We start from the raw sequence: 143785 nt of genomic DNA, 5'->3' as shown, positions 1-143785 counted from the left end.
TTCGACCAGTATTCCCAACAGATGGGACAAATGGCCGTTTGATCAAGGCAGCATGGTGCTACAGAATAAAGTGTGGGCTCTGGAATTTGACAAGCCCGGGCCCTTTTCCAGGCCAGCCCTTCCTGCTTCTCTGCGACTTGAGGTATTCATTCTCTCTGAGCCAAGGTGCTCTCACCTGGAGAATGCAGAGGGCGGTTGCTGGGAAGACCGAATTAAATCACACCTGCCATATTGTCACTATGAAAGCACCTTGACCTCTGCCTTGCACTGCTGAGAAGTCGGGGACCAAGGCCATGGCAGTAGCTGTGACTAGTCAATGGCAGTGAGCAGGGAGACAAGGCTGCCAAGAAAGCTAACCCAGCCCAGGCCTTGTGCATAGGAGCGGAGGGCCTGGCACTCGGGCGTGTGTTTGATCTCTGTGCATTCTACTCTGGTTAGACCACACCCGGAGGTCCGGGGGCAACTTGTGGAGATTCGTCTTAAAATACAGGGACTCCAGAAGGATGAAGAGGAGGCCAGAGGGCCTGAACACTACCTCATGTGGAGAATGGTTGAAGAAGCCGGGGTGTTTAACCTGGAAAAGAGAAGTCTTAGGGCAAAGCGAGAACTGTTCTCAAATAGTTGAAGGGTTTCATGCGGACACAGGTGAAGACATATTCTTTTTGGGTCTAGAAAGCAAACCAGAACCCAGAGACAGAAATGACAGAAACACTAGTTGGCTCATTAGCAGAAAAGATTCTCCATCCAGGGGAGCTCTTCACCCCAGGGAAAGTCATGGCAGGCAACTCCCCTGGTCCAGGATTCCTGCCCTGGACTGGACTGAAAGTAGCTGCCCTGTGAGGTCCCTTCTGAGTCAACAGAAGCCCTGTTTTCACAGAGCCCTGTTTGTAAAATTCTGTTATCATTTCCTGTTCATATTTTATATTATTAAATCAAATTTTATAAATCTCAAGTTCTTCAAAATTGTTCCTCAGGGTGATCCTCCATATGAAGAGCTAGTGACTATGCTTCATCATTCGATTCAGAATGCTTTTGGATGATTTTCATTCCGGTCTAGAATTAATGATTAGTTACTAAAGTTCCCAGGCACTCTCTACATACCTTCCCTGACTCCTCCTCCCACCCTCAAAATCCAACCTGGAATCAAAGAGTCCTATTTACTAGTGCTCTGCCCAAAAGTTAAAGTATTTTTTAACTTAAAGTCTAAAAAGGTTAATATCACTTTTCTTAACACCTTCCATGGTTTTCTTTTCTCTCCAATTGTTCTAAAGTTCAGAATGAATTTGTGTAGAAATACTACATGCACACATAGAAATGAACAATTAAAGGGCTGGGCTGATTTTGATCCTCTTTTTCCTCTAAAGAAAGCCACAGATACGGCACTGTGTATGTCATCTCAAGCGCGGAACGGCATAGAAATGTGACTCAGTGCTCAAACAATGTTCAGTTATTCAGCATGAGGACCGTGGGGGCTAACGGAGTTTTGGGGACTCTAAGGTCCTGGCCAAGCCCCCCTTGAACTCATTAGACCAAGGGCAAGACCATGAGAAGTGGACATTTGAAACAGATCAGCAGTTTTAGAGGAGAACCCAATGACATTTTAATCTGAAAAATTATAAACAACCTCACTCCCACCAGCAGCCCTGCCACCTCCTGAGGAATGTGCAGTGTGGCAGATCTGAAGGAGCTATTGATAAGCAGAGCAGCTTTCAAGTGCCCTGGTGAGGAGAGAGTTTGACAGCGAAGATTATGTCTGCAGCTTTCAAAGGCACACACTTTATAAACATATTGCACATATAGAACATAGGTCTGTTTCTAAGCAGGGCATGTTTACACCGCAGCCTATTTAAAAGCATTTCAAAGCCCATTTAGTAATGGTTTCTCCTAAGTGCTGTGGGGTGAAGGATAAAGAGATAAAGGAGGCAAAGCGTCTCCCCACAGAACTGTGGAATGCCCTATCTTCCAGGCCACCCCCATCTTCCTCATTTGACAGATGAAGAAACTGGGATTCCAAGAAGAGAGGTGACTTGCTTTAGGGCTGTCAGAAAGTTAGGCCCTAGAGCCTAGGTTTCTTTTCTTTTTTTTTTTTTTTAAAGATTTTATTTATTTTTATTTATTTGAGACAGAGAGAATGAGAGAGAGCATGAGAGGGAGGAGGGTCAGAGGGAGAAGCAGACTCCCCGCCGAGCAGGGAGTCCGATGCGGGACTCGATTCCGGGACTCCAGGATCATGACCTGAGCCGAAGGCAGTCGCTTAACCAACTGAGCCACCCAGGCGCCCAGAGCCTAGGTTTCTTGATTCTAAAAACTAGAGTTTACTATGTGATGGTAGAAAAAAAAATAATCCACACTGTCAGTCACAAAACAATTCTAAAAAATGGGCAAAGCCACTGGGGGCCGGGAGCCCTGGTTTTTATCCCAGCAAAGGAAGGCACATCGTGTCCCATTTTTTGGCTACTGTCACAAAAACCATGGGGCCCTCACACTGGGTCACAGAGCAGTCATGCCTCTGGTGTGGAATGCAAGATGGCTGGTTGTCCCTATGAACCAGCTGCTGGCACCAGCCTGTTTGCAAAGCGAAGAGCTAGCCACGCCACGCTCCCTCTCTTGTGCAGCCCTGGGTTCTCTACCATTGCTGTTTTGATCCATCAAGTATATGAGGAGTCAAATGGGAAGATACCGAAACCCCATCTCCTACATTTCCTCGGTGTGTAGCTCTTGCCTTTCAGCCTGGTCTGTTCCTTTCCTGACGGCTTGGACCACAGTACTAACTGGGGTGATTAGATCAGTTCAAACAATCAGTCAATTCAACGGAAATGTCTACCAGACCAGTAGGTTTTATGAAGTAGTTGGATGAGTCGAAGATGATAGTGGAAGAGCTGCTTAAGACACAGCCTCATTCTCCTCTGCATGTGACTTCATCAGTGTCTCTGTTTACCCAGACAGGGTCTTCATTTACCCGTTTCTCAGCACCAGGGAAGACCCACACAATGAGGCTTGGCTAACACTGCGGTGGGGACGTGGCGCATGCAGTCCCTCCATGCGCTCATGGTTCAGTCACAGAACAGTCTGTCCTTTCACTGGCCACTGTGGAATGAGCGCGAGCTCTGTGAGCGGGCACGCAGGGCATCCTCTGTCTGAGGGCCAAGTCCTGTTTCCAAGTTCTCCGCTGTAACCTTGGAGACGCTGCAGGGGGTGGGAAGGCCCTGTGAGGGGCCTTTGTTTGTCCCTGGAGACTCTCTAGCAGGAGGGTGTGGGCAGCTGGGTTCTGGGCCTGGCAAGGAAGGAGGAAAAAGAACTGGAAAGAGGGCCCAGAACTGCAGGCCCACAAACCAAGAACCCAGGCCAGGGCGGATCCACTGTAATAAGTTCTCCAGTTTTCCTAGCACCCTTCAACACCTCTCGAATGTTTCCTGTCGGCTGCTCCCACTCACACAGGCTGCAAGGTTTTGTACAGGAGCCCAGGGTGTCCATGTGGCACGTGTGAGTGTTTGGTCCTGCAATGGCACGTCAGGCAGGGCCGGGGACTTGATGCAGACAGTGCTGATGTGTGATGGATCAGCAGCAGAGAGAGATGAGCTTGGTGACCATACGCCACCATGATCTAAAAGGCAGTGAAATGACAGGATCCGCCATAGTCTCTAGCTCAGGGTAGACTCTGCAGGCCGGACTCATATCCTCAGACAGACTTCCTTGCCATAGGGTTTCTAGGTTCCTTCCAAGGTATGTGAGGTGGCTATATGATCATGTCATCAAGTCCCATCATGGGTGATTTAATTATCCGGTAGATATTTCTTGGAATATAATGATGATTAGTCTTTTTCGAGTAGCTAGCATTTAAAGCATCTATGAGGGGTGCCCGGGTGGCTCAGTCTCTTGATCTCAGCTTAAATCTTGATCTCAGGGTCGTGAGTTCAAGCCTGCGTTGGGCTCCATCGCTGGGTGTGGAAACTGCTTTTTAAAAAAAGCATCTATGGGGTGCCTGGGTGGCTCGGTCGTTAAGTGTCTGCCTTCGGCTCAGGTCATGGTCCCAGGGTCCCAGGGTCCTGGGATTGAACCCCGTATCGGGCTCCCTGCTCAGTGAGGAGCCTGCTTCTCCCTCTCCTACTCCCCCTGCTTGTGTTCCCTCTCTTGTTGTGTCTCTCTCTGTCAAATAAATAAATAAAATCCTAAAAAAAAAAAAAAAAAAAAGCAGCTATGATATGCCACACATCTACTTATGTGATTTTGTTTCTTGGAAAGTGGGTATTAGTACTCCCTTGAATAAATGAGAACACAGAGGTTCAGAGGTTAAGGCTGCCCAACCAGGAAGGGGCAGAAGTGGCTTGCAAATCTAGGTTTGTCTGACCCCAAAGCTTGTATCTTTATAATTATAAATATAGATGAGAAAGTAGTAAGCAGACACTGCATTCAATTTTTAAGTATTTTATAATTTCTTAGTTGCCATATTTGAGTATCATTTTCCTCTCCAAGGGCACAAGTCATTATCCTGCTGATTATACCTGACAGGAAGTATAATCAGCCAAATCACAGCCAAAGTATGATGTGGCTGACAAGGACATTGAACTACCTCAGGCTGCATTACCAGAAGTATAGTGTCTAGAAAGAAGAAGGAGAACACCACTCTGCACTCCTTAGTCGACACCTGGAACAATATGTTCCATCCTTGGAAACACAGCTTAAAAGGGACACAGGCAAACCGAGCCACATTCAAAAGAGTCTGACCTTGAAAGGAAGTGCACCTAAACAATGTCCTTTGCAGAAAAACAGAGAGACTAAGGTTATTTGGCTTGGAGAAGAGTTGGAGTTTCTGGTGCCATGTAGGAGTTGGGGTGTGTGGCCAGGAGAAGGGACATAGTGGGTATCTCCGAAGTTTGAAATGCTGTCTAAAGGAAGAATGCAGTTCTCCGATGTGATGTTAATAAACGGCTCTATTCACTTATAAAACTAGCATAAGGATGTTGCTAACTGTCAACAGAAAGAAAAGCTTTCCAGTATGTGGAAACTGTTCACAGATGGAAGTCTGCTTTGTGAGGTAGTGGGTTTCCTGTCACTGGGAGACAGGGGACAGTCAAGCATTAGGACTCCATGAACTTTAAAGTCCCTTCTGACCCCAAATCCCACAATTCATCAATAAATTCATCATCATAAGTGTCCTCTCAGATTCTGTATTTCTTCTTCCTAATATCTCATTTGCATTTAATCTGTTATGCTTGGTAAACTTTACTTTTTCCCTTCACTGGACTCAATTGTATCTTAAAATATTTCCATATTAAGTTAATCATTGATGGTTTTATGAGATTTCCTTGAAGAAAATTTTGAAGACACTTGATCTTTCTGAGCAGCCAAACATTTGTCCTAGATTTCTAACACGGGATTTTTAAGCAAATCTCTTGTCCATCAGGGAGGAAAATTTATTTTTATGAACACATTATTCCAAATTTTCCTACCTAGTGACCAAATACTGTCATCATTTCCTCTTCCAGATGGAACAGTAGCAAGATGAATTCCTTTGGTTTCTCATACCCCTGAATGACGAATTTACTCACATTGGCAATAGTATTATGTAAGCATTCAATTCAGATCATTAATTCATTCACTCAATAAACATTTGTGGCGTGTCCAATATTGTTCTAGGCACTGGGGAAACAGCAGTGAATAACACAAACGAAATGCTCTGCTCCTGTGGAGCTGCCTTTTAATGGAGGAGACAGTAAGCAAGATAAGAAAGTAAACATATACAAGATAAACAAAATATATACTAGATGGTGACACTTACTAAACAGAAGAATAAAGCAGGGAGAAGTGTGTGGGAGGGTGGGGGAAAGAAAGAGGATGTTTCCATTTAAACAAGCTGGTCAAGTCCCTTTACAATTTATTTAAATGATGGGAGCCCCACAAAGAAAGTAACAGTTAAATTTAAAGTCTCAAAGGAAGTGAGTGAGCAAAATAACTATCTATCAGAAGAACATTCCAGGCAGAGGGGGTATCAAGTGCAAATGTAAAACCTCAGTCAAAGGCGCAAAATCAGCTGTGTTTAGCATCATGTTCGACAAAAAGAAGTAAAACACAGGTCTGTGTGCACAGGATTTTGAGGGAAAAGGAACACATCTGTACTCAGAACAATAGGCAGCCAACTGCCACGTGCTAAATAGCATAGATCAGATCACTGAAATTTTCCTGTTTAGTTATACTGGACCAGCCATTGTCCCCCCAAATACACCTTGCATGTTCCCACCTGTAGGCCTAGAACTGGTCACAGAGGCCAGAAAGCTCTACCCATACTTCTGCATTAGATCTTTTTTTAAAAAAGATTTTATTTATTTATTTATTTATTTATTTACAGAAAACGCTCACAAGTGGGGGAGGGGCAGAGAGAAAGGGAGGGAGTGAATCTCAAGCAGACTTCAGTGCTGAGGGCAGAGTCCAACCCGGGGCTCTATCCCAGGACCCTGAGATCATGACCCGAGTCGAAATCCAGTCAGACACTAAATGGACTGAGCCACCCAGGCGTCCCATTAGATCTTATGCCACCTTCCAAGCCTAGCCCAAACATGTCCTCCTTCATGGGGCTCTTCCTGACCACCCAGCACCCATTTGTCTGAATTCAAACACTAGCATGTCTCCCTCGCAACCTACTGAATCAGAACTTGCATCTTAACAACATCCACAGGTGATCCACGGGCCCACTAAAGTTTAAGGAGCACTAGGCCACTCATCTTCAAATGTGGCTGCACACTCCGAAACCCTGGGGAGCTTTTAAAAAAATACCAATGCCTCGTTCCACCTTCAGAGAATCTGATTTAATCAGTATGGGGTGAGTGCTGGGTATTGAGAGTTTTGAAAACTTCCCAGATGATTCTAATATGCAGCAAAGTTTGAGAATCACTGCTAGATTCTCTTTCATTTCTAATTCCTCTCCCCACCATTTTTTCCCTAATTGGCAAACAGCCTGCCCTCCAGCCTGGTCATTTTTCCCTGGAGGTAAGAACCAGGAGAAGAGGCTTCCCTCCACCCTTTGTCTCCTGACTTGGGGACTCTGGGCTTGGCCTCACCAATTCCTTTATAGGTGTGGAGACTGAAAGTAGGAAGGAGTCAGCAGGGCGGTGGGAGAAAGAAAGTGGATCCTGCCCTCCCCCCCCACCCCACTCCATAGCAGTGTGGCCTTATAGTAGGTGCCTTGGGCAAGACTCTTCAATACCTTCTCTGTAAAGGGGGAACAACAGGATCTCTCCAGTGTGCCTCGTGGAGCACAGGGGCTTGGGGAAGATCAACAGAAGTCACCTGTGAAAGTACTTTTAAAATAGTAGAATATAATGTACATGAAAGCTGCCATGTCTTCCTGTCCAGTAGTCTTAGGAGACTCATTTCAAATTTTAAAAATTTGCCTTTCCCCTATTTCTCAAATCTAAGCAAGAATTTTAAGTGAAATTTTATCTTAGCATCCAAAAGGGATGAACATGCCTGTGTAGCATCCGTACTGACGTGGGTAAGTGATTCAAGTTACACTTCGCTGCACCATTGGTTACCAGAAGGAAGTGATCCTGTGACTTGAGGATATGTTGATTAGCACCAAACATCCTGTGAGTGTTCAATAAATATTAACTAGTGAGGCCTAATTTAAGATGGTACAATGGTAAGACCACACCACGCTACTATTGAAGTAAGGAGTGCTACTTATCTCTTACCCACAGGAACCTAATTTTCACCTTTTAAGGAAAAGTACAGCACCTTCATTTAGCTGTTCTGCTGATGTGCAAAATGAAAGGCCAAGAGAACCTGGCTTAATCAAAATATGTTCTTTGTTTTACTAAAAGGAACAGTCCCTTAAAAGTCATGGTAAAAGCTAAACGCCAGAAGTTAAAACTAGATACAACCATACTACCTTTATCTAGAGCAAGTGTGAGATGTTGAGTGAGTATAGAAAGGCCCCTCTGCCCAAATATATTTTCCCCACATCTCTCTAGAAATTCTTTGAGGTTCTCATGGTGCAGTTTCTTTGAATGGATACAAGTGCCCTTGGGAAGGGCAACAAGAAGGCCCCAGCACTTTGGTGTGAACCAGATGTGGAATAGAGCAATGGTACCGAGGATTTCTGGATTTTGTAAATCAATTTTTTTTTACAATATTTTTGCTTTTTTAAGTAATCTCCACACCCAAGATGGGGCTCAAACTCACAACCCCGAGATCAAGAGTTGCATGCTCTACTGACTAAACCAGCCAGACAGCCCTGTAATTCAGTTTTAAAAGATTTTGGAGGACTCACACGGGATTACTAATTTTTTTTATTTTACTGAGAGAAGACTAACAAGTAAACTATCATCATTTCATAATAGAACGGACAGTTCAAAATAAAGAAAGTCAGGAAGAACATAATCTCATAATAAAGTACTGTTCTTTTCTTCTTTTTTTAAAGGGAGAGGGAGAAAGATAATTTTTTTTTGTTTTTTTAGATTTTATTTATTTATGTTAGAGAGAGAGCATGAATGGGGTGGGGAGCAGAGGGAGAGGGAGAGAATCTCAAGCAGACTCTGCACTGAGCATGGGACCCTACGTGGGGCTCAATCTTACAACCCCAAGATCATGGCCTGAGTCAAAATCACGAGTCGGACGCTCAACCGACTGAGCCACCCAGGTGCCCCAGTACCATTCTTTTCAAGACAGGACAATTGTAATCTTAAAACTGTGATGATTATGTACAGACAAATATATTACATGATCCCTCCCACTTTTTCCATGGCTCTCCATTTGTGAGCTCCCATCCTAGACAGCTAGGAAGATGTGAAGTGAATTGAGAATGTTGAGTGTCCCGGAGATGGGTACGGGCTAAAGAAGAAGGTGTATTCTAGAAAGGGGGAAAGAGAGAAGAGAGGAACGCGCTATAGCAGTAATTTGACCTAGGATTGTGTACAGCTATAGACAACAGAGCCCTACCATGTTGGACCCGAAGGGAACTTCATCCCTTGGTTGTAAAGCAGGGAGTGCAGGAGCCCCACATATTAACCTGAAGAAAGCAAGCGCACAGTCCCAGGGTCCCTGGGACTAACTTTTCTTTTTCATTCACGAGGGTACCCTGGCTGTCTCCCTGGGGATCCCCTCTCCATTCCCCGGAGGAAAGAGCAAGGATGAAGGAAAGGAAATGTGAAAACAGTGTTAACAACCGGAAACATAAACTAGAATGTAACTAAGATGCAAGGAAGGAAGAAGAAAAGGAACTCTCTCATTGAAGTTGGAAACTTTCACAATGAACCGAATCCCTCCCTTTGAAAGTAAGGATATGAGCCACAAAAGTGATATGAACGTTTTCTGTTAAAGATGAGCTCATCTTGCCTGAGAAGCTGAAGCTCAGGGGATCTGCCCAAGACCGTCCAGCCCCAGATGGCAAAGCCAAGCGTGCCCCAGCCCCCACGGCTGTTTCCACGGCTTCCCGCTCTCCACAGATAGCACATCACGTGAGGCAATTAAAACAATTTCCTAAAGTTTTGATGTATCCTCTCTCTCTTCTTTTCCTGTTATCAGTCAGGTTTCCCTTCTTCCTGGATGTGGTTAAAAGACAAACAAACCCCCTGTCTGCAGTCCAGAGCGCCCCTCCTCCGCGCGCTCTCGCTCAGCGCGGGCTGGGTGTGCACCTTGGCCCCGGGGTGTGAGGATGCCACCAACCCCAGCTGCTGCGGGAGTCTGCGCCTCGGTGGCCCCTGGGGGTTCCCCAGCCCTGGGACAGCTGCGGGAGCGGAGCGGGCACGGTGGGGGCGCCGCCGGGCTCCGGGTGACTCAGACAGGCCGAGGCGTTCCGGGAAGCGGCGGGAGGCGCGCGGGGGCGCAGGGCTTTCCCCGCAGGGTGTCGGGTTCCTGACGCCGAAATGGGGATCAGAAACCCGTGGGCGGAGTGGCCCGGGAGGAAGCCGAGCCTCACCGAGCACAAGCCAAGCGTCGCTATTCCTTTTGAAAGGGATCGGAGGGAATGTGGCCTTGACCTTATGAAAGCCTTAGACGTCGCCCCCAGGGGACTGCGCGCCGGCCGTGCGCACGCGGGGCCCCGGGCCCCGTTTGGGAGGATCCGCCCCCGCCCCCGGCGCTGGGAGGTGGGGGCAGGGCGGGGCAGGGGGCGGAGGGGCGGGCGGCGGGAAGTGGCAGGGTGTCCCGGGACCCCGCTGCCTTGGTCCTCTTCTCCCCGTCGTCCCACACGGAGCTAGGCGCAGAGTCTGACCTAGACACAGTTCAGCAAGCAAATGACAGGAGCAGGCTGAGGACGGCCAGGACCCAGAGCCAGTAGGGCTTTGAGGGAAGTGCCAAAGTGAGGGCCCCCCCTAAGAACCCCCGCCCACCTCCCCTCCCAGCCTGTCCTTCCCAGACTAGCCGGTTCTCCATCAGAGATTCCTTTGTTTTCCAACGTTGGCCTCTCAGCCCTATGGTGGGAGGCTGCGGAGGAAGACGGTTGGACAGAGTGGGGCAGCGGAAACAAAGCTTGGGGTGTGAGGTCGGGGAGCTACCCCCCAGGGTAGCTGCAGTAGGACACAAGGGAGACATCCATGACAAACCCATCTGGAACACAAGCCGGTGAAAATGAGAAAAGGTGCCATGAGGGGTCATGGAGCGCAAAGCTCAACCTCCAGGCAAGACAAGGTCAGAAACAAAATCTTGGCTCTAAAAAAAAAGATGTACGGTGGTGCAAGGTTGTCTCTGTGAGTTAGGCACTTTAAATGCATAATCTTTGTTTTCATTTATCTTTGTTAAGATAAATGCTATTATCCCATTCCAGAGACAAGGGAAACATCAGAAAGTTAAAATTTCAGTCTCAGGTCCCAACTCCCTAAAGCCAGTGCCCCCATGACCCTGGTGCCAAGGTCTACTTATATTATGAATCAATCACTACCACTCCCTTTTATTCTTTTTTTTAAAAGATTTTATTCATTTGTTAGAGGGAGAAAGTGCGTGCCTGCCCACGCACAAGTAAGGGGAGGGGCAGAGGGAGAGGGAGAAGCAGACTCCTTGATGAGCAGGGAGCCCAACATGGCTCAGCCCAAGACCCTGAGATCAGGACCTGAGCCAAAGGCAGACACTTAACTGCTTAATCAACTGAACCATGCAGGCACCCCTACTCCCTTCTTATTCTTATGTAGTTTGAGTTCCTTCACTCCCAACCAAAAAAGTCCTAATAATACACCTTTTAATCCAGTCACTTTACTTCTGGGATTTTTTTTTTTTTTAAGATTTATTTATTTATTTGAGAGAGAAAAAGAGTGCAGTGGGGAGGGGCAGGGGGAGAGAATCTTCAAGCAGACTCCCTGCTGAGTAGGGAGCCCAAAGCAAGGCTTGATCTCAAGACCCTGAGCTCATGACCTGAGCTGAACTAAGAGTCCCAGGCTTAACCGACTGAGGCACCCAGGCGCCCATCTGGGTATCTATTCTAAAGAAATATAAGATATATACACACATACATACATACACACACAATGTAATCACAACCATATGGAAAATATACATAGAAAAAACCCTGGAAATAAATTAGATCTTTTTTCCTAAAATGTTTATATATTTTCCAATTTCTCTACAATGTGGATAAGCATGTATTATTAATTAAAATATTAAAATATTTATTTCAGAGACTTTCCATATCATATCCACATACACACACACATACAGACATACAAAATATGAAATCACTAATGAACAGGAAGTCACTAGGCTTGGATGAAAGAAGATAAGATGTACTTGAGCAGTTTTTCCATCAATTGAAAGATTTTCCATAATTTAAAAGATATGTGGAAGTTAGAGGGGATGGGGCAATTTTTATACATCCAAGACATTAATGAAAGGGAAGAGCATGCCTTGTTGGGCCAAAGGAAGGGCCAAAATCTGAGCTTTAGAATACATAAAAAGGAAATGATGAGATCGCATCTGATTCCTGATTAGCAAGGACATGCTCATTCATGGACAGAAGGGACCAAGTTGGAATGGAACTCTTAATGGCAAAGGAAAGAATACATTCATAAACATGATTACTTAGGAAAGGAGGTAAAGGAGTAAAAGGTAAAGTAATGACATCATGAAAAGTTTATTTTACAATAAATGTATTTATCAGAAGAATATTTTCTAATCACAGAGATTAAGATTAGATGTGCAGAATGAATTTAACATGTTTATGTTTGGCCCAAGATTGTTGATACCAGTGTAGTATTTTGTATCTCAACCCAAGTAGATGATAATTATGCTAATTTGGGGTTAGAAAATGCCTAACAATGAAATGGCCCCTTATTTGGGGCCCATAACTTTTCTATGAGAAGGGAAGGGGAGAAAATCAAGAAAGCCACATATCTATATTCTGCGTGTTCCTGGAGATCCTTATGTAGCAGCAGGAAAATATGCACTAATTCATAAAAGCAGGTTTCTTTGGTTTGACAACTTCCAGTCTTGTGTAAGGACCTAGTAGAATGAAGAATACAGCAGTATCCTTCAAGTTATCTAATACTAGATATGGTATGAAAATCACAGATGGAGTATAAACCATATTGAGAACCTATGTTATGGTAGAAGGCAAAATTCTTATTCTGGGATTGAAATCTAAGATTCTCTGAGTGGTTAACAAACCATATACAAAAAGCTCCCTGTTTGGGCTTAAGGATGTCTTGGGTATTTCCAATTCCCCTCCCTTGGTTCTTCCCCTGACAAGGGAGATACCTTACTGATGGCACTTCTGTTGCTGATCTCACTTTTTCTCCCCCAGCTGTTGAAGGCTGTGCACCCTTTACTGGGGATGAGGCAGAAGGACATATTAGATTGAGGGCCCAACACTATCACCCCCCACTCTTCCCCATTTCATCACTTTGTTTTCTAATCACTGAAGTAGGCCACAGGAGGGCTGGAGGAACCACCCTTTTAAAATTAAAGGCTACTAGAGCCAGGAGATAGGATGTTTCAGTCCTAAGACAATGTTAGGCTTCCTACAAATACTTATTGGTTAAATGAAGAAATAAAGAGCACAGTGTGTTGTTGGATATAACTTTGTATCAGTGCCTAGATGGAAGGTGGGAGACCATCCTGCTGGATATCCTGCAACACGTGGAATGCAGTGAAATGTTATCTTCTTAAAGTGTCTTATGCTACATTGTGCAGTGAATTCTTAATACCTTCCATCAAAATCAAAGAAGGTGGCAGAGAAATCATGTTATTTAAAAATTATAATAGAGAAATGGAAAGCATTTTGGGTTACTTTGCCTAAAATACCAAACACTGAATAATAAGCATTGGGATGACACTTGGGTCACAAAATGGAAGAATTTTCTGACGCTGCCCTTAAAAAAAAAAAAACCACAACCCTCTAGAGACTGTTTTATAAAAATATGTGATGAAATCCAGAAGGTGCTTTTATCTCATAACACCCATACCAGCAGATTAATCTCTGTGGTCAGTGTCTTGTTCTGGCTGGGGATATGTCTGAGCCCAGCTCTGGAATCTTCTATTCCACAGTTGGTAATGTTTGTTTGGTATGGCCCATAAGAAGAAAGCAGAAGGGAAGAATTTTTAACAATGAGTCCCAAGATAGACTAGGTCAGAGGCACTGCTTATTTTGAAAAGGCGTTTTTTTGTTTGTTTGTTTGTTTTTTAGTAATGTGACCTGTATGTTCAAAAAAAGGAGGGGCAGGTCATTGGACCAAGAGATGGATGTCCATCCAATACTGGAATGCAGTTTAGCTTATTTTCACCACTTCTCAAATTTTCTTCCCAGAAATATTTGTTCATTGACTTATTACTACATTCCACACTTACTAAGCTTAGTTTTTTTAATTTTTAGACAGAAATTTGAACGTTTAACTTAAAATAAAAATAATCATAAGCAAGAGACTGATTCTACAGTATCCAATTAGGAGTATGCAAGAATAAAAAAAAAAATCTAGTTGTCTTAGGAAACCCAAGTAAAATATGTAAATAATCTATATCATTGGGAAATTTGCCATGTTAGCCAAGAAAAGAAGGAACTATTATTTCTTGGGCTCAGTGAAACCAGATTAAATTAGTTGATCGGTAAGTAAAATATCTTTTCATTTTTCTAAATAATGTGAGGTTCAAGAAAAATCAAGCAGGCCTGCCTTTGCAGAATGGAAAAGTTATATTTAAGGCAAAATTCAAAATATTAGATGACATTTAAAAAAAAAATTAGACTGTAACTTCTTTGTCATTAGTGCTATCTTTAAATTATTGTTTTTATAAGAGTATTATTCGACACTTCCAGCAGAGATCATTTATAAAGATTCTGAGTTTTACCCAGTAAAAAAACCATTGAGGCCTAACATTTGAAAACTTTGTAGAAACAGCTGGGTTTAGTTTCAGAGCTCCAAAATTAAATTGAAAGAGGGAAAGATCCTAATCCCTCAAACCATCTGTTCAAAGAACAGTGAAAGAAATGATGACAGAGTCTTCAGCTGGGGGAACAATGACCTCTTAACTGAGATTTGAAAAGTCCCTTTCCTATTCACTATTTCAGCTGATCCTCACAGCATCCCTGTGAGTCTATCAGGTAAATATTTTTACCCTCTTATTGCAGGTAAGGAAACTGAAGCTCCTTACTCCCCGTCACACAGAACATCATTAGCAAAGGCTAGTCTTCCACTTAAGTTGGCCACTTCCAAAATTCTAAAGCTACTCTTCTGTACCACCTTCCAATTCCATTCTTCCTTCAGATCTCCCTTCCTTTCTTTTTCCCTCTAGTTTCTTCTTTCTTCCCCTTTCTCCCACATTAATGAGGATACCTCTTTAGTGCCAGAAATTATTCAACGTTGCTGGTGTTCACATAAGAAACTATACCCACAATGGCAAGAAGGCTAAGAATTATTCGTAGAAATCTAGAGAAGTGGCATGAATGTTAGCCCTCTCTCTCTGCCTTATTTCTTATTTCTTTTTTTTTTTTTAAGATTTTATTTATTTATTTGAGAGAAAGAGAGAGTAAGAGCAGGGGGAGGGGCAGAGGGACAAGCAGACTTCCAGCTGAGCAGGGAGCCCCACATGGGACTGGGTTCCAGGACCCAGGATCATGACCTGAGCCAAAGTCAGACGCTTAATCCACTGAGCCACCCAGGCACCCTCTCTCAGCCTTATTTCTATACTGTTGCCATTGAAAATGGAAACTTCACTATCCTATAAAACAGAAAACAGAACAATACATATGGGTGATGGACATTTTTTGCCAAAGAACTGAATTTGCATGGTATTATGCAGGCCCTTTGTGAAATGTCACCAAACCAAACAAAACACACATGACACCTGGACTGTCCAAAGGAAGGGTTCCAGGGCAAACCTCAGGCAACAGATCTCAGAAAGGAGGTATTAGTGAGGTCAGGAGGGGGCACAGGAGATAAGTGGTTGGCTGGGTGGGTGACTTTCAGACCAAAAAAAAAAGTTTTGCTGATTTGCAGATTTAAGTAGCAGAGGTTTTCAAACTTATTTTTTTAAACATGAAGTGTTTTGTTTAGATAAATTTTACCCCAAAGCATAAAACAAATAGGACTGAAGAAAGCAAGAGTGCTCCGCTTAAGCAGAGTGGGAGACCCCAGGGGTCTCACTCCAGGCCCCTACAGTGGTCCCTCCTATGGGAAAAGCATAGCACAAACTTAATAAGCTTTTTATTTATTTATTTATTTATTTATTTATTTATTTATTTATTTATTTATTTAGGGGGTGGAGGGGTGGGCAGAGGGAAAGTGCAAACCCCAAGCAGGCTCCATGCCCAGCGCAGAGCCTGATGCGGGCTCAATCCCACAACCCCGAGATCACGACCCCAGTCAAAATCAAGAGTCAGACGCTTAATCAACTGAGCCACCCAGGCACCCCACAACTCTAACTTTATTTGCATTTAAATATCCCTCAAAATAAGTAAGCAAGCCCAATTTCTTAGGATAAAAGTATGGGCTCCCAAGCAAGTATTTCAGGAAGAGTCCCTAAATCAAGCCCACTCCAACCCTGGGGGGTTTCAGAGAAAAGCGGCAGCTGGTCAGGGATGCTTCTTTTTCCTGGAAACCCGATTGCTTATCTTCAAAGCTGAGATTCTACCTGAAGCAGGATAGGAGGCATGAGAATAGACGGTTTGGCTTCCTAGGGAACTCGCTGGGGGTTGTTGGATCGTCGGGGGCTGCATTAAGTTTATCCAGTTCTAAAATAACAGTTTCGTTTAGAGAAAGTTATTCTCAAACACACATCCCTCAGTCCTGCACCGGGGAAATTGTCATACTTTTTTATTCCTTTAGCAATTCACTATTTTTGTGTCCATTTTCTTGTCAGATCCCCACCCCATAAAGCAAGCTGGACAGGTATTATTATCCCCATTCTACAGATGAGGAAGCTAAGGCTCAGAAAGATGAAGGGACTCCCACAAGGTCACACAACAAATACATAGGTCTTCTGATTCCTAATCCAGAGCTTTACGCATGCATACTAGCTACATAAATCTTGCGTCCTAGTAAGCAGCAAGTAAAGGCCATGGATTCGGTGTTAACAGTTCTGTGTCCTTGGGGATCATCAATGTCCTTATTACACAGCAGGTGCAGTAATAACCTGTTTCATCTCACAGGATTATGAAGGACAAAGGAGAGGATTTGGTAAAAACACTTGGTAAGGCACCATCTAAGGGTTCGTTACCCCCCTCTCCGGACAATCTTGGCAGGTTCTCTGTCCTCCTATTAACTTGGACTTTACTTTTACAAACCAAAAAATATTTGTCTCACACTGTTTGATGGCATCGTGCAAGTCTCTTGCAAAATTCGGCAGGTGACTAGAGCAGTCAGCCAGCCATGCTTTTGCATAAACTCAAACCAAAGTTCTCTCTCCCTATGTTGAAGATTCAAGGATGCGCTGCCAAAGGCTTCCAAGAGTGCTTTACCGTGAACCCCAAGCAGTGGCCATAAGGACTGTGAGGCCAGCTGATGTGTTAAGGAGGGCCTCAAGGGGTGTGTGCATGGGGGAAGCTGGACCTTCGTGGAATCATCACAGCTAGCTAGGCTCCTTGTCTTCTCCTTGGCAGAATCAGAACCTGAATTTGGCAAGTTCACCTGCGAGTGATCCATTCTCTGCAACCAAGTCCTGTGGGGATGACTTTGTGACATCTAATGGCAATTTCATCTTTAAAATAAATTTTTTTTAATAGGAATTCACAATTGGGTCTAACCTCTGTATAGATGAGCGCCTCCCTCAGGAGGGTAAGTGCAGATGATAAAAGTTGTTGATAAAAACAAAACCAGAGTAAAGAAAGTTGGAATAATTTAGGGAATCTGTACGGTTTTACAAAATGAAAATGCCTTATTGTTTTTCCAAAGTATACACATTCTACATATACATTATTAAAAAACCCCAAATCATTAAAAAAAAAAAGAACAACCACAGCAACACAGCAAAGTATGCAGAAGAAAGAGAAAAGCATCCATCCAGAAGAAAGCTATTGTTAATGTTTTGAGTATATTCCCCCTGACTTTTTCTTATATATATAGTTACTAAAATAAAATTATACAATATACGTTTTGTAAGTGTTTTCACTTAGATATTGTTGGACATCTTTCTATGCCAGCAAACAGATGTCCCCCTTGTAGCCAGCCATATAATACAGGATATTTTTTCTCAGGCTGTGAGGTAGTCAGTCTTCTGAATCCTCCGTGGCAGTTATCTGAGCCTCTTCTCCTCTTTCAGGGATTCCTGATGCTGGATGGTTCTGAGAAATGCACTGACCTGTTCTCTCTGGCTAACACCACCTGGCAGCCAGAAAACACCACTGGCCAGCTGCATTTTCTCAGGCAAATTACTGTCCTGTCCAGGGCCTCAGGTTTCTCCGTGTATGAAACCAGAAATCTGGGTAACAATTTTCTGAGGTTCTTTCAGCTCTAAAATGACACATTAGCTTCTAGTTCATTTATCTCCGTGTTTGCCTTGGCACAGGATGACCCCGGCACTGAATGGAAGGGGAGCCCCAGCTGTGCACCTGCATGAGTTACTTAAAGGCCCCAAAGAAGAACCTCTGTTGGGGGCCGATGCTTGAAGCTGGCAGAGATGGGGAGGCACAAGGGTGCCTAGGGAAACCCTCCTGGTTTCCTTCCCATATGGCAGCGGGTGATGTCTACAAGGAGGCATCAGATTCACAGCATATCAGTAAACACAGCCTTTGGGGCCGTTCAGTCTTTCCTGAGCACAAGTGTCTAAACTGCAGCAGAACGATTCATAAATACTGGAATTCGTTTCCCATTTTAAAAGCTCTTTGGCCTATATTTTCTCATCTAAGTCTAATTCTTGTCTCTTAGATGAGGAAATTGAGATTCAGAGAGTGTGATGATTTGCCTAAGTCCAGTGGACAATTATTTGCTGAAGGAAGATTCCACCCCACGCTCCACCAGTGGATTCCGCCTCCACCTCCACAGTCTCCACTTTGGATACATAGTCACATGACAGATGCACACGTATGTGCAAAATATTCACACAGACCCACTCCTCCATCCCCACCCCACCACTACTAGGACCCAAGACAGCAAGCATTGCCCTTCCCTGGCTCCATCTACTCATTTAACACATATTTGTGAGCATTATGCTAGGCACCAGTGATAAAGTGGTGAACCAGGAGGCATGGCTCCTGATCTTACAGAGTTGACCCAGAGTCATCGAGAGTCTAGAATGAGGCAGGGATAGGGTGGATGTGAGGATGGTACATTCAGTGTGACAAGAGCAGCTTTGAGCAGTACAGGGTAGAATGGCGGCACATAGGACAGGCACCCGACCCTTCCTCAGAGGGATCAGGGAAGGCATCCTGGAGGATGAGATCCGCTCTGAGACCCAAGTGATGGGTTGGAGTTGGCAAGACCCCTGGTGGAGCTTAAGAGAGATAGGAGATAGGGTGAATATTCTGCACAGAGAGAGGAACACAAACAATCACTTGAAGGCAAGAAGAGCACAGTACTTTTGAGGAACTATGAGAAGAACAGTGTGGTGGGGGGTAATGCTCAGGTGGGTAGGTCGTGTCCATTGAGGCCACAGAGAAAGCAGGTCTCTGAGGATGACATCTGGTAAACCTTATTGGCATTCATGATGCCGATGTTTGTCTTAAGGGCACTGGGAAGCCAGTCAAGGGTGTAGAGAGTGATACTGATGAAAGGCTCTTATCAGACATTCTCTTTTCCAATCCTACTATAAGATATGGTTTTTGCAAAAACATGGACGCTCAGCTTCGGGATACATTCCTATTTAGGCTGTCACCTGTTTCCCTGTTATTGCCACTTCTTGGGTCTCTGTGGCCTGTGCTAACATGGCTCAGATGACCAGAGCACTGCGATCAAGATGCCGTGGCTTTGCCACCATGAGGGCCAAATAGCTTCTAACTGTTCCCTGCTCCCAGCCTCAGCCTTAACCCAGGGCCTTCATTCCAGCTGACAGACTATGGATTGACCAGCCAACATCCCTAAGGAATATTGGAACACATGTTTAACGTATAACTAGAAGCCTGTGGACTAGCAAATTCTCCCCTCATTATAAGCAAAGGGAAGCAGTATTAATATTCAATAAGTTATAGATGATAACAATTATTAATGAAAATGATGCATGGCTCATACAACATATTCGATACATACTAAATCAATTGATCAGTATTTAGACAATAAGAGAAGCTTTATAGGAACTTGTAAAAAGGGAAAGAAATGGTTAACTAAATTATGATATTTTATAAAAAGTATATATATATTTGCTTGTATATATGCACAGGATATCTATGGAAAGATTTCCAAGAAAATTAACACTAGTTACTTCTGGGATGAGGAATAGGGAGGCTGAGGACAGGGATGGGAGGGAGATTTTTTTACTATGCTCGTTAGAGTCTTTTACATTTGGAAACACAGGAATGTGATACCTGATTTAAAAAAAATAAAATTAAACTTAACAACCCATCCATTCAGCAGAATCCCATGCAATGATGAAAAGGAGTCAGACTGAGCTATATACAATTACAAAAATGGGTAGTTCTGCAAGATCTTCTGTTATTTATAACAGCCTATCTCAAAACATATATATGTTGTAACTTTGTGGGGAAAAAAAAGCAAAGAAACTCATTCTATGTGTATATTTTTTAGCATATACACAGAGAAAGTTCTCTGGGCCGTTCAATACAATAGGCATTGGCCACAAATGGCTATGTAAATTTAAATTAACTAAAATGTAAAGTTCAGTAGCGCTAGCCACATTCGGGTACTACCAGCCACATGTGGCCAGTGGTTGCCAAATCGGACAGTGCAGACAGAGCACATTTCCCTCAGAAAGTTCCGCCATACAGAACTAGTCTGGTTGAATCCAGCCCTGACTCACACATGGGACCGCAAGGGTGTGAGAAGGGACTCTGTACTTTCTAAATCTCCATATTGTTTCAATTTCTTTCTTTCTTTCTTTTTTTTTTTTTTACAATTACTTTTATAATTTTACAAGAGAAGACGATGGCTTGCATCTGTGGCAGGTGTTTATGCCTCATTAAAATCACATCCTGTATTTTTTCATGACTCCTGCCAATTCCACTCAGGAGTCAAGGGATAGCAGAGCTTTGCCAGAGGAGCTATTCTGGTGAGGGGGTAATAGAGACCACCTCCATCCGGAATGGGAGCGAATGCATCTCTGGGAGGGAGCCCCTCAAGCAGGTGCTGACCATCGAGCTAGTCTTGCTTCCTTCTGGTCCTCTGCTTTTCAGTCACAAGGAACAAAACCAGTTTGAGTGCCTGCCAAAGGGAAAAGCAGAGGCTGAAGTATTTTTAGTTCTTGGAGTTGTGGAATCTGGCAGAGGCGAGGTGGGCACTGGACAGGGAGGCCCACCTCCAAGGGACCCCGAGGTCTCCTCAGAGATGAAGATCTCTCAGGGTGGGGAGGACACTGCTCTGAGGTGGGGATGGCTATCCTACAGTGGAGTGGGAGCATACTGGGCCAAGCTCAAAATGGTACCTGGGAGGAAAACTGACAAGAACAATGGATCTGATAACTACTCCATGGTTTCTTAAACTGGAGGAATGACAAGGATGAAGAGAAACGCCGAAGAAAAAGAGATGGGATAGAGTAGAAGTGTGGCCAGGAGGTAGGTGGGAAGGGACATTACGAAATTTTCAACTCAAATAAAACTTGGGTTTGAAATATTAAACATTGCTCTGGTTATCATCCACAAGACACAGAAAAGTGAAATTTCCTAAGATTATAAATAGATGGAATAAACTAAAACTCTGGGATATAACTGCTTGGGGCACTTCATTTTTCCTCCCCCTGGAGGAAGTTTATTCCTAGACTGGGGTGCAATTTTTTTCTTACCAGCAACAACAGAAACAGCAAAAAGGACACAAAAGCTTTAAAGGTGGCTTAAGATTCTTCCTTTATCGAATTGGAATATAAACTGGCACATTTGTGCCAATTGCTCTTTTTTTCTTTGGAAGATTTATAATGGTCATTTAATAAGCCATTTATTCTTATAAACCTAGTCCAGGCAGGTGGATGGCTCATGCTTCATCCCTGTTCTCTTTGTTCTTCTTTTGAGAATGCTGATCCTGCCATAATGTTTTACACCCAATGCCTCTGCTTAGATTCTTCCCTCTGTCTGAAATATCTTCCTTTCAGGCAGAGACCTCTCAGATTCCACTCATCTTAGAAGACCCAGCTCCTCTGAGTCAGAATTAATGTCATCCACCTCCTATTGTGGTTTGTGTGAGAATCAGTTGAGAATGTGTTCATCTCCTGCATGAGACTGTGAGATCCCACAGGGACAGACAATGCATGTTCATCCCTGTGTCCCAGCTAACCCAGGGCCTGGTTTATGGTAAGTGTTTAAAATGCTGATGCCCATCTCTTCCTCCCCTCCCATAATCAACACCCTATTCCCTTCATTCACATTATTAATATCTATTGAGCCAATGGGCTGTGGGGAAAACAGACTGTGGTAGGTTGAGTAATGGCACCCCAAAGAAGTCCATGTCCTTATTCTGGAACCTGTGAATGTTGCCTCATACATCTAGAAGGATTTTTGCAGATGTGGTCAAGCTAAGGATCTCAAGATGAGGAGATCATCTTGAATTATCTGATGTAATCACAGGGTCTTTATAAGAAAGAGGCAGGAAATCAGAGAGATGTGGTGAGGGGCCACAAACCAGGGAATGAGAACAGCCTCTAGAAGCTAGAAAAGGCAAGAAAATGGACTCTCCTTGAGAGCCTCCAGAAAGGAACCAGTCCTGCAGACATTGAACACACAGAGAAACAGGGCATGGTCCCAGTCTTCAAGGAGCAGATTTTCTTTCTACACAGGGGAGGAGATAATTTAGGAAACTAGGACAGGTGGCCGTTGAAAGTGAGAAGTAATGAAGGTCTACACTTCACCACCCTGATTACCTTCCTAAATATACTTCTGTGTACAAGCTTCCATCTTCAAATACAGCACTGAGAAATGAACACAGACTCCATATTTGATTCAACCCATGAAGAGTACAGGATGGATCCGTACATTTTACAGCCTAAGATTCTGTTCGTACAGCCTAAGATTGAGTCAGATCTACTGCATTCAGTCAACTGTCAAAATGCGGCTGTGGAACAAAGAAATAGGCAGATGTGAAATAGCATCTGGGCCAGCTAAAACCCAGGCCTTACGTTGTTCCCTCAGTGATGAAAACAGGCTCATTTTCCAGATTTATAGCCCTCCTGAAATACAAATGGAAACTAGAAGATTAGATGGCTATCACTATGATTGTAGCCTTGTACCATACCTCTCATTTTTTTTTCCTTTTGATTTTGTGTTTAGGTTATTTTTTCTGATTACTAAAGAAATGTAAAATTTAGAAAGGCTGCCACGGTCCTACCCCCAGAAATATTTATCAACAAATGAAAGTCTTAAGACTAGCATTTTTATGCATCCAACCAAAGAAAATAAATAATTGGATGTATATTAAAGAATTTTTTTTTTTTTTAAAGAGGAAGCCCTTAGAGATATATGGGAGCCTCAGAATAGTATTCGTTCTCAGCTCCCTTAACTTTCCATATCTGCAGCATTACTCAGGAACCACATTCTGAGTAATGAGGCTGACACAGGGTAAGATTTCCAATCACCAAGAAAATACTAACCATAGTTAACATTTACGGAAGATTTACTAAATTCCAAGCAGTGCACTAGTTCATTTGGTCCTCATAATAACCCTGCGCAATGATATCATAATCCCCACTTCACAGATGAGGAAGCAGAAGCACAGAGAGATCTGGTAGCTGGTCCAGGGTCACAAAGCTAGCATGTGGCAGAGCTGAAATCTGGACCAAGGCAGATTATCAGCAAAAAAGCCACATGCTAACCACCTTGTCACACCGCTTCTCAGAGAAGAAGTTAATTGATTTCACAAAACTGTACCTATTAAGGCAGGAAAGCAAACGAACAGAACTTACGAAGATTTTTCATAAGGATTAAAACAAAAAGGCTTTATGAAAAGTTGAATGAATCAGGACAATCCCATTCCTATTGTAATTTTAAAAGACTGCGCCCCCCCAAATTTGAGCAGCAAAACTGCATGTTTATTGTTGAAGATTTGAGCAATATGTGAAATATAATGAAGAAAATAAATGTGGTTTCGCTCAGCTGCTTCTTTCTGTGGGCTAAGTCCATGTTTCTGAAAATGAGATCAGTAGACGAAAGATATCAGAATCACCTGGAGCTCATCTTTAAAATGTGGATTCCTTGAGACCCCATCTCAGACCTACAAAAGCAGAATCTCTGAGGGACTGACCTCAGAATGTTGCTATGCAGGGGTACATTTCAGCTCACAGCCCTAGAAACCGTAGAACTCACTCAGTGAAGTCTCATGCTCTCCACAGACCCAGATACTACAGGACCTAGGCAAGTGCCTATCAGAAATTCTTACTAGATGTCCATTTTGTTTCGAGGTGTCTGAAATGGAATTTAAGGAGTATTTCTAATACTCCTTATAGTGTACTAAAGTGTACTAACTTTAATATTTTTTACATTTTGAAATTCAATTTTAGATTCCATTTTAAAAGTAAAAGCTCCAATTTTCGTCCTTCTTATGCCCAGTGGAGTTTGAGTATCACTGCCTGAGGCTTAAAAAGAGAGGTCCAGAATTCTTAAACCCAGAATTCAAAACTCATGCTCCCCGCCCCCTGCCCTAAGGCCTACAGCACCCCCCCCCCCCATCTTTCCTTTCTGAAACCAAATTGTCATTAGGGGCAATAGAGAAAGGGGAACTGAGGAAACCATGTCCCATTTGAAAGTCAGGCTTGGGGTGAGAAAAAACAGATTACTCCATGAGTATATTTTCCTGACCTTCAGCTACAGGCTCTGTGCCCAGGGTCCAAAGAGCTTTAATGCACCCTCTAAGGGCCCCCAAGTAGTGTTTGTGTCCTCAGTTCTGAGCCCATTCAGGGCCCTGCATCTAGCTTTGCTTTGCCATAAAGCAAAATGGCTCCTCCCCATTAACATCAGGCCCATGTTCTAGCTATTAGCCAAACAAAAGATTTTCCAAATATGGACCCAAAAAAGCATGTGCACTTTGAAGGCCACAATACGCTTAAATAGCTAAAACATATTAAAAAAGAAAGCCAACAATTGACGCCAAAAGCGTGAGTCCTTAAGGAACAGAACAGCAAGACAAAAGCCAGAAAGAGGAACAAAAATATGCATTGTAGGGGAGGGGCAAGCAGGGAGGTGTAGATTTATATGGAAGGGCTGACATCATTGTTTCCCAATAATACTCTGCATGCAGGAAACAGATGGGAAAGAAGTGGTGGAAGGGACTACTTATGGTAACAGGGCATGCTCTCTGTTTAGAAGCCTGCCGTTTGGAACCTCAATGTTTTACTTTGAAAAACTGGGGATGAGAACTCCATTGCCAGAAGTTTTATTAAAGTCTAGCTAAATCCTGCTGAACTTATCACCTTGGCACTGCATGGTAAAATGGAGCTCTGCATCTCAGAGCCTGATTTATCGCCAGCTGACCTGTTTGGGTCCAGAGGACACAAAGCTGTGGAATGGGAATTTAATGTCGGACAGACAGGCTTTCAGTCCTGGTTCCTCTACCTCCTGGCTGGGTGATGTTAGGCAAGTTACTCAGCCTGAGTTGGTCTTCATACAAAAAATGGGAGACAAAAAGAACTTCCCACACCATAGGGCGAGGTCGAGGTACACTGGTACCATACTGCTAGACTGAATCAAGACACACAATTGGGATGGTCACTTAACATCATTAAAAAAAGTTTTCTCTTTTAACAGACTCCCTCGTTGTCCTGCCCTTAGGCAGGGCACAGACAACAGCTAAACCAGTTGCCACTCTTGGTATGATCCGCTACTCTGTATTCTCCTGAGGGTAGCTTCACTCTCCTGCCACTGAAAACAGCCCCCGCCCCCAAACCTGGCCACTAGAAGTCACTCTCAACCACCTTTCTCAGAATTTCATCGTCTTCTCCCTCAGAGGGCAAGAAGGCGTGACCAATCACAAGTATCAGGCAAGACCATGTTGTTTCCTGTCTGTAGACACCAAGCATCCCATCTCCCCCTATCTCTGTCATTCCTCATGGTCGGACGATATTTATCATGGAGCCCTCATTTCATTCTTTGTACCTCTTTTAGCTATCTTCCTCTCCCACAACCCCACTACGCTGAGAGCAACTTGAGAGCATCTTTGTAAATCTGAGAGTGTCCTGCACATTAGAGTCCCATAAATACTTTTTGCGTTGAAATGAAAAACCCCACACAAGATGGTTTCTGAATAAAAACATGAAAGGAGCCAGGGAAAGAAATATGCATAATTGCACAAATTAGCTCAGTTGCCTGTCACGAAAGCTATAGATATATTTATAGTTTGCCAGAATCCTACTTTATATGTCAAATTGTTTTCTATTGTCTGTAACAGTAAGAGCTGGGATATGTTGCTTTGGTGGGGGGTGACATTCATCCCTCTCTCTCTGGGGGTGGTGGGGAGGGGGCCCCAAAGGCATTCTGGGGCAGCATCAGGCCATGGGCGTGGTACTAGGGCCTGGTATGCATCAGCCAAGCTTGAACTAGAACAACGAGTGCCTGAGACTCCATCCCAGAAACTCAGTTGGTTCTGGGGCCCCGCCAAGAATGTGGTTCATACCAAGGAGTGACTGGTGAGGCACTAGGAAAAGGCAGTGTTTCTGGGGCGTCCTGTGCAAAGTCTGGGTCAGTTTCTATCTTGGAGTAGCTAGAAGCCCCCATGGGGAACCTTAAACAATCTTGGATTCCTGATGCTCTAGCACATCAGCAATGTCTCTGGTCCTGAGCTTTCTGGAAGGGCTGTAACTCTGACTTCCTGCGGAGGAAATAGGGTCAGTCAATCAAGTGCTGTGTGTCGGCCACGGGGCTCACCCTGAGAGGCACAGAGCACGACCAAATCTGCCTAAGCCGCTGACTGCCACCTGCCTTCAGCAGAGCTCACCACTGACGTGCCAGCCAGAAAATACAAGAATAGGGGAATGAAGATCAAATTGGGTGTCTCTGACTCTAACGCAAAGGGTGTTTCAAGAGGGAAGAGGACTGTGGCTGCTGTGGGCAGGGAGGGGCCTGGGAGGAAAAGGTGGGGTCTGGTTGGTCTTGAAAGTTGGTAGGTTTAGAATAGATGTGTGTGAAAAGCGTCTTGCAGAGGGTAAAGTGCCATGCAAATGTCCGTTGTTATTACTATTAATGATCTAATGGCGGGGGGTGGGGGTGCAGAGAACGAAGCAAAGAGAGAAAAAGCTACTTTTTTTTGCAGGGTTGTGGGTTTTGTTTTTTGTTTTTGTTTGTTTGTTTGTTTGTTTTGACAAAACTGTAATGTAAATGCCAAATTATAAAATGTGCTACTCTGGGAGACTGTGTTTGTGCCGAGGACTATGGCCTTGGGAGTCAGGGAGATCTGGATTTAAATCCTGCCTTTCCTATCTCTATAATCTTTGTAAGATATTTAACCTTTTTCATCAAGTTTCCTCCTCTATAAAATGGGAATAAAAAAATGCCTGATTCTTACAGATGTCAAAAATATTACTTGGTATGTATAAATTGACTGGCACATAGGAAGCAATCAATGCAGACAGTAACTCTAACTCCTAATAAAAATGACAAGCAAAGGGGTGCCTGGGTGGCTCAGTCATTAAGCGTCTGCCTTTGGCTCAGGTCATGATCTCAAGGTCCTGGAATCGAGCCCCGCATTGGGCTCCCTGCTCGGGGGGGGGGGGGGGGGGGGGAGGCCTGCTTCTCCCACTCCCACTCCCCCTGCTTGTGTTCCTGCTCTTGCTGTGTCTCTCTCTGTCAAATAAATAAATAAAATCTTAAAAAAAAAATAATAACAAGCAAGTTTGACTTGGGGCTCGGCCTTCATTTCGAGTTCCCTTCTCTCTTTCCAAGAGACCTTCTTTTCCTCCTTCTTCCTTTAGCCATCTAGCACCATCATGTTCTCCTCTTTCTCCGTTAAAAGTTGCTCTTAGAAAAAAATCTAGGGCGCCTGGGTGGCTCAGTTGGTTAAGCGACTGCCTTCAGCTCAGGTCATGATCCCAGGACCCTGGGATCGAGTCCCGCATCAGGCTCCCTGCTCCGCGGGAAGCCTGCTTCTCCCTCTCCCACTCCCCCTGCTTGTGTTCCCTCTCTCGCTGTGTCTCTCTCTGTCAAATAAATAAATAAAATCTTTAAAAAAAAAAAAAAATCAAGTTTTCAAAAAAAAAAAAAAAATCTAATACCAGTATCTGCTCTTCTTTGAGTTGCAGTCAGCTTCTTTCCTCCGGGTGCTCTTTATTTTAAGCCTTACCTAAAACACTGTCCTGGGGTGGGGGAGAGTTAGAGGAATAGGCTCTAGCCTCCTGAAGCTGTAGCAGACTGTGGCCCCACCTCGGTAAGGACTTGAAGCAGAGGAGCATCAAGACCAATTAAACTTAAGCATGGCATTTGTACTGGGGCATAGAAATAATTCAGAAAATCGGGTGGAACATGCACCCATAAGCAAAAAGACAAGTCATTTGAAGGGTGGGGATAAGTGGGAAAGAACGACATTGGCTTAAATTCAAGGCAAGTCATGAGTGAAAAACAAAACAATAAGAAAACAAGTGGCTCCACGTTCTCGGGCCTCAAGACTGGTGTGAAGGCACCACAGAGGGGACAGTGGAGTTCTGAAACCCAGAGGCCAGTGGGGGCGGAGAGCTCAGCTTGATCAGTCTATTCTGGAGGAAATGAGGACCAGGGCGCCCCAATTAGAAGGGTCTGTCACTACTTTGCTCCAAAAATATTTAACTACAATATCTAATGGAAAAAGGGGGGGGCACATTTCTTATCCCCAGACTAAGTCCTGGATCTTTCAGCCCACCCGCTTCTCCCACCCACAGTCACACACACTGCCACAAGATCCCAGGAAGCTCTCCAGTGAGGTGATTCCCAGGAGCAAACAGTCCCCACCAAGTGTTTCAGAACGGCCTAGGTCAATCAGCTTCTGGAATTCAGAATGCGTTCTCCCCTCCTCCCCACTCTCACAGCAAAGTTTTCCAGCTAGCCTACAGATGCCTGATGGAGTGGGGGTGGGGGTGGGGGGAAAAAAAAAAGGATACAGCAAAAACTACAGCTCCAAGGGCACCGGGGAGCTTACCCCCCATTTACAGCATCGGCTATGGAAATATGTGTTCCCGCTTTCATCAGGTTTCCCTCTGCCCCAGCAGAAGGCCAGGCCTCCAGCTCCCTCCTACCCCACAGCAGATGGTTCACTTGGCTCCAGTGAATGTCTGGGGTGAAAGGAGAGTGGGCTTCCTCAGCAGGGCCAAAGCCCGAGCCTCCTGAGGCTAGAAGGCATCTGAGGAGCTGCCGGTGGGGGTGGGGAGGGAAAGTGGAACGGTGAGGCCGTGCCTGTGGTCAAGGGACTGTTGGCGTAGGTCTGGAGGGTGGCCAGAGGGAGGGCTGTGGGCAGATGGAAGTAGCTGTTTCTGTTCTCCGTAAGGGTTGTTTGCCATGTCCAGACCATACAGAGTCAGTGACAGTCGGACTTTGTGTTATCAGTCCGTTTGCTTCAGTTTGCTTACTTCTCTTTGGGTTCTTCCTGTTCAATTCTGAGACCCAGATATGGGGATGCCCCTCGAAATCAAGCCTGTGAGGTTGTTGTTCTGTCCCCACAAGCTCTACCTCCAGGACCTGATTTCTCTCTTTCAGTCCCCTTTGGTTTCAGGAGCGGCTGGGCATCTTTCTCAGAGTGTTCTGAGGGCCCTTTCGACTCAGGTTGACGTTTTGCTATTCCACCGCTCTGCACTGATGGTCCACTCCCCCGTGGCCCTGGGAAATGCCTGCATGAAACGGCCTCTTCGTTCAGTGGGGCAATCAATCTGCTCGCCATCCCTCTTCATGACTGATTAACCCAACTGACCATATCATTTTCATGTTCCACTGGAGCCCTCCCTCATTCAGTCATGGATGGTATGTGGTTATACTAGGGCAAGTCCGGGGTCTTCTGATAATAATAGTGACATTCATAGCTTTCCATATGCATGTCCCCTGCCAAGTGCTTTGCCGGTATGAACTCATTTATCTTCATATCAGCCCTCTTATCACCATTTCACAAGTGAGGAAACTGAGGCCTAGGGGGTAAGTAACATACGCCAGGGTCAGGAACAGGCAAAGCTGGAATTCAGTGCCAGACAGTAAGCTTCCAGAACTCCTAATGGGAGTCCCCAGCAGGGGCACCTGACTTGGGAGGTGAGGGAAGGTTTCTAGAAGGAGCTGAGAGCTAAAGAATGAAGAAGGAGGTAAGGGAGGGTGTGATAAGGATGTGCCCAGCACGATGCTGGGGAGGAAAAGGCTAAGCCAAAGAGAGTACCTGCCCTGGTTCTCCAGGCAGTGTTAAATCCTGCCTTAAACAGAAAGACTTTGTTCCTATTTATGTTTGGGTATCTTACCTATTTGATTGTAGATAGTAGCTTTTACATGTTCTCCTTCAGTTATGACAGCTAATTTCAAAGCTTCATTGAGCCATTCGTTTCTGAAAGTTTGTTCACATCCCTTAGACTGTAAATTTCTTGAGTCCGGGGTGCGTGTTTCTTTCTCTCTCACAGTACCCCCACCATGCCTCAATCCCTATTTGTTAAATAAACCAATAAACAAACTGAGAGAATGATTTAGCCTCAGAAATTTTATATATATATATTTTTTTTCTTCCTTTTATATCTGATAAGAACTAGAAAAAAATCTTAGTCATAAAAAGGCTCACAGTTCTTATCAAACATTCTGAATAGTCAAGGTTCCTCATCCAGGGAGAAAATGGTCCGTAAAACCCTATACAGCAAACAGTGGATCCCAACTCTGCCTGCACATCAGAATCATCTAGGAGGCTTTTAAAACATACCCATGCTGCCTGGGCACCAAGAGATTCTGATTTAATTGTTCTGAGATGGGACCTGGGCAACACCTTGCATCACCTTTTTTTTTTTAAAGCTCCTCAGGTGATTCTAATGTGCCGCCACCGCCACCGTGGCAAACCACTGCGTCAGACAGTATCACCTCTTCCCAGGGATCAGATAAAATGACAGATTTGCTCGGAAGGGTGAGAAAGTCCTCAGCCTTCAGAGTGGAGATAGCGGACACAAATGGAGGCGGAGGACAGCTTTTCCGATAACGTTCTCTTACTGGTCCCTTGGCTCCTGGCCCCAGCATTTCCAAGCCGTGTGGGGAGACCCGGGGCACTGGGCTGAGAATGGAGAGGTGGGAAACGCTTGTGGATGCGCTCTGGCCTCACAGGGCTTCACCCGCAGGCTTCCAACCACAGGTGACAAAATGATGGGGTTTTATTACATAGATGCAAGAAATGGCCTTCTCATTCAGTGGTCAAAAAGACGACCCCCAAAACTATTTTCAGCATACCAGTGAGGGAGGGACGCTCTTCTCCCTCTACTCCAGCCAGGAAGATAACATTATCTGGTTCCCAGGGGAGAGCTGAGGGTGGGGGTGGCAGGCACTGTGCTGGTCAAGCTGGCCACGAGCAACTCTGTGCCATTCTTGAGTGTTTTTACCAGGCGGGAGGAAAGTGGTCAAAGAAGCGAAAGGGGGAAACTGACCCTTCACATCAGGCCTGCGTGCAGATGGGATGATCAACATCAGGGTCTGAACTTGGCATCTGTGTGGATGCCCACAGAAACTGTATACACGATTTGTGTGTGTGTGTGTGTGCGTGTGTGTATGCACGCACGAGCATACATTTCTATGAGAAAGGGCTTCTGGTTTTCATCAGCTTCCTAAAGATTAAAGACGACACTTGGCCCTGAGCAGCTTCCACTCTGAGCTGGACACCTATTTGTCACCCACACACCCTGGCCTGGCAGATTTATCCAGCTGAAGGTAGCAGGGCTGGCCAGAGCAAATGATGGAAGTGGATGGCATTCATCCTTTATGCTTGGCCTCAGGAGTGTAGCTTCCCCATTTTCAGATGGCCTGAGCACAGTGAATTGTCACCAGCTTTGTCCTCCACCCCAGCTTGGGGCTTTCCCTCCCTGGCCAAGTGCAAGGGCTCTCTTGGCATCCTACATCTCTGTCCTCTTCTGCCCTTATGTTCCCAGACCTGGATCCATTTTTTTCTGTCTCTTTGCAGGATCATCACCTTACCCTTGACTCCAGAATTCAGTAATCATCATGTCTATCTCGTGAGGCCCTCCCCAGCCTTCTGGTTTCTTTACCATGCTGATTTGTCACCCTCAGGATTCTGGGTTGAACTTCCAAGGTGGTGGGCAGAGGGGTAGTGCCCAGATCAGCTTTTCCTCCCTGGAAGCAGAGTCCAAGCCTTGTCTACTAACCAATACATGTTTCAAAAAGTCCGTGAGGAAAACACATTTTTTGAGAAAAAAACATTAGCATTTTGCTTACTGATGCTACAGGAAAAATAAGAGACAACTACATAACTAGTTTTAGATGTGGCAAAAAAGAAATCCTAATCACTCTCATTTATATAAGCTGTTTATTTTGCGCGCCTAATTCTCATGTGGCACAAGAATGGTGTCTAGATCATTAACTGGGTCAGTTTCCTCTTATTTCAAAGCTAAACTGTATTCAGGTATGTCAGACTTGAAAGTTTGCTGATCCTGTGACGGGGCTGTCTGCTTTCAATTTAGGAAAAAAAAAAATCATTAGAGGAGAATGTTGGCCTAGATGAGAAAACTAGGGAGGGGAGAGGAGCCTGGTAAGCCAGGTCCCTCTGCACCCTCTGTCATTCACTGTATGACCTTAGGCAGGTCAATTTACCTGTTCGGGCTTCCTTGCTTCCCCCGCCCCACTCAAGGCTGGGAACACTGGGTACTGGTTTTCAATTTTTTTTCTTTAAGCAGTAGTGCCCTTCCCTTTTTCTTTTTCCAAACGAAACCTGTATGGAAGCCCAAACTATAAAGCATGTGAAAGAAGAGCTGCCAAAGTCTGCCTTTGAGGTGTCTTCACAGAATGCTGGGATTCCTGGCTCATCCTATGATTTATAACATTGCAAGAATGGGGCGGGACTAGCAAGCACCCCCATGCATCTCTCATGCTTGAAGGGGGGACCAGAATAACACCAACATGGCAGGCAGAGGCATCCTAGGAGCATTTGTAGTGAACCTGGACTTAAACTTGAAGTTCCTCACAAAAACAGGTGGAGGGAAACATTTCCTTCTGAACTTCTGAGGGCAGAGGTTAAGATGCACTCTTGGAGTTCTATCACATTCAAAAAAGTTCAGTCCAATTTTATTTCAAATTGCCCTCTCCCAGATTATTGGAGAGGATGAAATGAGTTGACTGTTATACCTTGGTTTCAAAAGAGGCAGTTTTGAAACCTGTGGTCCCCCAAGCTCTAAGATACTAAGCCATTTGTCCTAATGACACAGCGGAGGCTGAAGTCTAGAATACCACAGGAATATCACACCACTGCAAATTACTAGGTGGTGCTGAGTCTTTAAAAAAAAAAAACAACAAAACGGAATCGAAACAAAATCATTGCACTGTTTTTGAGATGCACGTTTGATATGAGCTGATCAAATTGCTTTTGAGATGATTTTCCTGGAGGCAGAATTATTCTGCACAGTTAAACAGCCCTCCAGTTTCCTCCTTTGTTATAGCTATCTATGTGTAAATACAAGGCCTATATAGTGGACTATCTTCTCTCTCACTTAAGTTTCTGAAGACAAGGCCTTTTTGTCACGGTATGCACAAGACCAGTCAACCTTACAAAAGGAGTCATTTTCTGCTCAATTTCCACAACTTTCCTATGATTAAAAACTTCTAACTTCAAATGCTGTTATTGTATTCTAGCTTGTTTTCTTTCCCTCTCCCCCAACAAATGTTTAAATTGTCTCTACTCTGCAGGATTCCCTTTAAAAAAAAAAAAAAAATCCAATCTGACCTTGAAAACAGAGACGCTGGCTCTCCTTTTCTTTTATATACCCTAAACTATTTTAAAATCCAGGCCCTCCGACCTTTTTACAGCACTCTTCTTGTCTGACACACCAAATGCTAATCTGAAAGCCAAGAGGAGGTAAAGGGTCTGGGGGGCTGGGAAGGGGAGGGAGGGAGGTACTATATATATCTGGCATCAGTTCAGAAATTCAGAAAATGTTTGTGCAACCACTCCCCCAGCCAGGATCCACCGCACCCCCTGCCTTCCAGCACATTAATAAAAAAAGATGTGAGCAGATGAAATTGGAGATCCCGGGAAGGACACCCAAGGCGGTCATAATTATGTTCCCAGAGAAGCCCACTGATCACCATCCCACAAGTCCAGCCCGCATCCCTCCCCTCCGACATCCAAGACTTGCCATCAGGACCTCTGGAGCTCCCACCCCCAGCCCGCAGAGGTGGCCCGTTAAACTCGCAGCAGCACCGCCCATTAACGGCTGGTGTGCGACCAGCGGAAGGACCGCCACAACCTCAGCACGTCGCGGTGGCAGCGCCGCGCACCTTAGGAATCGTACGTGTTCTTCAAAAAGAAAAAAAAAGTACACCGCGCCCACAGGCCTAGACTACATTAACTTGTGAACTGAATGCATCTCGCCCTCAAACAAAAAGAAAAGCGGGGGGGGGGGGGAAGCGAAGGCACTTTACCATCCTGTCCTGAGCTTTCCAGATACTCGGTCAGGTCACAGCCAAAGGCACTGGCGGCTCCCTTTCGTTTCAGCTTCTGCTTGGCACCCTTGTTCTTCATGAGTTAGTCCCAAAGAGGTTGCCCCTCCGTCTCCCCCTCCCCTGTGCTTGGCACCGCGCCTGGGATGGTCTCCGGGCTCAGATCACGGGCTGCGGCGCGGCTCTGGGGGGCCGCATGGGCGCGCGGAGGAAGTGCGGCCCGGGGCGGCGCGCATGGAGCCCGCGGGGCGCGGAGCCCGGCGCGGCCGCGGAGCCTGCAGTCCCGGGCGCGCTCCTCCAGGGCCGCGGGGCCGGGGGCCGGCCGGCGGGAGTGTCACTTCCTCACTCGGAGTCCCAGGGACTTCCACGGGCTCCTGCGGTGTCTTCGGGTGTTTTCCTCCGCCTCGGAGGGAGGGCGAGCTCTCCTTTCCGCCTCTGCAGATGCCCAGCAGAGGACGAGAGCGCGGGAAGCGGGCAGCAGCCGGGGGGCGAGGAGACAGCCCCGGGGCTGCGTGGCGCCTCTGCCCTGCGCCCGCTCTCTTGCCTTCAGATGGCTTTGGGAACGCGACAAACAAGCATCCTGTCTCTCTCGCCCGCCCTCACGCCTTCCTTTTTTTCCTGTCTTACAAATCCTAGGATCATCCAGCTCAGGAAACGCTGGAAGGAAGTTAGCTAGGGAGGGGGGCGGAGGGTGGAAATTTTTGGCAGCTCCGCGCTGCGTGTGTACGGGGCCGGAGGAAGTAGGTGGGTGGGTTGAGGAGTACGGGCCGGGGGGGCGGGGGCGGGAGGACGCGCTCCTCCGAGAGCTGGTCTGCGGCTCTGGAGATAACCGGGCGGCTCGGGAGGAAACCGCCGCGCTCCCAGGAGGACCCGCAGCCCCCGCCGCCCGCTTCCTGCCCCACCGCGGCTCTCGGAGGACGGCAGGCGGAGGCGCGCTGGCCTTCTGGCCGGAGGGCGCTAGGTGGAACTGAGAAAAAGTCCTGCCTTGTTTTTATCCTCCTTGTCACCATCTCTTTGACGCTTTCTATTTTGGTAGGAGAACCTACACAAACGCTTGTAGTGACAGAGACAAAGACTGGGACTCCAGCGGAGAAACCTGACGGCGAGCGGTTTTCCGCCAGCCAGCCACTCCCATCCTCCTCTCCTGCGCCCGGGTACCCCCAACCCAGTTAGCTCCCCTCCTACGCTGAGGGAAGACTGGGGCTGCCGCCTTGTAACCACTGCCCGGGAAATCAGATTTCTGGTTACGGATTCACGCGCGCGCGCGCGCGCGCACACACACACACACACACACACACACACACCCCACCCCCACACCACATCCCACACACGCATTATTCCAAGTTTGCCAAATGGAAGTGATTTGCGGGGTATCCAGGATTTAAGGTGACTGATATTCTAGCATAATGTGGAGAAAGGAGTCTCCCGGGCTGTTCCAAAATTTGTCTCAAGTTTTCAGGAGGACTTGGTTTTTTCTTCTCCAGTTAGATCTGAAATTCCTTGACTTCTGTGTACTCAGCACACAGTAAGCACTCGAATTCTTGTGATTTAACCATTTGAAGATTAGATTAAACTTCCTGTATAAATTCAAATCCATATATAGACTTGAAGGGTAGGGACATTCATACAGCTCAGATTGCTGACGGAAACTTTAAGTACAGTATTTTAGTTACTGAATCCCTTTACAGTCACCTAACTCCCTAGGTATCACAGTGACAGTGAACTTTGACCCTTAATCTTCTGTCTTTGCCAAAGGTCACAAGTGACAGCCTGCCTTCCGAATCTGGTCCACAGATGTGTTTGGTTTGGCAACACAATGCTTTAAAGTTTTTTAAAATTAATTGCCAACTTTAAAGGGTTAAGAGATTTCACTTAAGAGATCTGAGTTTCTAGCTTCTCTTGCAAAAATGGGAGATCTGGTAACACGGAAAGAAAGTGCAATCCCACAGGGCAAGGACTGCTGGTGCCCAGCTGTGACAGCCCCCTTTCAGGTTTACAGCTCCCACCGCCTGTCTTCCCCCCTTTGCACCTGCCTGGCTTCTGGAGCCACTTGAGTTCCCAACCCAAGCTCTGTGTATGGGGTCTCCTTCCTTCCATTTTCCATCTGTCTCTCAGTGACACCAGCATTGCTGTAGTCATCTTGGCTAGACATCTTCAAGTAACCACTGACTCATTTCTTCCCTCTCACCCCCACCTCCAGGCTAGTCCTTTAAAATGCCTCTCCTCTGGGTTTCTTCTTTTCCACGCCCATTCAGTAAGGATTGTTCACTCCTCAGTTATTAGAATAACTCATAGTGGCATTTGCTGAGTCTGGGCTCTGCCCACTCCATCCATCCTATGTACTAAAGGCTTGATGACCCTTCCTGAAATATTGTTGTTATATGCCTGCTTTGTTCAAAACCGGTCAATGGATCCCCAGGACAGCAATTTCTAAGCTTTTTGTAAGCTACTTAGAGAATATCTGGTAGGGTATTCAGTATGATGGCTTGCTCCTCCCTCTATTTATAGAAAAGCGTTTCCATATGAGACAATAATTATTACTATTACCATTTGTTTAGGAGTTTACTTTAGCGAGGACTTTCATGTTCGTTCATTTCATCTACCCTACAGTGGATTTCATCACTTTGGCAGCAAAGGAGAGAGGCCAAAGAGGTGCTTTTTTCCTGGGTCCAGGCCCCCAGAACACAAAATATGGATAAAGTTCTTGAATTACCTCTTTAAATCTTTGAAAATCTTCTTTTAACTTTTCATTTTGAAGTAATTTCAGCTTATAAAAAATTTGCAAATAATAGTCAAAGAATTCCCATTACCCTTCACTCTGCTTTCCCAAATATTAGTATCTGCTATAACCAGAGCACAATTATCAAAATTAGGAAGTTAATACTGATACCATAATATTAACTAATCAACAGCCCTTATTCAAATATCAATTAATTTTTGATTACATATAGTTTTTGTTAAATATAATCTTTCTCACAATAAAGTCCACCAGTAATTTATAAATAATTCTCATACACTTCACAGTATATTAACTGTGTACCAGATCCCCTTAGTCACCAACAAACACAGGAGTGTAGGTTGTCACAAAACAGAACTGCCTAGGTGAACTGAGAAAGCTGGTGACCCTGACACAGCCCTAAGATTCTTCTGTGCTTCACTGAGGATTCCCCAGGGGGATGCCGCAATCCTAGAAGTTTCATCCTGGAACAGCCTGAGACCTTTTGGTCCCTGCTTAGTGATAAGTCATGTTAAGTTGGGTTCAAGTTGTTTTGCGTTCAGGGTTGAGGTAAAACTGAGCGCTGGCCAAGGTGTCCATGATGCCTGGGCTGATTGAACAAACATCTGATACATGTTCATGGTGGTTCTTTGTCTTTATTTGATAACTCTCAATTATCTACACTTCTGGTTGGAAGAACTCACAATTTCTCAAGCCAGATAATGATGCCACATAGTGACAGCAAGACTCAGGAAGTTGGAAAACTGTCCCCCTCCCCACTTGTCCCTGTTCCCTTTCATTGCTGAGTATGCCCTGTGATAGATGCCAAACTTGAATCTAGCCCTTGTTCTGGACACTCTACTTTTCTTTCTCTTTCCTTCCTCTGCTTATCTCTTACTCGTCTCATTTTTCTTTCTCCTTGCTTACCCGAAGATGTGTGCCTTTTTCTGGGTCTGCTGAAGAAAATCAGATTTGGGTTTCAAAGGGTTTATCCGTTGGGCTTGGGATTTCCTAGAAAGTAAGATTATATGGAGATTGCATAAGAATGTTAGCTAATAGGAGGACGGATTAAGCTGTTTGACGGTAGTATAAATGATCCCTTCAGGAGATTATCATAGGACAAAAACCACTGCACTCACATGGAGCTCCCACCATTGGGTTTTGCTGTTGCCTACGATTTATCTTATCGGCAACTAAGACTGCTGCCTATCAAAGGGTGCCATCTGCTTCCCTCGCCAATGATGTTAGTAATTTTCTCTGCCATAAATAAATTAGATACAGAAGACAGAGAGTGGGTATGGGGAGATTTTAGTGTCATGTGTGGGGTAGCCTTTTCTTTTACTTGGCCATAAAACTAGAATTGGCGATCAGCAATTTTATTATTTTTTTTAAATGATTTATTTATTTATTTTAGAGAGAGAGAGAGCATGCACACATGAGTGGGGGGAGGGGCACAGGAGAGGGAGAGAAATCCTCAAGCAGACTTCCTGCGGAGCCCGATGAGGACCCAGGACTCCATCCCAGGACCCTGAGATGAAGACCTGAGCCGACATCAAGAGTCGGATGCTTAGGGGCGCCTGGGTGGCTCAGTCATTAAGCTTCTGCCTTCGGCTCAGGTCATGATCCCAGGGTCCTGGGATCAAGTCCCACATCGGGCTCCCTGCTCGGCGGGAAGCCTGCTTCTCCCTCTCCCACTCCCCCTGCTTGTGTTCCTGCTGTTGCTATCTCTCTCTCTGTCAAATAAATAAATAAAATCTTAAAAAAAAAAAAAAAAGAGTCGGACGCTTAACCGACTGAGCCACCCGGGCACCCCAGCAATCAGCAGTTTTAGAGTGTTCTGAATTCTCTGTTCTGGGTTAGAGAATGTCAGCTCATCCTCCTGCTGGGTACGTTTTCTCTTCTGCTTTCGTCTTCCCTGTTTCCAGCTTAAAAATGCTGGTTTTATCACCGGTTGTTGGGTGTTTTGAGCTGAATTGTGCCTCCCCTGCCAGATTCATGTATTAAAGCCCTAACCTCCAGGACTTCAGAATCTGACTGTATTTGGAGATAAAGCCTTTAAAGAGGTGATTAAGTTAAAACGAGGCTTTTAGAGTAGGTCCTAATCCAGTCTGACTAGTGTCCTTGTGAGAAGGGGAGATGAAGATGCAGAGAGACACCAGGAATGTGAACCGCAGAGAAAAGACCGTGTGAGGACACCGTGGGAGGGTGGCTGTCCACAAGGCAAGGAGAGAAGCCTCAAGGAGAAACCTAACCTGTGATGCCTCAGTCTTGGACTTCCAGCCTCCAAAACTTGTGAGAAAATAAACGTCTGTTGTTTCCACCCCCCAGTCTATGGTATTCTGTTACGGCAGCTCTAGCAGACTAATCTATTGGGTGAGGCTCTTCTATGAGACAGGTCTTGTGCCCACCCTGGGCCCGGACGCAGTGCCCTGAGGGTCTGAAAGCTAGTAGAGGATGAGGATGGCCAGAGCAAAAGGACTTCTAGAAAGTTATATATCCCAAGTTCCATTACTGCATTTGTCTATGCCATGAGTTCCCAGATCTAGGTTATGCTGCAAACTGTGGCCTCTAAGTGTTCAAATGAGATAGGCTAAGTTCCCTAGTAGGGTTGGAAGAGGTCCACATTACCATTCTCGAATCAAACAGAACAGAGTGGAAGAGAGGCCCCCTGACGGATGAGAAGAACAGGAACCAGAATCAGTGTCTCAGGCCCAGAAGCAGAGGCAGCCCGCTAGCAATACACCCTGAAACATGCCAGCTGGGCTCCCGTTGCTCCACCACCTCTATGCCCATGAAAGTCAGTTTTGCCTCTAAGTAGCCTTCCAAAAGCAAGCCGTTGCAGTGAGAAGAACAGAGGAGGAGGGCCTTACATGGTCCTACTCCTAGCTCAAAAGTTGAAGAGCAGACATAGTTATTATTACACATGATATTCTCTCTGTCTCTCTCTCTGAAGCATTGTCTAGTTTAGTTCCCCTTCAGTTCCTAGAACTGCAAAGCTGCATTACTCAGATGGAGAAAAAAAGCATGGGGAAACCCTGCTTTGCAGCCAGTTCCCCAGCTGAGAATGGGCTTCAGTGGCTTCACCATCAGCTAGGCATTTCGGGATAGAAAGGGCAGACAGTGAGGGAGTAATGAAAAAGAAAAAAGATTTAATTATAAAAAAATAAAGTCTAACTGACTTTTTATAATAAAATTGCTTGGATCAGTGGGGGGAATGGGGTACCTGGCTGACGGGCATTAAAGAGGGCACATGATGGGATGAGCACTGGGTGTTACATGAGACTGATGAATCATTGAACACTACATCTGAAACTAATGATGTACTGTAAGTTGGCTAATTGAATTTAAATAAAAGCAATTGCATTGATTAGTACCCCTACCTAATATTTAAGAACCTCAGACTTTTATTTAAAAGAGTAAATGTAGGGGCGCCTGGGTGGCTCAGTTGGTTAAACGTCTGCCTTCAGCTCAAAATAAATTAGAGCTCAGGGTCCTGGGATCGAGCCCCGCATCAGGCTTCCTGCTTGGCGGGAAGCCTGCTTCTCCCTCTCCCACTCCCCCTGCTTGTGTTCCCTCTCTCGCTGTGTCTCTATCTGTCAAATAAATAAATAAATAAATCTTTAAAAAAATAAAATAAAAGAGTAAATGTAGGAGAGAGTAGAGTCTACGATGACCCCAAGTTTATAAAATTGGAGGCTGGTGGGGCACCTGGGTGGCTCAGTCGTTTGAGCATCTGACTCTTGGTTTCCACCCAAGTCATGATCTCAGGGTTGTGAGATCAAGACCAGCATCGGGCTCCAGGCTCAGTGAGGAGCCTGCTTGGAATCCTCTCTCTCCCTCTGTCCCTCCTCCTGCTTGTGCATGCACTTTCTCTCTCTCTCTAAATAAATAGATAAATAAAAACTTTAAAAAAGATTGGGGGCTGGTGAGGGTAAAAATTATTTTTTTGCAGAAAGATAAAACTTCTCTATATGTCAAGGGCCCTACTGTAACCAAACTAACATGAGTTCACTCTGTGGTGAGTCGCAGATAGAAACTATGCCAGGGTGCCTGGGTGGCTCAGTCGGTTCAGCATCTAACTCTGGATTTCAGCTCATCAGGGTCATGGGATCGCCCCTAGTCGGCTCTGTGCTGGGTGTGGAGGCTGCTGAAGATTCTTCCTCTCTCTCCCACCCTCTCAGCCCTTTCCCCCATGCTGCTTCCGTGCTTGCATGCACTCTGTCTCTCTAAAAAAAAAAAAGAAAAAAGAAAAAGAAACTACACCAAGTGAGTTGTTGCACAAAGGAAACTTTATTTGCAGGAAATAAGGAGATCATGGGGAATAATTTTCAAAGCTGTGACTCCCCAGCAAGGGTGAATGAGTTCCTTTTATTTAGGGTTAGGATGAATATTTAGATCGGGGAGCCTTGTCATCATATGTAGAGGCAGGCAGAAGGTGGTGCATGCACCTTAAGGAATCATGCCTTTACATAAATTGTATGTTATGTAAAGGAGGCTTGTGCTCCTTGGGTGGAGATTTGACTATTAGAATGAGGTAAAGGTAGCTGTCAGTCCCTCGGTCCATCTGGGCAAGTGTGAGTCGGAGTTAAATTCATACTGGTCTGGGTAGTCTGGGCCAGCAGGAGCTCTTTGTCTGAGCCAGTCTTTATTGCTTGAGAAGTAGTTTCGGTTTCCATCACAGGATGTTATGCCCATTGGGTCTTTTGCCTGAGTTAAGAGATAAGCTGGAAAGAAGAGCTTAAGAAAAAATGTGGGACAAAAGTCAGTGAGTCCAAGCAGGTAGGCAGTAAAGGTTAGGTCTTGGGGTCCAGCTGGTGACACTATCAGAGCTTTCAGGAGGAAATGCCCTTTGTGTAAAATGCAGGACTGGGTAGGAGTGAAGAGGTTAGGCCTAGAAATTAGATGAGACATCTGCACACACTGTTTGAAATTATTTGAGAAATGTCTTTTGCTACCAGTATTTTAGTTAGACTCTAATTTCTTTGCATTGAATGTTGTTCAAACACAAGAGGTTTGGAAATCTTTTGTGTTCTGCAGAGTGTTTTGAAAACTGTAATGCCATTTGACCCATGATGCACAGCGTAGCGCTAAATGAGTCTTCAGTATTTCAGACGCGATGAGCAAACCAGGCAGCACAAGACCGCCTTGTCCCACTGCAGCAGGGGTGCGGGACGCTGCCAAACAGCCGCAGGAAGCATCCTTCCCAGTCTCATGTAGAGAGACTTCACAAGGCCAGAGGGAGAGCCAAGTGCTGTGGGTTGAATCACTAGTAGACAGACATTTGAATCTGCCTAGGGTTTGGCCTTAACCTCTAAGTCTGAATGTGGATCTATTTGGCTGGGGGCCCCTGTCTGGTGGCCCAGAGGGAAGAGTGTGAGAGGCTGTTCCTGTAAGCAGCTGTCCCCACAGGCCTGGCTGGGTCTGTCCCGAGGGTCCAGGAGGTTCTGGGGTCCCTCTCAGCAGCTGGGTTTGGGATCACTTCTCCCACTCCACACTCTGTGTCTTGGGAGTTTGAAAGCTGAACAGAGACTTGGGTGGAAAAAGCTGGACTCCTCATAGAATTCAGGAGTCCTCTGGATAGCGGATGACTTGGCTACCTGGCCGATTTCAGTTATGTTGGTGTTTGTTTGCTTTGTTCTGTTGCCTCTTTTTTTGCCTCTGCTTCCTAATTTTACTCTGTTCTGCACCCCCTTGGGCATGGTGCCTTCCTTCTGTCTGGGAGAAAGATGATAAGAGGAGCAGAGACCCGTCTGTGAGCTCCAGCTGTCCCCCTGCAGGGTCTCTGAATACCGGAGCTCGCGATGTTCTTAGGTGGGTGGGGATCTGTCCCCGCCCCGTGCATTGTGTTCCAGAGTTTCCTGTGCATTGCCTGTAACCCTCTACCAATCTGCCAGGCGCCTTTTAACACAAAAGGGAGGAGATGGGGGAAGGGAGAGCTGAGGAAAAACATCCCTATAAATAGCCCTCTTGAACAAAATTGTTTTCCCAATACACAGTTGTTGTGAAGCCTTGATGCCCCTTAATCTACCTCCTCACACTCCTCTCAGGCCATTCCAACCTTCCTCCACATGCCTGGTGTTGCTACTCCATTCTCTCTGAGAGGGAGATGTTGTGCAGGCACTTAATGAAAGCCTCAGATCCCCCACAGGCCTCTCACCAGCTCTGGGCACATGGGCTGTGGGTTCAGGCTGACCTGGATTCCATACCTGCTTCTGCCACTTATTTACTCCATGGCCTTGGTTGGACAAATCACATAACCGCTCTGAGGCTCAGTTGCCCCATCTGTTAAATGGAGGTAAGGATAGCTACCTGGTAGGGTTATTGAGAGGATTAAATACGGAAACAGCCTACCGCTTTGCCTGGACCTAGGTTAGTGCTCATACACACACTGATTATTGTTTTCTTACTGAGCAGTTCTTCCACTTCCTTCATCATTACCCAACTTCTCGGGGTCTTTTCCTATTTCCCATTACAAGGATATCTCATGTAAAACACATTTATGACTTTAAGTTTATTTTATTTTAATTAATTTATTTTATCTTTCCTAGTTCCACATGATTTGAGACAATTTACGTTTGTTAGAAAAGTGGAAAAATTCTCAGAAACGGTAGAATTGTCTCTTGTTAAACAGTTTTTCTAACACGGAAGGTATATTGCAGTCTGTGGGCTATTGGGGAAGCAGTTCTGACTGTGGCTCACACTGTTAAATAACAAAAATTCAAACAAGTAAAATGTAAAGCTCTCACTGGTTTTGTTAAATGATTCATGAATCGGGCAGCATCCCCATCTAGCAAATAGAAGCGAAAAGGAAAGGTTTTTAAAGGTAGAGAGGGAGCAGAAAAAAGGAAGTGATTAGCAAAGAAGCCATTGTTTTAGGCGGGGTTGCCCTCCTAAGGGGAGTGGAAGGGGTCTATCAGTGCATTTCCTAGTGCTGACCAGGAAGTTCCCATGTTAACTGGTTAAAGACTGCATTCCTGGGGGGTTGGAACTGCAGTTAGCTTAGGTATTAAGTCTTGGTTTACTGCCCTGCAACCTTAACATAAGGAACTCCATTATGGCCCTGTGGTTTTCTTTTTAATAATTCCTCCTTTTTGATCAGGCTCTCAGCCTCCTGGAAATGTGATCAAAATTTAAGGCATTAACACCATCCTCAGTTACCGCTCCAGAGTTCTCCCAGCTTTTGTTGTTTTTGTTTTGTGCGTTATTCACAGGTCATGACATTTTTGCTTCGTCTCTGTAAGAGTCACAGATTATGACTTCTCACTCTCAATGTTTAAGTCCATCATCCTCTCCATTCTTCTGATGTTCGTGTCTTAGGGAGATCATTTGCCTGGATGTTAGCAGCTGTGAACAAGCATTTAAAGCTTTTGAGAGAATATAGTGCACCAGGGAGATTAGGATGATTACTGAAAGCAGGATGGTTCCCAATGTCTGGAGTACATTTTGAAGCCCTGGTCTCCAAGACCCAAACCAATCAAAATCCAAGAAGTAAAAGAAAGACCCTGTTGGAGTCTCCTTTTCAAGCCAAGTGGCTTGCTCGGCGATCTTATGTAATTGTGTTTGAACTTCCCCAGAAGTGTTCATGCAGGTGCAGCAGGTGCTGCTGGCCAGAGCACAGACACCTCCTTGCTCGGCTAAAAGATCATCAGGTGCTATCCAATATCAAGAACAACTTCGGCCAGAAAAATCTAAGGATCTTTGTCCAGCAGCTATTGTCTTAGCAATGGATTCTGCAATATAGTTAAGTGTAAAGGAGAAGTTCCTGATCATATTCTCATTTGCATTTACCCCTAACCAAGGAAGTAGGGCCCTGCCAAAGGAAGCAAATCCTGAGTCATGAATATGTCCTAGTAGGTCTTTTTTTTTTTTTTTTTTAACAAGACAATGTAAATCCAGGGGAGTTGACCCATGAGATGTCTCAGTTTGCTTGTGAAAAGTGAGGGGCACAATGGAGGAATCATTGCTGAGCCTGGCCACCAGCAACCGGGCATTCAGAGACCCAAGGGGAATGATAACCATCACAGACACAGACAAAACCCTGTCCGGGCACCTTCACTAACGCAGCCCTGTTAATGGACGGATCGAAGTTTTTGATGACAAATCCAGCAGCCTGAAAGGCAAAGCTCACCCCCTTTAGCAATAGCCTGGAAAATGCCGATGATGGCATGATCTTTCCAGGGCAGGGTCAGAGTAAAGGAAAGAAGGGGAAGCAAGGGTTTCATGTTTAGTTAGTATGACGTCGACTCAGAACCTGGGGCAGAGGCAGTCTACATTGACGTCAGCTACTTCTCTTCCGGGTCAGTTTGATTTGGAGGTTTTCAACTCTTGTATAGTAGTCGATGTCAGGTGGAGCCTTCTTCAGCTGTGATGTGTATTGGCAAGGTGAAGTCCCTGAAGTTGGGCTGCCATATGTTAGTGAAGAGGACCCAGTAGAGTCCCTTCCAAGGAGATTCCAGGACAGCCTTTGAGAGTTTCTAAATGCCAGTTCGTTGTATAAGCTGAAGGTTATCAGAAATCTGTATTCTACAGTACTTGTCAGCTTCCTTTCCATGAATTTCACTGGAGAAGACACATTTGCAAAAGCATCAGAGTAAAACAATAACTGTAAATGACAAGGGACTTAAAAGTGACCATGGCTAAAGATCTGATAGTTCATTACAATGAAATTGACAAGGAAATTTGATTATGTCTATGACACACAACACTTTACGTTAATAGCATATTAGGAAAGATCAGGTTTCTAGGAGTTTCATACAATTTCTAGAACACTTATTTTAATGACGTATACCTACACAAATATAGTCAAAGAAGGTTTAGCATCATTTATTTGACAATGTTTCCCATGTAATTTAACATACTAAATAAGCCTATTTAGCTTACTATCTCTCACTTATGATGAAAACAAAACCTTGAAATGTTCCAGGGCACTCTGGATCTCCTCAGTTAGACTGCGGTCAAAAGACTTCGTTTTAGAATTTTATTTTTGGAAGTATGTCAAAAATAGCAGAAGATCTGAACATCTGATTAAATAGAATCACAGATCATTATGAAATAATACCTAATTATCCATTTAATCTAAGTGACAATAAAAGATTTTAAAGGCAAATGCAGAAGGTTATATATTTGTGAACAAAGTTTAATTCTTTTAATATTAAGACTTAATTTTCTTAAGTAATCAAAGACCTAATAAACATAAGAAATTATTTTGGCAAAGCACAGAATCCCTGTTTTCTAAGCAGATAACTTTAAAAGTAAAGAAAAGCTATTGTTTACAATTTCTTACTAAGAGCAGACCAATAGTTCAAGAAAACTTTGTCCTCTTACCAAAGAGAAAACAAAATTTTAATTTTGCCTCAGTATACTTTTTTGATATTAAAACTCATTTACCTAACTAAATTTAGTTTAATCTTAGCCAGTACTGACCATACATAAGACTTCTTTCCAAGGATTGCTTTTTCTTAAATCTTCTACAACTTTCTTTTTACATTCAGATTTTGTCCTAAGTTTTCCCTCTTTAAACAACCAGCCTCACTTTAGGACAAAATTACTTTCTTTTCCCTCAACAAAAATGCATTTCCGTTTCCCATACCTTCTTTTACAGAAAACACACATCCTACTTTTCTTGATAGAGATATTTCTCTTATTATTTCTAATTGCTTTTACCACATATATTAATTAGAATTCCTAACCCTTAGAAACTAATTTCTAGTGGAAGCTAAGAAGTAAGAAATTGTGAACTGTTACACCAGTATTCTTTAGATAAATTTACAAATACATTTTATAATTTCTAGAAATGTGCTTCTTCATTGTATCATCTCTGAAAAAGCACAAAACATGTTTATCAACAGTTCAAGATTTATCTTTAGTTTCTTTGTAATAAGGAAACCAAAAGTAAATAAACTAATGTTCAATAATTAATATTTCACTATATTATCTTACTTGGAAATAATTTAGATATTTAATGAACTTAACTCATCCCTTAATGAAACTTTTAGATTTCAGGTTACCAAAAAGATTTTGGGGAAACTATTTAGAAAGTTTATCTAAAACCTTTTTATCTTATTTATATCTATTTAATTTACTTGTTCTTATGTTTAGGTTACTCACAAAAACTTCATTACACATTAGACAAAGTCAACCATTATTCTAAGTTATTTTTTCTGGCAAATTTTGCAACATAAATAATATGAACTTTTTTGACTTTCAGTAAATCCAGGCAGAATAAACGTTTTATATTTAATGCTGATGACTCTAAAGACATGTCTATTGTAGGCAAACCAACAACCTTAAATTTGCTTTAATACTGAATATTTTCCCAGATTATGTGAACCTGAAAAACATTTGGATTAGTTTAGATCTTTCTGAAATTTTTAGAATACCCAAACCTACAAGTGCTTGCTTTTAAACCAACTACAAAGGACTGTTTTACAAATTAATTTTATCAGTAACACCCAGAGGTAGAAAAATATCTCACATTTATAACATATATACATTGTAACATGTGTGTGTACACACACACACAAATACCTTATAGTTACTAATATTTGTGGAGATTTTTAAGATCTGTATTTGTCCCTGGAATTAATGTTAAGAGGTTGTGGTAGACTTCAGACACAAGAGCCCTTTTAGCAGTTTGTATTTTAAAAAGGCCTCTTTCCTATTTTTTGCCCTTTCGTGTCTCAGATGATTGTAGGCTGCATTTACATTTCAAAGACATGATAAGATATATACTTTAAGAGACCAAGAAAGAGGGATGCCTGGGTGGCTCAGTCATTAAGCGTCTACCTTCAGCTCAGGTCATGATCCCAGGGTCCTGGGATGGAGTCCCGCATCAGGCTCTCTGCTCAGTGGGGAGCCTGCTTCTCCCTCTCCTTCTGCCTGCCACTCCCCCCTGCTTGTGCTCTCTCTCTCTCTGACAAGCAAATAAATAAAATCTTAAAAAAAAAAAGAGAGGCCGAGAAAGAATATAAATTTCTCCAAGAAGGACTTTGGTTTCTTAAGGCCAATAATTTACAAGATGTTTGGGATAAATAGGGGAAATTTGCGGGATGGTAAAGGATAGATGAACTTTGAATGGCCTTTATGGTCAGATAAAGTCAATTCAGAGGACAACTTAGAATGATTATTCAAATAAAGGAGGATAAAAAGGGAAGCATTAAGAATTACATCAGTTTTAGAGCTTTTTGTATTTGGTACCTTTTGTGTCTTTTACACTTGATCTTAGCCAAAAGGCCAAGAAGGGATTCTCCTGTGTCTTTTACATTTTTTTTTTATCAGCTCTTTGCAGCAAAATTTTCGAGGAAGCTATTTTGGAATTTCAAAACCTTTTGGAAGTTTCTGCTTGCCGATTAAAACAGGTATTTCATATTGTCTTCTTTGGGGACCCTGCTTTTAAGTGCCCTTCTTAAATGTTCTTAACTAATTGCAACATTCCCCATAAGGGCCATTGTAATTTTAGGTTGCTTTTAGTAGGATTTTGCCATTTTTGTAGATAATCTGCAACTTCCGGGACCTTAGTTTTTGGACATAACATTAACAGGTGTGCTTGAAAGCGGCAGGCTCAGTTCTCTGGATGTAAAGGATCCCATTTCTTTTACCTAGACTTTTGGATTTCTCAGAGCCAAACTAATACCTAGAAGAGGGACAAGCTGTGGGTTGGGAACTGTGGAATGTTTTATAGCGTACCTCGTTGCATGAGGTCTTGAAGTTGGCGGGTCAACCCAACCTGTTTTCTGACCAAATTACCCTATCGTGGGAGTCTTTTTGAGGTGGCAAGCCCTCTAACAGACTTTAAATGCTTAACCTGGGCCTACCAATTTTTGCTGCTTTCTGGTTTCTGAGATTCCCTTAGTAATACCTTTTGTTTACACAAAACAAGGCAAACAAACATGTGCACCTTAATACATCGGCAGTGACCAAGAGATGTTATGGCATCCTGAGCACAGGACCACCTGCACACCACCACCAATTTCCGTGGGACGCTGGACTGCAGAAGGGATGGATCCAGCCAACCCCAAGGCATGAGAACCGCAGCTGCCACCAGCAGTTCCCAGCATGGGATCCAGGGACAGAGCTAAGTAAGGTCCTGGGGTTTTCTACTTGGGGAATTGGGGTCTGAACGTCTGGGGCTTGGCTTCTGGTTGACACTTGTGCCAGCTCAGCTGGGCTCCAGGCAGAACCATCTGCCAACTCAAGCTGCCCTGCCCTGTAAGGGAAAGCCAGTTAGATCCGAAGCTCAAAGGCAGATAGAGCGGAGCTCAACCAGGAGGAACTCACCAAGGGCCCTTGGAGACGGTGAGAAAGACAACGAACCCAAAAGGGTTCACAGGGGGCCACACCTGTGTTTCTTGTTCCCTAATGTTGCCAGGTGAGTTCACTTTGGATCTTGTTGCTGCCACCAAATCTGTTAAGTCACAAAAATTCAAACAAGTAAAATGTAAAGATCTCACTGGCTTTGTTAAATGACTCGTGAATCGGGCAGCATCCCCATCTAGCAAATAGAACCGAAAAGGAAAGGTTTTTAAAGGTAGAGAGGGAGCAGAAAAAAGGAAGTGATTAGCAAAGAAGCCATTGTTTTAGGTGGGGTTGCCCTCCGTTGTTTTAGGGGAGTGGAAGGGGTCTATCAGTGCATTTCCTAGTGCTGACCAGGAAGTTCCCATGTTAACTGGTTAAAGGCTGCATTCCTGGGGGGTTGGAACTGCAGTGAGCTTAGGTATTAAGTCTTGGTTTACTGACTTGGGGCTTTAACTTAAGTGGCTCCATTATGGCCTGTGAGGTTTTTTTTAACACACTTTTCTTGCATCTCTGGTGTCCCCAGACCTGTTTTTATTTCTATCTTGGGAACACAGTATGCAAAAATTAGTTTGAGGGCAGGAGTTATAATAGGTTGCAGATATAAGTTATCCTCAGTATATAATTCTACCCCTAAAATTGTGAACATTTGGAAATTGGAAATTGGATAATATATTTCTGTTGTTTTTATTATACCCTGTATATATGTATATATATTTTATACCTTATATATATTTATATATTTATGTATATATATTTACAAAGCCTATTTGAAAAGCCTTACCTCTATTTCAGGAAACATTCTGCTTTTTCAATCCTCTATACACAAGTAGTTAATTCTCCATACTGATCTTAAAAGCAGCTAGTAGAACGTACACAAATCTCACCTACTTGTGCATTCTTTCAAAGATGTGTGTGTGTGTGTGTGTGTGTATGTGTGCCTATCTACCTACCTATCATCTATTCATTTTATGTTGATTTGATTTCATAGGAAGTCCTCTCTGATTCCATGGGACCTGATTATTTACAGCAGTCACAGGTGTCTGCTCTAATTCTAGGTATTTAGCAGAACTTCTTCCATTGGATATCCACTTAGGGGTATTTTATTTTAAAAAATTTTTTTAAAAGATTTTATTTATTTCACGGAGAGAGAGACAGCTAGAGAGGGAACACAAGCAGGGGAAGTGGGAGAGGGAGAATCAGGCTCCCGGCTAAGCAAGGAGCCCGATGTGGGGCTCGATCCCAGGACCCTGGGATCAGGACCTGAGCCAAAGGCAGACACTTAACGACTGAGCCACCCAGGCGCCCCTATTTTTAACTTTTTAAAAGATTTTATTTATTTATTTGAGAGAGAGATGAGAGAGCACACACAGAGGGAGAAGCAGACTCCCCACTGAGCAAGGAACCCGATGTGGGGCTCGATCCCAGGACCCTGGGATCAGGACCTGAGCCAAAGGCAGACCACCCAGGTGTCCCTACTTAGGGATGTTTTAAAACCCTTCAGATTAACATGCACTTGCCTGGATTTACTTTAAAAAATGATGTTCCCTAAACCCCCACATTTCCCAGAGAGTCCTGATTCCAAATATTCTGTCCTCATGTCACACCATATGCTAAATGAGGGGGTCCTAATTTTTGCTGTGGAAAATATGGCCAATGTTCTGAGTTGAATAGTGTTCCCTCAAAAATCATATGTTGAGGTTCTAACTCCCAGGACCTCAGAAGGTGACCTTTTTTGGGAAATAGGGTGGTTGTGATGTAACTAAGTTAAGATGTGGACAAACTGGGGTAGGATGGGTCCTTGATCCAATATGACTGGTGTCTCCTACCTAAAATGCAGAAATGTGGTCACAGACATGCACACAGGGAGAATGCCATGTGAAGACATAGGCAGCAATTGGAGTGATGCTAAGGAATGCCAAGGTTGCCAGGGAACCACCAGGAACTAGGGGAGAAGCATGGAACAGATTCTGCCTCACATTCCTTCGAAAGAACCAACCCTGCCAACACCTTGATCTTGACTTCTAGCCTCCAGGACCATGAGATAATAAATTTCTGTTGTTTAACCCACCCAGTTTGTGGTACTTTGTTATGGCAGCCCTAGCTGACTAATGTAGCCCACATAGTTAATGAGCAGAGCTAGCTCCCAAGTCCTGCATTGAAACCTGTTCCTCTAATGGCCAAGAAATCTCAGAAGATATCTCTTGGTGGAGCCCCCAGAAAATATCTGAATCTCTAGCTGGCATTGATATTAAGCAAAGAAGGCTCATTTCAAAGGAGGTCAAGGAGAGTTCCAAAGGAAATCAAAGAGAATAGTTATAAAAATAGCCAGGGATTCACCTGATTGTAGAGGATGGTGGGATATAGAAGGTTGTAAGGGGGACTCCTTCCCATGTATTTTAATGTTTTGAAGAACTATCCTTGGGATACCAGAGCAAGGAAGCTCTGTGGACCCACTGTAATAGCCCTGCAACCTCCCTGAGTGGGCCTCTCTGGCTCTGGCCCCTTGTTCCTCCATCCCGGTCCACACCTCTGCAAGGGATTCAGTAGGAGTTACCTCCCTCTATATCCCATGACCCAAAGGCTGGGATTTTTAAGAGAGTCTGCAGTCTGACTGTTTACACTCTTGCGTTTATTCATTTATTCAAGCAGCCAAATTTACTGTGTGTCCTCTGTATGCCAGACACAAGGTTTGGTGCTGAGGACACAAAGCTGCAAAGACACCATGCCTGGAGTGCTCCCTCTGGTGGCAGGAAAGCCAGCCACACTGGCAATTGCCAAATCATGAGATGAATGGCGTGATGGAAACATTGAAATGGGAGGGCCCAATTCCTGGCAAAGTCCGAGTGGGCACCTTAGATGAGTGACTGTGGGGAAGACCTGAAGGCTAACTACTTGTTCCTGCAGATAATAGGGGTGAGGATTTCCAGGATAGCAAGAGTCTAGAGACTTGGAGGTGAGTGAGCCCAGAACTTGTTCAGGGAATGAAAACAGATCAGTGTGGTTGGGTGTGGGAGAGATTAGTGGTGTATCCCAGCTGTGCTAGCTCAGAGTTGATCCTGTAAGAGGTGGCCACTGGAGAATTTTGAGCAGGGCAGTGTCAGCTAAGGCTGGCAGTGATGTGGGGGGTCAAGGGAGGAACAGAGGGAGGTGGCTAACCTAGGGGGAAGGGCACTAGCATTCCTCTTTGGCTTCTTCCCTTTCATCCTAGAGAAGGGTGGAGATGCATCCCAGTTAATGCCTGGCTTCTGGAAGTAAACTACTTGGGGTCAAATTCTGGCCTTGCCACTTGCTTTAGTCCTGGAATTAATTCATATTGAAGCTGAGTTATGAAATCAGATGATCTAATAAGGGAATTTAATTTACCCGCATTAATACTATATTTTGGCTGGAAAATAAGTCAGTAGATTTTAGAAACTGTGGAGCTATAAATTCAGACTCTATTACTAGAAGGTATTTGTAAGACCATCACCACAAAGTTAACTTGTATACTTCTTAACCTGTATATAATACCTTGGCCTTATAGGAATTTGGCTTGAATTATTAAAATGCCCAGCGGGGGCATCACAGTAATTGTTAACATTTGAAATGTGGGCTTGCCATCTAGTGGGCATCTTTGAGTGTGTATGCATCATATAGACATGTACAACACATACGTACACAGAGTTTCCATCCATGGTTCTTTATCTTACTCCCCCATCCTCAACACTTAAGGTCAAACAGTATTTTGGACACATTGCAGAAGTGTCTTAGTTTATATCTGTCAGGATATGTGAGTGTTTTTTGATGTGTGTGCTTATACACACAGTCAGGAATAATAGCATCTCATGGAGGGTTCTTTCAAACTACTCTTATTCCTCCACATTGCGTTTTCTTGCTCCAATTTGAGAATTACTGATCCAGAAAAGAAGGTAGAAAGATATATCGTCACCATAAACACATAGTGCCTTCTCCCTAGTAGGTACTCTGCAAACATTAGCTTCCTTCCTCTTCTTCTCCCCCCACTCTCTCCCATAAAAGCTCAATTCCAAATTACAGTTCCACAGTAAAATGTGCATTTGGTGGTGAAGTGTTACTCTGTGTGAAGCATGTCATTGTCTACCCAAATACAAAAATGAGTAAGACCCAGCTCTTATCTTTAGGATGCCTATAGGAGAGAAACCTACAGCTTCATAACTAAATTCCAGCAGAGTATGTCTCAAATGTTTGTTCGGGGCAGATCTTTTGGAAATTAGAATTTATTTTCTTTTAGGAATAACATTACAATGATGCTAGTTTCCCCAGACTAAGAAGAAAGACCCCTGTGGTAAGGTCTGAAATGGATATAGAGGAAGCTTGATTTATATTTGAATGGGCAGATATTTAGAAGAGAATGGGCCCACAAAGGAAAGGGAGGAAAGTGGTGAGTAAAGGAGACCAGGAGCAGTGTGGGCTGTGTTTAGTGGAGGTTTCAACAGAAGGATAGAGATTTGGGAGAAGCTACCATATGGTGTGAGATATTGAGAGAGGGTCAGAGAAAGATTTTAAGAAGTTTTGTTATGTATTATGAGTGGAATCCCCTTTTGATGTTTTCATGACAGTGCTGTAAAGATTTAAATTGCTTTACTGTTATTTTTGGATGCGGGTTAGTGTTTCTTTGGAAAATACCACCGTGTGGAAACAGGCTGTGAACTAGCTTAGCTTTATCTGGAAAACAGAAATGGTCAGACCGTAAAACTTTAAAATAGATACATTATATTTTCCTCATGTGCCTGAAATCTAAAATTAAACAAAACTAAAATGATAAAATTGTATAAGGAATATCTATTATAAAAGTAATAACATGAACTTGGTCAAAAAATTCAAAAGGTACAGAATGGTATTAAGTGGAAGAAAGATAAAAGTTTCCTGTTCCATCCCTCAAACCTCTCCTTTACACCCATGTCTTATCACATTCAAGAGTTTGCTTTTAATTATTTTGGTAGTTAGTTGTGAACTCTATGCAGATAACACTTTCTTGATTTATTTACTTTATTTGGTGTTTGTTAACTTCATGTTATGAATGATGAGAAATATACCTCATTGAGACACTCCATTGCTTTCTACCTCCATGTGCTTTCTTAATTATATTATTTCCCATTTTTCTATTGCTTATCGTTATAATTTTTTTTTTTTTTAGGTTGGCTCCATGCCCAATGTGGAGCTTGAACTCACAACCCTGAGATCAAGAAGTCTCATGCCCTGCGGACTGAGCCCCGGGTACCTTTATCATTGTAAATTTAAATACCTTTGAATTCTTGTTCTATCAATGTAGGTAGTAACTCTTGATTCACTACAAAGTAGTACGAGAAAAATAGCACCCTCAAACTAGTCTTCACCTCTTCTTGTCCCTTCACTGCCACCTTATGCCCTTAGCCACCACTCAATTTCTCTCTTCGCTACCTTTACATTTATAATGTTAGGGTTTATACCATTTGCATTTTTTTTCTGTCAGTATAATTAATTTTTCTGCATTTTATCTATGGATTGATTCTAAGAATCGAGATCAATAAATTTATGATGTATAGTTTATGCTCATACAAATATTTCCTACAGAATACAGAGTGATTTGCTAGGAAGATAACTACTTCCACATCTCTAAACCTGAGTTATTCAAAAGAGAATGAAACAAACATCAAGGCCAAGTGGATTCTTTTTTCCTATACTGCATAACTTGCTCAAATCATATCACACGTTTGCCTCATATTTCATGTGATGTTTTTTAAAAACTTTTTTGTCTTACTTAGAGTTTGCAGTTGACTCTCTTTTTAAATTTTAAATTAAATATTTTTAAATTTTAAATTCTCTTTAAACATGCTTTTCCTATTAACATCGCTAAGAACTTCCAGATTTTAATCATACTACTTTTTATTTTGTTCATGAAGAGGTAATAAATGTACACACTACATAATTTAAAAGGAAATAATAGATATATAGTGAAAAGTTAGTCTTCCTTTCACACTTGTCCCTCAGCCATTCAGTTCTTTTTCCCAGAAGTAACTACTCTTATTAGTTTTTATGTATTATCTTTGAGATATTTTATGCATTTATAAGCATACAAGTATATTTGGGTCCTATTGATGGCAATTTGTTTCTGATTTGCCTATGACAAATGATGCTTTATTGAATATCTTTGTAGACACATATGCTTGAATATCTGTAGAATAAATATCTAGGGAAGAATTGTTGGGTCAGAGGCAAAGTGCATTTTTTAAGGTTTGATAATATTGCCAAATTGTCCTCAATGGAAATCATACTCATTTATACTCTTACTAGCTAAGTAAAAGATTGACTGTTATCCCGCACTCACATCCATGCAATTATCGAAAGTCTGTGTCACTAATTCTCTCAGTGTGGTTTTATTTTTTTTTATTTATTTTTTTAAAATATATTTTTTTAAAGATTATTTATTTATTTGACAGAGAGAGACACAGCGAGAGAGGGAACACAAGCAGGGGGGAGTGGGAGAGGGAGAAGCAGGCCTCCGGAGGCCTCCCGCGGAGCAGAGAGCTGAAGCTGAGTTGAAGGCAGACGCTCAACGACTGAGCCACCCAGGTGCCCCACCCCTTTACATTTTCTTAACTATAAGTTGTTACTTCATATATTTTTCCCATTTTACTATTGGTTTGTTGAACTTTCTCACTGGCTTGTAAACTTTTTTTACATTAAGGAAGTTAATCTTTTATCTGTAATATTGCTGATACTTTCCCCAAATTTGTCTTTTGACTTTTTTATGGTTTTGCCATGCAATTTTTAAAAAATATTTTAAATGTATCCGTGTATTCTTTTGTAATTTATGAGTATTGATCATGCTTATAAAGGCACCCTCCACTTACAGATTATAACAACATTATCCCATGTGTTTCCATAGCGCTATGAACAGTTTGATAAGTTTTGGCATATGTATACACATGGGTCATAGGATGGTTCTATTTTTAATTTTTTAAGAAACCTCCATACTGTTTTCCACAGTGGCTGCACCAACAGTGCATGAAGCTTCCTTTTCTCCACATCCTTACCAATCGCACTTGTTGTTTCTTGAGTTTTTTATTTTAGTCATTCCGACAGGTACGGGGTGATATCTCGCTGTGGTTCTGATTTGCATTTCCCTGGTGAAGAATGACACTGAGCATCTTTTCATATGTCTGTTGGCCATCTACATGTCTTCTTTGGAGAAATGTCTGTTCATATCTCCTGCCCATTTTTTAATTGGATTGTTTTTTGGGTATTGAGTTGTATAAGTTTTTTATATATTTTAGATACCAACCCTTTATCGGACATGTCATTTGCAAATTTCTTCTCCCATTCTGTAGGCTGCCTTTTAGTTTTGTTGATTATTAGATTTAGATTGTTGATTATTAGAATGTTGATTTCATTCACTATGCAGAAGCTTTTTATTTTGATGTAGTTTCAATAGTTTATTTTTGCTTCTGTTTCTCTTGCTCAGGAGACATAGCTAGAAAAAAGTTGCTATAGCCAATGTCAGAGAGATTACTGCCTGTGCTCTCTCAAGGATTTTTATGGTTTCAGGTCTCACATTTAAGTCTTTGATCCATTTTGAGTTTATTATTGCATATGGTGGAAGAAAGTGGTTTAGATTCATTCTTTTGCATATAGCTGACCAGTTTTCCCAACACCATTTGTCAAAGAGACTTTTTCCCATTGTATAGACATTCTTCCTTTGTTGAAAATTAATTGATCATAGAATTGTGGGCTTATTTCTGGTTTTTTTTTTTGTTCTATCCCATTGATCTCTGTGTCTATTTTTATGCCAGTACTATACTATTTTAATTACTACTTTGCAATATATGAAATCTGGAATTGTGATATCCCCAGTTTTATTTTTCAAGATTTGCTTTGGCTATTCAAGGTTTTTTGTGGTTCCATACAAATTTTAGGATTGTTTACTCTACACCTTTTTTTTTTTTTTTTTTTAAGTAATCTCTACACCTCTACACGAAATGTGGGGCTCAAACTCACGACCCTGAGATCAAGAGTCACTTGCTCTACCAACTGAGCCAGCCAGGCACCCCAGGATTGTTTGTTCTAGTTCTGTGAAAATGCTCTTTTTATTTTGATAGGAATTGCACTAAATCTGTAGATTGCTTTGGGTAGTATAAACATTTTAACAATTATTTGTTCTTCCAATCCGTGAGCATGGAATGTCTTGCTATTTCTTTCTTTCTTTTTTTGAAAAATTTTATTTATTTATTCGACAGAGAGAGACACAGTGAGAGAGGGAACACAAGCAAGGGGAGTGGGAGAGGGAGAAGCAGGCTTCCTGCCAAGCAGGGAGCCCAATGCAGAGCTCAATGCAGGGCTCGATCCCAGAACTCTGGGATCATGACCTGAGCCCAAGGCAGACGCTTAACGACTGAGCCATCCAGGCACCACTGTCTTGCCATTTCTTAGCATCATCTTGAATTTCTTTCTTCTGTGTTTTATAGTTTTCAGAGTACAGGTCTTTCACCTCTTTGGTTAAGTTCATTCCTAGCTATCTTATTGTTTTGGGTGCAATTATAAATGGGATTGTTTTCTTAATTTCACTTTTTGCTGCTTCATTAGTAGCCTGTAGGGATACAACTGATTTCTGTACTTAGATTTTGTATCTGTGGCTTTACTGAATTCATTTATCAGTTCTAGTAGTTTTTTTGGGGTGGAGTCTCTATGGTTTTCTATATATAGTATTATGTCATCTGCAAATTGTGACAGTTTTGCTTCTTCCTTACCAGTTTGGATGCCTTTTATTTCTTTATGTTTTCTAATTGCTGTGGCTAGGACTTCCAGTACTAATTTAAATAAATGTGGTGAGAGTGGACATCCCTGTCTTATTCCTGACCATAGAGGAAAAGCTCTCAGTTGCTCCCCACTGAGTATGATTTTGGCTGTGGTTTTTTTCATACAAAGCCTTTATTGTGTTGAGGTTTGTTCCCTCTAGACCTACTTTGCAGAGGGTTTTGTCATGAATGGATGCTGTACTTAGTCAAATGCTTTTTCTGCACCTATTGATATGATCATATGTTTTTTATCCTTTCTCTTATTGATGTGACATATCATGTAAATTGTTTTGTGAATATTGAACCACACTTGCATCCTGGGGAATAAATCCCACTTGATTGTGGTATATGATTTTTAATGTATTGTTGGATTCGGTTTGCTAACATTTTGTTGAGGATTTTTGCATCTATATTCATGAGAGATATTGGTCTATAATTCACATTTTTTTGTGGTGTCTTTATCTGGTTTTAGTGCTTTTTCATTTTCTAAACAGTGTTTTTCTAAGAGCAGTTTTAATTTTTGAAGTCTAGTTTAAAAGATTTCTTTCTGTATTTTCTTTTAGACATTTTATAGATTGAAGTTCTACATTTAGGTTTGTCATTCATTTTGAGTTAATTTTTGTACATGTTAAGATGAGTTTTTTTTTTTTTAAGGAATATCTAGTTGTTCAAGCACTATTTATTGAAAAGACTATCCTTTCTCTACTCGATTGCATTTGTGCCTTTGTCAAAAGTCATATTTACATGATTTTATTTTTGGAATCTTAAAAAAAATTTTTTTTTTTTTTACTAAGTAAACTCTACTCCCAATGTGGGGCTCAAACTCACGACCCTGAGATGAAGTCACATGTCCTACCGACTGAGCCAGCTAGGTGCCTCTATTTTTGGAATCTCGATTATATTCCATTAATCTGTCCATCTTTATGCTTATATTGCACTGTTTTAATTATGGTAGCTTTACAGTAATTCTCAAAATCATATAGTATTTTTTCCAAAGTTGTTTTTAGGAATTCTAGTTCCTTTGCATTTCATTATGATTTTCACTTTGTCAGTTTCTGGGGAAAAGAAAAACCTGCTGGGATTTTTGTTAGAAAGGCATTGAACACACAGATCATTTTGGGGAGAGTTGACGTCTTGACAATATTGAGTCTTCTGACCCATGAACAAAGCTTACATTTCTATTCATTTAGGTCTCTTGAATTTCTCTCAGCAATGTTTTGTCATTTTCAGTTTAAGACCTTTCACATATTTTGTCACATTTATCCTTAAGTCTTTCATATTTTTTGATGCTATCTTAAAATTTCAATTTCCAATTGTTCATTGCCAGTATATAGAAATTCAACTCATTTTTGTATATTGATGTTGTATCTTGTATCTCCCTAAACTCATTAATGTTTTTGTAGCATTTTTTGTATATTACACTGGAATTTCTACAGAGACAATCATGTTATTTATGAAAAAGACAATTTTTCTTCTCTCGTTCCAATCTGGACTCCTTTTATTTCTTTTTTATTTTTTTATTTTTTTTATTTTTATTTTTTTTACAAAGATTTTATTTATTTATTTGAGACAGAGAGAATGAGAGACAGAGAGCATGAGAGGGAGGAGGGTCAGAGGGAGAAGCAGACTCCCTGCCAAGCAGGGAGCCCGATGCGGGACTCGATCCCGGGACTCCAGGATCATGACCTGAGCTGAAGGCAGTCGCTTAACCAACTGAGCCACCCAGGCGCCCCTATTTCTTTTTTAGAAATATGATTTCATCTGGTTTTTCTTTTAAGTTGGCTAATATGTTGAATTACATTGATTGATTTTTGCAGGGTTGAATCCCTCTTGGGATGAATCCCACTTGGTCATGATGTAGTATCCTTTTTATATATTGCTTAATTTGTTGAAATTATGTTTATAATTTTTGAATCTATATATAATGTTGAATAGAAGTGGTGACAGAAGACAGCCCCCTATCTTGTTCCTGATCTTAGTGGGAAAGCATTCAGTCTTTCACCATTGAATACGATGTTAGCTGTCAGTATTTTGTAAATGTCTTTTATCAGGTTGAAGAAGTTCCTTCATATTCCTAGCTTGCCAAAAATTTTTATTAGGAATAAATATTAGATTTTGTCAAATGCAGCGTTTGCCTCTATTGAGATGATGATATGGCTTTTCTCCTTTGGTTTGCTAATATGGTGAATTACTGTTTGATTTTTGAACTTTAAACCAATTCTGCAATTTTGGGATGAACCCACCCCACTTGGTCATTTATGTTATCCTTTTTTATGCCATTAAATTCAATTTGTTAAAGTTTTGTTTAGATTTTTTTGCCTCTATATACACGAGAGATATTAGTCTACAGTTTTGTTTCTTGTAATATCTTTGTTTGGGTTTGGAGTTAGGGTAACGCTGGCCTCATAGAATGAGTTGGGAAATACTCCCTCTTTTTCAATTTTTTTGGAAAATTTTGTGTAGAATTAGTATTATTTCTTCCTTCTATAGAATTAGTACAAATACTAATTCCTAGAGAGTTAGTATTATTTCTTCTAGCTATGTGGGCCTGGAATTTTCTGTGTGGGAAGGTTTTTAAGTACAATTTCAGCTTCTTTAACAGATATAGGGTTTTTTAGGTTATCTATTCTTGTGTGAGCTGTGGTAATTCATGTCTTTCAAGGAGTTTGTCCATTTTATCTATGTTGTGAAATCTATTGGCATAAAGTTATTATTATTCATAATAATCTATTTTTATCCTTTTTTTCTTGTTTTTTTTTTCATGTCAGATGGGTAATATGTTGTAGTCGTAAACATGTCACAAAATAGTGTGAATACTCAATCATCACACTTATGAGCTATAAAAAGACCTACTTTTATCCTTAATACCTGTAGAATATGTGGTGATGTCAACTCTGTATCTCTGATATTGATAATTTGTCTTTTCTCTTTTTTTCCTGATTAGTCTAGCTAAAGCTTAGTCCATTTTATTGATTTTCTGAAAAAAACAGCCTTTGCTTTATTTGATTCTTTCTATTGTTTTCTTCTTTTCTATTTCATTGGTTCCTGCCTTGGTCTTTATTACTTCCTTTATCCTGCTTTACATTTGCTTTGCTCTTTCTTTTCTAGGTTTGTAAAGTAGAAGTTGAGATCACTGATTTGAGACCTTTATTTTTTTCTAATACAGACATTCAGTGCTGTAACTTTTCCCTTAAGTACTACTTTAATGGCATCTACAGATTCTGATATGTTGTTTTCATTTTCATTCAGTTCAAAATACTTTTCAATTTCTCTTTTGATGTGTTCTTCAATCTGCCAGTTATATGGAAGGGTGTTGTTTAGTTTCCAAATTGTTGGGGATTTTCCAAGGATCTTTTAGTTACTGATTTCTAATTTAATTTTTCTGTGGTCAGAGAACATAGGTTGTATGACTTGAATCCTATTGAATTTTATTGAGTCTATGGTCAAAAATAGTTCTCTGTGTACTTGAGAAGAATGTGTATTCTGCTATTGTTGGGTGTTCTCTAAATGTCAATCAGATCAAGTAATTAATAGTGTTATTCAAATTTTCTATATCCATACTGATTTTCTGCATACATGGTCTAGCAATTATTGAAAGAGGAGTGTTAAAATCTCCGACTAAAATTTTGGATTCATCTATTTCTTTGTGCAGTTCTATCAGTTTTAACTTCATGTAATTTGAAGCACTATTATTAGGTTCATAAATGCTTAAGACTGTTATTTCCTCTTGATGAATTGACCCCTTTATCTTTATAATGATAAAATGAGCTTTTGATCCCTGGTAATAGTCTTTGGTCTGAAATTTATTTTGTTTGATTGTAAAGTAGCTAATCTCATTTTCCTTTGGCTAGTGTTAGCATAGTTTCTCTCTTTCCATCCTTTCACTTTTAACCTACTTATTATATTATCTTTATATTTATTTATTTATTTTATTTAAAGATTTTTATTTATTTATTGAGAGAGAGAGAGAGAGAGAATGATAGAGAGCATGAGAGGGAGGAGGGTCAGAGGGAGAAGCAGACTCCCCGCTGAGCAGGGAGCCCAATGCGGGACTCGATCCTGGAACTTCAGGATCTTGACCTGAGCTGAAGGCAGTCACCCAACCAACTGAGCCACCCAGGCGCCCCTTATCTTTATATTTAAAGTGCACTTTTTTGTAGGCAGCATATAGTTGGGGCTTGCTTTTTTATTCAACCTGACAACCTATGCCTTTTAATCAGGCAGTTTACTCCATTTACATTTGATTTGATTTTTAAGGTGTTAGATTTGAGTTTATCCTTTTGCTATTTGTTTTCTATTTGTCCTTCCTGTTATTTGTTCTCACTTTCCTGGTTTTCTACCTTCTTTTGGGCTAATCAAGCTTCTTTTTGATTTGATTTTATCTCTGTTGTTGCTTTATTAGTTATAAATCTATTTTTTTTATGTTAGTGGTTGCTTAACTGTTTATAGTATATATATTTATCTTAGTGTATCTTAAAGTGATCTTATGCCATTTCATACATACTATAAGAACCCTACAATATATACTTTCATTTATCTCTTTCTGGCCTATATGATATTGTAATGCATTTTATTTTTCATTTCTACAAGTTTAATTTGGGTCTTCCTTTATATTTTCTGTGTTTCTAACTTTTTGAATATATGGAATACAGCTATAATAACTGTCTTAATGTTCTTTTCTGTTAATTCTAACATCTGTGTCAGTTCTAGGTTGCTTTTCACTAATTATTCTCCCCCATTGGTTGTATTTTTTTGACTCTTTGTATAATTGGTAATCTTTGTTTGGAGGCTAGACATTGTGAATCTTACCTGGTTCAGTGTTGACTATTTTTATAGCTCTATAAATCTTCTTGTGCTTTTTTCTGGGAGATACTTAAGTTATTTGGATATAGTTTGGTCCTTTGGGATCTTGTTTTTACTTTTTAGTAGGTAGGTCTGAAGCAGTGCTCATTGTAGGGCTACTTCTCCACCACTGAGGCAAGATCTTCCTGAATACTCTACCCAGTGCCTTGTGAATTATGAGTTTTTCCTGTCTGGCTGATTGAAATAGGCACTATTCCTAGACCAATGTGAATGACAACCATTCCCTCTAATCCTTACAGATGGTTCTTTCCTGGGCCTAGAACTGTCTCCTTAGATGCATACATTGGTCATAAATATTTGAGGAAGAACTCTGTGGATCTGTCCAGTATTCTGTCTCTGTGCCTCTGTCTTCTTTCTGTTATTCTGTCATGTGAACTCTAGCTGCTTTGGTCTCTAGACCTTAGGGCCTGTTTTCTCAACTCAGGTAATCTGCCAGGCTCTGTCTCAGCTTTCTCTTCCTTCTGCCATGCTTGGAAACTCTCAAAGTAGCAAACTGGGGCAATTATGGGACTCACCTTGTTAGTTTCTTAGTTCTCAGAGATCACTATCCTTTGTTGCTTCATATAGAGTATCTTGAAAACTGTTGTTGTAGATATTTTATCTGTTTTTTGTTTTGTTTTGTTTTGTTTTAGATACTTTAGTTGGGATGGTACATCTTGTCCTTATTAGTTCATCTTGGCCAAAAGAGGAAGTCAAGTCATTGTTTTTTTTCCTTTTTGAGATTTAATCCTTTCTCTTTTATTTGCACTTTTTTGAGGGTGAAATGTCAAGGTTTAGAAGAGTTGTAAAAATTATTCAAGGAACACCTGTATACACTTCATCTAGATTAATCAGTTGTTAACATTTTGCCACATTTATGCATGCTTTCTCTTACTCTCTCTCAGACTTTAACTGAACCATTTGAGAGAAATTGCAGACATCATGATAATCATTAAATAATTCTTTTTTTTTTTTAAAGATTTTATTTATTTGAGAGTGAGCGAGAGAGAAACAGCATGAGAGAGGAGAGGGTCAGAGGGAGAAGCAGGCTCCCCGCTGAGCCGGGAACCCATTGTGGGACTCGATCCCAGGACCCTGGGATCATGACCTGAGCCGAAGGCAGTCGCTTAACCAACTGAGCCACCCAGGCGCCCCTCATTAAATAATTCTTAAGAATAAAGTCACTTTCCTATATAACCATAATACAATGATCAAATTCAAGAAACAGAGTATAGTGGAAGAAGCAGAAATTGCCTTTTCCTTTTAAAGATTTTATTCATATATTTATTTTGAGAGAGAGAGAGAGAAAGAGCACAGGGGGTGGGGCAGAGGGAGAGAGAGAGAGAATCTCAAGCAGACTCCACCCTCAGCATGGAGTCTGACGCAGGGCTCAGTCTCATGACCCTGCAATCATGACCTGAGCCAAAATCAAGAGTCAGACACTTAACCAACTGAGCCACCCAGATGCTCCCAGAAATTCCCTTTTAAAGGTTGGGCTCAGAAAAAAAAAATAAAAAAGTAGGGCACCTGGGTGGCTCAGTCGTTGGGCATCTGCCTTCGGCTCAGGTCATGATCCCGGGGTCCTGGGATCGAGTCCCAGGCTCAGGTTTGGCTCTCCTTCTTTCAGTCCCACATGGGGCTCCCTGCTTGGCGGGAGTCCTGCTTATCCCTCTCCCACTCCCCCTGCTTGTGTTCCCTCTCTTGCTGTCTCTCTCTGTGTTGAAAAATAAATAAAATCTTAAAAAAAAATTTAAAAAATAGATAAATAAAAAAATAAAGGTTGGATTCGGAATTGGCACTCCTTCACTTCCATTCTATTCCATTTGTCAAAGCAGTCATAGGCTAACCCAGATTTAAAAGGAGGGGAAATATGTACCCATTTCTCAGCTGGAGGAATGTCAACGAATTTCAGGCCATTTTTAATCTATCACACTGTACATATTCACTTCCTATTATCTCAGTAATATACTTTGCGGCAACTCTTTTTCAATCCAGAAATTCAGATGTCAAATCTCTTCAGTCTCCTTTAATCTGAAACAGTTTTTTATTTTTCTTTCTTTTATGACATTGAAATTTTGGGGGTGTGCAGGCCAGTTGTTTTGTAGAATGTCCCTTAATTTGGGCTTATCTGTTTCCTCATGTTTAAATTCCAATTCTGTATTTCTGTCAGGAATACAATGAAGGTGATGTCATGTCCTTAGAAAACTACCTCATGTGTGATGCCAGTTTGTGCTACTTGGTGAACTTAGCTTTGAGTACTTGATTAAGGCGGTATCTGCCGGATGTCTCCAATGTACTGGTACTCTATCTCCATCATAATTGGTAAGTAATCTCCAGGAACGTCCTTTTTTTTTTTTCTTTTCCTTTAATTAAAAAAAAAAGTTCTGTATTCTGTGTTAGGGAATCTTTAATCTGTTGTGTATCAGTTCTGCTGACTGTCACTTATGTGTGACCTCCTATGAGTGGCGATTTTGTTGTTTTTGCTGTTAACTTGCATTTGTGTGAATCCTATGGGTCTGAATCAAGGGTGCATCCTTCAGAGTGGGTTTCTATTGCTTCTGCTTAGAGCACAGGAGACTTGGTAACTCTTTAAAGGCTCAGGTTTGGCTCTCCTTCTTTCAGTCCCAGATCACAGTGTGGGCAGAAGCTCTCCATGTGCCCTCAGCAAAGCCCCAGATCTCTTGCTTAGAGTTCAATGGCCCAGTGCTGGTTCTTCCCATGGTTTGTTCCTTTTGGGTTGGGGTAATTCTTGGAGAATCTCTTACTTTCCGTGCGTGGCAGGGTGCCCTGGAGAATCTGGACTGCTATTCTGCCTACCTAAGCAGAACCCACCATGATTTTTCACTTAAATCTTTAGTTATAAATATGATTCTGTCTTGAGTTTCTGTTATAGTATCTTTGAAGAAGTTAGGATTTCTCACAATTTATTCAGTTAATATTCTTAATCGTCCTGCGAAATGGGAAAGGCAGGTAATTTGGTACATTATGTAGTTGAGAAAGCTGAAAGCTGCCAGGGTGATGTAAGGTAAGTTTACTAACCTCTGAAGCCTCAGTTTCCTATTCTGTAAAACCAGAACTAACCATCTCTTTGAACTAACCCATGCTTTGTGAGCATTTACGGGGATGGATGTGGGACGCACCCAGCCCCTAGCTCAGTATTATTAGCACAAGGCTTTAAGGTCTCTCAAAAGACAAGATGTCCACCCCTCTCTCCCCCTCCTAGTTCAACTATTCCATCGCCCGGGTGGGGTCCGTGGGGCTCGGGGGGAGCGCCACGCTTGCAGAGAAACTGGCAGACCCGCCCCCAAGGCCTGGCCGCCGCGACTCTCGGGGCGGGCAGGGGGCGGAGCCTGCACTCGGGGACCTCCTCCGGGGTGGCGGGGGCCGTCCTCACGGCCCCTTTGGCCTCCTCTTTCTGTGGGAGGTGCGTGCTCGGTACGGCCGTGTCTGTGGTGAGTTCTTGGGGCCTGGGCTTCGCGGGCGCCTGGGACGCGCAATCCCGTGCGGAGGCGGCGTGGGCATCGCCGTGGGGCGCACCGGGGTGGGTCCCGCGCTGGGCCTGGGCGCGCGGCGGCCGGCGCGGTGCGGCCCGGCTCGGTGGGGCGGTCCTGCCTCAGCCCCGGCGGTGGGGCCGGACTGGGGGCCTGCGGAGGCCGAGCCTAGCGGGAGGGGAGGCACCGGCTCAGGTGCCCGCGCCACCGCGGCGCTCCCTCTGCTGTCGGCGGGGGAGTCGGGCGAGATGCTGCCAAGTGGGGAGCGATTCAGGGGTCGTCTCACGAATCTGGGGTCGTCCTCCAGCACCTCTTTCCCCGCGGGCTAATCAACGTGAAAAAGCCCCTTCCTCCTTGGAGCCCTTTCTCCCAGGGTTTCTCCTAGGAAACCGATCAGCTGATCCCAGCCTGGGGCCTGCTGTGGCCGGCGAGTTGTCAGAGTCACCTGGATTTTAAAGTACTTCAGAGACACCTGCCTGGAGTCGGGCTCTGAGCCCATCCCCCGTCTTCAGATGGGTGTCTGTGGATCGGTCTTCCATTAGATAAGAGCTAACTCTAGTTTGAAAAGAATAGAGAAGTCCAGGAAGACTGGGACTGAGAAAAGGCCTTTGGATTGCTAGCCTTAGGAGAGCAGTTAGTAACAAAGTGGGCGTGCGTTGGGTTGCAGAGTGTTGAAGAGTGGGAGAGGGTTGAGGACGTGGAGGCGCTCGGGGCACAGGGAGAGTTCTGCAGCCCTTTGGTGATGAAAACGAGGAGCAAGGAAAATAGTAATTTGAGGATTGAGGAGAGGGGTGTGTGTGTGTTTTAATTTTTTAATTTCTAAATTTTTTCAGAAAGGAAGATAAAAGTCAAGGAATCTTGGATAGGAATGAATATTATTCAGGGCCCAGGCTCAGATACTGGGCTTAAAAAAGAGGGGTGGAGTGCTATCCTAGGCGGGAGGGCTGGGCAGGAGTGCTGGAATGTGTCTCTAGGGGACTAGATAATGCTTGATTGGACCATAGTTTATCTTTTTGGAATTTTATCTTCTAGAGCAAGGTTGGCCTTTAAACCCCACGAAATTGCAAAAAATTTTCAGGTTCCTGTCTGTGTGCCTTGATCAGATTAGAAACATCTGTTAGAGAGTACTGAATTGTTTGACCCCGTAATCTTGTTGGGGGGGCAATAAAACGAGTTCTGTTACTGTATTTTATATGCCACTTGATAGAATAAGTATTTAGTATCTACTTTAAACTGAGCTGATAATAATGGGCGCTTTTTCCAGAGATGCATACGAATCATTTGAGAGCTAACCATCTCTTCGAAGATCTTTTATTCAGAGTGGGACCATCAAAAGGAAGTTAGTGGTGGTTTTAGTCTCTTTTTTTTAAGCCATCAAGGGACAGTGGTTTCTCAAACAGACCTAGGTTCCTGTTGAAAATATGGGTCCCCTGACATCACCTCAGACCTTTGAAATAAAAATCTCTGGGAGTAGAACCTAGGAATAGGAATTTCAAACAGAGACTGCAGTATTCTCTGGCATTGGAAATTATTGACAGCCTCTGAGGTTTTTTGTTTTTGTTTTTTTTAGATTTGGGCTTGTTGGGGCCTCTTTAGAACAGATCTCCTTAAAAGTTATATGAATGAATTGCTGCCAAACTTATGTAACTGAAAGTTATAATCCTGTCTATTGTGTCATCTCTAAATTTTAATAGATTTTGAAGAAAATCTATATAGTCATTTTATCAGGAAAAAAGACATTGGTTTTTTATCACAAAAACCCAACTTTAGAACAATTTTTTGATCACAAAAACACAACTTTAGAACAATTAGAACATACAGAAAAAAAAAAAAACCATTTCCCTAATCTTATAATTAACAAATAACCACCAGTCACTCTTTTTGGCATTTTATATATAAAAGACATGCACACCATACATATAGAGAATAATTGGAATTGTATATATACATTTTTATATTCTGGGTTTTTTCCACTTTGCTATCATGAGCACTTTCCCGTGTAGTTAAGTTTTTGTTTTTTTGTTTTTTGTTTTAAAAGATTTTATTTATTTGAGAGAGAGAGCACACGTGCGCGTACATGAATGGTGGGGGGTGGGGCAGGGAGAGGGAGAAGCAGACTCCCCACTGAGCAGAGAGCCCTATGTGGGGCTCAGTACCAGGACCCTGAGATCATGACCTGAGCAGAAGGCAGATGCTCAACCGACTGAGCCACCCAGGCACCCCCCATGTAGTTAAAGTTTTTTCAACACTTTTTAAATAAAAGCGTATGTTCCAGCATATGGAGGTACTGTAATTAATTAAATCATCTTCGTATTGTTAACATTCTGATTCTTTTCAATTTTTGGTTATTTTTATAATGTTGGCTTGAATATTGTGGTCTGTCTTTCTGATTATTTCCTTAGAATAAATTACTAAATGATTTATTTTTTTGAAATAGCTATTCAATGCATTTTAACAATCTCATTTTTACATATCTTTCCTTTTTTTAAATTTTTAAGTAATCTCTACACCAACATGGGGCTCGAACTCACAATCCTGAGATCAAGAGTCACATGCTCTACTGACTGAGCCAACCAGGCGCCCCTCCCAGATCTTCTTACTGCTTGTCCTCACTAGAAGGAAAATGAACATTTCTGAAGGATCACTTGCATTCTAGGCCCATTCTCTCATTTCAGTGGTTCTCAAATTTTAATGGGTACAAGAATCACCTGGGGAGCTTGTTAAAAATTCCTTTTCTGAGTTCCATGCCTAGCTGTTCTGACCCCTTAGCTCTGGAGTAGGGCCCAGGAATCTGTAATTTTAATAGATTCCCCACTGTATTTGCTAGAAGCATTCTTGGAACCACGTACTAAACAGGCTTTTTAAATAAATGGCAGGGGCACCTGGGTGGCTCACTTGGTTAAGCGGCTGCTTTAGGCTCAGGTCATGATCCCAGGGTCCTGAGATCGAGTCCCGCATTGAGCTCTTTGCTCATTGGGGAGCCTGCTTCTCCTCTCCCTCAGTCTGCTGCTCCCCCTGCTTGTGCTCTCTCTCTCTCTGTCAAATAAATAAGTAAAATCTTTTTAAAAAATTAAATAAATGGCAAAACAGACTCAGAAATTTTGGTCACTCGCTAAAGCCATTCATGCATCTGGTAACAAGATTTGAACTCAGCTCTTTGTGACTTCAGAGCCATGTTTTCCCCACTTCCTTAGACCTTCTCAAGCCTTCTCATTGGTGTGCCCCTAATGACTGCAGAAAGGGAACTCTGACCCCCCTGCAGGGCTCTCGGGGGTACCTGAACTTGACGCCCAAGTACACCATGAATCTCCATTACAATCCCCCATCAGAAATTCTTTTGAATTCTGTTATGCTGCGTAACATTTGCTATATAAGACAATTTCAGTCTTTAGCTAGTTAAATTTACTTCATGTTTCCTGACCGTTCTGTGGCAACTCTTGGCTGCTGTGAAATGGGTAATGTGGGACCATCCAGCAGCCTCTTGCCTGGAGTCAGGGACTCTGCTCCAGGGTGCCCTGTGGCTTCAGGATGGGAGCGACAGTGGAAGCAGCAATTCCTTTCAGAATCAGGAGAGAGAAGCCCTGCTTTTGAATATTCAGTGGCAGAGGAGCAGAAAGTGGTGGGCATGACCAAGAGAAAGTGCCATTTATTAGAGAGGGGGCTCTTTACCCTTAGAAAAGTGATGGTGTTAGTAAACCAAAGGGAGCTAGCGTGGGGGTGAGCCTTTTTCAGGTTTTAAATGTTCCCAAAATGGAATTTTAGACCCATTTAATTTTTTCCTTCTTTTTTAAAAAATTTATTATTTTTAAGATTTTATTTATTTGACAGAGAGAGAGTGATGAGAGAGAGAGCACAAGCAGGGGGAGCGACAGGCAGAGGGAGAGGGAGCAGCAGACTCCCCACTTAGCAAGGAGCCCGATGTGGTGCTGGATCCCAGGACCCCCGAGACCATGACCTGAGTCAAAGGCAGCTGCTTAACCGACTGAGCCACCCAGGCTCCCCAATTTTTTCCCTTCTTTATTAATGTTTATTTTTCCTTCTCTTTCCCTCCTGTCTCATCAGTTTTTAGTAGTTGCCTGGGACGATGGTGAGTCTTCATGTATTTCAACTAGTATACTCTAGATCGTCGGTTATTTACCAAATTCAGCACCTGCTACTGCTATGTATCAGGTCAGTTTGAGGTCCAGGAATACAAAAAAACCCCAGTGATTCTCTTTGAGAATGAAGTTAATTTGACTGCCTTATGTTGACTTGGATTATATTCAGTCTCTTTTAAAATTTTAACTTTTAATTTTTAATTAAGAGAGAAGTTGCAAACATGGTACAGAGAAATCCCTCGACTGCCCCTAATATTAGACTGTTACATTACCATGGTTCAGTTATCAAACTATTAACTAAACTCCAGATTTTACTTGAATTTCATTAATTTTCCTAATAGTTTTTTGTTGTTGTTCCCTATTCTATCCAGAATCCTACATTGCATTTAGTTATTTCTCCTTAGTCTCTTCCATCTGAGATAGTTCCTCAGTTTTTCCTTGTCCTTCATTATTTTGACCCTTTTGAAGAGTGCTGATTAGTTATTTTGTGGAATTTAAAATATCACTAATTCATGAGGTTGATAGGTCATATCACTGGTAATACTAAACCTTATCACTTAGTGAGGGTGAAATCTGTGTTTCTCCACTGTAAACTTATTGTCTTTCCCTTTGCAACTAGTAAATATCTTGGGGGAGATACTTGAGACTATACAAACTCTGTTTATCCTCAAATTTTCACCTACTAATTTTAATACCCATTGACGGATCTTGTCTGCAACAATTCTTACAGTGGTGTTTGCCTAGTGGTGATTTTTTTCCTTCTCCTGCTTCCTTATTAATTGAGACTTTCCTGTAAGAACTGCCCTTTTCCTCCCTTTTATTTATTTGATCATTTGTATCAGTATGGACTCATGGATATTCATTTTATTCTGTGGGTTAAAATACAATGCCATCATTATTTTCTTGCCCAAATGCTTCCAATTTTGGCCATTTGGAGCTCAGTCTTTGAATTTAGATGATGTGTACTTGTAAGTGGCTGTCATCCTTACATTCCCACCCAGGGAACCATTGGGGTTTGGGCAGTGATCACTCAGAAGCCAGGTAAAGCCAGGTAAAGGAGATGAATACCAGAGGCCCAAAGAAGGTAGGACAACCTGTGTGCAAACACAGCTCTCAGGAACTCTGCAAGAGTAAAAAGAGTAGCAAAATATCAGCCTTTTCTCTTTGCTGCCCCAGAGGCCCAAGCGAGTAGGATCACGTTACTGGGGCCACATCATGCCCACTCTGAGATGCCTTCTGCTTGCAGATGGGTTTGGAAACCAGATGGGTTTGGAACGCGGAGTTGGCACTCAGTCAATAAGCAGGCTGAGCTGTCTCTTGAAAGACCATTGGACCGGTATTATAGACCCTTCACACCTCACATGTTTACTCCCAGAAACCAAGGAGACCTCATACTTGAGCTTCCTTCATGCTGGCTCCCTCTATAAGTCAGTTTTGAGGATGGCACTAAGGCTTAGAAAAAAGGGGAAGTGATTATTTTTAACTAGATCCACATCTCAAGAAGCCTAGTTAGCAGTGAGGGGCTAATTATTAAGTAATCCATAAGAATGGCTCCTTGCTTTTATAATAAATTTCTTATCTTTGGCCACATTCCGTGGGCTGCAGTTCAGCAATATTTGTCTATGATTATTCCCAGCTTGCTCCTGTTTGGGTGGGTTTTAAATCTCTCTAAAGATTTAACTCTTTAACTCTTCCTCCCTCTGTAACAGGACAGAGTGCTGGACTTGTGTGAGTTCTGGTCCTTTTCTGCTTCTAACACCATAGTACCTCTGTGGTCAGAAGCCTCTTCAGCCAAGGGAGTCTCCCTGTCAGGGGACTATTCCTCCATAAGCAGCTCTTAGAAAAACAACGTTCTCAGTCTAAATTTTCCAAGAATGAGATGGAAGCGTTGAATCACTGTATTGTATACCTGCAAAGAGTATTACACTGTGTGGTCAAGGGCAAGTTCCTTAATCTCTCTAAACCTTCATTTTTCTCTTCTATAAAATGAAGAGACTAATGATTCTTACCTTGCGAGGCTGAGAATGAGAATTAGGTAAATTAATACAAGCGATTTAACCCCAGTGCATGCCACAGAGTAAATGCACAAATAAATCACTCTTCTTATTAGCTGTTATTACTGCCTTCAGCATCAATTTCTTGTGATACTTTTGCAAGACCCAAAACACAGGCCATACTGTTTAATTGCTTCCTGAGTCAAATCTTCTCTTTTGTAGCTTGACCCAGAAACCTAACCTCCATTTATAACATTGAATCTAGAGAGAAATGCTTTCTAGGTATCCCTCGAACTAACCTAGAGCTAAATTTTTGGAATACTACCCTTCAGTAAGTAGGGGACTATCTTGAGAGGTGCTAAGATTGTTTTGTTTTTGTTTTTTCACAGCGAATTACCACATCCCTGTGTCTAATTTAAAAAAGCAAACACGGGGGGTGCCTGGGTGGCTCAGTCAGTTAAGTGTCTGCCTTGGGCTCAGGTCATGATCCCAGAGTCCTGGGATCAAGTCCCACGTCGGGCTCCCTACTCAGCGGGGAGTTTGCTTTGCCCTCTTCCGCCCCCCTGTTTGTGCTCTGTGCTCCCGCGCCCCCCCTCCCCCCAGCTAATCCCATACTCCTAATACAATTATTGTTAGCTTTGGGCTACATTTCTCTCTAGAGTTTTCTTATTTCTATAGTTTTAGTGGTAATCTTATACACATACAGCATTTATTTCTGTTTGCCTTTTTGTTTCTTAAGATTTAATCATACCTTTTTCGTGTCATTACCTGGCACAGAAAATATTTTGGTCTCCATCCTATCCATTTAACTGAGGATGTGTTTGGCTGTGAATTTGATCACTGCCCTGGCTGTATTTAGCATTTTCTGCACCCCTGTGATAACACGCTTAGAATTTGAGGAGAGAGGTGGTTGTGGCCACACAGGGAGGATGTGAGGGGAATTTCTGGCTGTCCCCCCGGGGGCCTTGCCAAGTAGCCTTCATCACCTTAGTGCATTCACTATGGTCCAGGGTGGGCCTCCAAAACTGGATTTTTGTCAATAACTAAGAGCATAGCCACCTCTCAGAGGTGAATTCATACTGTATCACCACATGCTGTACAATGAAATCAGAATGGCAGTTCATCAACTGACAGTGAGAAATAGTACAATAGCGTAGCGCTTGCGGCGGCCAACTGCTGTGTCCACCTGTCGGCCATCTTTAGTCTAGAGTCACTTAATGGAAGTAATATACCAACAACAACAGTGATGGTCACCACTTAGTTGGTGATCACTATACATCAGGAGGTGGGCTAACACTTTATGTATTAATACATTAGGTCATTCAGTCCCACATTAACCTCTCCAGGGAGAGACCGTTTTTATCCCCATTTTACAGGTGAGGAGACTGAGGCTCAGTTAAGTGACTGGCTTGAAGTGTCATGGCTGATACGTGGTGGAGCTGTAGTTTCTGTCCAAATCCAAATCCCTGATCTTCAACACTGCACTGTAGTTCTACCCGTTAGTCTTACGGATTACTGAGCCCCTGTGGTAACCCAGAGAGAAATCCCGTGATGTATAGATGGTTGGAACCCTCTGCCCCTGAAATCTCTGATTTTCTGACCTCAAAGCCCCTATTGGAAAGCTCCCATTATTGTTAGTCAAGATCCAGTGGGGATAAGTTTTCAGTCTGTGATGGCGTGAATCATTGAGGATAGGATTTCATGTGAAACAACATGTCTTTGTGATTCCTTTCAGAGGCTGCTGGAGCAGAACTACTGAGCAAAAGCAGGCGTCCCTAGTTGTGGCCAAGTGTGCCGTTGGCTTGGAAAAGTTGAGCTTGAAGCTTCCTCCCTGTGGTGAAGGGGAGAGATACATATTGCTCACAGAATAACAGACATGGGCTTCCTACTGACTTTCCACCTTTCCTACAAAGTCCGGTTATTGTTGCTTTTTCTCTTATGCCTGACAGTTGTTGGGTGGGCCACCAGTAACTACTTTGTGGGGGCTATTCAAGACATTCCTAAAGCAAAGGACTTCATGGCTCATTTCAACAAGGTTCTGGTTTGGGGGAAGGAAGAAACTCTGATGAAGCAAGACTCCGTGAAAGAAGCAGACCTGGAAGACTGCCCTTCTGTGTCTCCTTACCTCAGTAAGGCTTTTCGCTTTTTCTTGTTTACAAGTGCTGTGTAAACTTTTTAGTTAAATATAACATATGTACAGAAAAGCACAAAAATCAGAAGTGTGCAGCTTGGCGAAGTTTCACAAAGTGAACATACGTGTGTGATCAGTATGTAAATTAAGAAATGGAATCCCCTAGAGCCCCGGAAATTCTCATGCTTCTTTCAGTCATGACCCTTACTTCAAGATTCCAACACCAGGCATTAGATTTTTCCTGTTTTTTAAACTTTACATAATTAGAAACATGCACTATGGTCTCTTTTGTGTCTGGCTTCTGTCATTCAGCATTGTGTTTGTGAGATGTATCCATACTGCTGTGTGCAATCCGTCTTCCATTATATGAACATACCCAGTTTTATTACTAAGCCACTTCAGCCTCAGAAGCACACGTCAATGGGAATGTATTTAGTTCACAAGTCTGCCAGATGAACTGGGGGTCCGTTGATCTAGGCCAGTGGCTCTGCTCCATGGGTCTCACATTCTCCTCCTGGGACCAATGAGCTAGCCTGGGTCTGTCCTCCTGACATCCACAGGGCACAGGTGGAGAAATCCACTCCTGTCACATCTGTTAGCATTCCCTTGGCTGAAAGTATGGAGTCAAGGGACAAGACCGAGTGGGTTTTTCAATGTTGTCTTTAGTGTTTATTTCTTTAATAGTGTTCTGATTCCCCTTGGATGTCTTGCCTTTCTATTTAAATTAACAGTAAGTTGGTTTTATTGAACACATTGATTAGAGAGGAAAAACTCCACAGTGATATTAGAAATAACCCACAGAGATTCTGTCAGGCCTCTGATTCTCCAGACCATCAAAGTGCTTGTAGTTCTCCAGATACTCCTCTGAGCCTTAAATTGTTTCCTCTTTCCAGACTGCCTTTCCTCAATCTATGTCTGCCTGGCAGATTCCTGTTTGTTCACCAAAAATCTGATTTAGATTCTTCTCTCTCAGAAAAGTACATACACTAAAGTAGCCCTCCGTGGGGGTGGCTTCTTGCTCTTAGCTGAACAAACACCTGCAGACCCTCTCTCCTAATTGAATCACAGTCTTGTACTGTGTTCCTAGGGGCATACTGCTTCTTTTTACTCAGTCATGGAAAAGCCAAAATATGATTCCTGATCGTGTTGTGAGGGAAATTGTTCTGCTCACAGTGATACAAGTTCAGATGGGAGAATGAGTTGTTGAAAGGCAAATCTGACTGTGTTATCTACCTTGTTCAAAATTCTCACAATATATTTAAGTGATAAAAGTATTCATAAAAATAAAATGGGCAGTGACCCAGTACTGAGGAAGTCCCTGGATTAAGAGGGTGACAAAAGTAGTGATGAGTTAAGATGGGCCGAGAAGGGACAGAATTGGAGAAGATGCTGTGGGTGGGGCAGGGAGGCTGATAGAGGGGGCGGAAGCAGGCACTGTAGAAGTTTAGGGCACCTACAAAGTTAGGACAATGAGAAAGTGAGCAAGGGGACTCGTTTGTATCAGACCGGTTGCATGGGGCTCTTTCAGGGGCCAAGAATAGAGGCTTAGGTTAACGCAGATGGTGGGCTTGTTAATGGGCTGTTTGGGAAACCATCTCAGCAGCCGCACCATCCTCCTCCCAGCAGCTCTGGTAGCTTGCCTTTTACACAACTCATTTTCCTACTGGTGGCTTTTCGGGCATCGCTGCCTGCCAACTCTGTGCCTCACACCTTCAGGAAAGGCTCTTCCTTATAGGCCAGTTAGTCTCTCTCGGTGGCTAGAAGCCGTTATTTGCCCTTGGTGCTGCTGGGCTGAGCCTTTCAACCACCTCACGGACCCTGGCGCCCGGTCTACACAGCCATGGCCAGGGCAGGGGTGGTCCCACGGAGCCAGGCCTGGTGACTTACACATTGGAAGGGCCTGTGACTGCCTTGCTCCAGAAGGGAGGGCGCAGCGTGCCAGCATCTTGAGATGTTACAGCCTGACTGGTGTATATGGAGTTTGAAAAACGCAGGGCTGAGTTCTCTGACCAGAGCTCTGCCTCCTCTCTTATCAGTCAGTATTCCCAGTTAATTCAGATTGAGGACGAGGGCCCGTGGCTTGCACCTGATCTACGACGCCTTGCACGAGGTTGGTCACCACGCACGGCCTCGGGTTTCATCCAATCAGGCTGTGTCCAGACTCGCTGGGCAAATGCAGCGTTGGGGGATGTCAGCTACCGGGGTCCAACGGGAGAATTAGGATATTGCCCATGCATGCTGTGCTGGGTGAGGCGTGAGGCTCGTTGCTGTTTCCTTTCATGGTTTTATCTTCAGTGAGCTATGATAGCTTCCAGGAGCTCAGGGACAGAGTGGGAAATGGCCTTGCCCCTGAGCTTGATTCCATGGAATGCGTCTGATTTTTAAGGGACTTTACCCTCCTTTGGAATTTTGAGAAGGAAAAGAGGATTTGAGCAATTTGAAGTTACTTAGTCTAGCCCTGACCTCTACTCTTTACCAGGGCCACTGGGACAGGACGCATCTCCTCCTCACGGATGAGTCACAAACCCCGAGTTGGTTACCCAGCCACAAGAGAATGCTCTTATGTGTCACTTACTTCCTTTTGCAGCCAGTAACCTGGGTCACATGACTCTGGTTACAGTTCATGACCGAACGAGGCTTTTAAAGTAATAATAATAAAAGCCAGCACTCCTATGGTCCTCACCGTGGGCCAGATAGTGTTCTAAGTGCATTAGGTAAATGCTCATGGACCCCATCAGCCCTTGATGAGGTAGTTACGGTTATTTCCTGGGTCCTGTTTTTATTGTAGGGGGCCAGAACAAGCTTGTTTTCAAACCAGATCTCACTCTGGAAGAAGTGGCGGCAGAAAATCCCCAAGTGCACAGAGGCCGGTATCGCCCTGAGGAATGTAAGGCTTCGCAGCGGGTCGCCATTCTCATTCCTCACCGGAACAGAGAGAAACACTTGATGTACCTTCTAGAACACCTTCACCCCTTCTTGCAGAGGCAGCAGCTGGACTATGGCATCTACATCATCCACCAGGTGAGTGGTCTGGTCTGCCCCCCCCCCACCCCCCAGGTCCTCCTCTCCCTCTGGGATGAGACTGAGGGACTTGGCCATTGGTGTCTCTTGGGTAAAAGGAGCATCAAACTCATTGAAGAAAAGGTCTCCTACCTCATTTATCCATGAAAGGGGTAAAGGAAATTCTTGTCTAGGAGTGTGGAATAATCAGACTAAACGCTGGGAAATTTTATTGCCTCTTAAACGAACCTCTGGAGGAAGTCTGTTTTGTTTAGTTTAGTTTAGTTTTGTTCTGCTTTTTGTGTGTGAGCCCTTCCATGTTAGCCAATGACCGCCCAAAGAATTTCCCTGGAGATTTGCCTTGTATTTCCTCCTGCCTTTGCTAGACGCTACATGATGAGATGTTGGAATTGTTTTCCATTTTGAGCATGGCTAATCAGTGGGGATCTAGGCAGAGGATCCGACAGATTACTGTATTAATAGCCATGAGGTTCTATAACTGTCTCCATCTTTCTGCCTATAACTTCTATTGTATCAAATGGATTATGTTTAGTTTTCACTTTCTTGACTCCCTTATTTGGCTCCCAGAAGCGTGATTCATTAGGAGCACTGTAAGTGGTAAGCTTGGGCTGCTTTTGAAGAATTTAGCTCTAAGTAGAGATGCCTGTATTTGGTATTAATGTTTATCGAAAGAAAAGGCATCAACTTAAATATCCATGTCTAGCTTTCCAGGATTGTCCCAGACCATTCAAATAATTCCCTTCAAATCCTTACAGATGCCAAAAATGTCAACAAAATCATTCACTACATATTTAATATTGTTTTATAATTGGTAATATATGTTTTAGGAAAACTTGACAAATCAGAGGATGCAGTTCTGCAGTATATACTTTAAAATAAACGGGGGCTCTTGAAATCAATGTGCATATATAATACACCCATTTTTTAGGATTTGAAACAAAATTTTACTATTACTGGTTTATAATTTTTTTAAAAATTATTTATTTATTTGTTTGTTTTTTTGAGAGAGAGAGTGCACGCAAGCAGGGGAGGTGCAGAGGGGGAGGGAGAGGGAGAGAATCTCCAGCAGACTCTGCATTGAGCACAGAGCCTGAAGTGGGGCTTAATCTCAGGACCCTGAGATCATGACCTGAGCCAAAACTAACACTCACTCAACTGACTGAGCCACCCAGGCACCCCTATAATTATTTTTCTTTTTAACATTATTGGTCATTCTCAGTTCTTACTCAGGACAGCACCCCCAATATGTAGTATATTTGTGACTAGAAAAATATGTCTGCTTGGTGTTACTCTTTTCATGAAAATACTGTGGTAACTTTTGAGAACTGCTTGTATTTTCTTTATGATAAACTCTTTATTAAACTGGAATTTGTTCTTAAGGATTATGATCCAAACAGCCATGAAAAAATTAATTCTGTAAACTCTTTTTCATACTATAGCTTTGTTCATATAACTGGTTGAATTGTGTTCTCTTCTTACTCAGTGATGAATCCCTTCTGTAAGGTCACTATGGGGATTGCCTCCTTTTTTTTTTTTTTTAAGATTTTATTTATTTATTTGAGAGAAAGAGAGAGTGAGTGCAAGTGGTGGGGGGAGGGATGGGGAGTAGAGGGAGTGGGACAAGCAGGCTCCACATGGGGCTCAACATGGGGCTCAATCCCATGATGCTGGAATCGTGACCTGAGCCAAAATCAAGAGTCTGACACTCAGCTGACTGAGCCACTCAGGTGCCTCAAGGATTACCTTCTGCCATTAAAGATTAAAACAGGATTCTCTTACAGTGCTTCTAAGAAACTTTTAAGTAGCTTAGAAATATTAGCAATAACCTCTGTTTATAAGTCCAGATTTCTTGGTCTTTTCTAGTGAGCAATGTCTTTTGGAAGCTTAGTGTAAATTTGTTACATACGGTAAGATTGGGATCAGCTGGAAGTTAGACAATAAAGCAGGATACTAATTGGTATGACTAATGTATAAAGAAGGTTTATACTTTTATGTGGAATAAATAAATGTATGTTTTAAAAAAAATTCTGAGTTATTTTTATTTGTAGTTTAAAGCCATGACCTTTTTAAAATTGTGAAATATGAAATTTAGTGTCTTAACTTTTTTTTAAAATTTCTGATCAAACCATTTTATTGAAGGGCTTCAGGGCAAAGTCAGTGGGCTGGGAGAACGATGAGATCTGATGTCCTCAGCCCTGCCAGGATCTCTCCTGGTTCATAGTCACTAAGAGTGCATCTTAACTGTTTTTAAGTATACGGTTCAGTGGGGTGAAGTGTATTCACGTTATCGTGTAACCAGTCTCTAGACATTTCTCAGCTTGCAAAACTGAAACTCTGTACCCATTAAACAACTCTCCATTTTAAGGCATGTTTGTCACTTTTGGAATATAAGTATATATGAAAGAACACAAAGAAACCAAATGGTTTTTTACTGTTACTGCATCTACTCTGTCAGATTTTTACTTGGGAAGAATAATTCCAACTCCTGCCTCTGAGGCTGGAGAGGGGCACAGTGTGAAACCTTATCTCTGGAGCTTTCCAAGTTTTAATTTCTGTATCTATAGGCTGGAAGCAAAAAGTTTAATCGAGCCAAGCTCTTGAATGTGGGCTATCTGGAAGCTCTCAAGGATGAAAATTGGGACTGCTTTATATTCCACGATGTGGACCTGGTGCCCGAGAACGACTTGAACCTCTATAAGTGTGAGGAGCAGCCCAAGCATCTGGTGGTCGGCAGGAACAGCACGGGGTATAGGTAAGCGGGAAGGCGGTGCCGCTCAAGGCTTGCTCAGGCTCAGAAGCTCGCTCTGTTGTCATCAGGGCTGTGTGGGACGTAGTGTCCAGACTATCAAAGAAAAATGAGGAATAGGAAAAATGATGCATGACCTATCACTTAAGTTCAAAACAGGAATCACAATAGTCTTGGCAGAGGATGAAGGACAACAGGGAACGAACAGGAGAGGGAAAGCAGGCCAAGCATTGCAAATGACAGCCAGCCCCACCCACGGCACCCCCCTGGTGGAACTTTGCCAGTAAGTCCACACTGAGTAGAACTCAAGTCACTTGCCTGGCTATCCTGACTTCCCCTTCCAGGAGGCAACAAGAGTGTGCCCGTTAGGTCAAACTTTAGGTCTCTGCTATGAGATCATGACATTTCTTTTCAGACTGTGGCATCTTCCTAGGGTCTGAGGGAGACAGAGCTGCCATGGAGGTGCGTCGGTTTGGCACGTCTACAAATCCAACTGTAAGCAGTTGGTCACGATGGGGAAAGAGGAGGAGGCAGGCAGAGAATTACACAATTATAACACGGGCGATTGCACCATTGTCTCCTCTGGGAAGGGAACATGAGATGGAAACCACGAATCCCTTGATACTGTGCTTAATCTCAGTTTCCACGCTGCTCAGATTTTGTAGGTCTCTCACTTTGGACTGTAAGAGAGTTCCAAGAGTTACATCTCAGGTTATTTTTGCCTTAGGTACTGACTTTAAACCCAATCCCTATGTAAATTGTGGGATATAAACAAATACCTAGACTAAGCCACAATGGGTGGGCACACAGCAGGGCACTTCAGGGCCACAAGCAGCAATTTCTTAAAGAAAGAAACACTTACGGAAAGGTTTAAAGCTCTTCCCCAGGGAACGTGGCCCCTTTAGCATGTGCAACAATGGGAGCTTCCCAGTAGAGTTCCAAGACATGGAAATGAGAGAGCATGGTATGGTTTTGGGGAAATGCATGTAGTTTATCAGTGCTCAAGAATGAATGTCCGGGATGGTGGAGGAAAGAGAGGCAAGAGATGGGGGTAGGCAGGGGCCAGATTAGGCAGGCCTCGTTCAGTCTGCTAAGGAATTTGAATTTCTTATGGAAGGGACTGAGGGGCTTCTGACACCTGGATACAGCTGAAGAATGACAGGAAAAGCTCAGTACGGCTGGCCTTTAGTGTAGTGGGTGGAGCAAGGCCGTAGGGGAGAAGCTGAGAGAGGAGATGCCATGCTCCCGAATTTGGCAGGGGACAGTGGGACCAGAGGGCAGGGGAGCAGTCTGGAAGAGAATTGTAGGATTTTTTCCTTTGGGGAATTTTATCATGATCCTTTCCTGGAGGTTTTGCTTTCTGGTTTCCTTGAGCCACCTGTGCATGAAAGAAAGCAACGTATTATATTGGGGTATCTTGGTGTTTTCAGAAGCATGTCAACAGTCTACATAAAATTAATAAGGTATCACCGTGTAGAACACAGCACACCTGTACTTTGGACCCTTCTATAGACAACTTCCTGTGGCCCAGTTCTTTCTGCACATCTGTGATGAGAAATTACAACCACACAGGATTGTTTTTGTTGTTTATTTTTGGAGTGTGGACACAAGGGATTGTTTAAAGGCTTTTTATTGGGATTCTAGATTTTTATTTTTCATTTTTTTTTTTATTCAGCTGGACCACAAGAAACTAAGTTCTTGGGGTTTCCTGCTAGAAATTAAGTTTGAATAAAACCTCAGGGCCACAAGCAGCAATTTCATCAGATGCTGCTCATTCTAAAAACAGCCCCTGCATGAATCTTGATGTTTTTGATTTGCTATTGTCACTGGCCAGACATTTCTTTCGTAACTAGATATCAGAAAGCCTTTGCCTTTTTTGAGTAACTGGCAGGGTTTTCTTAATATGAATCAGGTGATTTCTTCTGTAACTAGATATCAGAAAGCCTTTGTCTTCTTTGAGTAACTGGCAGGGTTTTCTTAATATGAATCAGGCGATTGAGTGTGTCTCCTCTTTTGATCTGGATGTAGGAAGCTCTGAGCCAAATCCATTGGCTTCTTTTAGAAGCTGAAAAGAATCTTAATTGTAGATCAGACTTCTAATATATTTCCTATTTTAATCTTCTGTTTTAACTTTTCCTCTGGTCCTGGATATTTGTCATTTATATTTTTCTACTTTATTTTTTTTTTAAGATTTTATTTATTTGACAGAGAGAGATAGTGAGAGCAGGAACACAAGCAGGGGGAGTGGGAGAGGGAGAAGCAGGCTTCCCGCCGAGCTGGAAGCCTGATGTGGGACTCGATCCCAGGACCCTGGGATCATGACCTGAGCCGAAGGCAGACGCCTAACCATCTGAGCCACCCAGGTGCCTCCTATTTTTCTACTTTATTGTATATATCGTGTAAACTACCTCATCTTCTGTGTCCCAAGTAACGTAGGAGTTGCCCTCATCCCCCTCCCCTACTTCTTACCTTTGCTATTTTGAGCAAAATCCCTCTAGTTGCGGGCCAAAGGGCAGGTGGGGTTGCAGGCAGCTAAATGTCTGCTCTCTGCTGGTCACTATGTTACACTGTGTCACAGAGCTTGAAACGCACATGCTTTTGATCATTGTGACTGCCGCCCCAAGAGTGTGATGAGAAGTACAAGAAAAGTTTTCACTTCATGCACATGCAGAGGAAAGAACTTAAAGGAACTTGCCCCCGCTGTCTCAGATTCTGATGAGGCCAGAAATAAATCTTTATCTCACGACTGTGGATGTGATAAAGCCCTGGTCCAGCCTGTGGCACATTTTACTGCCAAGAGTTCCTTTGGTACCTAACTGCTTTCTACAAGGACGCTTGTAGATCAGACTGTTTGATTTGGGCCTTATGCTGCTGTTATTTTAGCGCTGCATTCCCCCCACCCCTTGGGCCTTACAGCCCTTTAAAAATAAATAAGACTCGGGGCGCCTGGGTGGCTCAGATGGTTAAGCGTCTGCCTTCGGCTCAGGTCACGATCACAGGGTCCTGGGATCGAGTCCCACATTGGGCTCCTGGTTCAGTGAGGAGCCTGCTTGTCCCTCTGCCTCTCTCCCTGCTCATGCTTTTTCTCTCTCTCTCTCTCTATCTCTGTGTCTCAAATGAATAAATAAAATCTTTAAAAAAAAAAAAATAAGACTGTTCCAGGGCCAATTAAGTGGTCACGCTTTTCCCGATCTGAAGAAAAGCAAAAGCAAAGATCGACAAACAGATAGACATTGGCCATTTGAGAAACAGCTGCGAAACTGAGAGTTCCTCGACCCTTCTTTCTGGCCAGTGTCCTTCTGTGCCTCCCATTGCAGCTACACAGCTCTCCAGGTGCTCCCAGGCGGCTCGCATTCGTCTCTGTCTTCATTCTTCCTCTTGGAGTTCTGGCCACCAGGAGTTTCCCCATGTTCCTACCTACTGAGTCCTCACAGGCCCACCTGCCCCCCTGCATGCCATCTCCTTCCTCAGAACCCTGATGACGCTCGTGTCTTGTGTGAGACCGGAAGCTCTTGGAGGGCAGGGCCCAGCTGTTCCCACATCTAGCTTGCTGTCTTGCACACGGTGGCTCATGGCTCCTTAATCGATCACAGCCAGATCAGTAATGGCGGTTCTCTCCTGGTGACCCACGGTTGGTGCCTGGCAGGCTGTGTCTGGGCAGGGCCGCTATTCAGTGTTCGGATGAAGTTTCTGGTCGGCAGGGCCTTAAGGATGCCTTCCCAGAGGCTTCTGGGTGGCTCAGTCGCTTAAGCATCTGCCTTCGGCTCAGGTTATGATCCCAGGGTCCTGGGATCGAGCCCCGCATCGGGCTCCCTGCTCAGCCGGGAGCCTGCTTCTCCCTCTCCTGCTCCCCCTGCTTGTGTCCCCTCTCTCACTGTGTCTCTCTCTTCAAATAAATAAATAAAATCTCTAAAAAAAAAAAAAAAAGAACGATGTTTTGGCTGGTAACAGCTGCCTTTTGAACACTTTGTTCCTTTTGCTTATTTTAGGTTGTTGTGATACCATTTTCTAGAATTTTAGGTTGAGGGGTTACAAGTAAGTCTATTTCCATTGTGGGTTAAACAGGGCCTCCCTGTCTATACTCAGAACATAGAAACAAACAGCTGAACTACAAATTAGCCTTTGGAACTCCACCTGTCAGATGGCAAGTGTCTACGTGTTTATTGGTCTTTCCTTTTGGTTTTTCTTGTCTAGAAAAGCAGAAATATTTAATTGGTCCTAGAACACTTGGAACTGAAGTTAATTCAAATTAGAAATCCTCCATATGTTTGTATCTTTTTGTTCAGTAACATCCAAGTTACTAAGCTGCCTTCATTTGCATTTCTAAACTGTTACAGTGTTATATTCAAGGGTTGTCTTTTTTTTCTCAGATTTGCTAATTTGTCAACCAATAATCCATCAGAGTCCTATACGACTGAAAGATGCTCTCTGCCTCGTTCCTCTTGATCTCTTCCCCGCCCCCTTTTGCTTATCGGCATCCCCACAGCTCTACCATCTGCACTCTCCTCCTCTCACCTACTGTGTGGTCTTCAGGCAATTTCTCCTGCTCCTACATCTTCACCCACCACCTCTTGACATCTTCGTTCCAAAGCCATATCTGTTGCTTTTCTCCTTTGAACTTGGATCTTACGTCCTTTTGCCCACCAGCAAAAGCACTAGGGGTATCTCACATTTAGCTTACCCCAAACATAATTTACTGTCTTCCTCTTATTGTTCCATATACTCTATTTCTGTTGAAAGACTGTATCATCTATCTTGTCGCCCAAGCCAGAAGCCTCAAGATTGCTGAGGTGTGTTGGCTTCTCCAGGACACAGACTCGGAGATGGAACTTTGCATGCACGGAAGTGGAGTTTGCACACAAAGTGTGTGCAGGAGCTGTCTCCTCTCCACCCCACCCCGCCAAAAAAAGTAAAAGTAAAAAACCAGTATATTCATTAGGGCATTCATTCATGCTGGACCTGGAGGCAGCCTCAGGATCCTTCCCTTCCCAGTGCCCTTGGCCGCCATTACTCCTCACTGGATTGGCACATGAGATGAAACCTGTCATTCAGCTCTGATGTTGTGGTGCACGTTTACAGGTACCTCTGTAGACCTCTGCACACGAACATTCACAGTCACAGGTGGGGAGCACTTTGCTTAGTGAGCGGACGTGAGTGCTTATCTAGACAGAGGAAAGAAGGCCGACAGGGAAGGCCGGAACCCTGGGAGGTGGAGGTCAAGCAGGAGCGGATGGATGAAAGTGCACGGTCTTCAGCATGTTCCTAGAATGCCAGCCCTGACACGAGAGACTTCTGAAGAGTGTGTGGAGAACAAAATGGCCTGGTGCTAATGTTACTGTGTCTCTCCTCTCTTCTGCTCCAGGTTACGTTACAACGGATATTTTGGGGGTGTCACTGCCCTCAGCAGAGAGCAGTTTTTCAAGGTGAATGGATTCTCTAACAACTACTGGGGATGGGGAGGCGAAGACGATGACCTCAGACTCAGGTGAACAACAGGGGCAGGTCCCCTTCACGGGGCTCTGCTGTCTCTGGTGGCTCTAGCAACCTGCGCTTACCGATAGTTCCCGTAGATGCCAGGCCAGCAGGTCTTGAGGCTGCAGAGTTGGGCAGGAAGGGGGGCGGGGGCAGGGGGAGGGCAGGCTGGCCCAGATTGCTGTTCGCCACTGGCAGTTCAGAAATGATGGAGGGTCGTTTGTTTCTGGCTCCCGGGTGTTTGGGGACCAGAAATGTTGATGGAGGTCTCTGCACTTGCTGGTGGGTATTATTTACGGAGACAGGGTCCAAAATGCTGCAAAACTGCAGTTTGAGGGAAATGGCCGGAGAGCCTGCTGTAAGCCGTGCTTTTCCCCAGACCCAAGGGAATCCTGGCTCGGTTCTCAGTTTCCAGAGCAGAGAGTGCCAACAGCCTGTGAGGAGTGGCACCCCCAGGCTCAGGCCAAGAGGTCCTTTCGTGCTTATGCCTTAGCCAGCCCCACACACCAGGAGCAGTTGCTGGCCTGGCTCCCAGGCCAGACTTGGGCTGTTGGCATCACCCTCAGATTTTCTTGGACTACTTTCTGCTTGAGGGGCTCAAAGGGAGCATATCTGGCCTCTTCTCTCAGCTCACCCCCCCCCCCCCCCGCCTTGGGTTTTGTGACTAGAGAGTTATGGGTATCCCTAACTCCCCAAAATAACTATGCAAGAGCCTGAGGCTAGTATCTTCAGACTTCTAATAACAAGGCCCTTTGGGCTATTAGGAGACCCCCCTTTTCTCCTACTGTTGCTTCTTAGAAAGGAAATTTCCTAGCTGGGATTCTGAATTAATAGATGTGTGACTGCCAGAAATTTTCCATCGCTTTAGCATGAAGGAGCCAGGGTTCCGTGTTGGTCTTGTTCCCATGTCTAGGCTGAGAGTCTCTGGAATGTTTCTGGCAGGAGAGAATGGATTTCCCTCACTGAAGGCTCCACAGGAATAGTCATAGTGATGCGCAACAGTACTTTATGGCCCAGCCCATCAGCAGCCTGTGTGGCCTTGGCTTGTGAAGGAGACAGAGGGTACCTGATGGGTTTCAGGGCGAGAGTAGCAAGGACTAGAGATAAACAGTATCCACTGTCTTCCCCAAATCCATTTCACTGTCCAGATGGGATGCTTAGTAGAATTTTGCACATTTCATGTAACTTCTCTATCTTCTTGATCCTCCTCAGCTGCAAGGTAGAGGGGAGACCCCAGTTTTGCTTTCATTTGAGAAGAACATTCTGACCTCCAGCGTGGTTCTTGACTAATGAATAAACCAATGATTTGAATATAAAAGTTGGCTAAGATTTATTTACTAAACATTAATTTACTCCCCTGGGCAACAGGCACCACCCTTGTCTGGACTTCCATATTATGTTACTGTTTGCAAAGCGTGTTGCATGTGGACTGTTTGATTTGGGCCTATCATATCACCTCTATAACACCATTGCCATTTTACAAAGAAGCAACCAAGACCCGGAATCATGAACTGACTTACCCAAACTGTAAATAACAAAGTCTAGATTTATACCTGCATTTGTGGACTTTTAAGCTTGGGACCTTAAATGGTCATTACTGTCTTTGTTAAAAAAAGGAAACACTAAGTAAATTAGGCATCCGAAGAGACTTGATTCTCCTACTTGTCACGATGTTTTAAAAATAATTAGAATGAGTACTTTCTCAGGTGTTTTGGAAAATGACAAACTATAAATTGACACATCTCCTTTGTACCCCAATATTAATGTTAAATGTGATTCTTTTATGGACTTACTGCCTGAGGCCCAACATCATAAGATTTTTTTTTTTAAAATATTGTAATAATCAAACTCTGTGTGACTGCGTGTGTGTGCATATGTGTAAATTTTTGCAAATGATTTTTTTAAGTGCCTGGTGGTAGATAAGTAGGATAGACTTTAAAAAAAGAACTCTGTTATTCTTCTAGGGTTGAGCTTCATAGAATGAAAATAATCCGGCCAATGCCTGAAGTGGGTAAATATACAATGATCTTCCATACTAGAGACAGAGGCAATGAGGTGAATATAGAACGGTAAGTCTTGGATTCACATGCCAGGCTTGCACCTGCTTAGTGTCTTTTGTCGATAAGGACTCTGCTGAATTCGATCAGATGAGTCCGTTTGTTTTGTTCAAAGCTTTTCATTAAGGTCATTTTCAAACAGTCACAAAAGTAGAGGGAATGGTATATTGAACCCTCACGTACCACATACCTAGCTTCAGCAGTTACCAACTCATGTCCTCTCTTCTTTCTCCCACCTTCTCCTCCTCCCCCACTAGATTTTTAGAAGCAAATCAGATATCACAGCAGTTTATGTGTAAATACTTCGGTATATATCCTTAAATATAGGAAGTCTTAAAGGAAAAACCACTATAGCATTATCATTCCTAAATAAAATTAACAGTACTTCCTCAATATCATCAGATATCCAGTTAGTGTTTGGATTTCCCTGATTATCTCATAAATTGTTCTTCCCCCCTTGACGGTTGGTTTATTCAGATCAGGATCTAGACAAGGTCCACACATTGCATTTAGATGAACTCTCTGAAATCTCTTAATCTGCAGATTACCTCTCCCCTACTTTTTTTCCCCTGGCATTTTATTTGTTGAACAAACCAGGTCATTTGTCTGTTGGAATTTGCTACCTTGTGGATCTTGTGAATTGCATCCCGGCAGTAAAACTTCATATGTGCCTCTGACCTTGTAAATGGGAGTTTGATCCTGGAGGCTTGAACGGAATCCAGTACAATTTGGGGGCAAGAACACTTCATCTATGGTGCCACGTAGCTCCTCTTGTATCACAACAGGAAGACATGATGTCTGGTTGGGTCTTTGTATTCTAGCTTTGATCTTTGGGTTTAGGTGTTGTCAGCCCCATCCAGGTTCCCCATCAGCGTCTAATGATCTTAGCAGCCTCAGTAGGAGATTGCAAAATTCTGATATTCTGTCATGCCTTCTGCATTTATTAGATAGATTTTTCAGCAAAGGACTTGCCTTCTTACTTGAGTACACCAAGGTATGGTTGTTATAGAAAGGGCAGAATGAAGGGGCAGAATCAGTACTGATTTTTCATTTTTCAAAATGATGAGTTGCTCTTCTCCAGCATCCTTCAAGATGTAGTTAATATTCCTTTCAGTGCTCAGTTTGTCTCATCTTTGGCGAGGGGCATCTTCTTCAAGTGCCTCCTCAATCCTTTGACATAACTACACTAGTTTTGAGAGCCCCCTTCCCTGGGCGCCTGTGTGCTGAGCTGTTCTAGGCCCATCCTGTGCTTCTCTTGCCCCAGGAATTGGCCCTTTGACCAAAGAATCCTGGCAGATAAGCCGCTTCTTTTGGGGGCCGTAGTTGAAGAATCTGCAATTCTTTGTTCTGATTTTTCCTTCCAAATTTTAAAACCATATTAAAGTGCTTTTAGCCCTTTTGTTGGAATCTACATTTTAAAACAATATTAAAATATTATAGGGCTTTGTCAGAGTTTATATTTTAAAACAATATTAAAAGGCTTTAGCCCTTCTGTTAGAATCTGTGACTTTAATAAAACTTCTGTTTTCCATGCGTCTTTCTAGTCTTTGTCCATAGGGGTGCATTTTCTTCTCTTAAATTATAAGGGGCACCTGGGCGGCTCAGTCGGTTAAGCATCTGCCTTCAGCTCGGGTCATGATCCCAGATTCCTGGGATCAAGTTCCGCGTTGGGCTCCTTGCTCAGCAGGGAGCCTGCTTCTCACTCTGCTTGTGCGCTCTCTCTCTCTCTCTCTGACAAATACCTAAATTAATTTTAAAAAAACAATAAAAAATAAAAAATAATAGTAATAATTATGGAATAGATACAGAAGGATACTTATAAATTATTTGAAAAGTCTGAAGATTCTTGATACCATGAACAGTGGTAGTGTCCCCCACCCAATTTGTTTGTTACACGTGTAACCCTCCTCAATCCCATTTCCCCCCACCCAAGAGGTCACGTTTTCCTGGATTTTTGTGACAATTACTTGTGATGATGATAATTATTTCTGCTGTTTCTTTGTTTTTGTTGTTTTCCCATAGGTGGGTATCCCTGTACAAAAGATTATTTAGTTTTATATGTTTTCCAATTTTATATAAGTGAAATCATACTATTGCATTTTTCTCTGACCTTACTTAGTTCAACACTGTGTTTCTGATCTCCGTCCACACTGATACTGTAACCGAAATGTATTGCTTTTCATCCAGAGTTCCTAGAGACCAGTTCAGTTCACCACCTGCTCCACTCCCCACATGCCGGGCCTCCAGCCATGGAATTGTTGCTGCTTCTTGAAATGCATCCTGCTACTTTGCATGTCTCTGCGTCTGGCACAGGGTGTTGTCCCTGCCTTCGTGTCCTTTCCCCTCACCTTTCTCCTCTTCTAAGCCTCGGCCATATTCCCTTTCTCTGCACCCCTCCCTCGACTCCCTCATGAAGTCAGGTGCTGCTTCATTTATCCTCTACATAAATTCTAACTTTGCTTGAGACTCTGAGCTATGTACCCTCCTGCCTATAGACAACAACATGGGAGGATTCCTAGATCCCCTGAAGCTTAGCCCAGGCCCTGTTAGCAGTGGATGGCACATATCACATTGTATTGGTGTTACCTGGGCATCCTTCTGTCCTGTAGACTGGGTGCATTTGTCCCTAGGGTCTTAACATGGGGTCTGACACGTGACCACGTGGCTATCATTGGTGTCTGTTACTTCAGATGGGGAAAATTAACTTTTTGCAGTAGGAAACCCAGTAGGTACAATAATTTACAAAGATGCTTTTGTCAAATTTGGGGGCAAGGCAAAAAGCAATGGAAATACATGTTAAATTCTTGCATTATGATTTACATTGTTCTTTTTATCTTTAGGATGAAGCTCTTACATCAGGTGTCACGAGTCTGGAGAACAGATGGGTTGACCAGTTGTATTTACAAATTACTCTCTGTGGATTATAATCCTTTGTATACCAACATCACAGTGGATTTCTGGTCTGGTGCATGACCCTGGATCTTCTGGTGACATTCGGAAGAAGTGAACATTTTATTGCAATAATTTTGGACTAGAGACTTTCCTTAGTAGCACATGTTAAGAACTGGTCGCAGCTAATTACTGAGCTGAATTTTTCCTTTCTGTATTTTCTTAGCAGAGCTCCAAGTAATACGGACTGTAAAACAGTTATAAGAAGACAGCTTTCGTGGTTGGTTTGCTCCTGGGGGTTATTAAAGACTGTAATACACATACTTGAAGGGCTGAGTCTAAAAGGACTACTCAAGGGATAACATGAAGGCTACTTGAAAACGTGGACTGAAGGAGATTTAAGTTTGAAGTGATACATGATGGGATCAGAAAAGCCACGGGAAGTAGGGTTGCTGAATGTTCCAGAGAACCGGAATTGTTCTCATCTGAGGTAGAAAGGTACGAAGAAGTCCGTCTGTTTACTCTTTTATCCTGCATGGTCATCTGAGAAGGGGTGGGTCCCTGGTGAGAAGAAGGCCACAGAAGGGAGGAGAAAGGTGAAGAATCAAGACGCAGTGAACTTGGGCATAAATGGCTGGAGGGAGGCCGGGGTTGGAGGAGCAACCCCCAATGTGCTGGGTGCCCTGCTCTGTGGCGGGCGTCACCTGCCCACATACACCTCCCAGGAATAGCCCAGCAGGACACACGTTACCTACTAGTTTTTAAAGTATTTTTGTAAAATGATTTTGTACCTGCAGGATGTGAATTAGCAGTTTACAAATTACCTATTAACTAGTCATAGATCGAAAGTACCTCTGGAGTAAAATAATGAAAAAAGCTTTGGGTGCTCCATCTTGGTTTTTCTCTGTTGTTTGAGGCCTATGGATGTGTTCATTACAGCATTCTTAATCCTCAGTGGTTTAGAAACACACATTGGACTGAGCCCCCCTCACCCCCTCTCTTCTTGGTCCTCCTGTTCCTTTCTCCTGTTCTTCCTGTGTGCAGCCCCTTTGAATAACCAGCTCCAGGCCTGTGGCAGGTGCATCTGCATCTCATTTCCTGGGCTGCATCATGCTTCTGTTCTCTTCGTCCTCTTGTGCTTGCTGCTTCCCCCCATCAATACCGGCTGCGGTGGGGCTGGCCTCCGGGGCTCGCCTGGTTGGGTATAGGATAGGAAGGGGTGGAGGCCAGGGCTCAGAAGCCTTTGATTTGGGAGGAAGATGGGGCCCCCGGTGGCTGTGACTTGGGAGAGAAGAGAACAGTACTGCTGAGCTTCCTGGGGTGGGGGCAGGGATGTGGGAGGATATTCTCAGGAAGGTAATAGGGGGTGGATACTGGAACACAGAAATATTCAGAGATGGATACTCGGATACAGAGATAATACTGTGTTTGCATGGGTGAATGGACACATAAATAATGTAGATATGGACGTTCTTCAGCAAGCATTGTGGCACTTTGCCCCAGGCTCTCCCAAGCCATCATTACTATATGGCACTTTAATTGTTCCACTTGAACATGAATGAGTGCCAGCCAATGAGTGCAAATAATGTCCTTCCCAAACGGCAAGGGAGGGGAGGGAGGGCTTGGGGCTCCCGGCAGTCACCTCCCAAGTAGGGAAGGAGAATTTGAAAGGAAAATACATTTTATAGACAGAACAGGTTTACCTAGGGCTGGCCTGGTTTACCTTTAACTCAGTAGGGACAAGTAAAAGCTGTTTTTTTTTTGTTGTTGTTGTTGTTTTTCATTTAGCAAAGAAATAATGATGGTTTTCAGCTTTCCCCCCTCACTCTTCTCTCTCTTTCTGCAGAATCTTGAGCATTCTGCCCCAAATTCTCTTAATTATAATCCCATACAGACTGGACTGTTGTGATTGCCAGCAGCCCATGCCAGGGATCCCCAGTTTGGAGCTGTGGGTCCCTGGTCGTGGTTGGGAGGGTCAAGGAAGAGAATACTGTGTGCAAGGAATTTGAGGATCCATATTTGAGAATTCAATTTCTTAGTAAATGGAAACAAAATACAGCTCCTACCATGTGGAAATTCCCCGCATGTTTTCAGCTGCTAACAAGCATCTGCATTTTGGGGGAAATGTTTTAGAAACCACTGCTCTATGCCAATTACTGTTCTTCAGGTTTTCTTTCAACCAAGGTAACATACAAGTCGTTTCAGTGACTCATCGTGAAACTTCCCAGGATGGAAGAGAATTTTTTAAGACCTTTGCTCTTTGCTCCCGCCCTCCTGCTTCCATTCTCAGCTGGGCAGAGGAGTTTGGCCTCAAAGGAACCAAGTGTTCCTGCCCTGTGTGTTTTCATTGTCAGTTGCTACAAAGAGGCCAAAGTTTTTGAGCTTTGTAGACAGGCCTCCTGTAATTGTTAAGGATTGTAGGAGCGCGATCTATTTGGACATCACAAATACGTGAACAGCGTGCTACTTGACATGTTTTTATTGATTTTTTCTCACCCTGACACTCAGTTTTACCGTGCTGTATGGTTTGTGATGTTTTTACACACACTTTATTGGTCCTGTTGACTCTTGAGTTTAGTAGGGTAGATGAGGAAGTAGAGGTTTTGAACAGTGGGGGCCTCGCCAGAAATCTCACAGCTAGTAAATGGCAGAGTCGGGGTACAGACTCAGGTCTTCTGACTTCAAGACCATGACATCATTTTGCCATCATCGTCGCTTCTCTCATTTTTTAATTTTTTTTTTTTTTTGAGGTGGGGGCTTCTTTGATTTTTAAAGGTAGGTTTCCTGAATCTGTATCCCTGTTCTAGCTCCTACAGAAGTTTGGTATCTTCTGGGATCTAAAAGGTATGTTCCATTCTCATCTGGTCTTGGAACTTTTTTCCAGACTCCTTCCCTGCCTTTTCTGCCCCTAGCCCCTTGACTTTCACTCAAGCCCCTATTGGACAGGTGTCCCAAGGGCCCCAAGTGCTCTGTGGATGGGCTCTTGGGAGAGATGAAAGATATTTTCTGCTAGACTCAAAACCTCCACTTTCTCCATGTTTTGTACATATATACAGTTCCTGTGCAAAGCCATTAACACATCCTCCTAGATGGAGCATATTCAGATATATTTCATAAGTACTTTTTTGCCAATCACATTCCAAACTTTAAGTCCATCCCTTCGTACCTTAGATATTTAAGCTGTTGCCACCCTCACTGGGGTTAAGTACACTGAAGACCACCTTACACCTGCTGAGAGGGTCCGATAGGTCTCAGAGATACTCACAAAGGAGTGGCTGAGAGTCCCACCCCCAGGGAACAGGACTGTACAGGCAAAGCCTCCATTGTTCCACTGATGGCTATTGAAGCTGAAAACTCAAAATTGAACCGTGTGTGTGTGTGTGTGTGTGATTTCAGGCCTTAGAAGAGAGATTGGTGAAGGGTGTGTCATAACAATAATTGAGTGCTTGCTCTGCATTAGCCAAATTACCTGTGTGTGTATGAGTTTTTTTTACTTTCCAATAACCCTATAGGCATGTATGTACTACAAAGAAAAAACAGTTTCAAGTTACGTGACTTATCAAAGTTGGTAAAAGGAAGAGGTAAGTCTTGGACTGAGTCTCTCTCCAATACCTCGTGTCCCCCCATCCTGAATATCGCATCGTCAGGAGTTGATGATATTTCTCTGTGAGACCAGCAAGGGCAGAGATCTCATTTGTAGCGAGGACTCTGGAAATAATACACAGGACATGAGATGTATCCGTTAAAATGTCTTATTTTGATGACCCTAGTACATTCTTCTATGGAGTAGAAGTTTTGCTGAAAAGCTACTACTCAGTTATTGTTTGAGGGCCAGTCAGTCTGGACCAGTATATTTGGTCATCAAGCTCACTGTAATAAATTGCAGCAACATGGCAGTTGGCATGTTTCCAAAGATTATGGGCCAAGCAGAGTCCCTCACTCTAGACTTCTAGTAGATAACTCCTTATTGGTGGTATCTCATAGCCTCTTTCCATTCTGATGCACTTGACATATCTTACTGAACCCTCCCAGTCCCCTGTGAGGATAGACCTGTTTTCCTGAAGCAGATTCCAAGAAGCTAAGTAAATTGCCAAAGTCCTGCAGAGCTGGGATTTGGAGTCAGATATTTGTTGACTCCAGAGCTCATGTTCTTAACCAGCCAACAAACACACCAAGAGAGGAAATAGGGATGGGCAGTTATTTGGAGAGGGGCTGTGCCCCTCAAAGCCCCCCCCCCCCCCCCGCCCTGGGAACACATCTGCAGTTAAATAAATTGGGATTATGACTCCCAGTGAGAGAGAACACACCAGAGGGGACCATGAGGCGTCTTAGGAAAAGGGAATTCTAGCATTTGGGTTTCTGTTGGGTCGTTTGGGGAGGGCCTAAGCAAGCAGGGTGTGCTCTCCATTGGACATTGTCGGAAAGCGGAGACAATTCTGAGTGTGAATACATTTTATTCATCTGGACTAGCAGGAGGATAGAGCTGTAATGGGTAAACTCATGGCAGTCGCTTATTTTAGCCAAAAGAGGGTATGTTTGGTATTTCACAGGTGGCACAGTGACCTTATATTTGTGCTTGGACAACTTTAGGAAGTGGACTGACTTTGCCTCATTTTGCGTGACCTTAATTTGAGTTTGGTGTTCTGTGAGATTGTTTACATCCGGTAGGACTGTTTACATCTAATAGCCTAGGTGTGAGTGCAGCGTAGTTTCTGAATGTCGGGGGCTGCTCTGTTTTCTTTTTTAGCAGGAACTCAGGGCGGAGGCCACTAGAAAGTAGGGCATGATGGCACCCTTTCTCTTTAACCCCAGAATTTGGCTTTTTTTTCTCTGTCAAAATTCAGAGTGTGTGTGTGTGTGTGTGTGTGTGTGTATTGGGAGTTGGCTGGGCACTGGGGGGAAGGTTGCTTGGAAGAGGGTCTGGGAACTATGCATTTCTCAGCAATGCTGCCTTTTCCCAAGATGTTTGTGCATCTCCTCGTTAGACGGGGCCACTCAAGCCTTCTAAAAATGTCACACATGAAAGCAAACTCTGTACCTTACAACTACCCTTCGCTGGGTTTCTTTTTTGATTCAGCCTAATGCATTGAAGGTGATAAGGATCTGGGTGTAATGAAGCAGAAAAGACAAAGGAAAGGAAATATTAGATACAGGAGGAGAAAAATACTTGTTCAATCAATAGAGATAAGAAAGCAGCTGAGTTTCCAGATCCTCAGCTGCCACCTGGCTTGTCGGGGATGGGTGGGGCTCGGGGTGGGGTGGAGGTTTGAGAGGCGATTGGATTTTCAAAATCAATCATTATCTGTTCTTTCTCTTCTTTATCAGTAGCCAGGAAGTACCTGATCAGCCGCTTAGAATTGGAGCAGTTTCTGTGTATTCCAGCTCATTTAGGAAAAAACGTTTTGGGCTTACAAACCTGAGAATTAAGCTGGCTTTCTTCTTTCTTTCTCTTTCTTTTCTTTCTTTCTTTCTTTCTTTCTTTCTTTCTTTCTTTCTTTCTTTCTTTCTTTCTTTCTTTCTTTCTTTCCTTCTTTCTTCTTTCTTCTTGCTTGCTTGCTTCTTTCTCTCTCTTTCTTTCAAGATTTATGTGTTTATTTTATTTATTTATTTTTTTAAAAGATTTTATTTATTTATTTGAGACAGAGAGAATGAGAGACAGAGAGCATGAGAGGGAGGAGGGTCAGAGGGAGAAGCAGACTCCCTGCCGAGCAGGGAGCCTGATGTGGGACTCGATCCCGAGACTCCAGGATCATGACCTGAGCCGAAGGCAGTCGCTTAACCAACTGAGCCACCCAGGCGCCCGATTTATGTGTTTATTTTTAGGGGTGGAGAGGAAGAGAGAGAATCCCCAGCAGACTCCCCTCCCCAACTGAGCCCAGAGGGGCCTCAATCCCAGGACCCCAAGATCACCACCCAAGCTGAAACCAAGAGCCAGGTGCCTAACTGAGCCACCCAGGTGCCCCTGAGCAGTAGGCTTTCTAACATTCCCCGTACACAGCCCACCAGGAGCCTGAGTGGCCACCTGGGAGGAATCAGCCAACCAAGAGACCATGATGACCCATCTGGCATTGCAACCAAGTAAAACCTACCCCAGAGTTAGCCTGACTCATTTTTGGTGTTAGACAGTAATTGTTCTTTGTGTACCTGATAAGCAGGCCCATGGTCTGTTGGAGAAGTGGCATTTTCTCAGGATGGTTTTGTCTGGGTGGATCTTGAGCCCAGCAACCTGCCAGCTCCGAAGAGCCAGATGCCCCTGCTCTCCTTCCATTCCCTGGCCTAGTGGGGCTGGAGGTGGCTTTGGTGAGGCTGGACCTGGGCCGCACCCTGAATGGTGGTTTGAGTCCCACTGTGAGGCCCACTTCCAGTCCCAGAAGCCAGAAGGAAGAAGGGGGAAGGCTGGGCTTTCATGGAAGGTGGAGAGGGATGGAAGCAGGAACCAGGCAGAGTGGGAATTGCTCTGAGGTTAAACTGAAGACCTCTGGAGCAGAAAGCACAGGGGTTCTGAATGGCCTGACTCTCTGCAGAGGAGTCCTCAGGCCTGGGTTTGTCTCAGCTGAAAGGTATGTCCTCCTCAAGTGTTGGTGGCCTGGACATAGTGGGTACCTGAGTTCAGGGCCTTATTTGGTTTTGGGGATAACCAATATTGGATGTCCATATTTATAGCGGAATTTGCACCTTCTCTGAAGATGAGGCTGAGGCTCCACTAGGAATCTAGGTGGAGAGGGGACAAGGGGCACTGACTAAAGGCCTGTGTTCTTTCTAGGTACTTCTTGGTAGGGAAGGCAGGAGGTAAGATGTAGAGAGCAGCAGGAGGGCCATCTTGCCCCACAATAGCGCTTCCTGCTCCCACTGCTGCCTTGGATTCCACTAACCAGAGATCAATTTAGTTATCAATGAAAAATCCACAGGGAAGATTAAGAGAGTGGAAACTAGTTGTCCCTCACCCCTTAGTATGAATTAGTCTGCACAAAACCTTTCCCTTAACCTAGCTGAGATCAAATCACAAGGAGAATGGAATTTTGTAGGTAGACAGAGTCTTGGGGCATGCACAAAGCCCTAGAGGGGAAGTCAGAAGTGGATCTGGGGCAGACTTAGCTCAGCCAGCAGAGAACATGAGGCACTGGAAAACCTGGTTAGCAGTGGAAGAAAAAGGCATCAGAACACACGGGAGGCATTTCAAAGCCTGGCCCAGAGTAATCTGCTTCCCTCTCTTTCTTTCTTCTCAAAGACCATGGAGAGAACCTTCTCAGCTAAGTGCAGGGGTCATTTATCCTGACACCCGAAGCACTCTCCGGGAGACACAAGGTGAGGCACGGGTGGGGCAAGCTGGTTGGGAGTCAGGACAGGAGCCTTTGCCCCCCTGTGCTGGGAATTAGGGATCAGGCTGCTGTCCCAGCTTTACCAGCAAGTGTGCCCCCCCCCCCACTCCTCCCTTGTCCCTCCCAACCCCGGGGCTCAGCCTAACTCACCAGGGTGCTAGGGTGTGGGATTGGGGCACTCCTTGTGACTGAGTTGGCTGTGAGTAGGACCCTGAAGAAAACCTACATTTCCTTCATAGGGGACATAGTTCACAGCTGGAAGTTCGAGATGCTTCCATTGCAGGAGGAAAAGGATTGAGGAGCCAGAGCTCCATCACCACTCCTGGCTAAGTGCAGCAGGAGTGAAAAGTAAAAGTAAATTTAGAAGTTCCAACCATCTAACTGTACAGCAAGGTTGCAGGGCATCCGGCAGGAAACCTCGCCCAGTTGCATTTTCCATCTCCTAAACGGTAATTCCCATGAGCCTAGAAGGCTCTTCTGTTGGAACACTCACTTTGTTACACTTGTATGTGACCAGTTATGCCACTGGTAAAAACAAAAGAAAATGAACATATTTAAAAGCACTCTTTATTTATGAGACTTAGACAAATGCTGAATTATAAGAATTTCTTTCAGGACCACAAATGGAAACATAGTTCAGAAGAGAAATATTTTGACAGTAAAAGAAATTAATGGGAGAACTGAGCTTACTACACGCATGTCACCCTGCCATGTCTGAGAGGAGGTTCCAACCACTCTTAACTCAAGTTTGGGCATTGTCCTGGAGAATAAAAGGGTCCTAAGGTGGCATTAAGGGAATCGTTTGAGTCTGTGTAGTTGAGAGCCACCATAGAACAAGGGCCAGAGATCTCTCTCGGCAACCTTTTCCTCAGTTCTCTCACCTGGGCAAGACTGAGAAGAAGGAAAGCCTTTGCAAGTCTCTTTTAGAAAGCAGTGAGAAAGACACGCAACCTTGCTGTCCAAATACAGACTTGGCTTGCTGTGGTAACACAGGTTCTTGTGGAAATCTTTATGCCCCCAAATTAAAAATAAGCAGGGATGGAAGTAGTTATCGACTTCCTTAAGTCTCCCTTTCCTACTGGCTGTAAGAATGTTGCAGAACCCTAGACCAGGCTGAAATACTATTGAGAAAAATTTTGAGAGGCTGAGAGCCCAGCAAACACCACAGCAACTGACTTGGCAGTTTGAGCAGGAAGGCACAGGGCCCCCGCGGGGTGCAGATGTGGGCTCTACTAGGAGAGCTCGCTTGCAGCACCAGGTCCAGAGTCACTGGAGGAAGGTGGTGTGGTGGTGACACTTTGTTCTTAATATTCAGTTTTGCTCCAGTAGAACATGGTACCCAGGAGAACCCAAAACTAGAATACAAAGGAAAAAAACAAAAATAAGGAATTGTTTGAGAAACAACTCATACTTGGGGGAAAAAAGGATGTTAGGTTCACTCAGGCTTAGATGATGCTGAATTTTTAAGAGTAATCTTGCCTTAAGAAACCTCATGGGGCAGAGCTAACTATCCTGCCACTCAGCGATAGCGTCTCCGTTCCCCCTTTCCTGCACCAATCTGCACTAGACTTCCCTGTCCGCTGGGGTTGCACCTCTCACGTCTGTGCTAAACCAGCCCCCTGGGGAAATTCTTCTTCCCATCAGGGCTAATGGCCTTCCAGTGGATTCCTATTTCTTGTATGTACCAATTGGAGGTACAAGTTTCTTGCTTTCTAGCATTGAATCTCTCCTCCCACCAACCCCCTCTTTTCCCGGAAATGCTGGGAAACTGTGACCTAGAATGGCTGCCCCTGAAGAATGCCACAGAACTCAAGGTTTTTGACTCGGGCGAGGGGTGAGAATTTCTGGGTTCTGGTTCTCTTGCAGCTCTACCACTCCTCCCTGCATCTGGAAGGTAATGATAATATTCTTCACCTACCCCAGAGTCAGACGATGGAATGAGAAAGAAATACTATGACCACTAATGTCTGGTGTTTATTGACAACTTACTATACATCAGACACTGTTCTGCGTGCTACACATACAACCCCAGTGAAGGCTTCCAGAACTCTATGAAGAGACCAAGGACACAGAGAAGGTAAGGTACTTACCCAAGGAGACTGGCTCCCTACCTAGCTACTGTTGTGGGGATTTAATGCTAAAAGTATTGGATATAATGTCTTGTCCATAGCAGGCCTTCAATACATTTAGTTCCTTTCACTTCCCTCTTTTGAATTTCAGGGGGACTTACTAGATTCAGAGTCCATTTGATGCTTGTGGAAATGTCAAGAGTTTCAACTGGTCTGGAGTTCTAAGATGGTTTAGAGCCTTTAACATTATCCCACAGTTCCTGCTAGCATTGCACAAACAGAAACTTCACTGTTACCATTTTCCATTCATTCAACAAACTATCAAGCACCTGCTACGTGCTCTGCTAGGCCCTGGGCATACAGAGGGCAGCTGGTTCCCAGGCTTTTGGCAGAGACAAATACATCGTAGCGGAGTGACGGTGACACGACAGAGGTGTGTGGGGGGTGGCCTGGGACTTCCTGAGGGTGGGTGAGCGTGAACTCTCAGAGGAGTTCACTTTCCCTTCCTGCCTCACTCAGCTTCTCACCCTGAACCCAGCATTGCCTAAAGTGTGGTGCACAAACACCCAAGGGACCCTTGTGGGTGGGCCTGATGTCAAGACCATTTGCATAATTATATTAAGACTTTATTTGCCCTTTTCGCTGTTTTCCACATTTGCACTGATGGTGCAAAAGCTGGAGAAGGTAAAAATGCTGGCATCTTAGCAGGATTCGAAGTAGAGGCATTGAACTGTGGTAGGAGTCAGTGTATTCTTCACTGCTATGTACTTGCAGTTAAAAAAAAAGGCACTTTAAGAGATTTAGAGTTTCAGAATTTTGAGATTGTTTTTGATGAAACAGTAAGAATGACTAGTTTTATTAAATGTTCACCTTTGAATATACATCTTTTTTTTTGGAAAGATTTATTTATTGGGGCATATGGGTGGCTCGGTTGGTTAAGTGTCTACCTTTGACTCAGGTCATGTTCCTGGGGTCCTGGGATCGAGCCCCGCATCGGGCTCCCTGCTCAGAGGGGAGTCTGCTTCTCCCTCTGCCCCTCTCCCCCCTTGTGTTCTTTTGTTCTTCTCTCAAAGAAATAAATAAAATCTTTTTTTTTTTAAAGATTTATTTATTTGAGAGACAGTGCACGTGCGCTCCTGTGCGGGAGTGGGGTGGGGAGCCCAACATGGGGGGCTCGATCTCAATACCCTAAGATCACACGACCTGAGCGGAGATCAGGTTAAGTGGGCACTTAACCAACTGAGCCACCCAGGCGCCCCTGAATATACATCTTTTTAATATTCTTGCAACAGAGAGTATGCGTAAAGTAGTTTTGTTGCATCCTGAAATCTGATGGTTGCCTTAAGGAAAAGCACTTGTGTGATTGTTTGATTGTATACTGAACTAGCCACTTTTTAAAAAGATTTTATTTATTTATTTGAGAGAGAGTAAGAACACGAGCTGGGGTGGGGGGGCTGTGGTTAGAGGTAGTGGGAGAGGGAGAAGCAGACTCCCCACTGAGCAGGGAGACCGATGCGGGGCTCGATCCCAGGACCACGGAAACATGACCTGAGCCGAAGGCAGCCGCTTAATGAGTGAGCCACCCAGGCGCCCCTGAACTAGCCATTTTTTCATGAAACATGATTTTTACTTGAAAAAATGATTAATAGACGAACTACAGTTATTCAGATTGGATGTTTGGCAGACATTTTCTCAAAAATTTACAAAGTGAGCCTGTCTCTTCGAGGTAAACAACTGGCAGTATTGTTGCCAGTGATAAATTTGGGCGCTCAAGCAAAAATCAGGCCACTTGTTTCTGTCATGGTGGGTTGATAGCATCCCCACGATAAAGGTCCTTTCCAATGTGGCAATAGCAACGAATGTGATTTCTTGGTATTGAGTAAAGAATTCAGCCAACATGTGGAAGATCAGCATAACTCAGTGAACCAGTATTTTCCCAAATGACCAATGCATGATGTTATAGAATCATGAATGGGTAAAAAATTTATGCAAATTGTAAGACAAACCGATGTAAATGTATTTTAATATAATAGAGTCTGAAAAGTTTGTTGACATAGTTTTAGATTCCACATTGCAACTAACCTTTAAGAAACTGCTCGTTGTCAAGTTCTGTGTAGTACCAAAGAAGAATATTCACAATTATCTTTAGATAAGGCTATCAAAACATTCCTGGTTTTTTTCAGCTACCTATCAGCGTGAGGGTGGATTTTCTTCAAATCCTTCAACCTAAGCAACATACTCTAACAGATTAAGTGAAGAAGCAAATATGAGGACCCAGCTGTCTTCTATTAAAACCAGACACTGAAGATACTTTTAAAAATGTAAAACAAAGCTACTTTTCTATTTTTTGTTTTGGAAAATAGTCACTTTTTCCACAAAAATATATTGTTGATGCTAACATGTAATTAGTTTATTATTGTTATTTCAAAAGAATTAATAAGTACTTTTTAAAAAAAATTCTGGGTTAATTTCCCATAGGGTAAATATAAATGGATATAGCCACCATAAATAAAAGCTTGTTGGAGTCCTCAATAATTTTTGAGAGTGTAAAGGGGTTCTGAAACCAAAAGTTTAGAATTGCTTCCCCAATATAATGGCTCTTAATCCTGACAGCAAATCAGAATCATATGGAAAAAAAATTTTTTTAAAGGCCTGGGTCCCTGATCCACTGAATCAGAATCTCAGAGGTTAGGGCCCAGGCATATTTTCTTTTCTCCAAGCTTCCCCAGGAAGTGATATCTAACCACTTAGATTTCTTTGGTATCTAACTATAATGAATTAATGAGATCCAGAGGGCTGGAGCAGCAGACAAATGCTCCCCCATCAGCTGGGGGAACTGGCTAGTAGGGCACATCCCTTCCCCTGGAGGGGATATAAACGCCCCACTGCCAACCGAATCCACTGTCCTTGGCCTGGTGCCCGCAGCTTCCTGACTAGCCCTCAGGTTTTGTTTCCAGACTGGCTAGTGTGGTTGGGTTAACCAGGGGCAATCTCAAGTTCTCTCCTTATCAAGTGCAGAGAAATACTCACAGTCCAGCAGAGAATGGCAAATCCAAACCAGGCCACCCCCCAGGCATGTCGGTTCATCGGTCCAGAGATGAGCTCATAGCATCCCTGGAGGAGCAGGTGATTCCACGTGGGTGTGAGAGAAACCAGAAAAGAAGATGTAAGGGATGGGCGGGAAAGCAGATTTCCACTTGGATCAATACTATTCCAAAGTCTAGGTTAACATAACCAGGTTATTTCCACATCCCCTGGAGAGCTGGGTATTAATGGGGCTTTGCTGAGGGAATAGAAATAGTCCTGTTCAACAACTATTCTAAATCACATTATTTTGTGTCTTTACCACTCAGTCTAACAAAGGTGCTGCTATTTTAGGCTAACATTTTTTCGTATTGAATACATGGGCAATGCATTCTTTTTTTTTTTTTTTTTTTAAGTTGTAGTATAAAGTACAATATAGTCTTAATAAAATTTGAGTATTTTTTCTCTCCTTACAGATTTTTTTGGTGATTTTTTTTTTTTGAGGGCAGAGGTACCTTTTGATTTGTTTGTTCTTAAATAAAAGTGCTTCTGATCTATAAAAATCAAAGGGTTTTTTTTAACCATTAAAGGAACCCCTATTTCATGCTGTCTAAATTCTCATTCTCTATCATATTTCAACGTATCTTTATTGGATTCTAGTGACACCTTGAGAAGCCACGGTGTGCGTGCAAGCGATTCATTTTTTATTAATCAAATCATTCATTCATGCATGCCATAATCCAGTGAGTTCTTATATGCAGCACACTCTGTTCCAGTCACCATGAAAAGTGCATGGGGTTAGAGCTGCCCTCTGAGCGTCCTGTGCTAAAGCTCCGGGAGAAGTCTAGGGAATGCAATAGCCAGGTGGTTCCAGGGACCACTGAGGTCCAGAGGGAAATGTCCTCAAAAGGCTGACCTTGAAGTTTAGACCCTGCCCAGTGGCTACAGGTGAACGCTAGAGGTTTCATCTTTCTGACCCTGCTCGAGGCCCTTGTTAACCCACTTACACACCCTGACTTTGCTAAGCGTTTATTTCCCTCCCATTTACTCTTCTCTATCTATGTTATAGGCATCTCCATTCCCTTATGTGCTCAAGTAAAAAATTTTGAAATTATCTTTAACTGTTCTTCTCTTATCCAACATCAAATACTTAAACAAAACCTTTTGGGTCTACTTTAAAAATATATCTCAAATCCAAACACTTACTACTTCCTGCTACCGTCTTGGTCCACTATGGTCTCACTCCAGAATTACTACAACAACCTCTTAACTGATCTCCCTGGGGCCTGAGTCCACTGTGGGCACCCTACTTATCTTTATACAGTGCCAGAGGGATGCTTGTAAAACATAAATCAGATCACTTCAAATCCCTGCTCAAAAGAAATGGCTTTCTACCACCCTTAAAATGAAATTAGGAGTCCTCCCAGTGGCCTATGGGGCCCTGTCTGACGTGGCTCTGCCTCTCTCTATGAGCCCAGCATCCTCTACCAGAGGCTGTTTCCCTGTAAAGCTAATGAACTTAAGCTTCGGGGCTGCTTACGTACAAGACCATTTCAAGGCCCTGTACCTAATTTTGTATGCATATTTTTAATCGTTTTTCCTAAGGAGGGGATCCTTCCATGCAGAGTCAAGCCCTACAAAATCTAAATCATCCTTGGCTTCTACTCTTCCTTCACTCATTCTGGCCTTGCCATGCTGATGTCCTTGATGTTCCTCTAAAAAGCTAAGAATGCTCCCACTTCAGGGCCTTTGCACCTGCTGCTTCCTTTGCTTAGAACTCTCTTCTCCAATCTTCTTTAAGTGAGTGTCTCATTTCCTCACTTAATTCAGAACTCTGTGCAAGTATTATTCCAATGAAGCCTTTCTTGACCACCATAGAGAAAAACACTCTTTCCCCTGTCATTCCCTATATACTCACCCTGCTTTACTTCTGTTCATGGCATTTATCACTACCTGGAATTTATCATGTATTTGTTTGGTGTCTCTCTCCCATACTACAGTACGAGTACGAGGGCAGGGATCTTATTGTGCTCATTGCTGAATCTCTGGAACCCAGCCCAAGTGCCTGGCACAAAATAGGCACCTAATAAACATTGATAGAATGAATGGAGCCTGATACGAAGTAATGATTACAACAGTATCATCTATGACACAGTAACTCACAAACACCCCTGTATCCCTTACTCACGGATCCTCATGCCAATCCTGGGAGGGGGTCGTTTGTCCTAATATGTACCCATAGAACCCACTTACGTCAGGCGCCAGGCGCTGGGCTGGGCATTCAGCGGTGACAAGACAGACATGGGTATTGTTCTTATGGAACTCACAGACAAAAGCGCCAGTTTTTTCACCTCTTCTAATTTAGTTCCTTCTCATGGTGGGTTTTTTTTGTTTTGTGTTGTTTTGTTTTGTTTTGTTTTGTTTTCTCATTGTAGTGGTGCTTCCCTTGATCTTCAGTTCTGTGATAATGTTCCTGAGGTATAATGATCAGAATTTGCCTGTAGCATTTCTGGGGCCGATGGACCACATGTAAGAATACATATATCTGCATCTGACATGCTATGTGAAATTCTGTTTTCTTCTATTTTCCCCACATTTATGAGGACATCCCTAATTTTGTTAGCCTTCATTTATGCAATGTAGATTTTGAAAAGCTGCAATATGGATATGAAAAAGAGAGTCATTCCCCTCTTCAGTCACTCACCCACCAACCATTTCTCAGTGCCTGCTCTGAGCTAGGCAATATGTGAAGTACTGAAGATGCAGAATTGAGTAATGCCTGGTCCTCGAGGAGACTCAGAAAAAAATAGACTTGTGAGCAAATACTTACAATATGACTCAAGGCACCAACTGCAATAATAGAAGTAAAGTATAGGAAGTACTGGGTGGCGTATTTTACTTGGTAGAAAGGGATTGCTGTCGGAGAAGTAGCAGGACCTATAACTCAGAAAGAATGGTGGTGTGTGCGAATCTGGGGGACTGGGAGAGGGAGAGGCGGAAAGGTGTCGAGGGTGAAGAATGAGTGAGATTGAGAGAGTAGGAGCACAGAGAGCTGGGGACAGAGAGAGGAGTTTCAGGTGTAGAAAGAACTTTGGCAGGGAAGTAGGGCTACATGATGGTAAGTTTGTAGTTGTGGTGTAGCTAGCGGGCAGAGGAGGTAGAAATGTTAAGGACAGGTGAGGCCAAGGAACCTCAAGGGAGGAGGTGGGAAGGGTTGTCCAAACTCACGGGGAGGTCCCTTGCTACTAGACACATTACATGTCCTTGGGAGATCAGCTGATTATCTCAGGGCAAATACCTTTTTCTGTCCCTTTTACAGAGATACAATCCAACCCAATCAAGATACGTTTGTGTGGGGCCATGCCAGGGTTGAAATACTGAAAGCATTGATTATTCCTGAGAGTGAGCATTATACTGCATATTGTGATGATAAGAAATACATTTAATTTTTAGAGCAGTCTGAAAGTAACTGGTTAAAATGACACCGAAACAACATTGCCAAAAAGCTAAATAAGGGTTGCTTTGAAGGACTCTGAAAAATAGTCTGCATCACTCCCATGCCCTTTTCTGGATGAAGGCAACCGATCCTAGTCCAGGCACCCTTCCAGGTATGGCATGATGATCAGCTGTTCGGTGTCCTTCATTTTGAAGGAGCGCTTTGTATTATTTACTCCCAGACTAAAGGAGTCTGACATTTCTCAATATTTAATGAACTGGGACACAACCAGCTTCCCTCAAAGTGGTAACTTGCAAAGCAGTAGAAGCATTTCGGAGGCTGACTACAAGTATAGGAGAATTCTCCGCAGGCTTTTGGGGAATATTTCCAAGTTCTTTCTTGTCCTTAAGTCTGGGCTCTGGAGCCAGGTTGCTTGGGTTTGAATCCTGACTCAACCAATTCCTAGCTGAGGGACCTTGAACAAGGTACTTCTTACACCTCTATGTCTCAGTTCCTCATCCATAAAATATGAATCATACTGGCACCTATCTTTGAGCCCTAAATGAGTTAATATATGTATGGCACTTGGAACGGTATCTGGCTTTAAGTAAGTACTCAATAAATGCTAGTTTTCAGGATCATTATATCATTCTCATCAGGCTGGAAACACTTTCTCAAAAACCATCTGTATGTGAACTGCCTTCTACCCAAATCATCATCTTAATATTCTTTTAAGACCATCCTATGTTACCACTGAATAATGAAGGTGGTTATATAATTGCTGCATTTACTGCCAGCACTTGCCATTGCTTCAGCACTAGCGACACACCCTTTTGGTACCTACCCCTTCCAATTCACAGTTTGCAAAACCAGAGTAAATCTTCGTTTAATGGAAATAGTTTTTGAAATACCAAGCCTATATTCTATTGTACAAATAGTTTGCATTTAAGCAAAGTTGGACTTTGCTATTGCAATTCTCATGTTCTATTGATTTTATTAAAAGGTAGATTTCCCCAGAAGAGCCCTAGACTAGCATCTGCATTTTACTGACAGAGAAGGAAATAGTTGACATAAGGTTTAGGGAAAAAGGATGCAGAATTCTTCATGAGAGATTATTACCTATAGTTAATCAGTATTTCCCTCATAAAGAGCAGGTATTGGACAGAGAGGACTCACCTGCTTGTGATAGTAACCAGGCACTCCTAGTTTGCAGGCCTCCAGGTTGAGAGGTTCTTTAAGATTGTTCACCACACAGCACTGGCGAGGCCAGGGATAGTCGGCATCATTATTCTCAGTCCGGAAGGCAGACGTATATTTCTGCCAGTCTGATGGACCATTTACACCACAGCAATGGTCCTGCCAGCAGAGGACAGATACAAAATTCTCTTCCATGCTCCTTGCTAGAGCCATGAATGTAGCAACTGAGATTTTGTGGAGAAAGAAGATATGGAGAGTATACCATATCTTACGTTTACTAGAATTCCCCAAATGAGAGCTGAGGGTATCGATAACCTACATTTTAGAGCTTACAAAATACTTCAACATTTGTTACTCTATTAGCCACTAATGAGCTCTGATGAGTTCAACTCCCTACTATGCCTCATCTTCCTTCACTGTAAAATGTGGCCTTGTTTCCTTCACGCAGTCCATGGTCCTCAGAATTCCTGTGAGGATTAAATGAGCTAATGTGCCTGACCTGTCTAGTACACTGCCTCGCCCATAGTAAACCCTTAATTATTATTATTATTTTTTAAAGACTTTATTTATTTATTTGAGAGAGTGAGGGAAAGTGAGAGAAAGAGAGAACATGAGCAGGGTGAGGGGCAGAGGGAGAAGCAGACTCCCCGCTGAACAGGGAGTCCGATGTGGGGCTCGATCCCAGGATCCTGGGATCATGACCTGAGCCGAAGGCAGACGATTAACCGACTGAGCCACCCAGGTGCCCCAGTAAACCCTTAATTATTATTAATACTAATATCTTGATACAGCAATGTGAGGGAGGTACGATTATTCTCATATGACATATGAGCAAATTGAGAGTCAGAAAATTAAAATTTTTAGTAGTGACGAAGTGATGAGTAATTCTTCTTATTTTACATTTCTGTACTTTTAACATTTTCTAGAGTAAACTGGAAAAAATAACCAAACCTAGTGGCACACAGCTCTGCCCCTACATAAGAGAGGAAGATCAAGGAACACATAGGTAATATCCTCACACTCTGGATAGAGTAGAGGATAGAGGATAAAACATATTTCATATCACTTTCCTTCCTTTGTAGAAATTCTGCTAGGGGCGCCTGGGTGGCTCAGTTGGTTAAGCAACTGCCTTCGGCTCAGGTCATGATCCTGGAGTCCCGGGATCGAGTCCCACATCGGACTCCCTGCTCAGCGGGGAGTCTGCTTCTCCCTCTGATCCTCCCCCTCTTATGCTCTCTGTCTCCCATTCTCTCTCAGATAAATAAATAAAAAATCTTTAAAAAAAAAAAAGAAAAAAGAAATTCTGCTAAAATGTTTCAAGGGAAGAAATTAAAACTATAGACCCGGGCGCCTGGGTGGCTCAGTTGGTTAAGCGACTGCCTTTGGCTCAGGTCATGATCCTGGAATCCTGGGATCGAGTCCCGCATCGGGCTCCCTGCTCAGCAGGGAGTCTGCTTCTCCCTCCGACCCTCCTCCCTCTCATGCTCTCTGTCTCTCATTCTCTCTCTCACAAATAAATAAAATCTTAAAAAAAAATAAAAATAAAAAAATAAAACTATAGACCCCTCTCAACTTTCAGAATGAATTACTTTCAAACAAACTTGATGGTAAATCAGCTGTCTTTTATTTGAGAGAGAGAGAAGGAGAGAGAGCACAAGCAGGGTGAGGGGCAGAGGGAGAAGCAGACTCCCTGCCGTGGAGGGAGCCCAACACGGGGGCTCGATCCCAGGACCCTGGGATCATGACCTGAGCTGAAGGCAGATGCTTAACCCACTGAGCCACCTAGGTGCCCCAAATTAGCTGTCTTTAAAGCATATCCTATTTTGTCACTGGATTATGGAAAATACCTTGTGAAGGAAAATACTTATCCTATATTTTGATCTGAGCCTTTTTGGGGGAAAATGGTTAAGTTCAGACTGGGTTTTTAAAAGTTGGTAAGAAGATTTTTCAGATGTGTGGCCATTTGCATTTTCATTTGAAGAGCTAAGTTCTTGCTAAGAGAGTGGAAAAAGTACATGACCTATAGTCAGAAGAGTGACAGAAAGTAAAAAAGTGGCCAGTGAATTGGAGGTCCTAATGGGGTAAAAAGAATGGTTGGAATGGGAATATTTAGATAAATGAAGGAAGTGCTAGAGGATAGAGGGTAAAGAGACATCAAGAAGGGGGCCAAGGCCAAGGGAGTTGGCTGATGATGCACTGTGAGCCAGTGGAGGGGGAGGGAGGCAGGGGGCAGTGTGAGAGTTGGGTCAGATTAGGGCTTATGTAGGGATAGACTTTCACATACACAAGGCAATGTAGGGGTAATAGTGGATATTCTGAAAGACTTGGATTTTTGATGATATTTAAGGTAAACTTGCATATAAGGTATGATGGCCAGTTACAGACAAGTGGGCAATCAAGTCAGGTCATAGCCCATGGGTCCTCAGCAGGACTAGCCCATCGGTACTAAATAAGCAAAATAGGCAATATTTGCCACTTGAGTTCACTGTGATGTGGAGGAAGCAAACTTGTTCTTTCAGTGTAAGTGATGCTTGAGTTCTAAGAGGCAGTGTGATTGATCTCAATTTCTTATCAATGTCATTATCCCTAAATGGAAATTAATCAACATCATGGCTCAGAAATAAAATATAGATTTATGGGTTCCATTGAGTGATGTGCACACAAGAGGAATAGATAAGAAGAATAAATGAACTTGCCTATGTCCAGTCTCTTTTTCTTTTCTTTTTTCCTTTTTTTTTTTGAGAGAGAGAGAGAAAGCCTCTGTGAGCAGGAGTGGGGCAGAGGGAGAGGGAGAGAGAGAATTTTAAGCAGGCTCCATGCCCAGCCCGATGCAGGGCTCTATCTCACGACCTTGAGATCATGACCTGAGCTGAAATCAAGAGTCAGACACTTAACCAACTAAGCCACCCGGGCTCCCCAGTCCAGTCTCTTTTTGAATGAAACCGCCCTAGAGGCCGTGGTCCCCACTCTTTGACTTCAGTCCCATCCATACCTTCACTCCTGGATACTGGTTTAGGCACAGAATGCCAAAACTGCAGGCATTACCTGGAGCATGAGTCTGTCCCAGGTCTTGGTGACTCCATTATTTTTCCATTGGTCATCATTGTTTGGAGGGCTATTGTTTTGGTACCTCTCCAGCATCTGCTTCAGGAAGAGGTTAGGTGTGAGCTATGGTGGGAGGAGACAACAAAAGGAGAGTTAGCACGCTCATCCCCAAGGAAGCAAAATGATTTGCTCAGCCTATTGCTAGGGGCACTCAACATCGTCTCCTGGAGTAAAACTTTGCAGAGGCCACGAGAAGGGGTGGGGTGGGTGTGAGGCTGGATGGCTGAAGTCCCCATGAAGGGAGAAGACACCCCCCACCCCCATCTTCAAAGAAATCGCAGTGAGACCAGGTGGGCAGGCATTTTAGGGTGGCTTAGGCTAGGAAGTAGAGAAAAGGAGAGAAAGCAGGATGCTGAATTGAGAGGAAATCTTAGATGTGGTGGATTATTGATCATCCTACGGGAGGGCTGGTGGCCACGGCCTAGTGTGAAGAGCATAGCAGTATTAGCTTGGGCCCCAGGAGTTGCTCGGCCTGGACTCAGGATTCTCCTCTTTCACTTACCAGCTGTGTAAACTTGGACAAGTTACTTCACCTTTTTAAATCTCATTTCTTTATCTATAAAGTGACCATTGTGATAATACATATAAAGTTATTATGAGGATTAAGTAAACTTGTATATTTAATATTAATGCACATATTAGAGTGCCTCGTACAGAGTAAGGGCTTAATACATGTCAGCTATTGTATTGTTACGATGATAATGAAGACTCCTATGGTCATTTTCGCTCTGTGCTTTTGTGATTGTACTCACAAAGTCTCGTTGTGTTGCTGCTGTGATACAAGACGCCACTTCAAAGCCATATACTATAAACATCAGAATGAAATACTGGAAGGGAAACAAATGGGGAAAAAAGGAATTACATTTATCTCCAAAAAAGAGAGAATTAAAAAAAAATAATTGTCCTATTCTTTCAGCATATTCATCTAAGTAAAACCATCTAATCATTAATGAAGTTATTCAACAAGCCCTCATTGATCAGCTGTTTGGAGCAAGACTTGGTGCTAGGTGCTAATCAGCTCAATTCCCTCCTTAGCCCCAGAGAACAAATGACTACTGAATACAGAGCTTTCTCAGCCCAGCACCCTACATTTCTATTTTAACTGAGCAAAACAAACACAAGAGAATGAACTGATGTGTGCATGCATGCGTGTGCATGCGTGTGCACGTGTGTCTGTGTGAGTGCGTGTGTTTATTCATTCAATGGCTGGCGAGAGAGTCTTGGGGGATCAGACACTATATAGAGCTTTATAAATCCCCTCTCGGTGAGAGAAATTTTCTTTATGGGTTATTGAAACTTTAGAATTACAGAGGTCAGAAGAAGATGAACCGGATCGTGTTTAACATCCAGCGTCCGTCCTGACAAGGGTCCAGTCTCACCAGAAAGGAGCGGGCAGCCTCCAGGTACACAGCCCTTCGCCGGCACTCTTCTCTCAGCCCCCAGCCCTGCAGGTGTGGGTCAGGCGAGTGGAACACACCTCACTGTGTGTTGCCCTTGTGTGTCTGTGTGTTCACGCTCGCACATGGGCACACACACTTCCGCACGATGCCTCCCCACCACACTGCCTCTATTTATGACTGAGAAATATCTGAACAGCAAGTTGCCTCTGAATCTGGGATGGGAACTATTTGCGAGGGTCTGTCTTCGCTTTCCTCAGTCTTGCATGTTTGCTTTGGGTCCCTGCGTTCTTCTAGGGAAGGGGCGCTGCAGTCAGTGTAGGTGGGGGGAGGCAAGGAAAACTGTGCTCTCTCCCTGGGCAGGGACAGCTCTGAGCAGGACCCTGGGCTGCCCTAACGACTCAGCTACTGCTCACAGAAGGGCTTTGGCTGGGGAGTCAGTAGCAGGAGCACCATCAGAGGCCTCATAACATTGCTGCCTTGTTTTTTGTCAAGAGCTTTGGTGGTTGGGGGCACCTGGCTGGCTCAATCCATAGAGCATGTGACTCTTGATCTCGGGGTTGTGAGTTCGAGCCCCACACTGGGTGTAGAAATTACTTAAAAATAAAATCCTTAAAAGGAAAAAAAAAAAAGAGCGTTGTGGTTCTTCTTAAAGGGGCTCGGAAACCCCTTAAAGACACTCCAGAAAGGAGGCCTGGGGTACAGGGGTTTTCTCCATCAACCCCTGAGAAGATGCCTTGCTCCTTCCCTTTGCAGGACATGGTGAAGAATGTTCCCTCCTGGCTGCGTCAGGCACACATGGCTGGCCCAAAATGAGACCAGGATGCAGGTGAAACTTGTCTCTGGGGACACCTGCCCCTCCTCTCCCTTTCCCTGCATTCGTTTCTCCACTTGAAGAAGTGGGTGCTTTTGCCCTGGAACCAACTCATGCTAAAGGAATCAGAGAATGTAAATGTTCTGCATTCTCTGGGTGCCGGGACAATGTTTAGATCGCGGGAAAAGTAAACCAACAAGCATCTTAAGTTGCTGGGCTTGTTCCATAAAGATGTAACTCAGGTCCTGCAGCATTTGGGTAGGAGAGTTATTTTAGGGTGGGGAGTGGGGGTGGACACCATCACTGTGTGAGAAACTATTGTCCTAAGCATGGGGGCAGAGAATAGAGGTCTAGGTCCAATACCTAGGGTTCTTAGCTCTGCTGGTTGCAAGTCTGCTTCCATCTACAAAGGCAGGGCGTGACCTTGCTGTCTGTGGCTCAGGACAGAAGCCTCTCTGTGCATGCATGGCGTTCAAGATCCACAGGCATGTGGGAGCTGAAGCTGTCCTCTATCCTCTCTAGTGCTGTGCATCAAGGTTTTCTAGGGTCCCTGAAGAGTAGAATGAATGCAAAATATGGGAAATGCAGGTCTTTATACAAAATCATCGGCCTTGAGCTCAAAAATGTCAGAAAAAGATCATGTTTTCTCTTAAAAATTCGTGCATATTTTGTATTTTATATCCTAAAATGTCAACGACTGATTAATATTAAAATAATGCTTTAGACTACTTATTGTCAAGAGAACGAAATCTAATGATCATGTTCTCACTCTGTCTCTTCTTTGGCCTATGTAGCTCCTGGTTGAACCTGCTGGATGTGTGCAGACACCAGGTAGAGAAGCACAGAGCTGGAGAGTGCTCCAGGGTCACGCCCAGGTTTCTCCCCTGTGGGTTCTCTACACTGGAATCTTCTGGACTTGCAATAGCGGAGGACATCCTTGCCCCCACATGGACCAGCTTCACCGCAGGGAGAGTCTCAGCCTCCTTGCCGCTCCTCCCCTGGCTCTCTGCTCCCACCTGCCCCACTACAAGCCAAATCGCTGTGCCCAGGGAGGAAGAAACAGTCCATCGAAACTGATCCAGGAGGCGACTGCAGAGTCTTAAGGTCTCACCGCCAGAAGAATTTTCCTGCTGGATTTCATGATGCCGACAGTGCCTAGAGCGGACAGGCAGAAGAGGCAGATGCCGACAAACACTCCGATCCAGGCTGCCCCGTAGATGTCGTCATTGTCAGTGGCTTCAAGCAGCGCGTAGAGGCTGTGCGGGTCGGACACGAAGAAGATGCACCCTGCGGTCAGGGCGATGCCGCACATCTGCGGGAGAGGGCGCTCTGTCAGGCCGCTGGTCGGAGAGCAGCATTGGGAAAGGGATGCAGAACAGTGGGAGGGGGTTATGAGAGAGACTCCCTCCGTCCCCGCAGAGGGTCAAAGCCGTGGACTGAAACTCATTACCAGGAAATCAAACAGCTCCTTCCATCCTATTAATAAGTTGTATGCTTCCTCCCGCATGTCACTCCGTCTTATTGCCATTTGGGAAAAGACCCAGGCAATTTTAGACCATCTAGAGTCGTTGCAATTTTAGACCATCTAGAGTCGTTGGGGCATGAACCACTCAACAATATCTTCTTGTTTGGGGATAACCTCCCACTTCCACTGCCCTCTGCCCAAATTCCTGGATTACAATATTTCAACTAGTCCTGGTCATACTCATCAGTGCCAGAGAACCAAGGAACCTTGGTGGTTATCTTTCCCACACTCTGCATTTTATAGACGAGGGCTCTTGGCCTTGAAAGCCCACGACTTGTCCAGAGTACAGTTGGTGGTGGGGCTGAGCCTAGAGCCAGCGATCCTGACTCTTGAGTGCGCTGTCAGCACACTGAGCCCACACAGCCTGGACTCCAAGCCACTCTGACTTTCCCGGCACTGGCCTCCACGTGATAAGGACATGTAAACGCAAACATCTGTCCCCAACAGCCTTAACAGAACAGTTCCATGGAGCTCAAACCAAGGTGAAATAGGAAAGAAACACCAAAGTGTGTGTGTGGTGGGAATGTTTGGACATTGACCATGGTGGACATGGCTTCTTTCAGATTTTTGTGTTTTAAAGTTGGGAGGGAAATATCCTTTTTTTTTTAAACCATGGTCTTTCAACATATTGCATAGTTATATATGATTATTTATATAAGTTCTAGCTAACATATTTTACTAACACATTTCCTGGAATGAAGAAAAGGGAGAGGAAGCCAGTAATTATATCATTATTTTCCTTTAAACTCTCACTTTTGATTAATCCAAAAGCTGTGATTATAGAAGGAACAGAATTTCCTGAAAAATACTCGTTACTTACACCAACAATCACATTTCCAAAAATCAGCAGGCCCTGGAAGCAACGAATGGTCGAGTCATCTTTGGCCATCTTCAGGATTTGGCACAAGCTGGAGACACAGTGGAGAACAGTACAACTGAATAGGACCAGGTGACAAATGCTTCTCCATGTTCCATGACATGACTACCTCACACCATTGCAGATCACCTTCTTGCATTCCAAGGCATCCAAACCAAATTCAGGCAATCATTTAGCAAGGGCGGGAATTTGGTTACTAAGCTCAGGAATCACTATAATTTTTTTTTACCATAATTTTATGAAGAAGAAGAAGAAAAAGGGAAGCTTGCTGGAGTCTGATCAGTGACTTTCAGTGGTCCTTTAAGGTGTGGAATATGCAGACTGCACACAACTGTGTGATGAACTGAGGTCCTGCACGTCGACAAGTGCAGACATGGGGTGCTGAGGACTGGGCAGGGGTCCTGGCATGGCTCTTCCTGCCCTTGGTTGTGGTGAACCAAAACCCAAAAGGTAAACCCATGGCCAAAGTTGGCAGATAGGGCCCATATGGGCTACAGGCAGCTGTTAAAAACCATTATTATCAGAATATTTTGTTACCTTCAAAAATAATTGGCAATTTAAAAAGTACCCTGCTTATTTACCCAAAGGATACAAAGATACAGATTTGAACAGGGACCTGCACCCCGATGTTTACAGCAACATTATCAACAATAGCCAAACTATGGAAAGAGCCCAAGTGTCCACTGACTGATGAGTAGATAAACAAGATGTGAGATATATATATATATGTGTATATAAAACAGAATATTACTCAGCCATCAAAAAGAAATGAAATCTTGCCTTTTGCAATGACATGGATGGACCTAGAGGGTATTATGCTAAGCAAAATAAGTCAATCAATCAGAGAGACAATTATCATATGATTTCACTGATATGTGGAATTAAAGAAACAAAACTGATGAACATAGGAGAAGGGAAGGGAAAATAAAATAAGATAAAAACAGAGAGGGAGGCAAACCATAAGAGACTCTTAACTATAGGGAACAAACTGTGGGTTGCTGGAGGGGAGGGGAGTGGAGGGATGGGGTAACTGGGTGATGGGCATTAAGGAGTGCATGTGACGTGGTGAGCACCAGGTGCAACTGATGAATCATTAAATTCTACTCCTGAAACCAATACTACACTATATGTTAACTAACTTGAATTTAAATAAAAACGTGGAAAAATAAATAAGTAAATAAAAATAAAAAAGTACCCTGTTGCACAAGGCAGGGAGTGGGAGAAGAGGGGCTGACGTATAGTTCCTTCCATCCGTGGCTCTCCTCGGTGCTTCTCACACACACATCTCATTCTTATAGCCCAAGATTAGGTAGAAAACAAAAAAAGGTGAGGAGCCTCATGCTGCCAGTGAGGAAACTAGAGCTTTAATTTAGGTAATTAAGACCTGCGGGGTCATGCAACCAGTAAGCGGGAGAACCAGGCTGGAGACCTTGGTCTGTGTGACTCAGGAGCCCAAGCTCATCCTCCAGCCCACACTGGCTCCCAGGAATTATTTACGAGGTTTAGTGCTTTGTATGGCACTAAAAATAAGTGGGCCTCTCCCTTCTGAGGAGTCTCTGGAAGGAACGTGAGGGTAAGTGTATGGGTCAATTCCTTTAGCTTTTGTACTTTAAAATACCTTCAGAAAAGCCATCCAGATCTCTTATTGTGGTATTGATTTAAGTGACTAATCACTTCTGCATTCATGCTCTAAATCAAAATGTATTAAATGATACAACTTGAGTTTTGAGGTATACAAAGATAATAAGGGAGACTGCTGTAGTCTAGGATTTTATGCTCTAGTAGGGAAGCTAAGATAGTTCCTAAGTAGCGTATTTTAATACGTCTAGTAAGACCCTGAGTGCTGTGGGAGTTCTGAGTAGGGAAGATGTAAGCCTTGCAGAATGTGTATGGTTTTGATAAGTAGACTAGAGATATAGGGCGATGTGGGAGGAAGGTGGGAGTCACCATTCCAGGGAAAGGAAAAATCAGGGAGCAGAGACCCAGAAGAGCAAGGTGACCATGTGATAGCAACTGAGGCAGTTTGGCTAAAATCCCAGTTTGTATAGGGGATTAAAGGGAGGCAAGCTTTCTACTTGACTCAGACCTTGTTAAAATTTAACTTCATTGTTACACTGTAAGCATTAACAACTTTCCACATAACCTCAACTTCTCTATTTCCCCTTACTCATTTGCCTGGACAGCTGTGGGAATTGAAGGAGTTAAAATCCATAAGTGTTTTGGGCCCAGAATTGGGTGCATCAGGGGTCCTCCATCAGTGTTTGCTGAGTGAATAGAAGAAACCGGGCCATTGTTACAAGATCTTTCTGTGTAGTTTCTGCTTAGAAGTGACATTCAGAAGGGGGAAAGATGGCGGAGGAGTAGGGGACCCTACTTCAACTGGTCCCCGGAATTGAGCTGGATATCTGCCAGACCACTCTGAGCACCCACAAAACCAGCCTGAGATGTAAGAAGATCTGGATCTCTACAAACAGAATATCGCAGGCGGTTGGTTTTGAGGTACGAATCGGAGAGCCGTGATTCTGCGGGCAGATATCGGAGGATAAACGGCAGTGGGAGGGTGCCTGGCTGTGGGGATCCTACACCTCGGTGAGTGACAGCCTTGCACGCTGCAGACGGGGCACAGGCTCGCAGACCAGTAGCGGTGGGGAAAGGACTTTAGGGCAGCCCCGGGGTGGAAACCCGGAGCGGTGGGGTCGCGCGTGCGTGAACTGGGGGCGGCTGGCGATTTTAGAAGCACAAAGGGCAGAGACGTGCCCTGACCTGGAGGCAGGACTGGGAGCGCTGCGGAGGGGCGCACAACCCAGGCCGCTGCAGTTTATAGCAGCACGGACAGAAACGGAGACGGTGTGGCCTGGAGAGCTCACTGAAGAACAGACTGCGGTCTCTCTGCTCTGAGGCAGAGGGTTGGAAACGGACTCTTCTGCTCTGACTCGTGGAAGAGACACGGAAAGCCGCCAGGGAAAGGCGCCAGAGAACAAAAGCCCCTAAAACTGATTCCCGCTGAGCCCATCGCCTGCCACAGGGGCGCAGGGCAACTCCGCCCAAACAGGGTTGCCTGAGTAACAGCGCGGCAGGCCCCTCCTGCAGAAGACAGGCTGGGAAAACAAGAGGCCAGCAACCCTAAGGTCCCAAGAAAACAGGTGCATCTTGCTTGGGTTCTGGTCAATAATTTGGACTCTATACATTCCCTCAAACACCCATCAACAGAATGACTAGGAGGAGGAGCCCCCAAAATAGAAAAGACTCAGAGATTATGACTTATGCTGCAGATTTACAAATGGATGCAGATATAACCAAGATGTCATAGATGGAATTCAGCCTAGCAATTGTGAAGACAATGGCTAGAATGGAGAAATCAATGAATGGCAACATAGAGTCTCTAAGGGCAGAAATGAAAGGTGAATTGGCAGAACTTAAAAATGCTATCAATGAGATCCAATCCAATCTAGATAATCTACAGCTAGGGTAACTGAGGCAGAAGAGCGAATAAGCGACTTGGAAGACCATATAATAGATAAAAAGGGAAAAGAGGAGGCCAGGGAAAAACAACTCAGAATCCATGCAAACAGAATCAGAGAAATATGTGACACCATGAAGTGTTCCAGTGTCAGAATAATTGGAATCCTGGAGGGAGTGGAGAGAGAAAGAGGACTAGAAGATGTATTTGAGCAAATCGTAGCTGAGAACTTCCCTAATCTGGGGAATGAAACAAACATTCGCGTCCTAGAGGCAGAGAGGACCCCTCCCAAGATCAAGGAAAACAGGCCAACACCCCGGCATGTAATAGTAAAACTTGCAAATCTTAGAACCAAGGAAACCATCTTAAGGGCAGTTAGGGGGAAGAGATTCCTTACATACAGAGGGAGGAACATCAGAATAATGTCAGACCTATCCACAGAGACCTGGCAAGCCAGAAAGGCCTGGCAAGACATATTCAGGGTACTAAATGAGAAGAACATGCAGCCAAGAATACTTTATCCGGTAAGGCTTTCATTTAGAATGGATGGAGAGATGCAGAGCTTCCACAACCGGCAGAAACTGAAAGAATATGTGACCACTAAGCTGGCCCTGCAAGAAATATTAAGTGGGGTTCTATAAAAGGAGAAAGACCCCAAGAGTGATATACAACAGAAATTTACAGGGACAATCTATAAAAACAACATCTTCACAGGCAACATGATGACAATTAATTCATATCTTTTAATAACCAGTCTCAACATGAATGGCCTAAATGCTCCCATAAAACGGCACAGGGTTGCAGATTGGATAAAAAGACAGGGCCCATCCATATGCTCCTACAAGAGACTCATTTTGAACCTAAAGATACATCCAGACTGAAAGTGAAGGGATGGAGATCCATCTTCCATGCCAGGGGACCTCAAAAGAAAGCTGGGGTAGCAATTCTTATGTCAGACAAATTAGATTTTAAACTAAAGTCTGTAATAAGAGACACAGAAGGACACTATATCATTCTTGGGTCTATCCAACAAGAAGATCTAATAATTGTAAATATCTATGCCCCCAACATGGGAGCAGCCATCTACATAAGCCAACTGTGAACCAAAATAAAGAGTCATATTGATAACAATACGTTAATTGTAGGAGACCTCAATACTCCACTCTCAGCAATGGACAGATCATCTAAGCAGAAAATCAACAAGGAAACAAGAGCTTTGAATGATACATTGGACCAGATGGACCTCATAGATATTTACAGAACATTCCACCCTAAAACAACAGAATACTCCTTCTTCTCGAGCGCACATGGAACTTTCTCCAGAATAGACCACATACTGGGTCACAAATCAGGTCTCAACTGATACCAAAAGATTGAGATTATTCCCTGCATATTCTCAGATCACAATGCTTTAAAACTGGAACTCAATCACAAGAAAAAAATTTGGCAGAAATTCAAACACTTGGAAGCTAAAGAATGTTTCAAGAATGTTTCAAGAATGTTTGGGTCAACAAGGAAATCAAAGAAGAACTTAAACAATTCATGGAAATCAATGAGAATGAAAACACATCGGTCCAAAACCTATGGGATACTGCAAAGGCGGTCCTAAGGGGGAAATACATAGCCATCCAAGCCTCACTCAAAAAAATAGAAAAATCCCGAATTCACCAACGAACTCTACACCTTAAAGAACTAGAGAAAAAGCAACAAACAATGCCTAAGCCACGCATTAGAAGAGAAATAATTAAAATTAGAGCAGAAATCAATGAATTAGAAACCAGAAACACAGTAGATCAGATCAACGAAACTAGAAGTTGGTTCTTTGAAAGAATAAGATCGGTAAACCACCGGCCAGACTTATCCAAAAGAAAAGAGAAAGGACCCAAATTAATAAAATTATGAATGAAAAGGGAGAGATCACGACTAACACCAAGGAAATAGAAACAATTATTAGAAATTATTATCAATAACTATATGCCAATAAACTGAGCAATCTGGATGAAATGGAGGCCTTCCTGGAAACCTATAAGCTGCCAAGACTGAAACAGGAAGAAATTGACAACCTGAATAGGCCAATAACCAGTAACGAGATTGAAGCAGTGATCAAAAACCTCCCAAATAACAAGAGTCCAGGGCCTGATGGATTCCCTGGGGAATTCTACCAAACATTCAAAGAAATAATACCTATCCTCCTGAAGCTGTTTCAAAAAACAGAAACAGAAGGAAAACTTCCAAACTCATTCTATGAGGCCAGCATTACCTTAATCCCCCAACCAGGCAAAGACCCCATCAAAAAGGAGAATTTCAGACCGATATCCCTGATGAATATGGATTCCAAAATCCTCAACAAAATCCTAGCTAATAGGATCCAACAATACATTAAAAGGATCATCCACCACGACCAAGTGGGGTTTATCCCCGGGATGCAAGGGTAGTTCAACATTCGCAAATCAATCAATGTGATAGAACACATTAATAAGAGGAGGGAGAAGAACCATATGGTCCTCTCAATTGATGCAGAAAAAGCATTTGACAAAATACAACATCCTTTCCTGATTAAAACTCTTCAGAGTATAGGTATAGAGGGAACATTCCTCAAGTTCATAAAACCCATCTGCGAAAAACCCACAGCAAATATCATCCTCAATGGGGAAAAGCTGAGAGCCTTTCCCTTAAGATCAGGAACACGTCAAGGATGCCCACTCTCGCCGCTATTGTTCAACATAGTATTAGAAGTCCTAGCAACAGCAATCAGACAACAAAAAGAACTAAAAGGTATTCAAATTGGGAAAGAAGAAGTCAAACTCTCTCTTTTCGCAGATGACATGATACTTTATGTGGAAAACCCAAAAGATTCCACCCCCAAATTACTAGAACTCATACAGCAATTCAGTAATGTGGCAGGATACAAAATCAATGCACAGAAATCAGTTGCTTTCTTATACACTAACAACGCAACTGTAGAAAGAGAAATTAGAGAAACGATTCCATTTACAATAGCACCAAAACCCATAAGATACCTCGGAATAAACCTAACCAAAGAGGTAAAGGATCTATACTCTAGGAACTACAGAACACTCATGAAAGAAATTGAAGAAGACACAAAAAGATGGAAAAATATTCCATGCTCATGGGTCGGAAGAATAAGCATTGTTAAAATGTCTATGCTACCCAGAGCAATCTATACCTTCAATGCCATCCCAATCAAAATTCCAAGACATTTTTCAAAGTGTTGGAACAAACAATCCTAAAATTTGTATGGAATCAGAAAAGACCCCAAATCACCAAGGAAATGTTGAAAAAGAAAAACAAAGCTGGGGGCATCACGTTGCCCGATTTCAAGCTATATTACAAAGCTGTGATCACCGAGACAGCATGGTACTGGCACAAAAACAGACATATAGACCAATGGAACAGAATAGAGAACCCAGATATGGACCCTCAACTCTATGGTCAAATAATCTTTGACAAAGCAGGAAAAAACATGCAATGGAAAAAAGACAGTCTCTTCAATAAATGGTGCTGGGAAAATTGGACAGCCACATGCAGAAGAAAGAAACTCGACCATTCTCTAACACCATTCACAAAGATAAACTCAAAGTGGATGAAAGACCTCAATGTGAGACAGGAATCCATCAAAATCCTAGAGGAGAACATAGGCAGTAACTTCTTTGACATCGCCCACAGCAACTTCTTTCAAGGTACATCTCCAAAAGCTAGTGAAACAAAAGTAAAAATGAACTTTTGGGACTTCATCAAGCTAAAAAGCTTCTGCACAGCAAAGGAAACAGTCAATAAAACAAAGAGGCACCCACAGAATGGGAGAAGATATTTGCAAATGACACTACAGATAAAGGGCTGGTATCCAAGATCTACAAAGAACTTCTCAAACTCAACACCCAAAAAACAAATAATGAAGTCAAAAAGTGGGCAGAAGATATGAAGACACTTCTCTGAAGAAGACATACAAGTGGCTAACAGACACATGAAAAAATGTTCATCATCATTAGCCATCAGGGAAATCCAAATCAAAACCACAATGAGATACCACCTTACACCAGTTAGAATGGCCAAAATGGACAGGGAAAGAAACAACAAATGTTGGAGAGGTTGTGGAGAAAGGGGAACCCTCTTACACTGTTGGTGGGAATGCAAGTTGGCATAGCCACTTTGGAAAACAGTGTGGAGGTGCCTCAAAAAATTAAAAATAGAGCTACCCTATGACCCAGCAATTGCACTCTTGGGTATTTACCCCAAAGACACAGATGTAGTGAAAAGAAGGGCCATATGCACCCCAATGTTCATAGCAGCAATGTCCGCAATAGCCAAACTGTGGAAAGAGCCGAGATGCCCTTCAACAGATGAATGGATAAAGAAGATGTGGTCCATATATACAATGGAATATTACTCAGCCATCAGAAAGGATGAATACCCAACTTTTACATCAACATGGATGGGACTGGAGGAGATTATGCTAAGTGAAATAAGTCAAGCAGAGAAAGTCAATTATCATATGGTTTCTCTTATTTGTGGAACATAAGGAATAGCATGGAGGACATTAGGAGAAGGAAGGGAAAAATGAGGGGCGGGAATTGGAGGGAGAGATGAACCATGAGGGACCATGGACTCTGAGAAACAAACAGGGTTTTAGAGGGGAGTGGGGAGGGGAGACTGGTTAGCCTGGTGATGGGTATTAAGGAGGGCACATACTGCATGGAGCACTGGGTGTTATACGAAAACAGTGGATCGTGGATCACCACATCAAAATCCAATGCTGTATTGTATGGTGACTAAAATAACATAATAAAATTAAAAAAAAAAAGAAGTGACATTCATTCTTTCCTGCAATTGTTCCAGTAATTGTCACACACCAGACTGAGTGGAGCCCGAGGGCCCTGAAGGAGTTAATGCACAAACTCCACTGAGGGAGATCTTTACTCCTGTGACCGGACCAGCCACATTGTAAAGTTCATGACTGGTATGCGCAGACATTGCTCCTGACCAGTTGAGTTACCATCTAGAGACAAAAATAAATAGACAGTGAAAGGCGAAAGTTCAGACAACGTAAGTATAGAGAGTAAAGGGCAAAAATTTGGAGATGCCAAGGGCAGTGCCATTTCCACCAGTATGGATTATGCACTCATTTGCTGGGTAGCAGCCTACTTGTGTTCATTAGTTAGGTTTAAAGAACAGAAAGAAAGCACTTTGTTCTTTTAAGGAATTTAAAGTGTGATTACAGCAACATGGATTCAAGCAAAAGTGACCATATGTGGTCAAATAAAGGGGGGGATAGGACTAGGGATTTAAGGCAGAGGGTGGGCAGGCCACCAAAGAGGGGCTTTATTGGGCCAGAAAGGAGCTGAAGGGACTCTGAACATGGGATTTAGTCCCGGGTGACTCATCAACCCCCTAAACACACTTTTCCAAAGACGACTGGCCACACAGTTTTATAAAGTGGGGAAGAGACAACTGAGTACTCAGTGAGAAGGTTGCCCATCAGGATCGGGGGAACCCTGCAGACAAGAGGGGGAGAAAAGGAGGAGGCAGATGAGGGGTTGCTTTGAGCAAAAAGAAGAGTGAAGGGAAGAAATCTAGCCAGGCATGCGGTAGGAAGTGCCAGGGAGGCAGCCTGACTGCGGGCTGATTTATGGAAGAGCAGACATATAGTGATGGGCAAGACCTGCTCCAGTTGCTGATCACTAGATTTTTCTGTTTGCCCGGTGCATTCTCCTCTCCTTCAGGCCTCTGGGATCAGTGGTGCATAATAACTTAGGAAGTCACCCCCGTCTTCCAAAATAACAAAACGATGACGAAAGCTCTCATTTATTAAACACTGATGTCCTCAGCACGTTAGGCACTTATGTTCATCTCTCAACAGATCCAAGAGATGTTTTTGTTTGTTTGTTTGTGTGTTTTGTTTTTTTGTTTTTTGCTTTACTGAAATCTGTATTAATTTCCTACAGCTGCTGTAACAGGTTACCAGAAACTTAGTGCTTTAAACAACACAAATGTAACATCTGAAGTGGAGGTCCGAAGTGTGAAAGGAGTCTCACTGGGTTAAAATCATGGCGTCAGCAGAGCTGCCCCTCCTGGAGCATCTAGGGGAGAATCTGTTTTCTTGCCATTTCGCAGATGAAGAAAGGGAGGCTTGAGAGATTGCTTACTTTGCCAAGGCCACATTGCCAGAAAATGCAAAAGCTCAGTTTCAGGGGCGCCTCAGTGGCTCGGTAAGTTAAGCATCTGCCTTTGGCTCAGGTCATGATCCCATGATCCCAGGGTCCTAGAATCGAGCCCCACATTGGGCTCCCTGCTCAGTGGGGAGTCTGCTTCTCCCTCTGCCTCTGCCCCCCTCTCCCTACTCATGCTCTCTCTCTCTCCTCTTTCTCTAAAATAAATAAATAAATAAATAAATAAATAAATAAATAAATAAATAAATAATTTTAAAATTATTTTAAATAATTTAAAAAGCTGAGATTCAAACCCAGGTCTGTCTGGTTTCGGATCATTTCCTTAACACCGTGCAGTGTATAAAGTCCTGTCACAGAGCTAATCTAAAAAGCAATACCTGGCTCACTTCCTTGCCAACCCTCAAACAGAGAGAACAGGTCCATTTTGCTGCTCAGATGATCTGCCTTTGCCAAGGTCAGAATCACTGGGCCTCTTTTCATTCACTTCTCCAGGTTCTTATCTCCTAGGCTCCTTGACATTGCACTCATATTTGCACATTTTCCCCAGACCCAGGGCTGCACCCACATGTTTCCCCAGAAAATTTGTTTAGATGTATCCCAAACCTGCAGTTTTCTCAGCCACTCCTTGGGACCAAAATTCTTGGAAGGAAAAGGTGCATATGTGTAGGTTAATGTGAGAGTCGACGTTGCATGGCCTCTCCTTGGTCACCTGCATTTTAGACTAGGTCGTTGTGTAGAGAACCTAAAACATTTGTTGCATCTGCCAAACAGCCACAAATGTCAAGAGAGATGGCAGTTAGGAAGCCAAGTGTAGGCTCCTCGTGGCTCCCGCTGTGGCCTAGTGCTGTGGTCTAACTGTGAGCCCGCTGGACGTGGTGTCAGAATGCCGAGCTTCAAACCGCAGTCTTGCCCAGCCTTTCTGTGTACCCCTGGGCAATGCCACTCACTGTCTGCTTCCTCTTTATAAAATGGGTAAAACACAGTGTGTTTGATGAGGCCTTTGTGATCGCTGAGAAAAAAGATGGGGAAGGGGTTGGCAAATACTGTTTGTTTATAAACCTAAGAAATCATGATTAATAACCAGGGGCATATTTAGGAAGGGCAGAAAATTGGGCTGTGGCTTGGCTTTATGCACCAGTGACACCCGGGGCCTAGCCAGGAGGTAACATCTTCCAGGTTGAGGGGAAGCAGCCCCTTCCACCTTCCCTCTGTCCCTTGCCTAGGGTGTGCTCTGCTGTAGGGATCTATAGGCCTTACCCATGGTGCTGCTTCTTGTTTTCCATGGAAAGATTCATGGGGGGAGGTGAATAATCTCTTTGGGACAAGAAAAAAGCTTCCCAGTTGTGCGTGGGGTGTGGCCAGAGTCAGGTACCAAGCAGCACGTCTGTATGGGAGGGACCCTCTCTGCATACCATCCGTGTTCCTGAACAGAACACCCAGACACTGGGCTCCATCCCTCTGGCTTTGGCTAGCTCTAGTGCTTCTGCTCCGGAAGGTGAGGTGATGTCAAGCTGACACTCGAGATCTTCCTCTGTGCACGGGCTGCAGAATTTACTTAGGGGGGACTCTGTTTCGCTCCCCTTGTGCATTCTTTTCTTCTGGTATCAATGTACAAAGGGTTCCCTGCACTCTATTATTGCAAGAGTCTCTGAAGCAGGAGAAGGTGCTGGGATCCTGTTTCATTTGTCTTTCTAGGTCCAAGGTGGCACAGTGTTTGACACATAGTAGGCACTCAATAAATTATTTTGCTAAATAAAAGGCAGATAAAGTAAATTTTAGAATGTGTATTTGAATGAATGAATGAATGAACATATGAGTGACTTGTTCGCTGAGACCTCTGTTGCAGAACGGGTTAGAAAGTACAGTGAAATGGGATGAGCAAGGGATTTGGACAGACCTGGGTTTGAATCTCTGCTCTGCTACTTAGCAGTTTTTGTTTTTTAAAGATTTTATTTATTTATCTGTCAGAGAGAGAGAGCACACAAGCAGGGGGAGTGGCAGGCAGAGGGAGAAGCAGGCTCCCCGCTGAGCAGGGAGCCCGATGCAGGACTTGATCCCAGCACCTTGGGATCATGACCTGAGCTGAAGGCAGACACTTAACAGACTGAGCCACCCAGGCGTCCCTGCTGCTTAGCAGTTTTATGAGCTCAGGTAGTTTCTTAATCTTGTTGAGCTTTATCTCTAAATGGGTATCACAGTAACTAACTCAAAAGGTTACTGTGAAAATTCAGTGAGAATATAGGTGAATACTAACACAATATTAGTTCCTCAACTAATATTCATTTTCTTTACTTTTGCCTCAATTTCTTGAAGCAGATAGACCAAGCCAACAGACCTGAATGGTGAAAGCACATAAAACTAGTGATTTAATTTTGTTTTAAAACACAGAGCCACATTTCAAAGGACATAAGATTTTAATATGGGATGCTAATATATAAAACCAGATCAAAATTTGGCTGAAGCAAGAGTGGAGAGCTTTCCCTCATCAACTCTGAATTTCTGAGCCACATGGTGAGCCCCAGAGTGGCTACGAACCACTCTTCTAGAACTAAGAGGAATGAAAGATGTAGGAAAAGTACTGAGCTAGAAAGTTAGTTCCCAGGGAGTTAGGAGACACTCAAGAGTGAAGTTGGAAAACCCTGGTCAAAATGTGAACATTGATATTACATAGTCTCTGTGTCAAAGAGACCTGTGTTGAGTGGAACACTTCTAGGAAAGTTCCCTGGAAAACAGGTGACTTCCGTAATAGACAGCTGGAGGAGCGTCCGGGAAGGGGTTCTTGCCAAACTCGGAGCAAAGGCAACATGATTTCCATGAAAGGAAACCATCAGGCCTGGCTCATTTTTCAGAGTTCTTTGAAGGCTCTGAATGCCTGTGCACCAGGGCAGACTAATTTAAGTTAAAACAAGAAAAACTTTGACACATTTTCACATTGATGGCTGTTAAAAAAAAAAAGACATTATGAATGTATTGCCCTTACTGGAGAGGGCAGGCCTGGAGAGAGAACAAAAGGTAAGGACAGATGGTAGCACTCTCCATACAAACTATAAACTGTGGTGTTCTCTAGGGCCTTGACTAGGATACGGTGCCCAGTTGTTTGGTCAAATACCAGTCTAGCTATGGCTGGAAGACATTTTTACAGATGTGATTGACATTTAAATCAATAGACTTGGAGGAAAGCAGATTACTCTCCACAACATGGATGGGCCTCTTCCAATCAGTTGAGGGCTTTAAGAGCAAAGACAGATTTCCCGAGGAAGAAGCCATTCTGCCCCCGAACTGCAAAACAGAAAGCTCATCTGCAGATTTCAGGCTCAAGATTGCAGCATCAACTTCTTTCCTGAATTTCCAGCTGCCCTCCAGATTTCAGGCTTGTGAGCCCCTACAGCCACGGGAGCCACTTCCATAAAACTAATTACTCTTTATTTGGCTGAAGATGTAGAGGCTTTGTAGTCAGTCCTCTCATTGTGCAAATGAGGAAACTGAGGCTCCCAGAGGCGAAGTGACTTGTTCAAGATCACGGATGTGTTGTTTGCAGAGTCAAGATTCAAGTCCAGCTCTCCTGACTCTTCACAGCCTTTTATTGAGTTTGTCACTAATCACCTCCCTTTATGTTTCTTTAAAGTTGAGAGAAAGTCCCATGCCCTGCCCTGCTCTTTTCTCTTATAGGTTAAGCCATGAAGGGAGTCACATAGACAAAGCTGGCAAAGAGAGAGCCTTCTGTCTTTGCCCTCCATTCAGTCTTCCTCCCTCTTTACCCTAATTTCTGAAATCCCACAAGAGAATTACTCATTTGCTCCTGATCAGAATGCACAACCATATAAAAGAGGCACAGTGAGTCTTATGAGTCATCAATGTCAATGCCTCATTGTGAATGATTTTATCAAATCCCTTCCTTGTATTTCCAAAGGGAAAGGAAAGATGCATGAGAGAGAAAGAGACCCAAGGAGTGTAGAGCCTCAGCGGACTAACCTAATGCATGATCTGGAGTCTTGGGTCTGTATTCCGTGGATAGAGACTGAGTCCTGACAATATGATGTGTCTTCCCCTCCTACCTTCCCTTGTAGCCTCCAGTATGTATCAGCTATTTCAAATATGGGGTCTGTGGAAACTTTCCTGTGTTATTCCAAAGTAGCACTACCCTCATAGGTATTAGATTTCTTCTTAAACTTGGCAGGGATAGCAAAGAAGCAAATGGGGTGAGGTGAATTTTAAAAGGTGGGATTGGTAGAGGGCAGAGAGCCAAGTAGCGGCTGTCCACTGCAGAAATGTTATCATCCCTGACTGAAAGTATGCAGCTTGCCTCAAAATGTTTTCCACATTCAAGAATAGCCTCTGTGAGCCCCACCTTGTGGAAAACTGCCCAGTGGCCTGGCACCATGATGATATACTCAAACTGCTCAACATCCCAGGAGCTCCTTTGCTCTGAGGAATGCAAACATTTCAAAAAGCTAGAGTTTTCTTTCTTTTTTTTCTTGTGCCCTCATTCAGTTTGTTTTCTTATCAAAATTACTCATATCCACAGTGTTGATGTTTCCAGACACATTGAATAGGTCTAAAAACCATTGCTCACTAAACAAACCACTTTCAATGCAGAAGAAAAAGAAGTGAGACTCTCCCACCAAGTATGAGATCATATTTTCAAATTCATTACCTCTTTTCCTCACTCAAATTTGTTGGACCAGAGAGCATGCAAACCACACCTCAAACTCTAGCTCATGCTAGAGAAATTTGGATTAACAAAAGAAAAAAAAAAAGAGAAATAAGAGGAAGAAAAAGAAACACACCGTGCTGTTGCCTTAGCCCTGACCTTGAAACCCAGAACAAGAGTAGACAGTTGTATGACTTAGAGGGGAGAAGAAAGATGGGTGTGAGGATTTTTGGATCAGAACAATTGCTGTCTGCTTAAGTTTAGGGTAGGATGAGTCCCTGGGAATGATGAAAAATGATGCTTGTTCCCATGGTCATGACACCCAGGGCTCACAGCCTCCTTTGGTTTTTCTTGCTTTAAAGCTTTAAACCTGCTCTCTCTAATATGGTAACTAGTAGCTGCATGTATTTTCATTCCAACTAGTTCAATTACATAAAATTTATAATTCAGTTCTTTAGTAACACTAACCGTATTTTAAGTGCTCAATAGCCACAGATAGGTAGTTAGTGGCTATTGTATAGAACATTTCCATCATCACAGAGAGTTCTAGACTCCTGATGCTTGCCATGCTGACCTCAGAGTCATTCACCCACCTGAAGTCAGGACTAAGATAGAAGCAATGGCTCAGGCTTTCTCAGCCAAGTGAGAACCTCAGGTGTGGGCAATGCCAGCAGGAAGCCTGGCCCCAAGGCAAGAATGCTACAGAGACTCCTTGCGAGAAGTAAGATTAGGGCACCTCTTCATGAATTTGGTCTTTGCCCCAGTTAGGGAACATCAGGGGTGTGGGCAGCATGCATGGGCTGATCAATGTTTGCTCTTGGTAAGAATGTAAGGAGAGGTCAAAAAGAAATTCTGAGATTTCATTTGTTTTTCTTGACTAAATGGTGTGTAAATTCCCCTTTGGATTTACAAGTCTATATTCTTTCCAGGTAATAATAAAAAAAAAAAAGTAGGTGAGTTGATTTTTAAGCCTATTGTAGCAGAAAAGAAAAAAAGTCTGTTGCAGCAGAAAGCAAAATAAGAAAATTTTCTCCTTGTTGAGAAGAGCTAATCAAAAGGAAAACCATTTCTTTACAAGATTTGAAAACTATTTAAGTATGTAAAAATATGTATATATATTGAGAAACGGTCAACCAACATTGTCTTTAATTTAAAAAAGACATTGAAATTAATGAAATTCAAAATGTGTTCAAAATCTTTGAAATTAGTTATAAGTGGGGTTTTAAACTTACACAGAATAATACTAGCATTATTTGAAACTTAACTCATATTATGTGTAGAAATGTTGTTAGAATGAAAAATATATTTAGGACCTGGGGATCCTGTAGATCAACTAATTGGTGAAGAGTAAAAATAAATTATGTAAAAATAACATTGCATAGATAAAGCTAATTTGTTGACTTAATTTCGACTGACACATTTATTAAACAGAACTGTTTGCAGAGAAGAAACATGAGTAAATTGCCTCACAAATCCCATTACGAGTAGGCAGGATCAAATGATTTCTGACAAGACAACCAGGGAACTTTCTCCCTACTACATTATTAAGAAAGAACATGGCCCGTTTCCTTAAATTTTCTTTTTGCTTCTCTGACTTCACCAGGAAATTGGGGTCCACAGGGTCTGTCCGAAATTTTAATCAGGAGATAAAGGTTTTCCCAGGGTTCTTGGATTTTTCTTGGTCTTTCTGTCAGGAAACTGGAGGTTGGAATCAGGGTGGGTGAATAATACTCCGAGAATTGTAACCTCGGTTCTGAGAAGTGGGCAATATCAAATGGTTTAAGAAAGCAATTTGTACCATTTAAAGTAAAAGAGAACAAAATTGTTATAATATTCTAAGTTACAGAAAATGACGGATGTATCCCCGAGGAAATGATCTTCTCCCCTTTGCCCTTTCAGATCCCACTGGCCTCCCAGGAAAGCAGCCTAGCCATTGAGAGTGCAGTTGTCTTCCTTGCAGAGGGAGATCAGTCTACTTACCTTGCCCTCTCCTCCTCCTTCTCGTGCTGTGCCGGCCCACTCTGCAAGCTGCTCTGTCCTGAGGTGCTTTTCTGCCCAGCACCAATTCTTTGAAGCTCCTGGACCAGGGAACAGTGGTCTGTGATTGGGAGGAGGCATCTCACATGGGCTGAGCCTGGTGCTGCCTGAGCTTGCCTCGCTGAGTCCGGAAGTAATTGGACGTTTTTGGACAGTAGATTTCTGCCACTTTGGAATGTGTGATTCTGACAGATGGGAGCACCTTGACGGGGCTTAGCTCACCACTCCTCTGGATTTCTCCTAGGTCTGGGCTTTCCTGTTTTGATTTTTTTTTTTAAACTATTTGATCCTTATTTCTGCTTTCGTGCCTTTAAAGGCCTATCTATTGTCCTGACTGCTCATAGTCATGCTGGTGCATGTCTGTCTGTCCAAGGTCATGTCTAGTTTCAGTTTTTATAGCTTGCATATGCTACATTTAGGGGGAGAGTGATCGCCCAATCAACACTCATACTGTAGGTGGGCCAAAGACTATAAGACTAATGTTGCCCCTTCTCTCCCCTTCCTCCCCTCCCCCTCCCCCTCCTCCCTCTCCCTCCCCCTTCTCCCCCTCCCCTCCCCCCCCTCCCCTCCCCTCCCCTCCCCTCCCCTCCTCTTCCCTTCCCTTCCCTTCCCTTCCCCTGGAGCCACTGTGTGTCATACCCAGCACCAACATTTCTGTTAATGTCTGCGTAACAGATTATGGTATAGGCATACGGTAGTTTATTTAGCCTGCAGTTAGGAATGGGTGATGGCAGTAATGTTAGAATTTGTTGAGTGCTTTCATCAATAGACTCAGGAGTTCTGGGTCTGGATCATCCCTCTAACAGGTTAGGTTCTTCAGGAAGCAGACTCTAAGACGAAGTTTAGTGTGCAATATATTTATTAGGGAAAGCCCTTGCGATTAATGCCCTTGGAAGGAGAGGGAAAAAATAGGATTGGGCAGACAGAGAAGACAAGCTGTCAAGCAGGTGGGAAGCCGCAGGCACCCCCCCTCCCTCCAGCCAGGAAGCACCAGAAGAAAATGGCCTATCCCAGTTGTTCTGCATTGGGCCCCTCTGTGATCAGTACTTAGGTATATGTCGCCCTGGGAAGGTGGCTTGCAGTAGCTGAAGCTATCCCTGAGGGGGGCTGACAGTGGAGACTGGGCTTGCCAGTACTCCCAGCAGCTGGGCAGCGCACTCCCCCTTGTCGAGGGGGCCTGCACGGGGCATCTGTGCGTCCATCACACGCCTTATCCCGCCTCAGCTCTCCAGGGCCTGGTTAGACACGGCATGATAATTCACACAATGCAAGTCTATGCAGCTGTGAAAAATGATGCCATAGAAAAAATTTTAATGATGTGGAAAGATGTTCACTCATTTATTCAACAAATAATTATTGAGAACTTACGATGTGCCAGACACTCTTCTAAGTGCTAACAATAAAAAGAGCAGGTTATAAATAGTTTGTACAATTTGACATGTATATGTGTGCATGTGTGGATATGCACACATACATATATATATATACACATATTCATATATATGAATTAAAAAGTTAGGAACAATGTAAAGTAAATATCAACAGGGTTATATCTGGATGATGTGATATGGATGGCTTTTATTTATTTATTTATTTATTTTTAAAGATTTTATTTATTTATTTGACAGAGAGATAGCAAGAGCAGGAACACAAGCAGGGGGAGTGGGAGAGGGAGAAGCAGGCTTCCCGCCGAGCAGGGAGCCCGATACGGGGCTTGATCCCAGGACCCTGGGATCATGACCTGAGTCGAAGGCAGACGCTTAGCTTAGCGACTGAGCCACCCAGGCGCCCATTTTTTTTTTTAAAGATTTTATTTATTTATTTATTTGACAGAGAGAGAGAGACAGAGACAGAGAGAGAGGGAACACGAGCAAGGGGAGTGTGAGGGGGGAAGCATGACCCTGGGATCATGACCTGAACCGAAGGCAGACGCTTAATGACTGAGCCACCCAAGCGCCCCTTTCTTTTTTTTTTTCATAGTTTCTATGCGTACAAAGGATCTCTATTACAATTATATAGAGAGAAACATGTAAATTATTAAAAGTGTGCTCTTTTGGAAATCTTTGTGATAAAGCAGTAAGGAAGCAAACAAGCACATATGTTCCCATTCATATCCTAGGCATTTTATGTTCTATTACTAGGATTACGTGGGGAGAGAACAAACAGGAATCTTTTCAAAATAGATAATGTGAACATGAAAGCCCATAACAAGAAACAAAAGACCAGCTAGGAAAAGGAAGATGGCTTTCCAGACAATAATCACCACTCATCTGGCATCTGGAAGTAAAGAAGAGTATGCACACCCCTCTCCGCCCGGCCATCCCACTGCACTATCACCCTCCGATGCCTTTTCCTTTTCTGTGGTAGTTCCAAGGTCAGTTAACAAACCTGGTGACTAATGCCATGTCTCCTGAGCTACAGGACGTTGGTCCTCTACACTCCCTCCAACTTTCCAACCCTCATGGGGCTTCTCTCTTTCATCATTGGGACAGGGACCCGCTGGAATAGTTCTCTTCACAATCACTGCTCTCCCTTCAAATCCACTTTGTTATGGGGGAGGGAGGGAGTTGCAGTGTCAACCGGATGGGAAAGCAACTGGCCCCACCGGGAAGTTCTGAGTTAGGAATGCAAGTTACTTAATGGCCTTTGCTCTCCTCCCCAGTTTCAGGAGAAAAGTCTCAAACCATTACTTTTTTTTTTTTTTTTATTTGAGAGAGAGAGAATGAGAGACAGAGAGCATGAGAAGGAGGAGGGTCAGAGGGAGAAGCAGACTCCCTGCCGAGCAGGGAGCCCGATGCGGGACTCGATCCCGGGACTCCAGGATCATGACCTGAGCCGAAGGCAGTCGCTTAACCAACTGAGCCACCCAGGCGCCCGGAATGCAAGTTACTTAACGGCCTTTGCTCTCCTCCCCAGTTTCAGGGGAAAAGTCTCAAACCATGATTTTGTCTGCCATATTTTCAGTTCTTCTAAAACTCCCAGGCACTGTAAGATTTACCCTTCCCAGTGGCCCTGTGAAGTATATACTATTACGACCCTCCATTTTATAGACGAGGGAAGCGGGGATCGAGGAGGTTAACTTGCCCAGGGTTCCAGAGCCATTGAGGGCTGAAGACCCTCCTCTGTCCTCATAGACTGCACTCTTAACTACTAGGCTATAATATGTGAGTAGAGTTAGACAGTTGGTGTAACTTTGAAAATGACATTAAAATCTTAAATTGTTAATGTGATTTTTTTCTGTTAACTAGTTAATAAGGTGAATAGAGAGTAGAATATTGTTCCTGGGATATGTGAGAAGCCATGGTCTATAAAACTGGCTCACAAGTAAGTCCGCCAGAGCCCTTCCGCTCCTTGGGGAGTGGAGGTCACCAATCAGAGCTCAGCTTCTGTATTAGAAATAACTGAACCAGGGGCGCCTGGGTGGCTCAGTTGGTTAAGCGACTGCCTTCGGCTCAGGTCATGGTCCCGGAGTCCTGGGATCGAGTCCCACATCGGGCTCCCGGCTCAGCAGGGAGCCTGCTTCTCCCTCTGACCCTCTCCCCTCTCGTGCTGTTTCTCTCTCTCTCTCTCAAATAAATAAATAAATAAAATCTTTAAAAAAAAAAAAAAAAAAAAAAAAAGAAATAACTGAACCAAACTTGCAGACTATGTGCCCGAAGTGCCCAGATCTGCCAATTCTCTAGCGCCTCTGAAGACTGCTTTTTCTCCAATAGGTCTTGACTCTCTTTGTAAACTTTACTGAAATATGTAAATTCAGGCTTTTTGGCCTTTAATGGGTCCTCTCTCTGATTCAGCCCTCCTCTTGCTCAACATTAATTGACATTCTCATATTCTCTTCAGTTTCTGTAGATGATAAATGCTTAACTTAGTTCATATTTTATTTTATTTTTATTTTTTTCATATTTTAGATTATGGCCACCACAAGATGACTTCTTAAAGCAAACCTAGCCCTCTCCCAGGAAAGGGATGTGCCATTATTAATAGACTCTTATAATTGGACAGGACATTAGCCCATTTCAATAACCACTATGGTTATTATATGGAATGATTATAGGGAATAACTATTTTCCAGTAAAATAACCAGTTAGGCCAAGTTTTCACCCAATGAAGAAATGCCTCTGTAACATCTCTGATAGCCAGTATTAAGGGGCAAGTCTATGAAACTTGTGTTTACTGCAGAGATATTGTTGAGGATGTTGTACACAATCACCCATGTTGGGTCTAAGAGGTTCTAAATATTCCCTTTGGTCTCAGCATTTGGGATGATAATATTTTTCCTAATCAACTAGTTTCTTTTTTTAACTATTTTTAAACTATTTTTAACTACTGAACACTACAAATCTTCAATCAAATTCAATCTCGCCTCCATTCTTATCATTCTTCCATTGAAACTGCTTGTCAAGTTACAAACAATCTCTATTTTGCCAATGCCAGGAGACACTTCTTTGTCTTCATTTTACTTGGTCACTCAGAAGCAACTCCTATAGCTGAGGACTCCATTCTTCTCATACTACTCTCTTCTTCTGGCTTCCATGATACCATATTCTTTCATGCTTCACCAAGTTCTCTGCTTGCTCCCTCCCAGTCCCCTTTGCTGTCTCCTCTTGGGCCTGACCAGTTGCGTTAGAAAACTCAAGAACTGGGTCCAGCTCTCAATTCTGAATCTGGCTCTGAAACTGTACCGCCATTAGGACTCAGCCCCTCTCTCCTCGCCTTTCACTCATTCCCACTACTTCCTGGTTAGAAGGTTCAACAGGATAAAGCAACACTGTCTAGATTTAAGGACAATAATAAGAATTCCAGATCTTTGTCTTCTTACAAGTACAGGTGTGTTTCTCTGCTTTTCTCCTGGAACCTTCTTTTTCTCTCCTTGGCCACCAGCTCTTGAATTAGTTTGTGGCCTCTCTTAATTTGATATTTAGTAAGAATATATGCCTCTGATTTTGTAAAGTTTTTGTTTATTTTATTAGATATTGGGGGCAGAAAATTCTGTGATGCGGCGTAAAGCTATACTCTTAATCAGAAGTGTCCTGAGAACGTTTAAGAATGTAAATCAGACTTTGTGGCTCCCCTCCTGAAAACGGTTCAGTGGCTTCTTTTTGTGCTCAAGAGTAGGATCCAAGCTCCTCACCGTGGCTTATAAGTGGCTCATGTATTCACCAACTTCACTGGGCACGACTTTCACACTTGCCATTCCCGTGAGTGGTAATCCGTTTCCCTGGCGCTTCTGGGCTGCCTCCTTGTCCTCCTTCAGGTGCCACTCTACCCTCACTTCCTCTGACAAGCCTTTCCTGATGGCCCTTCCTAGAGTGGCCTGCCCTCTCCACTCCAGTTACTCTCGCTCATGTAAACATGGTTTATTTCCTTCGTAAAAATAATCAGGCTGGCATTACCTTGTTAATTTATTTGTTGTTTTTCTTCCTCTGCCTTCGCTGCCTCATTGAAACTAGAATAGTTTAAAATGAATGAGTGAGTTTCTGATTTGGAAGGTTTAGGGTGAATGAGGTCTATTTGTCCTGGCAGAAAAAAAAAAAAAAATCCATTGCATTAAATAATGCTTGAGAAGAGCCAAAAGTGCGTGACCAAAGTGCCAGTTTTATGAAGGGATCTGCATTTCTTTATGTATTGCTCTAAATTATTCTCTGCTTTTAAAATATTCATTATTCTATTCTGATAACAAAATGAATGCATGTGCTATGCAGAAAGTAAAAATCACTATACTTCCTTATCCAGTGATAAATACAATACACATTTTGGTGTAGAATCATTCATTCAGGAACTATTTGAGGTACTATTATGTGTCAGGCACAGTTCTAGCAGGCATTAAACAGACGAAATCCCTGCCCTTATAGCACTTCTGATCTTTCTTCTTTGCATTTCCCCCATGTAATTGGGATCATAACTTATTTAAAGTCTTCTAAACCAGTTATTTTCACTTATAATATGGTGCAGACATTTCCCTCGGGGATTATTCTACAACGTAATTTTAATGGATACATTATATCCTGCCATATGAATATGCTATTATGTATTTAACTGAATCCCAAAGGTTGAAAATTTAGATTTGCAATTTTTCAATATTATAAAATAATGTGAATATTCGTATACATAAAATTTTAAACACATTTTATTATTTCCTTAGTATAAATTCCTAGAATTAGAGCTTCTGACTAAAGAGTATGTTTGGAATTATGTGATCCAACTGAATTCCACAAAGGTTATAAAATGTATACACTCCACAACAGTGTAAGAAAAGGCCCATTTATCTGCACTTTTAGCCAGGTTAAGTGCCATCTTTAAAAAATGTTTTGTCGGGGCGCCTGGGTGGCTCAGTTGGTTAAGCGTCTGCCTTCGGCTCAGGTCATGATCCCAGGGTCCTGGGATAAAGCCCTGCATCGGGCTCTCTGCTTCACGGGAAGCCTGCTTCTCCCTCTCCCATTCCCCCTGCTTCTGTTCCCTCTCTCACTGTGTCTCTCTCTGTCAAATAAATAAATAAAATCTTAAAAAACCTTTTTTTTTCTAAAATAATATTTAATTGATATCTAATTTTTTTAAAATTTATATTTCTTTGGCTATTTACATGTTTCCTTCAATAAATGTTCCATTCATGTTCTCGGCCTTCTTTTTTGACTGGGAGCATTTACGGTTTTAAAAATTGATTTGTGGGAACTTGTCATATCTTTAGGATATTGACCTGCCACGTTCACCACAACTATTCCTCTTGATTAATCATTTGCATTTTTGCTAACTTTCTTTCATATTTTTAGAATATTTCATGTCAATTTTATAAATATTTCCCTTAATGATTTTTACCTTTGGCATTATGCTTAAAAAGGGCTTTCCAACTCAAGATTTTGTATTTCCCAATTCTTTTATTTCTTTCAGTCTGTCTTTCTCTACTTAACTCTTTAGGTGTATATGTATACAGTTATGTATGCGTATGTATGTTATGTGATATGGAGTAGATCCAACTATACTCGTCTACATAATTAAACAGTTAGTCCAGCAACATTAATTGGGTGCATAGAATCTCATTACATAGATCTGTTATAATTTATTTGATCAATCTGGGGTTGGACATTTTTGAGGTTGGAAAATTATCCCCACTTTTTTCTCAATATTAAAATTTGACACAGATCTTCCCTATAAATTCTCCAGGTTCTGTGTCCTTTCTGGATGTGTCATTTGACTCTGTGAGTGATTTCACTTTGGAGCAGTTTTGGTGATCACACGATGTGGCTCTGGGGGTAGGTGACTAAAACTGAGTGTGAAGGTCACGAGAAAGGAGGAGTCCTTTGTTACTCACAGCTCACTCCTTCCCCCCATGTCTGCCCACACTGCATTTGGGGCCTCTGAAGCTCTGCCTGGAAAAACATCTCCCTCCTTTGTGGGTTTTGAGGTGGAACTTCGGCCCTGCTCTATCTGTCCCATCTGCTTTCTGTTTTCAGAAATCACAAAAATATCTGGTTTCTGTCTCTCCTGCTTTGAGTATCAAGATGGATTTCCTTCTTTTTGTAAATCTTTACTATAATTTTTTTTTAAAGATTTTATTTATTTATTTGCGAGAGAGAGAATGAGAGACAGAGAGCACGAGAGGGAGGAGGGGCAGAGGGAGAAGCAGACTCCCCGCCGAGCAGGGAGCCCGATGCGGGACTCGATCCCGGGACTCCAGGATCATGACCTGAGCCAAAGGCAGTCGCCTAACCGACTGAGCCACCCAGGCGCCCAATCTTTACTATAATTTTAATGGAGTTTGAGAACAACTGCTTTTTCTTTTTTAAACAAAATTACAACACAGAATTAGGCAGACAACTTAACTCTGTCTGTGCGAATCCCCTCTGTTCATAACAACAGGCCAAACTACCACTCTCTCTCTGATGTTAGTGTACTGCAAATTCTGCCAATGCTACAAGAAAAAAAAAATAGCCTTTTGAGAGCCTAATAAGGCACCAGCGCACTAGTATTGTTTGCCACACATAAAAAACCACAATTCTGAGTTTTAGTCTTACATTATTCCCAAACAACTGACATGAAGATTCCAGCATAGATACACAGATCCCTGGAAACACACTTGGCCACACCTCTGTCAACAAAAATATATCTAGACACACGAGCACAAAAACATAATAGACATAATTGCACTAATATACTTACTTATGTATATATTCACATTGATTACATAGGAAAAAAAAGAAGGTAAGTGGAGGAGACTGGGTGAGTAAAACAGAGTAAGTTAGTCAAGAAATAATAGGATTTATTGTGGCAATCATTTCACAGTATATACATATATTTATAATCATTACATCGTACACTTCACACAATGTTATATGTCAATTAGATCTCAAGAAAGCTGGACACACAGGTGCGTGTGTGTGAAGTAATAGGAGGCTAATTCAAAAAATTAAAGCATATGCAAGAAACCAAAGAGTAAAACAAGGGAATTTGTAAAGAATGGAGGATATAGGATAAATCTCCTGGAAGGCTCAGATATTCCTGTTTCTGATTCTGAGTTTCTCCTTCACTCTCCTCTGTCATAAAGTGGACTTAAAAATATTAACGTCCACACTTATTCTTTTTTAAATAACAGCTTTATTGATATATAATTCATATACCATAAAATCCACCCTTTTGACGTGCATAATTCAGGGTTTTTAGAACACTATCTGATTCCAGCACATTATCATCACCCCCAAAAGAAACCTCATCCTTGTTGCGTTCATTCCCCATTACCCTCCCTCCTTTGCCTCTGACATCCACAAATCTACTTTCTATCTCTATGGATTTGCCTATGCTTGACATTTCACATACATGGGATCATATAATGTGTGGCCTTTGTGTCTGGCTTTTTTCACTTAGCAGAATGTTTTCAAGGTTCATCCAAGTCATAGTTGTGTATCAGTACTTCATTCCTTTTTATAACTAAGTAATATTCTGTATACATATATCACATTTTTTTCATTTTTCATTTCTTAAAATTGTGATAAAAACATATCACATGATATTGACTATCATAACCATTTTTAAATATACAGCTCAGTGGTATTAAGTACATTCACACTGCTGTGCAGCAAACCTCCTGAACTTTTCCATCTTGCAAAACTGAAACTCTATGCCTGCTAAACAATTCCCTATTTTCCCTCCCCCAGTCCCTGATAGCCTACTTTGTTTCTATGAATCTGACCTACTTTAGATACCTTACATAAGTGGAATCATACACTATTTGTCATTTTGTGGTTAGTTTATTTCACTTAGCATAATGCCCTCAAGGTTCACCCATATTGTAGCCTGTGACAGAATTTCCTTCCTTTATAAGGCCGAATACTATTTCTTCGTATGTATTTATGATATTTTGTTTCTCCATTCATCTGGCAATTATCACATTTTTAAAATCCATTCATCACTTGCTGGACACCTGCATTGTTTCCACTTTTTGGTTATTATGCATGCTGTTGGGAACATGCGTGTACAAGGTTTGTAAGGCCATATATTTTCAGTTGTCTTGGGTATATACCTAGGTGTGGAATTGCTAAGTCATATGATAATATGACATTTAACTTTTTGAAGGATTGCCAGACTGTTTCCCAAAGTGGCTGTATCGTTTTACGTTCCCACTGACAGCGTATAGTATTCTAATTTTCCCACATCCTTGTCAACACTTGTTATGGTTAGTCTTTTTGATTACAGCCATCTTAGTGGGTGTGAAGTGGTAGCTCATCTTGGTTTTGACTTCCATTTCCCTAATGATAAATGATGTCTCACATTTATTCTTTAAATGGAAGAGGGGAGGGGACAGGTCCAGGAAAACTGGTCTAGTAGCTTTCCTTTCTGTTACAGTGGGATTGGGCTGGTGGGGAATGCAGTGAGGGAAGGTCATTGCGATTGCTCAGGTAAAATGGAATGTTAATATTGTGGAAAAGAATAGCACTAAAATAATAAGAGCTAACAGTGCCAGGCAGTGTTCTAAGTGCTTTTACATGTTATCTCATTTAACACTTGGAACACTCACACCTCATAGTTGTAGGAGTAACTCCTTCAGAAGAATCCTTGGAGAATTCCCTCAAGGGGGATCACATCTTTTGATCTCTGGTTGTTCTGACACTGTAACTTTTACTCCCCATGACATTTTCTTCCACATGGCCATCCGTGTCCTCTGTCAGCTCTACTTGCAAAAGGCCTTCTCTGAGACTCCACTTCCCTTGTTAGCCGACAGCTCGTTCCGCCTAGATTCTCACCTTTAGTGTTTACTCTGGGCCTGGGATTACTTCTTACCACTTAGGGACTAAGAACTGAATATACTTTTAGCTGATTGATCTTCTACTTCTAGACAGCTCTTTTAGTAGACAGCCTGAGTCACTGAAAGTGAGCCTTGATCTCCCATCTTCCTTCTCCTTTCAGTCACATGTGTTCGTATAGGGTTATGGGGCCATGTTAAGCTCATCCCCTCTGGTCCACTGCCTCATTGGTAAAAGGTCAAAATGACAGTTGTGAAATGTATCACAGAACGCCAATGAGTAGGGCTGAAATGACTGGGGAGGTCTGGTCTGAAGTGTTCTGCTTTGAGAAGTATATTAAAGCTGTCTGGTGTTAGGGCTGAAAATCAGTGAACTAAATTTAACACTTAATTTCAGATGTTACTGATAACATCCAAGTTTTCGAACACTAATAATCTTTGGGTTATTTTGTTCAACCAACTGACTATAACCTTAGTCATGTCACTCAAACTTTTCCCATAAGTTATCCAGCTTTCACCTGGTTTTGCTAGCCCACAATCAACAGACAAGCTGCCTATCCGAGTGGAGAACATTTATTGAGTCCGAGCACATGCACATTTTGTGGACAACTGAAGGAACTAAATAAACTCTGAAGTTGTCAGCAGGAGATTTTTGGGTATAATTATTAGAAATGAAATTCAGGTATAAAAAAAGTAGGATTTGTGCTTGACCGTTCAAATAGAAACTTAATTCATTGTGATGCAGGCACATAATCACACCAAGTCACCAGTATAAAAAATCAAGTCTGCTTTAATGTTCAAAGAGAAATTAAACAACAGGTTCAGCTTCCAAAAATAGTATTAGATGATCATCTCAGTTATGATTGCTGGGCAGATACTCTCATACCAGACAGACCATGTTAAGGCTTCTTGCTTTTAAATACCAGTTCCACTGGTTACACAGTCCATACAATGTCGATACTCCTCAGGGGATAAAGGTAATGAGGAAGTGTGATTCTGCCTCTCCTACAGGTGTGTACACAGTAGTATAATGTGTTTGAATTTTGCTGTAGGTTAAAAATCAGAAGAGAGCTATCCCTAGGATTAGATTAAATCCCCTCTACTAATAGCAGAATATAACAGGCAGGATCAAAGAGGAAAACAGTAAAAATATGTTGGAGGTATTAAAAGACAAGAAAAAAGAGATTACGACAATCACCTTCCATTAAGAGAGGGGAAGAAAGGGCTGTTAAAAATTATTTTCCACATATTTTCTGATTGAAAATTTTATAAACAGCTTGGAGATATGATAGATTTGTATGCTTTATGAGACCTATGTATAAATTGTTCATATTCTTTTCTTGATCCTCCTTGAGATTTGTAAACTGACTATTGTGCAGTGCTTTGGAGGAGTGAGTACTGAAATACCAATGCATGGATAAGTAAAACATGTATATATTTTGTATGATTAGTCAGATATCTGTTAACTATTATGTGAATTTTTGAAGTAGATACCCTATAGATTTTTACTTAAAAATTAAGAACATACTTAGGCAGAGTCACTACCAATGACCATTCAAAAATCATTTTTTGGAGTGAGAGACAGAACATAGTGTTGATACTGAGGGTTGTAAACAATGTTGAGGAGAAATTCATTCTTTGTAGGTTTCACTTTTGTCTCTGCTTTCTATCATTTCCTGTACCTAAAGAGAATGAAAAAGAATTTTTTTCCACTTGCAATTTTGGTCAACTTGGAATTACCATATCTTGAGGGGTTAAAATATACAGAAATTTAAAATACAAAAGTCCTTGTACTGACCTAGTACAAATAATTCAGACTTTGATAAGTCAAGAATACCTGTTGTAATTGC

General features: G+C 43.1%; 3 protein-coding genes, 1 long non-coding RNA gene and 1 pseudogene across 6 annotated transcripts in view; 2 read left to right on the top strand and 3 right to left on the bottom strand.

The window, feature by feature from the left end:
• Nucleotides 1-34701, bottom strand: part of ARHGAP31 (Rho GTPase activating protein 31) — a 110197-nt gene extending 75496 nt beyond the window's left edge. Inside the window, exon 1 of the mRNA XM_045902919.3 lies at nt 34046-34701. Coding sequence (XP_045758875.1) covers nt 34046-34145 — 100 coding nt within the window. The 5' untranslated portion in view covers nt 34146-34701. The remainder of the gene's footprint in view (nt 1-34045) is intronic.
• Nucleotides 34702-60627: 25926 nt separating this feature from the next.
• Nucleotides 60628-60714, bottom strand: LOC123835079 (small nucleolar RNA U13; annotated as a pseudogene).
• Nucleotides 60715-65009: 4295 nt separating this feature from the next.
• On the top strand, nt 65010-95303 carry B4GALT4 (beta-1,4-galactosyltransferase 4). Of its 2 annotated transcripts, none has more exons than XM_045902918.3 (7): nt 65010-65029; nt 74025-74418; nt 77209-77441; nt 80006-80193; nt 85550-85672; nt 87624-87728; nt 90557-95303. In XM_045902918.3, exons 2-7 carry the CDS (start codon nt 74166-74168, stop codon nt 90687-90689), a joined length of 1035 nt encoding a protein of 344 aa, XP_045758874.1. In that variant the 5' UTR covers nt 65010-65029; nt 74025-74165; the 3' UTR covers nt 90690-95303. The 2 variants fall into 2 exon arrangements, with proteins under 2 accessions (XP_045758874.1, XP_045758873.1); XM_045902917.3 differs by lacking the exon at nt 65010-65029 and adding an exon at nt 66054-66159.
• Nucleotides 95304-95837: 534 nt separating this feature from the next.
• LOC135364688 (uncharacterized) lies at nt 95838-114079 on the top strand. Of its 2 annotated transcripts, none has more exons than XR_010412143.1 (6): nt 95838-96540; nt 97834-97910; nt 99791-100001; nt 112058-112158; nt 112909-112981; nt 113761-114079. It is a non-coding gene; the product is annotated as an uncharacterized LOC135364688 (long non-coding RNA). The 2 variants fall into 2 exon arrangements; XR_010412139.1 differs by having other exon boundaries at nt 95839-96540; nt 99848-100001.
• UPK1B (uroplakin 1B) lies at nt 98491-131949 on the bottom strand. Its single transcript, XM_045902082.2, has 8 exons — nt 131648-131949; nt 115312-115399; nt 114078-114278; nt 111508-111582; nt 110696-110818; nt 107630-107809; nt 103024-103107; nt 98491-99279 (listed from the first exon to the last, which is right to left on the bottom strand). Exons 2-8 carry the CDS (start codon nt 115378-115380, stop codon nt 99229-99231), a joined length of 783 nt encoding a protein of 260 aa, XP_045758038.2. The 5' UTR covers nt 115381-115399; nt 131648-131949; the 3' UTR covers nt 98491-99228.
• Nucleotides 131950-143785: the final 11836 nt, after the last annotated feature.

This window comes from Mirounga angustirostris, unplaced genomic scaffold (genome assembly GCF_029215605.1).
Source record: "Mirounga angustirostris isolate CCGP_5_RB_7025 unplaced genomic scaffold, mMirAng1.0.hap1 SCAF_1, whole genome shotgun sequence".
Taxonomy (NCBI): Eukaryota; Metazoa; Chordata; class Mammalia; order Carnivora; family Phocidae; genus Mirounga; species Mirounga angustirostris.
The sequence above is the reverse complement of the archived record's forward strand: the minus strand, read 5'-3'. Positions and strand labels throughout refer to the sequence as shown.

Coding starts and splice junctions, on each gene's coding strand:
- UPK1B (XM_045902082.2), bottom strand. CDS start 115,380: ATGGCCAAAGATGACTCGACCATTCGTTGCTTCCAGGGCCTGCTGATT. Junction 110,819..111,507: donor CAGCAACACAACGAGACTTT/GTGAGTACAATC, acceptor CTCCCACCATAG/CTCACACCTAACCTCTTCCT. Junction 99,280..103,023: donor TTGCCATTCTCTGCTGGACT/GTGAGTATTTCT, acceptor TTTGTATTCTAG/TTTTGGGTTCTCCTGGGTAC.
- B4GALT4 (XM_045902918.3), top strand. CDS start 74,166: ATGGGCTTCCTACTGACTTTCCACCTTTCCTACAAAGTCCGGTTATTG. Junction 74,419..77,208: donor TTCTGTGTCTCCTTACCTCA/GTAAGGCTTTTC, acceptor TTTTTATTGTAG/GGGGCCAGAACAAGCTTGTT. Junction 80,194..85,549: donor AGGAACAGCACGGGGTATAG/GTAAGCGGGAAG, acceptor CTTCTGCTCCAG/GTTACGTTACAACGGATATT.